Genomic DNA, 144,179 nt, shown 5'->3' on the forward strand with positions numbered 1-144,179 from the left:
ACACAGGAGCAACGCTAATAAATGCTAAGAACTGAATTCATTCCACACCGTTTCCTGAAACATGTAAATCACTTTGAAATGAAGATGAAAATTGTTCAGAAAACTATTAATGGGTATTTTGAGTTCTAGGTTTGAGAAGGTGTCACTGAAGTAATGAAAGAATCTTGTGCAGTTGTTCTTTCTGGTTGTAATACACAGAGAGAAGAAAACCATGAATATAGCAAAGGAGGAAGGAATACTAATTGCAGTTACAGGGAAGAAAATAAAGCAGTGGTATCAGCTAAAACTGTAACTGGCCTGGTGTTCTGGTTTTGGCTGGGATAGAGGTCATTTTCTTCTTAGAAGCTTGTATGGGCTGTGTTTTGGCTTTGTGCTGAAACAGTGATGACAACACAGGGATGTAACTGCTGAGTAGGGCTTACAGAGTCAAGGCCTTTTCTGCCTCTCAAACCACCCCACCAACGAGCAGGCTGAGGATGAACAAGGAGTTAGGAGTGGACAGAGCCAGGACAGCCAACCCCAGCTGACCCAGGGGATATCCCAAACTCTGTGACATCATACATAACAATAAAAGCTGAGGGAAGAAGGCAGGGGGAATGTTGAGAGGGCTCAGGTCATGAAGTTGGATACTGCAGAGTTTAAGAAGTGATGTGGAGGAACATGACTCTAATGCAGGAGCCGAAAGGTCTGATCATTGAGAAAGCGTGCAGATGAAAATGTTTTATTGTACTTCTGGGAAAGGAATGTCTGCAAAGAAATAAAAAGGTAAGGCATGAATGTCTTTGCAGGGTGTGGTGGCAGCAGCATTGTTATTCAGCAGTATAAAGTATATTCTGATGGATTTGGAGGCTGGCAATAACAGAGCTGTAGCCTTGAGAACTCATCTGCTATAAATGCCCAAGGAGAGGAGCTGACTGATTGCAGGATGAGTTTGAACTGCTGGTGAAATGTGTCATACATGTGCTGGTGTGACATATCAAATAGGGTGTTTTAGCAGACACAGGAGAGCTTTATAGCAGCTCTGAGTGAGCACTGGTGGTATGCTGGAACTGGTGCCAGTCCCAAGAAGAGAGCTCGGCTAGGACACTAGAATAAAAGGCTAGTGGGATGAGTTTGGGAATCGGGAGCTTATCAGGCTAGAGGCTGGAAAAGCCTGCTTTGTTTAGCAGTGTAGATGGCTGTTGCTTGTGAATGTATGTACATATTTATACTGGAATAAATACTGGGAAGAAAGGAGACACAATTGAGCAAAAAAGTTATTACAAAGAAAAGCAAGAACAAATCAGTTGCTAATAAATCCAGGCTGAAAAAAAACTATACAGGTGTTGGTGATAGGCCTTTTGTTTCAAGCTCCTGGGTTTGATGATTCATGGCCTGACAGCTTGCAGAGGCTGAAAGGATCACGACAGCTCACCCTAGCTTCACGGGAACTCGGGATGCAGCAGCCAGCTCTGTTCCCAGACTCCCTTTTCTTCTGTATAAGAAATGCATCTCTAAACTAGGATTTTTTTTCCTGCTCGTCTATAAAGCCTGTCTGGGCAGACCAAAATCGCCACCTAGCGAAGACAATCTCTCAGCTCACTCATTTCACACAAGTCTGCTGTAAACACGAGACAATTGTCTCTATGCAATATTTTGCTGCATTTCTTTGAGTGAAAATAGTACATAATACTTTGCAAGAGCAAATCATGCACTGAAGGTAAAAATAATTTGCTGAGGTGACAGGAAAGCAGGCATTTTCCAGAAAATAATTTGTATCCAAGCATAGGGATTCCTACCACTTCTCACTGTAATCATGATGGTGCTTATTTTAATGTCTTTGCAGTGTATTTACAGGGGTACTGAGTAAAGAGCCAGATTTAAAGTCTGTACTGGGTGTCTTATGCCTCCTTCATAAGTAGTGCTTCAAAAGGTCTCAGACTTGGTCCTGGTTTCTCTGAATGGTCAATAGTAAGTAGATTGTATATTGGCTAGAAGCCACAGAAGTGATTTCACTTGTAATATGTCTGTAATGAATTAAAATGAATGCACAACAAATAAAAGATAAACGTACCTGTACCAAGTTTGCAATTTTTGCAAAGGCTTCTAGCTAAATCATTTTGCAGGTTCCTTTGGCTTGACCTGAGTGATTGAACAGGCATCTGTAGTCTGTAAAACTTTCCAAACCTACCAAAACATTCTTGAACTTTACACTTTTCCAGTGTTTCTACCCTGGCACTCTTTGTGGGTTGCTTCCTGTTACAGTCAACTGAACATTAAGCTTTAAAAAAACATATAGCACATGACTGTGAAGATTTTATTAAAAAAATGCTGACATTTAAAACATACTATAACAGTCATGAGTGGCAGGGTGTGTGGGACAGTATGGGCAAGTATCTAGTCCACTGGGCCCCTCCAGTGCTTTGGAAGCATCGGAGATGGAAGGCAGCTGTATGGAGTCCCCAGCAACAAGCTGCAGAAACTGCTTAAGGGGACAGTGAATTATTTTGAGCCTGGTGGGCCCATGGCACTTCAGGCCATCAGAGCAGAAATGCAACATAGAGATGGACTCATGATCGAGGGGTGGACTTAGCAATGGACACTATTGCCCAGGTGTGAACGCTGCACACAGTCTCTCCTGCTCTGGAAGACTGCTACAGGAGATGGAGCCTGACATCATGGACCAGATGGATCCAGCAGCTTTATAGGGACTGGTCCATGCACTAAGATAAGAGTGATGGTATATTGAAAATGTGGGATCTGAGCATGACGTGAATGGTATGGAATAAGGGGTGGATAATGTCCTGGGTTCAGCGGTAGCAGTCATGTTTCTCCTTCTTGGTAGCTGGTGCAGTGCTGTGTTTTGACTTTCAGCTCGGGAACAGAGCTGATAACAATGATGTTTTGGTTTGGCCAAGGACTTTGTGAGCCTCATGCTCTGCCAGGGAGGAGGGGAAGCCGGGAGGAAGCAGAGACAGGACACCTGACCCAAACTGACCAAAGAGGTATTCCATACCACAGCACGTCATGCCCAGGATGTAACTGGGAGTTAGCCGGAAGGGCTGGGAGACTGCAGGGTTGGAGGAGGTATGGGTCAGTGCTTGGTTGGGCTGGGGGGGGTGAGTTATCGGTCAGCTGGTGCTGAGGTGTTGTATTCTCTTCCCTTGTTATTTCCTTTATCATTGTTATTATTGGTGGTAGCAGTAGTGATCTGTGTTATACCTTAGTTACTAAACTGTTCTTATCTCAACCCATGGGAGTTGCATTGTTTTCAATTCTCCTCTCCATCCCTCCGGGACTGGGGGGAGGGAAAGAAGGGGGAGAGTGAGTGAACGAGTTACCTGACTGGGTTTATACCATGACAAAACTGCATTTGCCAGGCTTATCTAAAGTGATGTAACAGGGATCTAAAACCACTCTGTGACTGAATTTTTTCCTTTCCAAAAGGAGTTAATTTTAAACTGCTAAATGCTACTGCCTACCTTTATTTCTTGCTTTCCATAAAGATAAATTACTCTCTAAGTGTGAACACTAGACTTAGTGACGAAATGTGCTGCTCAAACAGAACACGGGGAGTTACAACCGGCTTGAAATTTCAATACGAGGTTAAATGTTGAGTCAGTGGCAATGCCTTCAGAATACTCTGTAGTATCTTACTATTTCTGCTATATTATGAAATTCTATAGTGATATGTAGGCTGGCTTCAAACACTGTGCTGTGCAGCAACAGCCATATGGCTGGGGAAGGAAGGCTGGCACTGGTCATGTCAAAACAGGTGTCCAAAAAATTACACCCTATATTTCACACATTTCTGTCACTAACTGTAACAAATGCAAATGCAATATTGTTTTCCTGTACAACATCTCAGTTCACATGCACTAACTAAGCTGCCAGTGACACGGCTCATTCTCTGCATGCCAAGGGGAGCTCACTTCTGCCTGCATGGGGTTACCATGAATGTATCAGCAGTCACTGATAGTTTGACTTTTTCTGTTGTTTTTTTGAGGGTTTTTTGCTGCACTGTACCATCAGAAGCAGCAGCAAACTTTGCTGAGGATTATTCATTGTGTTGCAGTCCATGAGGATAAGCAAAGATGATGGGTGAAGCCATGTGCTCATTCCCTCATTCTGAGAATCTCAGGAATTGCTTCATTTGGAATAGAGTTTCTCTTGTCCTCTTGCCCTCTAAGAGTCACAGCTTCTTACGTTTTTTCTCACTCAGCAGTCCCTGGATCTCCTAATGTGAAAAGATGATACCTCAGAAGGTGAGTTGCCATAAGCCAGCCCACTTTGTGAGACCCTAGAGGTGTCATGCTTGAGATCTGGTAGCTCAAACTAGGATACTAATAGGAACAATGAGGTGTCAAGGGAAGGGAAAGCAATGGGAAAGAGCTGTGTCCTGAGGCCACTGGCTGCACACTCTCACATCTAGTAATCATCTGTTGTGTGTCTGGATGGACTGTGGAAAGCTGAAATGGAAGAGACTGTAATAGCTGTGGAGCCTGCTGTGACCTGAGGTGGACTGCTTTGTCTCAGTTTTTCATCTGGCATCCAGAAGTAGTCTGTTCAGGGAAACACAAGGGGAGGATGCATTTTCACCGGAGCTGTCTTTTCCAGCCCTACCTTGTGTCCACTGGAATGAAGCTGCTAATTTCTGCAACCCAGAAGAGACAATCTCATCAGTCATGCCTCAGTCTCATCAGTTCATTCCATTTAAGGATGTGAGCCTGAGGGATTCTGCCCATGCTGCATTTACAGGATGAACTAACTGCATTTTCCTTACAGCGTTTCCTCACATGTGTAATTAAGTATGTGAAACAGAAGACAATTTATGAACCTCCCCTTTAACTGTAGCTTTCTGGATTTAGTACTTGCCATAACATCTGCTACAGTACCAGCTATCAGGTGAAGGCAACTGAGGCAACAATTTTTTCCAGTAGCACAGTATAATTCTAAGATAGGGCTGGGATCAAGACACAAAGAAATTTGAAACAAGATTGCTCCTGGGTGTAGTTCTTCATTCGGGGTTGGAAAAGCAGACATTACTTTGCACATCTGATGTTAAAAGGGAAGAAGCATTTAAACAGTGAGAAATGACAAGGTTGAGTTTCCACAAGAAATCAAAATCAAAGCTTCAGCTGGGAAGGAATACAGCACAGATTTGGTGATATTAGGACCAGCTCTTGGGAAAAGCTTGTGAAAGTTATTGTCTATGGTAAATTAACTCCAGTATCTCATCTGAAAAGCAATGTGCCACATAGTCACAAAAATAGTCAAAGTTAATTTTAGAAACAGAACAAAAAAGGAATGGACCTATTTTCCCACCTTTTTTTTTTTTTTTAACAGGTGTTTCACACCTCCACTGTTTTAGCATTCCCATTCCCCATCAGTGATGTGATTAGGATATACATGTACACTCTGATGTTCAGTGAGAGATGCTATGGGACATGCATTCTTGCTCTGCTGTACACAGGCTGGATAGAGACTGTAGATGATATACCCTGCTGTTAGTGCCTTTGTGTTGGCACAGAAGAGGATCTCATGGTGTCTTAGGCAGTGTCTTTGAAATTCACCTGGATCAGGCTTTACATTTCATTTGATACACCCTTTTCTGTTTTCTGTTTGGGTTGTTTTGGTTTTTTTTTGGTTGTTTTTAGTTTGTTTCCTAAGGCCCTAGTCCAGAACAGACTTTATTGCTTTCTAGGATATTACAAGGTTGGTTACTTTAAATTCATTGCTGAGCAGCCAAAAATTCTGTATGCCAGCTTAGGCTTTGCAGTTTATCCGTAACATGGCCATTGTGGTGCAGCAGTAAAAGAAAAACCTTTATGTGATGCACAAGGTGTTTCATTCTCTTTCCCCTTATAAGCACCAGAGCATCACTTCTCAGATGCTGCCTTGGATCAGTGCCGCTGGGGTCCCTGCAGGTGCAGTGGAACAGACAGCTTTAGGTAGGGGCAAGCTGCCATCTTGCTGGGCTCTGGGACCATGAAGAGCTGCTGTCTCATGCCCTGGCAATTGGCAGCACTGGCCTGTAGGTGCAGCAGCTGCCCCTGGCTCCTGCTGAGCTTGGTCTGTTGCAAGCAGATCTTCTGCAATTGTGATCATGCTGGTCCCAAGTACCCTAACCTACCCATGTTCTCACTGTGCTGTGTGGAGGCATGGGAAAAAATGAACAGTTTGTTCCTTTACCACCTTAGAATAGAGATCTAGACTGATGATGACAGTGATGAAACTCTTAAGTAATATGAGTGTCTAAAATATGCCCTTATGCTCCCTTTACTGGTATTAAATTGTCGCTATTATATTGTCACTATACTTACCAGAATAATTTTAGTAGCGTCATTCTCTGTGAATGGAAACAGGAAGTGGAATATAACTCAAATTCACACTTCCCTTCATCTTAGGGGCTCTGAAGTTAGAAGTGTTAGAGACTCAAAAAAAAAAGGAAAAGGGTAGGCAAGAGTCTCTGTCAGCCTACAACCATGTGAGTCATGACCCCAATGACATTAAAAAAGCAAAGCTGATATGTAGCTACATCAGAAAAGAATAATGATATGCATCATGATGGCACTGATGCAGGTTGTGGCTAAGATTCTGGGAAAGACATATTAAATGAAGTCTGAAATTGCACCTGCTAGGTCATCACTGTTCACTGAAAAACTCCCAACTTACAAGCTAAGCTATAGCTCTGCTGCATTTATGGCAGATGGATTCTGCTTTAAGGGAATTATTGACATAAATTAACCTCTCCTTTATTATGCTGACAACAATACAATTTGGCACTGACATTTCATATGCTGTGGATATTAACTAAATCACCATCACAGCCCTTTTAATTATCCATATTCTTATTGTATAGATCAGGAACTGAGATAGGAAATACAGTGACTCACCAAAGGCATACATACATCAATGCTTTTAGGCATTGTCTGTGAGAAAAGTGGAATTTAAATGCATGTATTTCTTCTTGCCAATAAAGAAATATTTGGATTTTATAAACTTGTCTCTGTAAGGAAAGTCCTTGCTTTGGGAAGTGTTCCTGTGGATTTGCACCTGTTTTTTTCCCTGCAGAGCCATCAGGAATTCTAAGTGGAACATTCAAAACCAATAATACACATTGTGGACTGGAGCCTGGATGAAGCCATTTCTGTATAGTGAAAAGTGCCTGTCTGGTAACCTGAAAAGTTAAAAAGAAGACAGATGTTCTTTTTAACATGGCAGGATGTTTGGTCCAGCTGGAACAAACAAATTCAGAGAGGGACTGAAAAAAGTGTACATTATTAGGTATGTAAGAATAACGAGGTAAACACACAAATGATTGAAATATAGGACACTATAGTCTTTACATCTAAGTTTCCTCTTTTCTCCAGAGGACTATGATTTGAACACTTCAGAACATCTCAGAACAATCTAAGCGATTAGGTACCTACATTTTGCTATCATAAAGTGACAGGACCCTGAACTTACCTGAGGTTTTTCAGGAAGCCCAGCCTATAGGCCTTCATTATCATCATCTTCCTTTACCTTGATGTGAATTTTCAGCAATGCAGGGAGGTACTAAAGGAAATAATGCTATGAAAAATATCCACACAGACTGAAGTAAACTGGTCCAAGCTATGGCTTTCACAAGCATTCGTGGAATATTAAAACGTATAAATTTTGTGGAAATTAAGCTCTTTTCACAGGGTGAGGGCCCTATGTTTACCACAGAGTCTGTGGTCTCTTCTGCCTCTTTAGGGTTTAGCTGCCTGTGCAGATATCAGGGCTCACATGGCTCACAGCCAAGACCAGCCTTGTGCTCTGCTGACCCTGACCATGCCTTCCTGACATGTCCTCCCAGATTGACCTCAGACCTGCCTTGTTATTACAGATTTGCCTGGTGATCATAGTGCTGTTGGCCAATGCTGGTTACCATGGATAGATCTGCTCTGTGTGCTGTGTGACTCTGTGGCTTCTCAGGGTGCTGCCCAGCCTGCCTGGCTCCCTGTCCCTTGCAGAGAAGACAAAAATTGGCTCAGTTTTGTTACTTAGTTTTAGTTTGCATTATTCTTTATTCAAAATAAATAAAAAGCCTCAATAGAATTAGCTTTCCAACCTTTTTGGCTTCTGGAAGGTCTAGAAATGAACCACTGAGTTATTTTTTCCATGGAGTTACAGTGAAGCTTGGTTCTGCTTTTTTTTTTTTTTTTATTTTTTTTTTTTTCAAGTGCTGCAGTGAAATTTCATACTGTGTTGCAAAATACATAGATAATAAGCACAGGAAATCTGTGGTGAAGTAACTTGCACTGCTGCTTGCACTTTTTCCTTCATAACATACAAGAAAGTATTACAGGAAAAAAAAACCCTCACATCAAAACAAAATCCAGCAAATGGAAACAAAGAAAAGAAGGGAACATAGTTTTTTAGAGATGCATCAACAGCCAGAATACTGATATACACAGTTCATAGGATCAGATGACAACTCATGTTGGAGGGCACTTCAGGAAGTCTCTAGTCCAACCTTGTGCTCAAAGAAGGTCAGCTATGAGGTCAGACTGTGTTGCTCAGGGCTTTGTTCAGCTCAGTCTAGAAAATCTGTCAGGATGGAGCATGTAGAACATCATGGTGCAACCTGCTCCACTGCTTGTCAGTCACTGTAGTTCAAAAGTTTTTCCTTATATCAACTCTTACCCTTCTTGCCTCAAGTTACGCACATGATTTATCGTCCTCCTGCTATGCACTCTTCTGAAAAGATTGGTTCCTTCTTCTCAATACCCTCCCTGCAGGTATTGCAAGGCTGCCACTAGGTCCACAAAGTCTTCTCCAGGCTGAACAAGCCCAGCCTCCTCAGCCTCTCAAGGTCCCTTTGCAGAATGTGAAATTAATCAAAAGTATAAATAGATACAAACATGAACTCATGAAAACAATGAAAGTGGCTCTTTGTAATAGAGAAATTTATGATTTACACACAGAGGGATCTTCTCATAAGAATTTCCATATTGCTTGTGACCACCTTATGCTTAGCCTCCAAGTATAATGTCAGACCTAGAAGTGTACTGAAAAAAGTGCTTGTCAAAATCCTCACACTCTTTCAGCTACATGGACTTGCTACAGGAGGCCTTTTTTAAGAAAAAAAAATTTCCCTATGAAAATGGGCAACCGCCATAACCAAACATTCTTCCTGGCAGCTGAACAAAAGTGAAAAGGTTGTGAGAAGAGAGAAAGCAGACTTTCCATGGTATTTTAACTCTTTTCAGAGGGTTCAGTGCCTGCTGCTACCAGGGAACCCCACAGCAGTTGCAGGGGCCTGTGCAACTAACAGGCCCCTGAATTGACAGCTGTAATTTTATTTGTTCCAACTTCAAACTTTTAAAAATGTGCGTACTTTAGCCGCACTCTTAATGTTTGTTGGTACATTCATGTGCTTTGCTGGTTTGTCAGTATTGCTTGTTGGTTTGTGTCTGATTTTTCAGAACTGGCAGACTGAAAGCCCAGGATTGTCCAGCCAAGGCTTCCATGTACAGTTATGCAAATGGATATAAACCTTCTTGATCTACTGACTCTATAAACATAATCACACTCTAGATTTCAGTCATAATAAGCAAGGTTAAAGACTGATCCTTTATGTTGTGTAGATGTGAAATTTTTCAGTCTTTCTCTTCAATCTTTTCAATCTTTCTCTTTCCTTCCTGAATATATTGGCAAAAATTTAATCTGAGTTAAAAGACTGGTGTCTAAAATTTGGTTCTATATAGGAACTTGAAGTAATGAATACTCAACTGTCTGAAACTTGGTATTGATATTGTAATGAAACTACATGACATATGGTTATACATTAGAACATATATTTTCCAAAGAAAACAAAAGCTGAAAAGCTTAAGAGCAGGTAACTACCTGTCCGCATGAGGTAAACAATTTTAAGAAATGGCTAATCTCAGGGGTATGCTGAAGGAGAACTCAAGTCATTACTGAAACACAGGAACCACCATAGCAGCATAAATCACAGCATGACATTAGAGAGAACATTTACCATCCTACCTCTGTATGCTCTTTGATCAATCATTAGAATGATTTTCATGTGTGTGTGCTTTATTCACTTCTATCACAGTGCTGATTAAAAAAAATAAATAAATAAAATCCCTTTTGGGACTCCTTCCCAGCTAAGCTTAGATTTCAACTAAAACTTGAAACCAAATTACTAGGTTAAGAGGACTTCAGCTTCCTCCAGCTCAGTATGTGTATGCCCAGCATGTGGGCTAGCTAGCAAGCTGTGACAGGAAGTATTTTTGTGAGAGATCCTCAGTAATTTTATCAGTGTGTCATGGTCATCTTGACTGTGCATTTGTTTGTCAACATGGATTTATGTGCCGGGTCTGATTTAAAGATAAGTGTTGATGCTGCATTTATTTCATTGCCACTATAACAAGTTCTTATCAGCTCCAGCTATTGGTTTCACTTAGATTAGTGTCAGTGATTTTTGGAGTATTTCCTAGGTAGAAACTGGGGGAGAATTTTTCTTTCTTTGCTATTTACATCATGCAAATTTTCTTGTTCAGGAATTTTTGACAGACTCCGTTTCACAGAAAGTTCTGGAGATGATCAGTTCACTGCTCTTTATAGCAGAACTGCACAGGGCATGATCTTTCACTTGCTCTCCCTCACGCTTTTGTAGGCACAAGCAACACCTGAGCAAGTTCAGTATGTCTGTTCGTGCAGTTTCACTCACAAAGCAGTAAAGAATGGGATCAGCAATGCAATTCAAACTTGTTAAGGCCTGTGTGACTCTGTAAACCTTATACATCAACTGCAAAAGCTGTGGGTCACTGGTGTAAGGTTCTTTGATGCTGCGAATAAACAACATAACATGATAAGGAGTAAAGCAAACAACAAAAGTAACTGTGATATTTAGAATAAGTTTCCTTACTTTTTTCTTTTCTTCATCTATTGTGGCTTGATTACACCTTACTACTTGGTAGATTTTATGGTAGCAAAACACAATGACTACCAAAGGGAGCAGGTACCCTGAGCATATCCGGAATAAATTTATCTGTGCCTGCCACCATTCCAGGGGGTATTTGTCATAGCATAATGTATGATTAGTGAAATTGCAAGGGTCATGGAACACTTCTTTGTATACCAATATGACTGAATTGAAGGTGCTTTCCAGAAGCCAAACAATTATGCTGACAATCAATGAAAATCTTCTTGTGCGCAAGTGCTGGAGCTTCAGGGGGTGAACTAATGCCAGATACCTGTCAACAGAGATGCAAGCAAGGAACGCAGTACCAGTGTAGAAATTCATATACATAAGGAAGGCAGAAATCTGACAAAGCAAGGCAGAGAGTCTCCAGTTATCTCCATTCCAGGCATAATCAATCCACATAGGCAGAATTAGAGAGTACAAAAGGTCAGCCACGGATAGGCTGAAGATGTAGACTGCTAACTCATTCTTCTTCCTCACCTGAATGCAAGATGCATAGAGGCTTATGCAGTTGATAGGAATACTGATGATCATCACAACGCTGTACACAAGTGGAAATAAATACTTATCCAGGGTGTGATCATCATGGCACTCAGCAGTGCTGTTCATTGTCCACTCTGAGTAGTATCTTTGGGCTAATTCCAGCCTGGATGCAATAAAAACCCCTCTGTAGTCTGACAGGTGGTCATCTGTTTATTAGTTCTTCAGGATCTGGTTGGTAAGATTCCAGCCTTCTGTTACCAAAAAGGAAAAAGATCAGCTATAACAACAATTTTTTTTTTTTTAATGGGCTTCTTGGAGGGTATCTTTTTTAGAAGAAAGAAACTGTTGTATGAGGTTTTTAAACACTTCTAGTTAGGAGTAAATAGTAAGGGGAACCCAAATATCTAAAGTGATCAAGGTTAGATTCAAGCGTCTATAGCAGAAGCAGAATGAGTAAAGACACTTCCAGAGGGGTAGGGTCCTGCAATTCCAGGTCTCTCCTGCGTGACAGTTGAAAGAGATCAAAAAGTGCACCACAAATAAAATACAATTCTGATGAGCAGAACATGGTTTTGGCCAAACAAATATGGCAGATTTCTTATCCCAACTAACATCACAGTATCACAGTATCACAGTATGCTAGAGATTGGAAGGGACCTTGAAAGATCATCTAGTCCAATCCCCCTGCCGGAGCAGGAACACCTAGATAATGTTACACAGGAATGTGTCCAGGCGGGTTTTGAATGTCTCCAGGGAAGGAGACTCCGCAACCTCCCTGGGCAGCCTGTTCCAGTGTTCCGTCACCCTCACTGAGAAGAAGTTTCTTCTCAAGTTTAAATGGAACCTCTTGTGTTCCAGTTTGTACCCATTACCCCTTGTCCTGTCATTGTTTGCCACTGAGTAGAGCCTGGCTCCATCCTCGTGACACTCCCCCTTTATATATTTATATACACTTATAAGGTCACCCCTCAGTCTCCTCTTCTCCAAACTATAGAGACTCAGCTCCCTCAGTCTTTCCTCATAAGGGAGATGCTCCACTCCCTTAATCATCTTCGTTGCCCTGCGCTGGACTCTCTCCAGCAGGTCCCTGTCCTTCTTGAACTGAGGGGCCCAGAACTGAACACAATATTCCAGATGGGGTCTCACCAGGGCAGAGTAGAGGGGAGGGAGAACCTCTCTTGACCTACTAACCACCCCCCTTCTAATACATCCCAGGATGCCATTGGCCTTCTTAGCCACAAGGGCACAGTGTTGGCTCATGGTCATCCTGTCGTCCACTAGGACCCCCAGGTCCCTCTCCCCAACATCTTCTCCTGTAAGTCAATGCAGAGACAAGGATAGAATGACACAGATTCAGGTACCACTAGATGTTGGGATCTGCTCAGAGGAGAACGTGTGGCTTGTGTGCAAATCCCTCTCTTATCTTGTTGCATCCTCATGCTTCCCTGCTCCCCTCTCCTCCTTTGTATGTGATCCCCCAAGAACTTGCCATCAACTGTGCTATTCTAGCAAAGCTTACTCCATGTTCCAGAAACCCTCAAGTGAAACCTGTCAAGCTACTGGGTTCCTGCATGCAGAGGAGAATCCGTTGGTGTGTCACTCAGGCTCATATGAGGTGGAGACCTTCTGAGTGCAAGTTTTCATTTACACTTCTTTCCTGTAAAAATTGCAGTTGCCATGTATGAGTTTACCAAACCATCAGCAATTAAGGTTATCTGAGCCACTGCCAGGGCTGTGGTGTTGAGAGTTTCAACATGTAAATATCAGTTGAATGGCAGCCCTGACTAAAGCAGTGGGGCTGGAGGAATTGTGTGCATTAGCCTTAGAAGCAGTCAACAAAGCTGACCTTTAAAAAAGAAAGGGTGTACAACTGTCATGGTTTAAACCCAGTCAGGCAACTCGTTCACTCACTTCCCCCCCTTCTTGCCCTCCCCCTGCTCCTGGAGGGACGGAGAGGAGAATCGAAAAGAATGCAACTCCCACGGGTTGAGATAAGAACAGTTTAGTAACTAAGGTATAACACAAATCACTACTGCTACCACCAATAATAATAATGATAAAGGAAATAACAAGGGAAGAGAATACAACACCTCACCACCAGCCAACCGATAACTCACCCCCCAGGCCCAACCAAGCACCGACCCATACCTCCTCCAACCCTGCAGTCTCCCAGCCCTTCCGGCTAACTCCCAGTTACATCCTGGGCATGACGTGCTGTGGTATGGAATACCTCTTTGGTCAGTTTGGGTCAGGTGTCCTGTCTCTGCTTCCTCCCGGCTTCCCCTCCTCCCTGGCAGAGCATGAGGCTCACAAAGTCCTTGGCCAAACCAAAACAATGTTATCAGTTCTGTTCCCAGGCCGAAAGTCAAAACACAGCACTGCACCAGCTACCAAGAAGGAGAAACATGACTGCTACTGCTGAACCCAGGACATTATCCACCCCTTATTCCATACCATTCACGTCATGCTCAGATCCCACATTTTTAATATACCATCACTCTTATCTTAGTGCATGGACCAGTCCCTATAAAGCTGCTGAATCCATCTAGTCCATGATGCCAGGCTCCCTCTCTTGTAACAGTCTTCCAGAGCAGGAGAGACTGTGTGCAGTGTTCACACTTGTGAATAACCTGGGCAATAGTGTCCATTGCTAAGTCCACCCCTCGATCATGAGTCCATCTCTATGTTGCATCTCTACCCTGATCGCCTGAAGTGCCAAGGGCCCACCAGGCTCAAAATAATTCACTGTCCCCTTCAGCAGTTTCTGCAGCTTGTTGCTGGGGACTCCATACAGCTGCCTTCCATCTCCGACGCTTCCAAAGCACTGGAGGGGCCCAGTGGACTAGATACTTGCCCATACTGTCCCACACACCTTGTCACTCATGACTGTCCAGACTTGGAGAAAACCTCTTGGTCCCCCTATATCGTCGTCTAACCCCAGACAAGACCCAAACCTGACTCTGCTTAACTTTTGAGATCAGACAAAATGGTTGTGGGTAGAACACAGTCTGTGTGTGTGCCAACATGCTGATCCCCATCACAATCAGCAGGCAGGTCCCAAGGACACCCAAAGGCCACTCAAAACCTTCAGAACTCTCAGTTGATGCTGCTGTACTTGTCACTGCGGCTGGTGTAGCTGCTGTACTTGTCACTGGGGCTGGTGTAGCTGCTGTGCTTGCCGGCTCTCCCACCGCCAGCTTCTCTTTTCCCGAGTCGAGCTCCTCCCCCTCTGCCTTGCTGGGAAATGCTACGTGGTCTCCTGCATCCTCCGGGGGCTCGGCAGGCGGCTTCCGGGAAATGCTCTCGGCCGTCGCGGGGCTGGGCTCGGCCGCATGGCTCGGCTCTTCCGCGGGGCTCGGCTCCTCCGCCGCCTTCTCCCGCTGCTCTGCAGCCGCCTCCTTCCTCTCCTCGACCGCCCCGACCTCCTCCACCGGCAGCCGTCCCTTCGCGGCCTCCGGCCCCGCTCCCGCCGCCGCTTGCTCCCCGGGGCCGCTCTCCCGGGCCGGTTCGGCTGCCGCCGGCTCCCGGGGCCGCTCCCTCTCGGCTCCCCGCGGCCTCACGAAGATGGAGAGTAGGGTGAGGGCCAGGACGGTGAAGAGCAGCCGGACGGCCAGGTACAAGGCCAGGTACAAGGCCACGTCCGTCCCGCCCTGCTGCTGGAGCCCACCCGTATTACAAGCCATTGCCATAAAGCACAGTGAGACAAGAACCTTAGCCCAGGCCCCACACTTGATAAACACTAACACAGCAAATACCGGCTCTAATGTACTACATTCTGAAGCTGTGAGATCGAGAACAACTCTGAGAGCCAATAAATCAGCATTGTGATGAGTGACCATTAATCTGGCCAGATCTGTCGTTATCTCAACCCTTCGTGCCCCACGTTGGGCGCCAAAACTGTTGTGGTTTAAACCCCGTCAGGTAACTCGTTCACTCACTTCCCCCCCTTCTTGCCCTCCCCCTGCTCCCAGAGGGACAGAGAGGAGAATCGAAAAGAATGCAGCTCCCACAGGTTGAGATAAGAACAGTTTAGTAACTAAGGTATAACACAAATCACTACTGCTACCACCAATAATAACAATGATAAAGGAAATAACAAGGGAAGAGAATACACCACCTCAGCACCAGCCAACCGATAACTCACACCCCCAGTCCGACCAAGCTCTGACCCCTACCTCCTCCAACCCTGCAGTCTCCCAGCCCTTCTGGCTAACTCCCAGTTACATCCTGGGCATGACGTGCTGTGGTATGGAATACCTCTTTGGTCAGTTTGGGTCAGGTGTCCTGTCTCTGCTTCCTCCCGGCTTCCCCTCCTCCCTGGCAGAGCATGAGGCTCACAAAGTCCTTGGCCAAACCAAAACATCATTGTTATCAGCTCTGTTCCCGAGCCGAAAGTCAAAACACTGCACTGCACCAGCTACCAAGAAGGAGAAACATGACTGCTACTGCTGAACCCAGGACAACAACCATAACTATGAGACAGCTGGTACCCACTGATTGTATCACAGCTCTGACGCTCAGTAATTCTGCTCTCCAAAGATCTAACTGTTAAGGGAATTCGAGAATGGGGAACATTTGTTGTAGTTCAGTTCTACTGACAAAAATACTGCTTCAGAGACTGCCTGTGATAACTTACCTGTGGTTTGAACCTAGACTGCCAGCAGAGCAGGTGAAAAAGTGGCAGAACAAGTAGGTTGCAAGACAGCACTACCTACAAGTGTTCCCACATAGGAAACAGCACAGGCTGAAGAAAAATTGGGTGCAGGGATCTTCCCATGTAGCAGGCAAATTAATTCTGCCTATTATTGGTTTGATGCATGTGTGTATGCGTGTGTGTAGGTCTGTGTGTTTATCAGAGAAACCCAAATAGGTTTATTGCCTCTGTTGAAAGATTATTATATGGATCCCTTTTCCAGAAAAAAAAACACTTCAATGTGCATTCAGAAAAAAAGGAGCAATGACAGAACTAGTCAGAAAGCACATATTTAATGTTACCAGCCACTGCTTTATTTGATCAAGTTGGCTAACTTCACAGTTACAGCTAAATACATTCACATGCTTGAAAGACAGGGAAAATTCTTGAGAAGGACTTGCCAATCTGGTCCACTGGCCAGCTTTACTTACATGATAACTAGTTAAAACTCCAGATGTCTGCTTTTCAGTGTGGTTTAGTAAAACCACACAGTAAATAGGGCATTGTAAGCTTACCAGTATAGATAAGTATCATGAATCAAAAATCTAGCTCTACAAATTGGATCCCAGGGTTTTGCTGACCCACTTCTCACCAAAAGCAAAGCAAACATATGCAGACTGACCAGATGAGTAAAAGATAGAATACCTACCTCTTCTTCTAATCACATTTTAGCATCTCTTTTCCTATGACAGGTCTCTTCATGTCTAAGAGGGAAACATGCCTTCAGAAGCATGTGTGTAATGTAGCAAATGTATGAGGCAGTGTCTACTAGTCGTGTGACTGAGAAACTGGAATTCCTTCTCCCTCCCCCACAACCTCTTTCTCCATTGTTAGTCGAGTTGTTACATTACAGACTCATCATCCTTATAAGATCCCAACTTGTCTCCATGTTACTCACAATTGCTTCTCTCACAGTTAGCTTTACCAGCTCTTTCATTTGTACTCACAGCCCAGCATGCCAATTTCTTGATAACACCCACATTTTTCCTTCAGCTTTCTCTTTTTACCTCATTGCTTCTAGAAGTTGTGTCTGTTGATCTTACTGATTGTAAGGTGCAAACTTGTCCTCATATTGGACTTGTCTGAATAAATCCCCTTTTTTTTTGAGACAAGACTTTGCTTTGGTCTGTTGCCATCTGCATTAAGGAACCAGTGTCTTAAGATATAATCAGCTAATGGCAGGCCAGGATGCTGAAGATGGGATTCAGAGTTGGGACCACATGGAATTTGCCACCTCGGCAATTTTTTTCTGTCCATTTTTCACAGGTCACTGTAGCCAGTGGCTTTAATTTTATCTTTAACCAGTATCATCAACAGTGTCTAGGAATGAAGCCCTGGAGGCTGTCTGAAATCCCCCAGGTAATGTCCCAGCGTTGATGACATATGGATGCTACTTATATGACGACATGCTTTCAATGATAATAGTAACAAGAAGTGTGTCATACTGGCACGTATCAGTGACCTATACTGAAGTGTGTTAAAGAACCAGCAAATGAATTATACCACAGAGCATGCAGCAGTTTCTTGCACAGAAATATAAAAGCAGAAAGCACTGTTTTGCCCCAATTACGACACATTTCATTACAGTTACTAGGGGAAAGTGGTCTGTCTCATACCTCTTTGCTTAGGTTTTCTTTTATAATTACAACTGAAATATGATGACTGCAATGCAAAATGATTTGTCTTACCTGAATGCAACATTTGAAGCATTACCAGGTTTTCTCTCAGCTGCTGAGCATACCTGCTGGTTTTGCCCAGGAGGATGTTATTGGCTTACAGCTTTCCTAAAACACAATGTTTGATAATTTTTCCCACTGATTTTTAAATGGATTTATTTTTTATTGATTTATTTTTTAATGGATTTTTTTCTAAAAAAAACTATCGAGGAATTTCTGTTTATTGATATGTAATTTAATGGTTTGACTTTCATGTACCAAACTCACTATGACTAATTCTGTAGACTTGTTACTTATTTTATAGGCTTTAGAATCAGATTTGTTTCACATGAAACAAAACAAAACACCAACAAACCCAACCAAACAACAGTAATATTTTCTTTTAGCCACATTATTCAATGATTATCATTGTCCCTCTCATTTTGCCACAGAACACCTGCTGTACAAGAACTCTGACAAAAGTCAGTCAGACAAAAATTCAGAGAAATGGAGTAGCAAATGCTATGCTTTGAGTAATGTATGCAAACAAGCCTGCAAAGGAACCTTGGGAAAGTTTTTGGAGGCAAGTACTCATTACATATTGTATTTGTATTGATGCATTCTTACAGTATCTTTTTCAGATTCAAAGAGAGCTTCGTGCGGTCTTTGCATTTATGACATTTTGAATGTAACAGTGTAAGTACAAAGTTGTACTTTCATAAACACAAATACAAAATGATATTCTATATTCTTATCTCTAAACAACTTTCTAAGGGAAGAATGGAAGAGTCTTTTTTTTTTTTTTTTCAGATAATTCTGAATACAGAAGTCTACTAAAGCTTGGGGAACTGGGACAGACAGAAGACTGCAACGATTTTGTGTTATTAACAGAAAAGATTAGACACTAAAAAAATAAATAATCTTTTATAAGCTAATAAACACCAGCAATTTTGGAAACATCTGCAACATTTCACCCTTTATTTCAAATTCAAGTTCATCAAAGGGCAAATTGCTGTAAGCAGTACTCATTATAATGTGCTAAGTTTTTGCAGGTACTTTGCTTTTTAGGTAAGCTTCAGGGGAAGAAAAAAATGCTGTGTGAACTAGTGCAGCAGCTGCTGTACTGGTGCTATTGTATATCAGCCATGAGATGGAAGGGCATATGGTTTTCTTAATTTATTTTTTCTCTCAAAGCAATCTCAACAAAGTAGATATTGCTTTGTGCTCTCAAAAAAGTTATAGTGCCAAGCTGATTTCCTCAAGCACAAGGACCTTTCACAGCTGGATCTTTTTTCTTCATGAGCAGATCTCAAAACTCAGTTCTGAAAAGCTTCACAGTTTGGGAGATCTGATACATGCCTTCCTGTAACATGGATGATTTGCTTAAAATGCAATATTAAATGCATTTGCTTTCTCATGCAACACTAAATTTCACTCAAATGTCTCCATAAGATTCTGTAGAGACTTCAACAGGTCTAAAAGAGCTCTCAGTCTTTAGCTTTGAGATAGACTTTATGGACCCCTTTAGATGATCTTAAGGTCCTTTCCAACCCTAACTATGATTCTATGGTTCTATGACTGTTTCATACAGCATAAAAATTCTGTTAAAATGAGCAAATAGAAAAATAAAAGCTATGTTTTGTTAGGATGTAGGCAAGTAATATTTTGCTGTATGCTTATGTGCATCATGTTTTCATATCTGTATACAGAAAGATGCTGTACAAAATATTTTCATGACACTTGGTATTCTAAGAAGCTACTTTTTTAGCATAGCTTATATTTCTGCTAAGTTTTAAGCATTGTGTATATTCATATAAATAGTGCTGAGTATCTTATTAGTGCCATAAAATACGAAAGAACAGTAACAGAAGGGCTACTGGAACCACCTGTGGGGCTTGCGGCATTTTTTTGCAGTGAAGACAGGACAATTCAGAATACTGAAAACTCACTCCCAAATACTGCCTTTCTCCATCCTTTCCCCTCTCCTAAGCAACAAGTATTCTGATCATGGCAATACCATTACAACACTAAATCAAGCTGGCATGTATTTCCTAATTCAGTCGTTTGATGTCATTTGCCATTTGTCTCATGTTTTGCTTGTGCTGGGAGTCAAATACTCCTCCCAAAGCAATCTGTTCAGTCCCTTTTGTGTCCTTTCTTTTTGTTGCAGGATGTCAACATCACACTAACAGAGAGCCAGGCCAAAACCTCTACCAGGAAATAACATCTGTATCTGACTTCTTGGATTTTGAAGACTTACCTAAGCAGACGTTTCACCCATGGAGCAGAATCACTGTGATGCCACCGGTAGTGTAACCCATGTCTGCTTCTGAAAAGAGAACTGCTTCATCAGATAAAGCAACAGGAAGCTGCTCTTGAATACACCAATGAGGCAACAGCTCACATGTCTCTTAATTATTTTTTTCCTCTTTTTTTTTTTTTTCATTTTTAAATATCTTGTTAACTTACCCATGGGAAAAAAAAAGCAACATAGTTGTGCAGAAGTATCCACAAAGGATGTGGCAACCTTGGTAAATCTAGGAATACTTTCAGTAAGTTGATCAAAGTTTTATTGAAAATATTGCCTAATTATGTAAGTGGAGTATATTACAAACCTCTTATAAATGTTCAAAACATAGGGTCTTTTTCTTGACTGAAGGGCTTGTCACTTGCCTTTCCCAACAAATTTATCACAGAAACATCTAAGACTCCACCAAAGAAGAGTCCACAAAAATACCCCACAGTGACTTTAGGAGGTCGTACAAGAAGAATTAATTATTTTCAGAATTTGTATTATTTTTTTTGTTTGTTTGCCTACTGAGGGGAGGAAGTTTGTGAACAGTTCTAGTTAACAAAGATAACAGAATTTATACACTGCAATAAGTTGCATATTCATATATTTTTATATGAACTGAATCTGAGGTTGGATGCGGCTTGCACAGGAGTGATTCTTTTAACAGATAATTTTATTCAGTTAAACAGCTGAAGTTTTTACATAAGCACACTTTCTCTTTTCACTATGTGATAGTAATTTATTGTATGCTCTGATTTGTTGGTTTTTTTTATTTAATTCTGCTTGGAACAATTCAATACAAAAATGGGTACAATTTCACTTTAAAAAGTAAAATTACATCTATGGGGTAATATCAAAACTGGCCTGTTTGATGATTAAGATGCAGAGGAGAAATGAAACAGAGGAGGAAATTTAAAAGCTCTAAAACAGGACATCCTGACATTCTTGAGAACAATACCAGGCAGCTCTATAATATTTACCACTGGATGCAGAGATTTGGTTCCTCTTTTCCAACCAGAGCATGACTTTCTCGTCCAGTTTTTCTACTAATTCGCTTTAATACGAAGCCTGAATTATCAAAACGTTCTATACTTGTGTTCCCTCCTGAACTGATATCATAACCCTCTCCAGTTTGGTAAGAGGGAGACTTCCAAGCCACTTGGTTAGATCAATCTCTAAATTAAATTTTTGTCAAACCTCTATTTTCACTGAAAGAAAGGTCATTGTACAAAGACCTGATTTATCACTTTTCACCAGCCTTTTCGTAACATGGTACCTACTAAGAACAGTGTCCAGCTGAGCTGGTTCTGCTGTTCAGTTGTGGGTTCCTATACTTCACTGAAGAAAAGGCATTTAATTTCTGATGCAAGCAGAAGAGTTTTCCAAGTTTGGTTGTTTTTTTTTTTTTTTTTTTTTTTGAGATCCAGACATGCACAGTATCTCAAATCAGTCATCTTGGAACAAAAGGTGTTCTTCAGGTTGGCTGAGATTAACACACTATCAAGAAGGAACAACTGAAATAGAAAAATATTAACAGTGCAAAATTATTTTATCTACAAAAGAAGCAATGAGTAAGTCCTCAATAATTTTGTTGGCTATACTGGGGCTTACATAGATCATATTATCTTTGGATCACAGACAAAGGTAAAACAGGTAAAAAACAAGGTAACAGTAAGGAAGCCTTCGAAATATTCTCCTCCACCAAGGAATAAATTTATGCATTAAATTTAGATATTATCAAAATTAGCCCATAATTCCTGATGATTTTGTAAACCTTCCAGGTGTGCAGAGCTGTATGGTCTGCTGGAATGAATGTGAATTAGGACCATGAACATAATTCTACCTTTGTCACTGACTCACTGTAGCCTTGAGGAAGTCACTCTGTCCTTGCATGCAACAATGACATCGTATAGCTCATTTGGGTGTGAGCAGATTCATTAGTTTGCTATTGATATGGCTGTAAAGTGCAAAATGCTTTGTGTTTAGAATTGTTATTAAAAATGAAACAAACAGGAAACGTCAGTCAGGTAATGTCATCACTGAGACATTAGATCCCTCAATGACATGGCCAAGAGAGGCAGTGGCTGGAATAACAGCATCCTTGATAGACAGAAATGTGCAAAACCTCGGCTTTTCCATGGCTCTGACACTGCACACAGGATGTCAGCTATTGCATCTCCTCACTCCTCAAGCACACGGAGCATCGCCTCTGTAGAACACTTAAATCAGCAGACAGACACTTCCCCTTTAAAGGGTATTTTTATAGCATAATCAAGCCGATCACCAATCTCCTTTTTACTCTACTCTGAGTCAAATGCTTTGATGAGCTGGAGTCTGAGCGAACACCCTGGTTATTCTCACGGAAGCTTTTAGCATGTGGCACTGCACTATCTCAGCTGGCCGCACTTTCACGTGGCTGCCTTGCCGTGTGCTTCGTGAAGGCTGTAAAACAGAACCCACGCCCAGATCCCTCCCTGAGGCCACAGCTGCTGATCCAACTGAGGTTCCCCGGGAAGCCCACAGGCTGCCAGCACCCCTCTCCCGGGCTGGCCCTCGCCACGCCTGGCCCTGTGTCCCGGGGCCGCTCCCTGCCTGTTCCTGTGCAAGCAGTCAAAGGTCTTCCTCACAACGTGCTGCAGTTTTCTCCTTCAAAGTGACCAGTTTTGCCTACTTTACAAGGGATTTAGTGGCAGCCTGAGAGTGCGGCAAAACCAGTTAACTAGGTGCTGGCGAGGGCTTGGAAATCAGGTTCACTGGGAATCACCGTTCCTCTCCCTGGAAAACTGACATGCCTTGCCAAAGGCCCCCCCAATAAAGTCACTTCGGTGTTACCCTAACATCGCTGCTCAAGCTCCACTAAACCCGAATTCGCTGTGTACCCGCAGAGAAACCCTGCGTAGCCGTGATGCCCACCACCCTCCCCGCCGCATCCAAGATGGCTCCACAATAGCTTCACTCGGCATTCAGTGCCCAATTCCAGCATGGCGGTAAGCTTCCCACTAGCCCGAATTTGCTTGCCCTTTCTCAAAATGGCAGCCGCTAACTTCAACCCCGGCGTTCGTGTGTGTCGTAAGGGCGGACAGCCTTCCCCTCCCTGAGCCTTTCCCTTTACCAAAATGGCGGGGAAGAGCTCTCACGCCCCGCCCCTCAGGTGATTGCCAGGTTGTGCTGTCACGTGACAAGCGGAGTTGGACAGTGGCGAGTTGCTGGAGGGGTGCGGCGGCGCGGAGTGTGTGTGATGGAGCAGTGTGCTCTTCTGTTGTGGAGCTGGCTCCTGCTTGGCTGCAGCTGGGGCCCGGGCCCCCCTGGGGTCGGTGCTGCTGTGCTCTCCACGGCCACCTACGAGCTGGACGATGCCTACGGGCTGGGGAGGCAGTTCGACGGGATCGGCGCTGTCAGCGGCGGCGGGGTGAGCGGCAGCGGCGGGCTGGGCGCGGAGGTCCTGCCTAGCTGCTGCCTGCGGTGCTGCTGTGCCGCTCCTAGAGGCGGCGGTTTTCACGGGCGCTTAGGCGGGGAATTCCGTCAGTGCGAACATTCGGTGGCTTCGGTGCAGCCCCTTGATGTGTCTGTGAGGGAGCCGTGTTGGCTGGTGGGGGGCTCTCAGGGAGCCGTGAGGAAGTGGGGATGTATGAAAGGCAAGGTGGTGGAGATGAGAGGACGTGAGTGGAGCTCTGAAGGGGAGCTCTGCCCGGAAGGTCCCGATGGGAGCCGTGCGGGCAGTGGTAGTGGCAGCGGGGACAGTTGGCTGGAGCCGGGCCCTGCTTTGTGCCTTTCTTGCTGTCAGATGTACAGTGGCTCTTTCTCACCAGGCTGCTTGGGTAGCCGAGGACCAGCCACTTCCTCAGTGCTGTTGGAGGAGAGCTAACAAGGGCAGTTTTTGTCTATAGAGGCTCTTCCTCACTACTTGTCTGTGTGAGCTTTAAAGTGTTGGATGAAAAAATAGCCAGTCGTATGCTTTCCTGTGGTCCAGCAAACAGAGCCGGGAGCTCTTGCAAGTTCTTACCTGTTCTTGGACGTGCTGATTTGCTTCCCTTCACCTCCTGCCTGTGTGCCCAGTGAACTCCCATTGCCTTTGGTATAAAGTGCACCAAAGCAGAGAGATACGAGTAGAAGAGGATAAAAGGTGCTGGGAGGGGACTGCATTTTGCTTGCACCAATTCTGCTCTCTGGATTCTCTTCGCATTAAATTGCAGGTAGCTGAAGTAGAAGGCAACTGTAATCTATGAAACCAGAAATGCACTATTGAAGGATTAAAAAAGACTTCTTGTAGGGATTTAGCTGAGTTCCTGGTGCTAGAATTACTTTTGTTATTTTGTTAGCTATGTGAAAGTCCTCAACTGACAGACTGGAATGTACTTATATGTTTGAAAGTTAAATTTTCATATTTTTGTTTTGTTTCCATTTTAGGCCACATCTAGACTCCTGGTGAACTACCAAGAACCTTATCGCTCCCAGATTTTGGATTATCTGTTCAAGGTAAAGTTGGTTTCACTGATACAATAATGTCTAATTTCATCCAGAATTTCTTATTGCATAACGTTAGACTCCTATAGCATAATGAGTACTACTTGAAATTGGACAAAGTTCCATTTTATAAAGCATCTCCTTTAATATTAGCTTTTGTTTTTGACAACCAGCATATGGTTCAGGAGCCTATTTGTTCTGATTATTATGAAAAGTCCTTTTATGTTTTCACAGTATGTTTTAGAAAACATGTTTTCAAGATATTTTGGTCATTCATTTGTGCTTAACGAGGATGAAATTATTTTTGTGGCTAAAATGAAGGGTTTAGCTGTTCATAGCAATTGCAGGGTGTGCAATCAATGAGACAGTTTTCTTTATTACTTTGGAGTACAGATTCATGTAATGTGAAAACAGCTGTGCGACCTGCAACATTTCAGTACCATATCTATTCCAAACTAGTTTCCAGTATAAGTGCAGTCAGTTACTCTAGAAGGTGTGTGAATGTTACTGGTTTGTAAGAGCTTTAAGTAACCTTTAAGAGCTTTGTAACCTTGGAGTTACCCAACTTATATGGTAAAATTATTGCACTGGACAGTAATAACTTGTTTTGCTTTGGCACTATAAGTTATTCTGCTGGAAGAGGATGCCATGTCACTTTCAAGTAGCGTAATTCAGATGGCTGGAGGGGAATAGTTTACTGTGTAGTTTAAAGAATTGATTTTAAAGGGTAAGGTTAGGCATAATGTGTGACTGGGGGATCAAACCTATGTGTTATAAATACGGGTTTACTGAAGGAATCAGTACATGTGGTAAAATAAAAATCTACCTGAGGTCATGATTTTCAAAGACTTTTTGACATGTTCTTTCACCAAAACTTCTTAAGCTGTCATGAGATACCTGGGAGGGGTATACCTTGCCTTGTTCTCCCTTGTCTTTTAATGTCAGTCAACTTTTGTGATGGGGATAGGAGACCAAATATGTTAGAAGTTTAAAATCAGAAATGTCAGGAAGAGAAATGGTAAATTGGGAGTATTTGCTTCTTATTTACAAACAAATAAAGAAATCCAAAGCTTGTAAGCCAAGCAAAATATTGTCTATGCAGCAAACTTTTTTAATCAAACTGCACTCTGACCTCTTAAAACTTTTTTTTAGGTGCCAAAATTATACTTGGGCAATTCCATTGAGGAGGCCAGTGGTTATTAAAATAATGATTAACTGCAATTCTGGCTTGAGCAACTCTTAAGCCACTAATGGCTGGAAGAACATACTAGGAGTAGGATCACCTGTATGAGCTTGAATTTTGTGTACTGCTCCACTAGTCAGATGCCAGCGAAAGACAGCAGTGGGCTAAGTAGCCATTTGTTTCCCAGTGTGGTGGGTTTTTCTCTCTTGCCTTTCTGCCTGTAGCTAGTAGATATTTTTGACCCATGTGTATGCTGTTTCACATAAGCAACCCTATTCATCAGAGAATTACAGAAATATTAACTTCAATTATTTCTTTTTTTTTTTTTGAGAAAACAAACTTGACCGTAATGACAGTAAAAATACTGTTGTGTTCCTCATACAGCCCTTGTTCTATTTAAAGAGTGCTTCTGTATTTTTCTTGAGCATAATCAACTTAAAATCTGCAGAGTTGGGGAGAAGCCTTGTTAATGATGCATGAGTCAGTGAAACTGACTAAAGATAAGTACTATTTATCTTGCTCAATTTCCTTGTGAAGCAGAATCTTGTATTATCTCTCATTGCATTTATAATGGGTGGGGTTTTTAATAATAAAAAAATTATTGACTTTTTAGCATCCTCAATGTACCGTTATTTATTGCATTTTTCTTATTAACAGTAGGATTCTGTTTGCTTTTCTGTCTCTCTTTTTTAGCCAAATTTTGGTGCTTCTTTACATATCCTCAAAGTAGAGATTGGAGGTGATGGACAATCAACAGGTATGTATTTAGCATGATCAGGGTTTAATTTTTGGTTGCAGTGATGCAGTAACATGTCCTGCATGTGTCACTGCAGCTGAAGCAAGGAGGTGCATTCTGTAGTGGTAGTGAAGATGCAGAAAAGCAATGTTTGCTAACTTGTAGAAGGGAACACTTCTCTCTATCCCATGATTTCAAGGTTGCATTCTAGAGCAAGCAAGTTCCTTTTTTTCCTCCCTAAGATAAGGAAGGTTTAGTAATTTTCTGAATTTCAGGGCATTTCTCAAACGCCAGTTTTGCAATACAGATTGAAACACTTGTGTAGGACTAGGTGGTTTATATCTTAAAAGCATGAAAATGCGAAGACAGTTTGTCAGAAGCAGTTATTTTTCTTTCATTTAATGAGCTGCTACATTTCACTGGAGTTGCATTTTCTGACAATAAAACCACTATTGTTTGGCTGTTTTTTTTTTTGCCTGGCCACAGTTGCAGATGAAAATGTCTTGGTGTAATTTGCCTGGCCTACTACATTTACATATAAGAGAAACTGTTTAGTAACTGCTTGTGATCAGATGCTTGGATGCAGTAACTAGAGTACAGTTCATTTTTTTTTTTTCTCTCCCCCTCCCCTGCCCACCCAAATTAAATCTAGAATTAAAGCAGATTCAGTTAATAAATAGAAGGCATAGCATCTGTCTTTGTAGCGTTTTATTTATATTTTTTTAATGCGTGTGTCATTAGATATTCTTTTTCATTCTTTGGTTTACTTTCCTTAAGAAAAGTTAACATGGAAAAAAGTATTATTGGGTTTAAGATCTCTGTAATTGGACAATAAATTGCTGGTTAGAGGAGGATGGAGTTGTCTTTCTGCATGCACAGACCTTCTCTTCAAATACTTTTGCTGTTGGCTAAGGAGAATGTTACATACTTCTGCGATGACTTTCTAGATTTTAGGAGATCAGCAAGAATCATATGTATTAACGCACTAGACTGCAGCTCTTACTCTGACCTCAGAGGTGTGATCAGGAGTTTAAATTTGGAATCTAATTGCTCTTCTGTGACTCTGACGAATAGGACTTCCAAATAGTCAAGTGTCGAATTAAAAAAAGTCAATCCTCTTTTCTGTAATGAAATGTACTGTTCTAGAGGGAGGGGGAGGAAGTATCATTGGAAGAAATCTGTAACAATTAGGCATATAGTGCATGGCATTGCAACTGTAACTTGTCTAAACAAGTTACCAACTTCTCTGTGTGATGACTGCCCATGCAATGCTGATTTTTTTGCAGCTTTCTAGTTTGCTTCCAGACCTTTTGTCTGAGAGAATTCAGTGCATTCCGCAAGCTTTTCCTGTAGTCACAGAACACCACTGAAATATAAACTAGATCTTTACTATAAATATAGAAAAATCTTTTCCCTGTCACTGAAAAAACTTCACGACAGTTCTTTTCTCTCCCTGGGCTTGCCTTGCACAGAAGCAGCAAGTTACAGCCTTATTTAGTTTGCCTTTTGGTTTAGATACAACCTGCTTCTGCATCTGTTTGTTTTTTTCATTCCTGATCTTAATGCTGTAACTTTCCTACTGGTTGTTGGAACCAAGATAATCATGAATGATTTAGTATTATCATAGCTAGGGATAGAAAATGCCCAATAGTTAATCACATTCTGATGTTGAAAGCAGTCCCTTAAGAATAAAAAAATATTATTTTTTTTTGCTAATTTAATATACTAAGAAGGGTGGCAAGTCTTTTGTGTTCCCTCCCACTATTCCTTTTGCTTTGAAATACATACCAAAGAATATGTGAACCATGTTGGAGATATGTGCTTGCATACCATGGCAGTGAGCAATACAGAAAGCTTTATAATGTGTAACAGCCTATGACACAGAAGATAATTGTGAGCTACCTGTCTCTTTCCTTCCTAGATGGTACTGAACCCTCCCATATGCACTATGAAAATGATGAGAACTACTTCCGGGGCTATGAATGGTGGCTAATGAAAGAAGCTAAAAAGAGGAACCCCAAAATTAAACTTATTGGTAAATTGCTTCAAGTTTCAGCATATTACTGCCTTTTTCCTGCAAAATAAATTACATATCAGACACTTAATTAGGATATTTATTTTAATGGACAGATGTTTTGATGTTGTAGTAGATAAAGTAGAATCTCTGGTGTTTGATAAGCTTGCCTTGATGCTTTGCTTAAACTTACTGTGTTTTACTTTGTTAGAGAGCCACAATGTTCTTATGCTGTGCCACTGTAACAGGTAGCATAGGATAAGAAATGACTTATCATTTGCTTGTATCAAGTAGCGTTAATGCTTAGACTATCACAGGAATGGGTATAAGTGATATATCATGAGAGCTGAATTTCTGAATAATAGAGAAAAAAAAAGGAGGGATAAAATAAACTTACAGGAAGTATCAATCTGTAATTCCTGTACACACTAAATTACATGTTCTCAAAATAAACCCATCACCCCATCCCCACTACAGTGGTTCTTGTCTTCTGATTTGTCTTATGTACATAGTTGAGTTGTAAGAGGACTTTCCTGTCTTCCTGTTTTGATCATGGGTTGTGTATGTGCTGTGGTGCTACAAATGTGAAACCCTAGATTTTAACTGAAAGGCTTTACAAAATGTATTTCAAGTGAAACAAGGTAAGAAATCTATCAATTAAAAAGTATCTAATTCCCTCTGTTTCAGGGATCCAGGATTTGTGAAGTCCTGCATGACTTGGTGTAGGATTTGCTAGTCAGGTTTTGTTAGACAGGTGCTATGACAAGCAGTAAGCTTACCATCTAGGACTAATCTCTATTATTAACCTCTTTTTTTCCCCTCATATCAAGCTCTCATTAAAGAAAGAGAGTTGGCATTTCCATTAGCTTATGGTGTCTTATACGAAGTCAGCTGAAAACTTAGCAGGAGTTGCTTAGCTTAATTTGGTGTTCCTATTTACTACAAGATCTAGTAACATCTGAGACTTGGCAGTGCTTTTTCATGATCCTAATCTTTCTTCCTCTATTATGATCAGATCATCACTTCTTCTGAAATTCAGATTAACAATTTTTGGTGTTCAGTATTGATTCCTTTGTCTATAACTTTGAAATTTTTTTTCCTGAAGTTGGGCTTTTAAGTGTTGTCCTCTAATAATGAAGGTTTTCTAGCTAAAAAAAAAAAAAGGCAGCTATAAATGTTTAATCACAATTTATATTAGAGCATACTCTCGATTTAAGTTATATTTCATTGTCTTCACTGGAGCTATGTGAATTTGAAGTGTGTATCCACTACTTTTTAGGTAGAGCAAATTACAGCTTGCTATTGAAGCATACTGAGTAATGTAGACCAATGACTTATTAATTTGTTTTTTTTCTCTTTCCAGGATTACCTTGGACATTTCCAGCATGGATAGGGAAGGGTGAAAACTGGCCCTATGACTATCCAGATGTCACTGCTTACTATATTGTTTCTTGGATATTAGGAGCTAAACACTACCATGATTTGGACATTGATTATGTTGGGGTTAGTAAAGCAAAATCTCCTGTATGTATCTTCATTCCTAAGATCTTGGTCTTGTCTCTGTTGATTACTGGAGGAGGGAGATGGGGAGAGAAATTGTTTTGTAATTGCAGTTTTGGCTTTTTCTGTTGCAGGGTGGAAGGCAGAAGTTATGTTAGTTTGCAGTCTTTCTGCAGTAATGGCCATTAAAGCAGAACCAGTGTAACATGGCTAGTCACCTGCCTTTCCAATTCTAGAACAGTTATCAGAGAACTTGAGAATTCTGAAATCTGTTTGAGTCTTGGGCTTATATTTTTCTGCCTTGTTTGTTCTGCTTGGGTTTCGGTGGTTACTAGCTAACAAAAATGTTCAGTCAGAGATTGTGATAGTTAACATTGCTTCTTGGCATAAAATATGGTTGCTGTTTTTCCACAGGACAATCCTTTACAACTTCTTCCATTTTTACCTGCATTATTTATAGTAGGTAAAGGTGCATATGTTACAGTACTGTAACTACTGTACTGTGTTATAGTGCAATATATGGAAGTGTATTGCAGTATATATGTGGAATATACGGAAGAATACATGTCTGAGAAAAATCTCATAATTTGGAGATGAGACAGAACCAGACCATGGAGAAACACTTTTCAAGGTCATTATTTGACTGAGATTCAACTTTTTATTTTTTTCTTCTGATTAAGAAAATATGTGCCTAGGATTCTTCTAAAATCAGTCCTATAATTACTGAAACACTATTTTAGACTTCTAAGTGTTTTGATATGAGGCAGTTGTTTAAGTGCAGAAAAGCTGGAAATCATTTCAACAGTCCAGAACAAAGCTTCTGAAACTGTGATTCTCATCGCTCAAAGGAAGTCTGACCTTTCTGCTGTAATGTGGGAAGGTATATCTGATGTGTATCTCCTCTGGAATGCATCTCCCTTGGTGCTGATTCATTTCAGATGAGTCAGTCTTGCACTTTGGCTAACACAGTGGCACTGCAGCAATTCAGCTTGAGGGGGGACAGGGAAAGCAACTGCTGTTGTTTGTTCTCCTTACTGAGCTCTTAGAGTAGATGGGAAGTTCTGTACTTTACGTATTTCAGTAATGTCTGGTTTCTGTGTTGTTACTTCACGGTGGTTGGCCTTCTGAATTCTATACTTCTAAGAAAAGGGAATTTCTGCTTCTACAGGCAATGTGGTGACATTGCATATTGTCTGATTTCTTTGTGGGTATAATCTGAAATGCGGGAAAGCAGTGAGGCCTATGGAAGCTCAGAAACTGTCAACAATTTTAATGCTGTTCTGGTTCTACATTGTTAGTCTTTACTGCTCTTTTGCTTTATAGTATATATTATATCACTATTATTTGCTTTATGATGAAATATGCCTTTCAGTAAGTAACTTTATGATTGGCTCATTTCTGAAGTCGTGTTAGTGCTCATGCATTGAAAAATCTAGAAATACCAAAATCAAATGGACATATGCCATCTGTGAGAAACTGCTTGTACATGATTGGGTAATCTACAACTATGGGGGGGATACTTTCATCTTTACAGGTGAATGTGAGTTGCAGTGTTCATGTTGTGGTTAGAAAAAAGAAAGGTTTCTGATTATGCATTTTATTGCTCAGGATATCTGGTAGAAAGGAAGACCATCATTTCTCCTTTTGAATTTTGAGCTGTGTTTAGCTTAAACACTCTTTCTATAAAAGATGGAAAATCCAGACCAACAGAAATTAGATCATTTTGTGTCTCTTTACTTAAACTATGCTGGATCTGTCTTGTGTTCAAGTATGGGTACAGTCCTATGTAAATTAGAAAGAACTGTGCCATTGAATAACCCCACTGAGGCTGTAGGCAGTTGCTCAATATGTAACTTATTCTAGCTCTGTGAGTGTATGGCAGCAGGGCCCATTCATAGGACCACATTGAATCCACAATGTGTTTTTCAAAGACTTATAAAACTGTAGATGCCTCAGTAAGAAATGTAACTCTGCTGCCACCGTTGAGCTCAAGTAGGTCTGAAGTTCTTTTCAGCAAAAAGGCAACCAGTAGACCTCAGAGACAGATAAATAAGCAGCCATTTTGAGCTTTCATACAAAATTTTCCCCTGAAGAGCTGATAATAAAACCAAGGAGAGTGCTTTCCTGTAGCAAATGGAAACCACAGAGTTCATTAATAGATTGTGTAATCTTATGTGTACATAAATCTTTCATTAATCATGACATATCCTGATTTTTTTCTAAATGACTTTTTACTTTTCCATTTTAGATATGGAACGAAAGGGCATTTAATAGCAAATACATTAAGGTATGTATTTTTTCTTATTTCTCTAAAGTAAAATGTTTGTTATCGTATCCTGGGCTGCATCAAAAGGAGCGTGACCAGCAGGTTGAAGGAGGTGATCCTGCCCCTCTACTCTGCTCTCGTGAGACCTCACCTGGAGTATTGTGTGCAGTTCTGGTGTCCTCAATGTAGAAAGGACATGGAACTGTTGGAACAAGTCCAGAGGAGGGCCACGAGCATGATCAGGGGACTGGAGCACCTCCCGTATGAAGATAGGCTGAGAAGGTTGGGGCTGTTCAGCCTGGAGAAGAGAAGGCTGTGTGGAGACCTCATAGCAGCCTTCCAGTATCTGAAGGGGGCCTATAGGGATGCTGGAGAGGGACTCTTCATTAGGGACTGTAGTGATAGGACAAGGGGTAATGGGTTAAAACTTAAACAGGGGAAGTTTAGATTGGATATAAGAAGGAAATTCTTTCCTGTTAGGGTGGTGAGGCACTGGAATGGGTTGCCGAGGGAAGTTGTGAATGCTCCATCCCTGGCAGTGTTTAAGGCCAGGTTGGACGAGGCCTTGGGTGATATGATTTAGCGTAAGGTGTCCCTGCCCATGTCAGGGGGGTTGGAACTAGATGATCTTAAGGTCCTTTCCAACCCTAACGATTCTATGATTCTATGGTCTACGCTTCTATATGTAAACAAATAGCTTTTCTGTCCTTTTCCCTTTTACTTAGAAAAGGGACCTCAGTGCTACAACTACTTCATTTACTGGACTCTGTTTCTTGTAGTTGCAGGCATGGAATGCTAACAGGATCAGATTTCTAGATTTTATTTTTTGTGTGTGTGTGTCTGAAACTGTTATTTGGGACTTGAAGGGTGTCAATGTATGCTAAATGTTTAGGACCTCCACATTTTGATGAAAGCTGCAGTTGATGCTACTGAAGTCATACAAATTCTTCATCTTTATACTGGCTTGGATATAGTTATAAGTCCAAGATCTAGAATTATTCAAAATTCTGTAGCAAAGTACCAGTCAATATAATGCCCTTAAATTATTGCTACAGAACTCCAGGTTCTTATTTTATGGAAAACATAATAAAGGCTCTGTGTTTTTAGCTGTGCAAAATTAAGTACGTCCTGTTCTTGAAGCATTGGAAGAACATAGTATTTCACTTAAACAACCTTGACATATCTCTTAATGCTGCTTCCTGCTGCCTCCCTGCACTTCTTCAAAAACTCACTTCTGTTTGTTATGTTACATTATGTTGAAGTGGAATCTTAAGTACGAGCTTCTGCTTTTTTCATTTCCTTGTTGCTGCTTTGAGGCTAAGAAGCAATAACTTTACTTCTTAAAATTAAGAGTTAAATTGAATGTGCAGAAAAACTGTTGATTTTCTTTTTTCCAGAATTTGGCAGGGATTGAATCCGATCTACTTAGAATTAGTCAATTAGTGGCTTTTAGAAGAGTTTCACTTCTTATGGTTTGTGTACAGTGGATGAGGTTAGTCACATTTGTCCTGGCAACTTCTGTAGTTATTTTGTTTAAAGATTAGTTTTAGGAGAATGATAGGGAAAATGGTGTGCAACTGTTAAACTTGACATTACAGTAAGAGCAAAAAAAAAAAGTATCTTTAAGTATCTTTTCATGAGGCTGGCATCTGTAAAATTCCACCTACTCTGGAAAACTGCAAATGATCTCCTATAAAACTTTTATTTTTAAAATTATGTTTCATAGAATGCAGATTTAGATGATTATTCTTATAGCTGTTTCCTATTATTTTTGCAGTGCTTTGACTGAAGGAGGGCAGGAAGCACTGGCAGAAAGCTCTGTGTTGGTTGTATACCTTGTGCAAAGAAAGAGGAATACCTTATATCCAGATTTATGGGTTTTTTGTTAACAAATATATTAATCAATATGTTTTTAAAACTGGTTTTCTGGGTCCACTGCCACTACAGTAACTTAGTTTCCAAGTCTTAACCACCTTTTAGATCCCCTCTACTCTGCTCTCATGAAACGTCACTTGGAGTACTGTTTACATTTCTGGTGTCCTCAATGTAAAAAGGACATGGAACTGTTGGAACAAGTGCAAAGGAGGGCCACGAGGATGATCAGGGGCTGGAGCACCTCCCGTATGAAGATAGGCTGAGAAAGTTGGGGTTTGTTCAGCCTGGAGAAGGGAAGGCTGTGTGGAGACCTCATAGCAGCCTTCCAGTATCTGAAGGGGGCCTATAGGGATGCTGGGGAGGGACTCTTCATTAGGGGCTGTAGTGATAGGACAAGGGGTAACGGGTTAAAACTTAAGCAGGGGAAGTTTAGATTGGATATAAGGAAGAAGTTCTTTCCTGTTAGGGTGGTGAGGCACTGGAATGGGTTGCCGAGGGAAGTTGTGAATGCTCCATCCCTGGTGGTGTTCAGGGTCAGGTTGGACAGAGCCTTGGGTGACATGGTTTAGTGTGAGGTGTTCCTGCCCATGTCAGGGGAGTTGGAACTAGATGATCTTAAGGTCCTTTCCAACCCTAACTATTCTATGATTCTATGAAATCCTATTACATATACTTTACTCCACCACTGATTTCATTAAAGGTATATTCTAGGTTCCCGCTTTTGTAGGCTTAGGCAATTAGTTACTTTTAGATAGAAAGGTTTGGCATTAGAGTTTTCTAGTGACTAACAAAATCTGTTTCAGAGATAAGACCAATACACCGAAGTGTGACGCAGCAGGATATCTTGGCCTCTATATCAAGTTGTCTTGTTTCTTTGGGCATGTCAAGTAGCAAAACCTTGATGGTTGTGTAGATGCTTCAGATTTTGCCAGTGAAGGTACCTAAATCCCTGTCTAAACTTGTTCAGTGGGTGTGCTTGGAATCCTCCTGAAGTATACAACCCCAGTGTGTTTTCAGCTCAAACCATAGCCTACCTATTTTTAAAGCTAGGAAATGAGTTCATAGGGTGCTGTCTTTATGACAGAAACCCTTCAGGAAATAGAAGGGTTTTTTTTTGTAATAGATAGCCTCAGAAAATGTGGATTCCAGGCTTTTCTTTTTCAAAAAGAAAAGTGTTTAACTTATCAGGTATAGGCTAGTGGAGGAATCACTAAGGATACCTGTAATCTCCTAAAGGATAATCCTAATCATAGGTAAGTTATGCTAGTAGGGAAGAAGGGGGAAATAGTGTGTGTATACTTCAAGTAGAAATCTCTAGCTCTTCAGTATGTATGTTACAGAAGCAAACACAACAGAAATGAAAATACTTATTTGCAGGCTGGAATAAAACTGCAAGTAAGAGGGGACATAAATAGTGAGATTTTATTTATTTATTTTTTATTTTTTTCACTGACAAGATGTTATATTGCTTGGAATTCCTATGAGACTGATCCCTTTGTAAAAAGAATCATCAGAGAGAGAAGGCAGATTGTATAATTCAAATACTTATTCCACTATATCGCTGATTGGCTCTTTTTTAAAGACTGTTCTTCTGACTTCCTGTATTTCTTGTAAGGAGTAGAAATGTTCTGTGCTACTAAGCCTTGTGTCACCTGAAGGCTTTCACATCTATTTGTCTTGGCTTCCTAATGTGGGGAGAGTGAATGTGGAGAACAAAGTTTCCAGTGTAGGTGTGGCTTTCTACTTGTTAGCTTTTTAAATGCTGTTGAATTGGGGCTAAGCTTTTGGCTTCTAGAGCTCAATATTAAGGTTAAAATTTGATCTTAAAATCACTCAAATATTTGCTGAAAAGTGGTAGCCTTCCTCCCACTGTATGTTAATTGATACAAGGCTTCTTAAGTAGCACCTGTTTTACCATTCATTCTCTTACAGTCTGCAGTGTTGCATGACATCTTTTCTCTAATCAACACAATAGTTCTATTTGCAGTCTGTCATTTTTAAAATGTCTGTTTATTGTAATGTACTGTTACACACCAGGCATTTTCTTTAATGTCTGACAAATACATGACATAGATAAGCACTTGGTTATCTTGCTGAACTTTTACTTGTAAGAAGGTATTTTAGTTACTTCATCCACTAAGACGTTAATTGTGTTTCATATTAAGTAGATATTGCTTATAAATTCTTATCCAAGATCCCATTCTTTCAATTGTATTTTTAAATACTGTTAACTTTAACCTTGAAATTTAAGGAGTATCTGTATATAAACATGAATACAAGGAGTGGGAAAGTGTAGTGGTTTAAACCCAGCCAGACAGCTCGTTCACTCACTCCCCCCCCCTTCTTGCTCTCCCCCTACTCCTGGAGGGACGGAGAGGAGAACCGGAAAGAATGCAACTCCCTTGGGTTGAGATAAGAGCAATTTAGTAACTAAGGTATAACACAAATCACTACTGCTACCACCAATAATAACAATGATAAAGGAAATAATAAGGGAAGAGAATACAACACCTCAGCACCTGCTGACTGATAACTCTCCCCACCCCACCAGACCAAGCACCGACCAATACCTCCTCCAACCCTGCAGACTACCAGCCCTTCTGGGTAACTCTCAGTTACATCCTGGGCATGACGTGCTGTGGTATGGAATACCTCTTTGGTCAGTTTGGGTCAGGTGTCCTATCTCTACTTCCTCCTGGCTTCCCTTCCTCCCTGGCAGAGCATGAGGCTCACAAAGTCTTTGGCCAAACCAAAACATCCTTGTTATCAGCTCTGTTCTCAGGCTGAAAGTCAAAACACAGCACCGCACCAGCTACCAAGGAGGAGAAAAATGACTGCTGCTGCTGAACCCACGACAGAGAGCCATCTGTATATGTTGCTAAGGGGTGCATTTTGAGTGTCTACAGTTCTGTGTCCTTGGTACTTAGCTTTAAACATGGAAGTTCTGCAGCCTTTCTAGTTTTGTTCTTCTGAACTATCTCTATGGTTTGGCAGTTTTTCTGAATGTCTAGCTAGCTAGAAGGCTTTAAATTGCAAGGATCATACTGTAAGTATTCTACCAGGATGAATTTTTCTTCTGGTAAACTTTATACTTCAAAGGCTGAACAAAACTTCATTGCTACTTTTCTTCTTTTTAATAAGTTTATGTCCTTTAGATCTAGGCTTTCATTGTCACCAGTACTTGGACTTTGCTTTGTATTCTTATTTGGTTACATGTCAAAGCAGATATGCTCCCTATTCTCTTTCACATTGCTGGAGGGCTTCAAGGTTTCATGCCTACTGATCTTGAAATGGTTGGGAAAAAGCTTTCTTATAGATACATATAGCATGTAGGACATCATTCCTTTATATCCAAGGTTGAAAAAAAGGGCTTTAGACTGTGGACTAATGCCCCTTTTCAGGTGCAGCTGTATGTGAAAGCTGCTGAACATACTTTTTGAAACTTTATTTTTTATTGAGTGTTCAGATAAAACATCTTTGTATAATACCACCCCTCTGTAAGCCTGGTTCATTCTTAACTGTTAGAGATAAGTGTATTTTCTATGAAGTTCCACAGTCAGATATGAGAGGTTTATCATCTTTGGCAGTAAAATAGTAAGGAGAATCTAGGAATATGGAACAGGAATTCTCTTCTGTTGGCATGTTTGAATTCAAAGTTGACTGCCTTCAGTTTTGTTGTCAATAGGCAATTCCAGTTTTATGCATTGCATTACTGAAAATTAGTGAGACATATGAGAGTCAAATAGTGGCTAAAATTAAATGTCTGACACTTGCGACTTCAGGGATTATTTGTTGTTGTTGTTCAGTAAAATAACCTTTGGAAAAAATGTTTAGGTGCTCTTCCCTTGAAAAGGACGGATGTTTGGCAAGGTTTCTGTTGTAGATAACAGCAGAGTTACAAGGTCTTTTCTATTTGAAAACATCAGTCCCTGTTTTCTCAATATATTATTTTTGGAATCGGCTTAACTTTCACTTCTAATCGTTGTGGAGGTATGTCCATTTCAACATTTCCAGCCAGTCGTTGTTTTTGGATGAACTTGAGGTGACTGACTTTATAATAAATGCATTACATGAATTACATGCAGGCAATGGCCAGAATCAGTATGCTGAGATTGTCCAAGTGGAGTACACATACATATGCATGCCGGGTGTCAAAAGTCATCCAAGTGATAAGCCCGTTTTTGTTTAACAACTATCTGAATGTCATAGATTACCCTTCAGTGTTAAAAATACTTATAATTAACTTTGTCTTAGTTTGTCATTATGGTCCTCCTTTGAGGAGTAAGAGCTATTCTTCCCTGTCTTAGTCTGGAGACAAATGCTTCTACCAACTCCTCCTAGAGTTCTTAAATTGTTTTCAGTCTTAAATTTTCATGTTGCCTGCTTGATGAAGGCTGTACTTTAAGTGGTGTTATCTGTTACTAAGGTACTTCGACAATCTTTGGACAGACTGGGTCTAAGGAGCATTGGCATCATCGCTGCAGATGGAGATTGGAACGTTTCAAAGGAGATGATAGTTGATCCCTATCTTAATGATGCTGTTGAGGTAGTCGGGTAAGTGTGGGAGAAGGGAGGAATCTTAAACATTGCTTATTACTTCAGTAAGTTTTCATCTCCCTTTTGAGAAGTCATATATTCTTATTTCATACTTCCCAGCCGTTCACTACTTGTCACCATCATGTACAGTGGTGACTGATTGCTCTTTCTTGTCCTCATCTCTTCTTTCAGTTTGGTACTTGTGTAGGGTAACCTTACCACTCTTCCATGATCTTTCAAGTGTTCTGTTAGGAGCTGTGTCTTAGTCTTATCTTAGCACTAGCAAATGAGAGGAGATTTCTAGCTCTTCTGTATGTGCATCTTCAAAATCAGAAAACTCTTAGGACTCAACTGTTGGTCTGCAATCAGTTTTAATTTCAGGTGGACTTGAACTTTCACACTGGAACTTGTCACCCTGGGATTTGATGCTTGCACCGTTTCCTGTCACCTCCTAAAGCTAGGAGTTTGTTGCTTATCTGATGGCGTTAAAAGCTCACAGACAGACAGTGAAGTAGAAGTAAAAACAAGCATCCAAAGTTTGTCTTTAAACTAATACAGCCTATCAATTTTAGCAGCCAGGAATGCCCACTATTGCTGTTGTAGCAAATGACAGATTGATTGTTTGCCAGCACTCTGGCTCCATAATGCACTTTCTTACTGTGTTGCTTCTGTCAACTGGTTTGATGCTTATTTTGCTGCTCTTGCTTTTTTGGTAATCTCTGATTTCTCAAAACTGTAAGAAGGCTTTAAAAAATTGTAGCATGTTCACAGTGGAAATTACCTGTACGTGTATAAATTGTTCACTTGTGTTACATTTGTTAACTTGCTTACCTCTGTTACCCTTACTGTGATAAGGACATGGGTGTGGTTACTAGTGTACTCATCTATATGTAAAGGTGTGTGATGTGCTCCTAATTGATTAAACTAATGCATGGTTCAAAGGTTATAGCAAGTCAATTAAGCAGGGATTTTATAACAAAACTGCTTTCATATATGTTGAGCTTGTAAACACTGATCATCTGGAAGTGGCTGCCTGAGAAATACCAATTATAGTGCCAGCATTGAGTAACTCATTTGATTTTAAAACTTAGAACTTTTTCAGCTTAGGCAGGGCTTGCATCTCACCAAGTTATAGGGCATTAAGAAATGTTTTAGTTATGATTTTCATGGCAATGACACGTGCAGAATAAATGCACTGAGTGTATATGGTTCTTAATTCTTTAATGGCTTGACAGAATCAAGTCTAGGAGTGCCTGGTTTTGTTTATAGCCTTTAGGACAGCACATGTTTTAGTTGTTCTTTAAGATGAAAGGTCTTTTTGTCATAGGTTTTTCTTGAATGTCATTTGGATTTTTCCCCAACTGCCCCTACCCTGCTGATTACAAAAAATGAAGAGTTAGGAGAATATTTACTGTGCAATAGTGGTGTTGTCTGTCAAGAAATGGTTAGTTGCAAAATAAGAACATAGTGTTTCTCAGCCAATGTTGACTTTAAGGCACCACCTACCAGACAGACTTCTTGCTGACCTAGAAAAAGATAATAGTATTTAGCTGTCTGTCCTTCAAATGCTGGGGTTCAGAAAGTTGCTTAAAGTATGCAGTATCTGTATGTCTTAGATAACTGCGTGTAGTTGTTTGCAAAATCTGCTAGTCTGTTTTCCTGAAGAGTCTTAAATTATTTTCTCAGAAATCCTGTCCTGTACATTGTTCTGTAATCTCTTTTCAAGTATAACCCTCTCTGTGACTTTTTCTTGGCTTTTCCATTTCAGAATGAAAACCTGGGTTTAAATTTGTATTGTTTTGTTAATGTTGCATGAGTCTTTTCTAATACAACCATCAAATAGCAGAAACAATTGCTGCTGTTTCAATTTGTATTTTTTTTCCTGTCTCCTAGTGACATTAAAAAGAACCCAAACCAAAACAAAACCAGCAAAACCTAAAAGATGTGATAAATTTTAATTGATGTATTTAAAAGCTATTTGTCAATGACTGTGGCTTCTATGTAAAGGATTCTTGTACTGTTGATATTCATAGTTAATACAGTTTCAACTTTAGAGGAATCATTAGTCTTATGATCCAGGAATGCTTTCTCAGTTTAGTACAAAGAACAATCTTGGTTCATTGTTGTTTGTTCTTTCTGGGGTAAAAAATATTTGCTCTAATAAAGCGAGATGAATTGACTTGTCTAGTTATACTAAGCTGGTGGACTAGTTATAGAAAACACTGGCTTCTGGATTTATTTTAGGATTTTGACCATGCTGCTTTTGCCATAATTTTAAAAGGGATTTTTTGTATTACGTAGTTCAAATCACAAGCTAGAAATTTAATTTTGGATTTCTGTAACTGATCTCAAGACAGTATGTTTGTCTCAATTTAAAACAATAGATTTGACTGGTAGAACAGCCTTGTTTGGGTTGGTTGGGGAATTTTTTTTGTCCTTATTTCAGGGGATGTTACCTGTAATTAGGTAGAATTATTGACTAAGTTGGTTCACACGGGACCTCTGGAGGTCATCTGGTTGAACACCTCTTCATCAAGCAGGTACAATTAGATCATAATTGCTGGGTCTTGTTCAACTTTAGTATTGTCATGACCCTTTTAGGCAACTTATTACAAGTGTTTAACCATACTTATGCTCTTTTTTCTTTTTTTTTTTTTTTTTTAAAGTTTTTACTCCTGACTGAATTTTTCATCAGTCCACAGCCTGTACTGTTGCAAAGGATTAGTCTGTCTCAGGTGTAGGACTTTGTGTTTGCATCTGTTGATCTTGACGAGGTTCCTGTCAGCTTTTTTTTTTTTCAGTCTGTTTATTTCCTCTAAATATCAGCCCTCCTTTTCAACATATAAGCAATGTTGTGGGTTAACCCTGGTAGGCAGCTTAGCCACACATAGCCATTTGCTCACTCCTCCCCAGTGGGATGGGGGGACAGAATCAGAAGGGTGGAAGTGAAAAAACTGGTGGTTTGTGAGATAGACACCTTACTAAACAAAGCAAAAGCTGTGTGCAAGCAAAGCAAAATGTGAACTTCCTGAGTTTTATTAAAGACCTCAAACAGCATCATCCCTAATATAAGCTTATGGTGACATCACTAGCCATCTGCACCCTAGTTGGACTTTTCTGTCAACCATCGTGGGAGACTTTGCTAAAGGTCTAGGACATCCACTGATTTTACCTTGCCCTCACAGGTAGTCATCTTGTTGTAGAAAGCAGACCTCTTTGTCAGGCATAATTTTCCCCAGATAAATCCATGTTGACGTTCCCAGTCATCCTTCTGTCATTTTTGTGCTTGGAAGTGGCTTCCAGGAAGACTTGTTCCCTAACCTTCCTGGGGAGTGAGGATAGATTGATGTGCCTGTAGTTTCTTAGATCCTCTTTTTGGAAGACAGGCATTAAAACTCTTTTTCTCTAATCATCAGGAACCTCTCCTAATGTCTGAATACTTTAGCCTTTGTATATATGTTAAGTCTGCAAATCAAATGCTGCGTTATTCTAATGCAAGATGTAACAGTGTCCTGGGTTCAGCAGTAGCAGCCATTTTTCTCCCTCTTAGTAGCTGGTGCAGCACTGTGGTCTTGACTTTCAGCCTTGGAACAGCGCTGATAACACCGATGTTCTTAGCTGTTGCTCAGTAATGTTTACTCTAACCAAGGACTTTCTGAGTCTCATGCTCTGCCAGGGAGGAGGGGAAGCTGGGAGGAAGTGGAGACAGCACACTTGACCCAGACTAGCCTACAAACTGCATATTTTCTATGTAATAAATACAATGCTGTGTTCAGCCAAAGGTAACGCTTTGGGCTGGAAATCTTGCAGTTTCAGGCTACTGTCAGACTGCATATAAGCTAGTTCAGATTCTCATCTGTGGGGAAAAAAAAAATGTGCAGCACTGTTTCCTGCAGGTAGTGTTCCCTGTTAGAGAACATTATGTGTGGTAGAAATCTACAGAATGACTTGGAAGTTGTTAGGTGTTTGATGTTATTTGAGTTTACAAGTACAGCAAGCGCTGTTTAAGGGACCTCTCCACTTTAAGAAACTGCATCCTTAGACTCGATCTTACCTGATGTTTCAGATTTGTTTCATTGATTTTCAAGGCCTTAAAATGTCTCTGGGGAGGTGCAAAGTGGTTGCAATTTGAAAACTTGAAATAAAACACAGTTGAGTAGGAAGGTTTTTATGTGTCTGTTTTTTTTCTCATTGGTATTGTTTAAGAAGAGCTGCTCTTGTTTGTGTTGCTTCACTGTTAAACTGAAATAGTTGATTAGCAGGGAGAATATGGGGAATCAAATCCTTCTCTTAATTAAATGTTTACTGTGCTTTCACAAAGTTTATATCTTATAATTCAGTTGTCCTGTATAATACAGGACCCTGTACTGTAGTCCTTGTAGCCTAATCCTCAGCACTGTAAAATTGAAGTGGTTGATCTGCAAATAGAGTGTCTTGCATGAGATGTGATATGCTTTGTCTAACTTCATCTGCAGTTTTTGTGTGTCAGAAAATGAGTCAAGTGTTTTTAATTTTTCTGTTCATCATGTGCTTTGAGGTTTCGCATAGTAGAGGAAGATGTCCTTTGAAGGCACTTTGTGCTTGACAATCTATTACATTTTGTTTGATGTAGCAGTTGCTGTCCAAGTTGTAAAAATAAGAATCGAAACATTTTTTTTAAAATATGTTCAAGTGGTGCTGAAGAAGATGCTGCCTTTTCCAATAGAAATTTTTGATGATATGAAAAATATTTTTGTCTCTTCTCTATTCTTTGCTCTCTCTCTTTTTTCTTTTTTTTTTCCCCAAGCTCTTGAGATACACATTGGATAAGCATGGTCTGCAGCAGGTGAGGATCATAGCCAGCGATAGACTGTGGGAGCCCATTTCCTTTGTCTTGCTGCTTGACTCTGAGCTCCATGGAGTGGTCGATGCAATTGGGTAGGGGGTTCTCTCTTTTTTTTCTTGGTAGCTTATTCATAGTTTGTCTTCATCGTGCTTATTTATAACTAGCACAGCCAAAGATTTACCTCTCTATACTCTCACCTGCAATGAAAGGATTGATACTATAATCTTTCTTACTAACCCACATCAAAGCACATGGAATGTTGTCCTGGTAACAGCCTTAACCCTTTAACTGCATCATGAGTCTTCTCTTGTGTGGTCTGTGTCACACCTTTGACAGCTTGAAGTTTTTCTGGACAGTCCTGTTTATTCTGAGGGTTGTTTTAGCTCCTTTATTTGGTAAGCAAAAGGTTCTTCAGCTGTACAGCTTTTTAAACAGCTTTGTATTACTGTCTTCCTGGTCTGTCACAGAAATGGGTGTGAGCCAGAAGTGAACTTCTGAATCATTTTTCAGTTACAATAATGTCTTGATTTTTAATTCCCATTTTGCTTGATGGGAAGGTTGTGTTTGGAAAGCATGTAGCCAGCTGACTTGTTTTGCTAGTTCTGGGTTTCACTGTATGATGCTAATATTTTGTGACGAAATTTGAGATTGATTACTGACTTGTCGGCTGAATGGAAACGTGTAAGACCTGCTTATTAACTTTTTATACTAGCTCTAAATTTTAATTATGTTCCTTAAACTCACCTGATCCAATCACATACATCAAATGTGTCTTTTCCTTGCTTCATCTTGAGTCTTTTCCGTTCTTCGTTATATACCTGACCCATAGGAGTTGTAGATATGAGGGCTTTAACTCCAAATACAGATAGGCAGTTAGTGTCCCCTCAAATGAATTCCCCACCCCTACTTTTGAACAACAAAAAGTATCCTGGCAGTATTTTGCCAATGGAGTCTTGGATCATGTGTGGATCAACAAGTAAAAGGAATTGTGAACTCCCTTTAACTGGATACAAATCTGCTGTAATTACTGTGGTCCCAGTGTAGTAGGTATGCTTCTTTTCTGTTTTTTGGCAGCTACAAGTATGCACCCAGAGTCAGTTCCTGAAGCTCAACTATTTTTAATCAGTCTCAGTAAACTGTAGTTGCTTAACTCTTTGGAAGTATTTTACATCCCTACTCTGATTCAGTCTTAGCAGGGAGATTAAATACTATCTTGTGTAGTAGATAATCAGTTGCCTGCTGGACATTTAGTGGTGCACATCATGGTATCTTAAAAAAAACAGAACAGACCCAAACCAAAAAAATCCCAAACAATGAAACAGCCAAAACAAAAAACCAGAAAAAAACTGGTGGTTGGCTTTCTTTTTTTACTTGAAAATATAAAAAGTATTTCAGATAACTGGGATTTTAAATGAATGTACATAAAATCAATTTTGGACTAGCAATGTGATTTGTGATCTGTGAGGTGTCTCAGACAATCTGGATGGGAGATTAATTGTAATTCTCTTCCAGCTACTATTTTCGTTGCCTTTTCTCTGCCAAGATCCAGTCTTTTTCCCTTTTTCATGATATACATCAATTTTTCCTCTCTCTTTTCATGTTTTTCTCTTTTGTGGCTTGAATCTCTGCTCTTTTGAGCAGAGAATCTAAAATCCTGCTGCTTCTGATGAAGCATCATAAGAATGATGCATAAAGTCCCATCTTTTCAGGCATTAAGAAGGGTAGGTGTTTAGGAGTCTGGTTTTTCTGAAACATTAATGTGGATACTCAAGTCTCCAAATGGTAGATGTCCTTGAGTGGACCAATTACTGCCTGAGAGTAATTGGAATATAGTTTCTGTTTTGTAAGAGTTTTCATTTCCAGTGAAGTAAAAAGATTATTTTCGTTACTGAAGGAGCAGAGCATGCTGTTCTGGAAACAGCTACTCTGCTGTCCTTTGCTGTTCAGCTTGTGTTAGTTGTTGAGGCTGTAGAGTGACATAAAATGTCTAAAAGAGGGCTGTAGCATGATCTAGTGTTTTCTTTAAATATAAATCACAAAGTTCAACATAACCAATCTCATTGCAGGTGTTCTTTTTGTGCATTTGAGTGTGTCTTTTTAAAGGATACACTTCCAGTGGTGTTAGAAGTTAAAAATAATAAATTGGTGCACTTATTAAAACAAAAAAAGATTAGTTTTCATACGGTGCAAGTTACACACACCTTAGTCTTGTCCTATACTTTTTAAGGACCAGTTTAGATAGTAATGAAAGAAAAAAAAACACTGCCACCTTTTGGCTTAACATCAGTGTAAGTGAAAAGCAGTACAGTATAAATTTTATTCATTAACAGTAATAGAAATTGCATCTAAGAGCAGAGAAAAATGATTCATTTCTTAACTGGTGATGGAACTGTCTTACCTGATTGTGTATCAGCGATACAAAATAAGAATGTTGTAAGTGTGTGGGTTTTATGTGGAGCAAAGCTGCCAATAAAGATACGCTGAAGGAGTCTGCCTCTAAAACTTCTTTATTCTCCCTGTAACTTTGACACTGCTTACCAGTTTATTTCCATGGCTTTAGTGTGTTTACATTGATTTTTCTTCTCTCTTGTGTTGGTGTTCCTGTGTAATCTTATTTATGTAAAGCACTCTATACCCTGCTTTTGTTTTGTTTTCTTTTTGTAAAGTACAGCTTGTATTCACAGAAATGTTGACTCTTCATATTTAAGAAATAGCTCTTTAAGATATGGAGTGTAGAAAGACAAATTATTCTTTCTTTGCCTTGCCTTTGCAAGCTACATATTTATGCCATTACAAAGAAGTTTGCTTGGTATTTGAGTAATACTTGTGTTTCCATGCCAAAGTGGAAATACAATAATCTGTAAAACAGAGAGGAATGTAGATAAAAATCTCTACTATCTGTTGCCTTATCATCAGTGAAGCTGTGTATGAAGGGCAGTAGGTGAAATTAATGGAAAAAAGCCCCAACAGTCAGTCTAGAAAAAAATGGTGTTTTTCATGTCCCTGTCACAGATGTATTGATTTGTCAAATTTCAGGCTAATAGTAAAGGAAATATTTATCCTTTCCTTCTCAGTGCTGATAGTTTCATTTTAGTGTATGTATGTAATGTGTTCAATGAGTGTGCTAACTGCAGGGAAAATAAGAATCCTGTTTTCTGGCAGCGATTTTAAAGATTTTATTTCAGTCAGACTAATCTGGCACACTGGATCTATGTTGTGATTGAGTTTAACCAGTAGTCTTCATTTGGGAGAAAGCATCTCTCCTCATACTAAGAAGTATTTTGGAAAGAGCATTAGCTTTCATTATATGCTTCAACTATTTTCAGTTTATACCTCTGTAGCTTTCATAGTCTAATGAGCATCCCTTTTTAAGGCTGAGTTTATTAAAAAAGTGTGTAGAACTAGCCAGGTTCATGTTTAGGTCCCTAGACATTCATACACTTAAGTTCTTAGCACTGTATCCTACTGTTGATTTTATAATCATTTATGGGTTTGTTTAAGGTAGTACAAGGTAGCATGTATTTTGTCTATTTAGCACAGAACAGTTATGAAAATCTTCAAGCTCCATTTCAGGATACAGCTTTGCTTTAGCAATTTGCAGAATTTGCATGATGTATTTAAAATGAGGTTTACTTACATGCTGACATATGTCAGAAGAGATAATCATCTACTGATGTAAATACAATAAGCTACTGAATATTACACTTCTCTCTCAATCCATTTCCTTTTATTCCGTTTGTATTATTCCAAAGAAAATTTGTTCTTTCATTTCAGTTTGGAGTAGGTGTAGCATTGCTGCTGAACAAACTTCCAGACTTTCATTTTCTGTTTTTTGCTAAGTGCTTTTTCTTCTTAAAATATTGTGTAGGGCTCACTATCCTGGAACAAAAACAGTGCTGAATGCCTTGTTAACTAAGAAGAAACTGTGGTCTTCAGAAGATTACAGTACTTTCAATGATGAAGTTGGTGCCGGCTGCTGGGCTCGGATCCTGAACCAAAACTATGTGAATGGAAACATGACCTCGTAAGTGTTGTTCACTGTTGCTTGCTTTCTCAACTTCATATGTAAGGATTGTTTAAAGTACTATATAACACATGCATCTGCTATGGTAAGATAGTAGGTAAACTGAAACTCTCCACTCTCGTTCTGAATTTTAATCTAGTAAGGTATGAAGTCTACAGTCCTTACCTCTTTCTGGGGTAGAAGTCACACAAGTTTTAATGTATTCTTAAGTTACTGTTCCACAGTATCCAATAGCGTATGCAGGTGAGTTCAGATGCCTTTGAGACTGATAATATTTGTTTAAAAAGAGAATGTTCTTAAGAAGAGCCAACAACTTAAAAACTTTGGAAGAAAATAGTGCTGAAGCTAATTTATCTGTATTTTTCTGAAGGTCTTTATCAGGTTGTTTTCAGTTAAAAGTAGTAGGTACAGATACAATTATCTAGTTTTTCCACGCAACTTCTTTCTCAGAATTCATTCTAAGACAGGCTGTAGTCTTTTGTTATGTTTACAATTTCCCAGATGTTTTCTTTCCAAACAGAAATCTAGAAGAAAGCTGTTCTATTTAGTAGGAAAATGCATAACTTGAAGTTACAGAAAACATAATTTGATGTTTCCTGTGCAACTGCTACTAATCTAGAAAAAAGAAAAAAAAGGCCAAAAGAAAATGTAGGCATAAAAATCTAAGCAAAATTATTCAAAGCTTTTAATTTTTTTTGTGTAACTTCATTTTGGAACAACAAAGATAAGACTTTCTGTCTGAAATGCTTGAAATAGAGCACAGCAGAAAGCACTAAGGTTGGAAAGGTTGGGTTTTTTCCCCTTAAGCTTCTTTTTGTTGTATGCTGGAGGAGAAAATAAAAGAAGATTAAATTCTTGTATTAAATTCATCTAATATTGTCCATATGAATGGAGCAAACAAACCTGTTTTTCTTCTAGAACCATTGCATGGAATTTGGTGGCTAGCTATTATGAAGAATTGCCCTTTGGTCGATGTGGATTAATGACAGCGCAAGAGCCATGGAGTGGCCACTACAAAGTAGAAGCTCCTATCTGGATTACAGGTAAAAAGTTTGCAGTCAAAAGTTTGCTGTTCTAACACAGGGCATAATGATATTTTCCGAGGCCTTTATTTATTTAGTGCATTTAATTTGGTACAAAAAATTATACTTGTAAAAGTAGATTTGTGGAAAGCCTTGTGAATACTTTAAAAAAGAAGAAGAGAAAATCTCCTTTAATAGACAGCAGAAAGATCTTATAGCAAAGGAAATCTTAATATGTGACCACTAGGTACATAAGAAATTAATACACTACTGCCTTTTATAGCTGTTAAAATATTTTGATCTGAAGTGCCCATAAAGGTAGTGTGCTCTCCTAGTTCCTTTCCTCCTTTTCTTAATCCCTAAGTAGACATTTGATGTCTATCAATTTAGGAAAATAAAAAGAATCTCTGTATTCTTGTCCTGCTGGAGATTCTTGGCTTGTGTAAATTAGCATTTCCTTGTGCTTGGGGAAAGGGGAGTATGTCTGTAGCCACATGGATTCACTGGCTACTTTGTAGTCCTTCTGTAATATCTTAGGGTCTTTGCCACAGTTCAGTAGAGCAAGTAGCATGTGCAATGCCATAAAGGAGAAACAAGGCAAAAGCCTTCATTTTCAGTCTTCAGCTAGTTACCTGCATATGTAAAAGCATTTTAAAATATAAGAGAGATTTGGGAAAATATACAAATTTTGATAAATATTCATATTGCATGTACATGATTGACTTACACAGTGGTGTAGTGTTTTCTTTCTGTCTAAATAATTGGTATAATTTTTACTGTTTTGTCTGCCACAGAGTTTATTTTGTTTTTAATTGTGCTTGAGCGTATATTCATTAATCTTTGTTCTTCTATAGGTAAAAGTTGTTTTGCAACTTCCATTACTTTCTTCCCAAAATCAAGTTTTTGTTCTGTAAGCGTGTATGAGAGAAATTTTAATTCAGATCACAAACGGTATTATTTTTTATTAAGACTTAATTATTTTCTTCTGATTTTTGTTCTGATTTGTCTCAGCACACACAACACAGTTTACTCAGCCAGGCTGGTCGTACTTGCAAGTGGATGGACACTTAGAAGGAGGTGGCAGTTTTGTAGCCCTGACAGATGGCCTAGGAAACCTTACCATCATAATTGAAACTATGGTATGTGTATCAACAATTCTGATAAACTAGAAAAGACAAAGGAAATGTCTTCTTATTAATAACCTGTCCTGATTTATGTAGTTCATTATCTCTGAAATATCTTCTCTAATGCTTGTAGCTTTGTCAGTGAGAACACTAAAGGTCATTTTTTCTATCTAAACTTACATCTAAGCTAGAAAAGCTAGTTGAATCTTCCTGAAGACTGATGTATATATCATCTTTTTAGCAGAAATTAGCTTTAATTTCATGACATGCCCTGGGAGGAAATTAAATCATGCTTTTTTTTTAAAGCAGTACTCAATATTACACTGGTATAGTTGTAGTTATGAAGATAATAATGAAATAAATGGCTGCAAATTGGTCCTACGTTGCTGTCTTAATTTCAGTTTATGCCATATGTTTTTCATGAACATTGCCAGGTGATGCATTCCGCTAATGTATGTTACTCTGTTGCCTTATTTTTTGTTCAGACTTACAATCACTCACAATGTATCAGGCCTCCACTGCCTCATTTCGCTGTGAAGCCTCAGAGAGCAACTTTCTACCTCAAAGGGTCATTTGTAAGTATATCTTGAATACGTTTGGTCAGTCTTGTAGAATGAATTACTATCCATAATCAAATAAATGCAAAACAATATTTCAGGTTAGCAAGGAACTGGAGTTCTTTACCTCCAGTACCAGAAGCTATTGCAAACCTGGAAAAGTGTTAAGTATTCTGGTTCTGCTTTTTACCCTGAGATGTAACATCATAACTGAATTTGTAGAATTATTGCCTCCCTGCCTAATCATCTATGTATTGAAGAAGAAATTCCCCAGAGCAGAAATGCAATTGGATTTTTCTTTAGGATTTATTCCAAGGGTGCGTGCTCTGTTGTGCTGATTTGCTTGTTTTTTTTTTTATTTATTGTTTTTTTCTTTACTTTTTTAAATATTGTGTTTCATTATAGTACATGGTAAAAACCCTTCAAGTGTGGCATTCTAGACTTGATTTTGAATCTGGAAGCTCTAGTCTTTTCCAGAAACTCCATCCTGTAAAGGTAAGTCTATCAGTTTTAATTACAGTTTCTCTGCAGTTTCAGGTGTTTCTTCCCCCTTTGCTGGAACTCCTTGACTTTCAAGCCTAAACTGCATAATTAGGGCATGTTTTATTAGCTCTTTTGATGACAGTTTTACTAGCTGTATGTAAGCTTACCTGGAGTTAATAAAGAATTTGGGGGAAAAGAGATTTTCAAAATAGCTCAGAGATATTAAATGCTGAGGCAAGAATACAGGATTTTTGCCTTAAATCAGGACTTTAAAAGGTCTCCTTTAATTCAGGAGCTTGGGTATTTTGTTATTTAGTTTGATTTTTTTTTTTTGCAGCTTGAGCTTTCTTTAATTCCAGGTGTGGAAGGGAAGTTTTTCTTTAGATTTAAATGTGGATGAAGTTTATACATTAACCACACTCAAAACTGGGCAGAAATGTGGTTACCCAGAGCCTCCACCACCTCAGCCCTTCCCTTCGAATTACAAAGATGATTTCAATATTCGTAAGTCAGAATTCTCTTATCCAAAAACTTAATTCACACACAGATATGTCTTATGTATAAAGGCAATAATAATTATGTTGAGTCCCCTAATGGAATGGTCTGAATGTCTGTTTTGTTTTTGTTTATACCTGATTCTCTAACGAGCTTACACCTGTATTCTTCACTTGCAATGAGGTGTATTTAATTCTGTGTCTTAACCAGGAGGTCACTAATAGTTTTAAAATTCTTGATGCAAATCATATAGCTCATCACAATAGTGAGCTAGTTTTTGGCAGGAAGATAGAGAACATGATAATTTACTTTGTTCGTGTATTTGAAAAACTGGGGTCTGCTTTAAAACAAAACCAAAACTAAAATCCCCTTCAAACTCCCAAAACGTCAGCTTTGGAGCCTGTGCTTTGATAAAGTCAGTCATAATTCTAGAGAATATTTTCAGAAAACAAGAGTACAGAGAAGAAAAATTATGTTTTGGTGTTAATGTGTGTTTTATTTTCTCAATAGGTAATCCACCTTTCAGTGAAGCCCCAAATTTTGCAGATCAGACAGGTGTATTTGAATACTTCATAAATGCTTCTGACCCAGGAGATCATGTGTTCACGCTCCGCCAGGTGGTGGTCCAACGACCCATCACTTGGGCTTCTGATGCAGATCAGACCATCAGCCTCATAGGAAATTTTAAGTGGTATGTAAATATACTATATTCTTGTGACATCTGGGGAAATGTCCTTCTTACCAATGTGAATTATGATCAGTTAATGTGTCACAAGCCTCATTTCTCTTGGATAGCAGGCTTTTGCATTCAGACTTTCTGTACAATGTAGAAATGATGACTTAAAGGGACTTTAAAAAGTCATTGAGCCCTGATCAGGGCTATTGCTAACTCTAAGAGATCAGCTGAGTCTTTGTCTAAATGATTCTTAAAAATACGCAAAGATGGAGAGTCCACCTTGTCTCATGATAGCTTGGCCCACTGCTGCACTGTCTTGGAATATTTTTAACTAATGTCCTGCTGGGCATATTTCTTCAAGCTGATTTTTCAGAATAATGGGTCTGGGTAGGCAAACTAAAAAGACCAAATCAAAATCCTGATTTGAAGTGTGCAGTGAGTTTCAGTATGTTTTTAAATGGACAAAAATTTAATTCCGTTTAAATTAGTTAATTTTGAGTTTTCTTGCTTGATTGTTCGCAATTTGATCAATCTCATATCAATGAATAGCTTTGGTATTCATTTGGTTACCTGTTGCAGGCTGCCATCTTCTGAGCAGTTCCTAGAATTGTGTGGATTTGATTCAGCTGCTGCTTAAAAGTTTTAGTTGTGGGTAAACATGACTGAGATTTACTGGCTTGATCAGAGTATGATTATGATTGAGGAATCAAGCAGCATATTTTAGCATAATGTTTATTTAAAATTAAAAAGCCTTTGGGAAAGAGCCTGTTAACTAATTGGTTTACTAATACTAAACAGTAATAAACTTTATGCTTAAAACTTTTTCTTCTATTTGGAATTCTTTTCGTATGTTTCTTTAAAAGGCTATTCTGTCTGTTTTTTTTTAATTTCGTTTGATTCAGTCATTGATCCCTCAAATGCCTGAAGTGTCACCTCAGGAAAACCAAATAATCTCAACATATTTGAACATTCTGTTTAAAAACGTTTGTCACAATTAGGATTACTAAATCTTTCCTCGAACAGTTTGCTGTACAATGTAGGGAATGCTCTTCTACTTGCTGCCTACTTTAAAAAAAAATAATCAATTTATTGCTTCTTAAAACACTAACCTTTTCTTCCAGGGTAAATATGACAGTCACTTGTGACATCTACATAGAAAAACAACGTGATGGGGGCGTATTTGTTGCAGGAAGAGTTGATAATGGTGGGATATATGTTCGACGTACCAAAGGAGTTTTCTTCTGGGTTTTTGCAGATGGCACCTACCGAGTCACTGGTGACCTAGGTAAGCAGCTCTTTGCTAAGGTGAATGCTTTTTGTATGGACATGTCATTTTGATAGCCTTGATAAAAATTACTAACATTCAGATTTCATAATTCAGTTGTCATCGCTTAAGAATTTAACCTATTGTGCTCTAATAATGGCCGCAATTTGTATGCGTAGAAAGCATCTATTGGCTGGTCCGCATCTCAGCCTCAGCTTTCTGTTTTTTCAATTTTTTTTTTTCTGCTAGCAAAGCCTATTTTACACTAGCAATTGTAACTTATTTTGCTTATCATGAATAATTTTATAATAAAAATTTGAAAATTTATAAAAAAATTATCATACAAATTTATAATAAAATTATAAATACATATAAAACACAGATAAATAATGATAAAATATTAAATACAGAAAGGTTTGCTCTATATTCTTGTACTACGCCTAAAAAGAAAATCCTGCTTGAAATGCCTGTTTTGTAGACCAGTGCAAGACAATGTGCCTACATCTGGCTTAGGTGATGGTGGGTGCCTTACTGTTTCCACAAATTATACCTTCTACTGTTATTCTAGCTCAGTGTAGTGAGAGCATATTCTACCTGTGTTCATCTGTAGAGCACTTGATGGGCATAGGAAAGAGTGTATGTCATAATACTTCATCAGTAACCAAAAGTTCTTTTTAATTTGCTTTGAAATAGTGGCAGGCTTTGCTGTTTAAATGCATTTCCCATCACTTCATGAGTGTAAATTAAAATTTTCAATAGTTTCTCATAAGTCAACGGGAACTTCTAGATCTGCAGTTTATTTGATATAAAGACAGCCTATAATGACCTGGTACTTGACCTTAAAAGTAGTCTCGTCCTCTATTTGTTAGCTGTGGTTTCTCATTTCGCCTCGTTTTATTATTTTTTTTTTTTTTTTTTTGGTTTTGTATGGGTGGGTTTTTTTTGTTCTCTTTTTTGCCATGGATGGGTAGTGTAAAGAAGGCTTTACATTAGTTTCTTTTAATATACTAGTGCTCCTAGGAAACCTGCAATGTCTAACTCCATAGCAACTTAAGCTTTGGCCGTATGTGAAAAACTACACATGTTTAGAATCGACTCTAGGATTTATTTTTAATAAGACATAACATTACCCAGTTAGGTTCTCTGGCCATCAAAAATCATTTTTCCTAGATGAAATGAGAGGAATTTGATTAGCCATCTCATTATTTCAAACTGAGACACTTGTTACACAATGTGGTAATTTTTTCCTCTATAGCTATTTTCAGTAATCTTTATGTTTCAAGAAAGGAGCCTGGATGTTAAATTGCAGCTGAAACTGTCCAATGAATAATTGAAGATTCTACTTGTAGCACTTAATTTTTTTCAAGTCTTCCCTCAAGGTGTCAGTCACACCTAATGTTTGTTTAGCTTAAATTTTTAGTAGAACTAAATCATATCATGTGGCAATTGAGACCCTTCAAGTTAAAAAAAGTTCCAATACATAAACAAGGAGATCTACAGAACAAGCAAAGCAGTAGCTACTGTTACACTTCATGGACCCATACCCTCAGCAGAGGAAATCCTTGTCTCAGGCTGAATTCCCAAGAACATTGGATATTTCAGTGGAAAAAAGGTCCTGTCAAAACAGGAGAATGCACTGATAATGCAGAATCCACATTTTCATGTAAAACCTTCCATGCTGCAGGTGAAATTGTTAAGATGTCAGCTCTGAATGCTTCTGAAAAATAGGTATTTTGCTTTTGCTAGCTTGTTTTTTGTCAATCTTGGCAAAGGGGTGAAATATCACTTTGCTGACCTTAAGCATGTTTTGCAGCCGGAGAAGAAATATTAATGAAAGGACTTTCTGGTGTCCGGGATAATGCGTGGCATACACTTACTCTCAACATTCAGGTAAGGACAAAGGCAAAAAGCTAGAAAACCAGTTATGAAACTTGCAGTCCTAAATGGTTTAGACATAACTGTGCTATACTGTTGACTGTGTATTAGATGGCCTTTGAAGTTCCCTTCCAACCCAAATTTTTCTATGAATCTGTGATTAGTTTGCCACATCTAAAACACAGTATCTCTGGTATTTTAAGTCAATCAAGTTCTGTTGCCAGTATTTTTAGAGATCTTGAGAAAATGGAGAGGGTATAAAAAATAACTGGAAAGATGAGTTCAAAGCTGGAGATAGCAGTACTAGAGAGACCAATCTTTTGTTTAATGAAAAGATCATGATCTGGCTTTGTTCTGAAGACTCATCATTAAGCTACTAAACTAGTCCGTTTTATGAATCTAGTTTCCGCCAAATCCCTTTGCATGAATTTAAAAACAAAATGATAAGGCCTTGATTGTGGAACTAGTTAACCACTTGCAAACTCAGTTGAGCTGCCATCATTCTTTCCTGTATTGAAAAAGCATGGGCTGTAAAAAAAGGCCACCATTAATGAGAAGCCTGTCCACAGTTTTTCCCTTCCCCTCACTCCACCCCTTTTGGCCATAGTCACTTGGTGAGGAAAGTAGTCCCAGGCTCTCCTTTACATATACCTGTGTGCTTAGCTGGGTGTGGCATTGGTGCAAGAATATAAAAGGCTTTAAGGTCCTTCTGCTGAATGTCTCATTTGCCCAATGTGACCTTTGCAACTGCAGTGTGGCCTGAAACATGGGGAATCTTAAATCCTAGGTGGGGAGATTGTCTACTGAAGCCAACTCTCTTTTAAAATTATGCATTGAGTCTTCCCCTCATCCTAAAAAGTCAGTAAGCACTAGAAGCTGTTTTTCATCTTTTATGCTTTCACACTAGGAGACAGAAACATGGTTGTACTTGAGGCATTTACTGGAATTACTCTAGTTTAGTTTGGGGTTTTGTACACCCACACTTATGACAGCGATTGCTGTCTGTAAAATGGTATTTTTGCTAACGTGAATGGAGGACTGAAGGTGAACATAAATCATTTAAAACACAAAACAGTGATGGTAAATTTAAAATGATGATGCTGCAAATTTCTATCTGTGTATTTTTTGCCAAATAAGTCTTTTGTGTAATGATAGAAGTGTGGGATCCACTTTAAAGAATTGTTATGCTGACTCCTTGAAATGCTTCTTTGCTTTTACCCATGTCTGTAATTGTCTTTTAGGTTAAGAAATACGAGTAAACTGAACTTTTTATTTTTTCCCTAAATACTGTTTAGTGGAACCCTGGCAAGATAAATTGTACCTTTTCCTGAAACTGTTTTCAATTTTAATGGCTCCAAACGACTTGAATAATACCTGAAAGTTCTACTGTCTCTCTTCTTCTCAGCTTAATGACTAAAGTACATGTGTCTTTCCTTTTGACTTTTGTGTAATTCTGCAGAATTGGTGCCAGGTATATCATATCCACTTAAGGCAGTTGGGCTGTCTGGGGGAGCCTGACAAATATGGAAGCGTAAAACCAGTTTACCTTTCAGATTGCACAGTGAGTTTACAAAGTCGAGAGCTAGGGGAAGACGAGCCTTTTATATATTCATTCTAAAGACATTAGATCTGTTTCACAGAGCTGATAGGCACTGGAGGATTCCATGCAATAGTCAGAAGCAACTCTGCATGGAAAATGTGTGAAATGTTGAAAGTTGACATCTTTCTGCCTTGTCTCTTCTCCCATGTGAGTAGGCTCAGTGTCAACACAGTCATTGGATTTTACAAAGCTAACTTTTTTTTTTTTTGACAGGGCACTTCTGCTTCAGGACTGCTAAATGGTTATCCTCTTTGGGAGAATGTCACCATTTCTCAACCAAGTAACGGCTGGGCTGCTATTGGAACTCGCTCCTTTGAGTTTGCACAGTTTGACAACTTTCATGTTGAAGCTAGCTGAAGTGGCTTTTGCATTTAGGGAGCCCAATTCTTGTATTACTTTGGATAAGAGCCAGTTCAAACTTTGAGGACAACTTAATGCTATGCTGAGATTGAACTGTTGGCAAGGAATCTGAATTCTGTCCTTATTATTTGCTAAAGGTTTATTTGAGTAGGTATCAACATGACTGTAACTTTTTCCCCTGGTTGCTGTGGGGGTTTTGCCCTTTGATTTTTTGGGGGTAAATTTTAGTTCATGGTAATGATGAAAACAAAATGATAGATTTAAATCTTTCTCAATAACCACATCGTAACTTCCTAGCTCACTTTTAAGATAACTTTAGAAGTTAATAGAAGAGAACATTTTTAACTTATATGATTGTGTCCATTCCTTTCACTCTGAAAGAAAGTTAAATGCCAGTAAGCCTTATGAGCCAGTCACCCTATACTTTTGTAGGTGTGTCTTTCTCAAATTTGGATGAAGTACCTATTTTTTCTATAGAAAAAAACAAAAAGATGTTTTGCCTGGTTTGCTGCTGCTGTCTGAGGCTAGACAGTACAATACTCCAAGTGCATTTGATTAGTTTTTCCTGATTACTTCTTCTAACTTTCATTGCCAGCAATAAAATATATCATATTTTTAGTGGAATAGAAATGTGCCGTATGGCTGATCAGGCAGAGCAGGATGTGCCTTACTTCTAAACTACCTCCTCTTTCCAGTGAAATGGTTGAAATGGATGAAAAGAAATCATAACATGCAGTTTGTTAATGATAGCCTTGTGGGGTTTTTTGCATCGTGCAAAGAATCATAAGTTTGCATCATGGATGCTGGCAAGCAGACTGCTTACTTTCATGTTAGATCATGTGTGGAAAAAGTGGCCTTTTTTTCCTAGTAGTTTGGGCGACCATCTCTCACTTTTGATGCATCTGAATGTTAAAGCAGAAAATAAAGGCATAATAATTTTATTTAGCTTAAGATAAATTACCGTAGCACAGAGAAGATATGGATACTATCACATCCTGGTATAAAAGAAAACTAAAACCCCAGGCTTTGCCTATAAAAGCTTGCAATTTATTAATAAGGTAAGTGACAGCAGGTGGATATATACAGAATTTTTTAGTGTGGCAGGCAGTCAGATCAACACAATAGTGTCTGGTTTTAAACTTCTCCTGGGCATCATGAAGTTCAGAGGAAATTTCAGATCCTTGGGAAATAAGGGATTCTGTTTTGCTGTTGCTTCATTGTTTGTGGGTTTTGGTTTTGGTTTTGGGGGGTTTGTTGTTTGGTTTGTGTGGTGTGTTTTTTTTTTTTTGTTTTGTTTCGGTGGTGGTTGTTTTTGTTTTGTTGTTTGGTGGTTTTTGTGTGTTGTTTTTTTTTGTTTGTTTTTTTTCCCCAAGTTTATGTGCTACAACAGAAGGGAAAAAAAAAAAGGATTGATACTATTGAGAACATAGTGAGGTATTGAATGAGATTTTCATACACACACTTGAAATTCAGTTGGCTTCTGAATTTTTTCTGTTTGCTGTTGGTCAGTTTGTATGAAGGTAATAAATATGCCACCTATGTCCCTCTGCTTTTCAAATTCATATCCTGTGTCATCTACAAGCAAGTAGTTCCACATGCTTGACAGGACGTATGAGGCTGTCCATAGCAGGCAATATCTTGATAAACAGATTTGCAGTATACTTTGATTTATATGGGTTAATATTCTGATCCGCTTTATTTAGAAGGCTGATTCCAGTAAGTGTTAACTTTAGTCTTCAAAGTTGTCATCTAATGCAGAATTAATCATAGTATCAATCATAATCAAAATAGAAATCATTACTGAAAAACTTTTATAGAGATTATTTTCCAAATTAGCCTTTGGAGAAGAGTTCTTAAAATTCCATCTCTAATAAGTAAAAATTTTTTAGCTGTTACACTGCTATTGATTGATTACAAATAATTCATACATGCAACTTTCATACATGCTAGTAACCTTGAAAAATGGTTCAAACCACTAAACTTAAACTCTGTACGTGGCTTCCAAGCATTAAATAACTTAACTGGGTGAAAAATGAAAGCTGTTTTTCCACTTCAGTTTCATTTGATGGTTGAAGTTTGGATGCAAATCTGTTCATTACTTGCTTATTTCAGAAGGGATGTCACTGGTAACTCCAGATGTGAAGGAATTTAATTTTATGTCCTCGTATTCATGTAATATGAGTAGAGGAGAAGTAGTTCTTGTTGAACTTTTTATCTGTGATGGATTTTCCTAGTGGGATACTTCTTGGAGGCTACCTGGTAACTTGTGTGGCTGCCAGGCAGTGTTTGTGTAGGAGAGAGATCAGCAATGATGCGGTTATTCCAGAGCAGCTGTCCTGTTTTTTTTTACCTTTTAATGCACTAGTGTAATAAACTGTACTGTTACATTGTGTACTAAACAGAATGTATTTTATCACTGGAAGTGTTGATTATTTTTTTTTTTTCCCCTAATCTTAATTTATACTGTTTGATGATTAAACTGTTATGAGCAGAGTAAGTAATTTAATGGTGATATAATGTTACTCATCTTTTAATGTCTGTAATTCTTCACCCTTCAGCAGGCTGTAATATGTTTGGCAATAACAAGCTGTCGGGTCTTTCACTGAGGGGTAGATTTATGTTGTTGGTTATAAATACTAATCATTCCAGATGGACAAATAAAACACTTAAAATGCCTTTATTTGTGCAGAATGCTTCTGTAAATGGGTCTTGCTTTTCCCCAGTATGAAAGCTGACAGTTTTTCCATTGTGATTCTTGATAAAGATGCCTGGCATTAACTTAATTGGTTTGGAAGAGTTTTTCTGACACTGAATAGCCAGACAGCGCTCATTAACAAATATCTCAAAATCCATATGCATTAGGGCTTGTGCTGTTGATAAAATGTTATTTTTTAGCGTTCAATATACATTTTACTTCTTTATATTTTTTAATTTAGTTGAGGGAATTAAATTATATTTGAGGGCCAGTCACAGAAAGCTACAGAGTACTACGGTCTTGTGAGATTTAGCTGAAAATCTGTTTCTGTGTATGGAAACAAACAGTGCTGTACAGATGTACTTTTAAAGTTTAAATGAGGCTTCTTTACTTTGAGTATCTTTTTGAATCTATCTTAAAATGTGGTGGTTTTTTTTAATTGCTTTTTTTTTTAAAAAATTATTTATTAATTACCCTAAACTTAAGGTTTAACTTTAAAAGGGGAGGAAGAAATTCCATAGGGCTAGCCATGTTTTCAAGGCTCTCATGGCAGTAGATTTGAATTACCCTGGAAATACTGTCCTCCAGTAGCTGGGTATGTGCTACCACCTATACAAGCACTACATCAAAATCAATTCTGTCCCTTGTCTGCCACTCTGCCTTTGAGGTTGGACATGATGAGCAGTTCTTGGGAATTTCAAATTCCTGCAAAACACCAGGAGTCCTTTGCTTTAAAACTATGGGAGACTCTCTTACTTTAGGCTACTGATGATGGTTCTTTTTGCAGCTGCTTCCTGATTTCACTGTATCAAAAGTAAATTTCTAGTTCAGCACTTGATTAGGAGTGGTATTGGTTTGCTCTTTCCTGATTGAATCAGTTTTATTGGGTGGTAGCAGCACGTTGGTTGTTTTCACTCATTTTTTCATTGGTTTAGCTAAAGTTCCTATCCAGAATCCATTTTTCTGTGTATATATTATGAAAACAGCACCATAATTATTGCTGGTTTTGACTGTTTCAGCAGCATGGCAAAAGAGGGACAGTGCTCAGAGACCTTATCATCCTCATTTTGAGGTTCTGAGGTTTTTTTTGGGTGTTGGATTTTTAAACTGCTTTGTAAGTACATACGAGTCTGGCACATGCTGGGAGTAGGGGTGAGGTTGTCAAAAAAACCAAACCCTAATTTTTAAAGACTTCCTAGGCTTGTAGCAGAATCATCAGGAAGCCTGGAGCGTATTGTGCTTTGATACTTGATGAGAAGAAATATCATGTGCCAACAAAGATATCTTGGATAAAGGTTAAATGCTTTTTGAGTGTGGCTGGAACCGTAGCAATCATCCTGCGCATATTAGTAGTGCATAAAAATTTAGTGTAAGTTCCTTGCCACTAGATATGCTCCTTCCATTTATGCTCAAGTGTCACTGAAACAATAGAGGTGTTGTTTCTACAACTTGTGCTTTAAAAAAAACCCAATTACCTACTAGCAATTGAGCAGAGGAAAATGTGTGTTGCATCTGTGTTGCCAAGCTTTCACTATGTGCCAAGATACTCTGTGTTGTTTTCATAGTGATTTAGACAAACAATTGTGAAACAGTATTTTTACCCTCAAGGAATTATATTTTGATAAGGTTAGAAACAGATACAGAACCCAAACATCAGTTTTGCCAGGGGGCTTGAAGTAGCTTTTCAACTAGTGTGTTAACCCTGTCCTTTACTTTGGTACACCCCAGGCAAGCCTGGACGTATGTCTGGGAAATGAAGCAAAATGCAGAACTGTAGTAGATGATGGCTCAGTGTGGTACTAACTCGAGAGTTTGCAAAAGAAAATGGAACCTGGTGCACTAGGCTACTCTGTGCAGTTATGGTCCGAGAACCCTTGATGGTCTAAGACAGAGAAGGTAACACCAACGTGATTATTCTTTAAAAAAAGAAAGCCAAACCACAAATAACAAAACTCCCAAAACAAGCTCTGTGCACATGTACTCAAAAAATATGGAGAAAGTCAAAGAACACTCCAGGTTTAACTTGAACCATTGTTCAGATTCTGCTGGGAAATGCAGTTGTCTTCCATGCTGTTTTCCATGAACAATAACTTAAGTGCATATAGAGGATACAAGACTTTATTGTTGCTAAAAAGCAAATGTTGCTCAGCTAATTATAGACACTGCCATTTTCCAATGACATTAGGATTAGAAAAGGTTAGAAAACATGTCAACAGGTTATGTGGCTGACAGGCATGCCTGTGATGTGGGACTCAACCCTGTTCCTGGTTGCAGAAGGTTTCTTCTCTAATAGCATAACAGCAGAGCTGTAAGAAAAGGGAAATGTTTCTCTGTTACTGCCACACTCCTTCCAAGATTTTGGGAAGTTCCACTTACATCAGTCAATGTGAGATTTCACAGGAGTAGCTCTGTAACTTCTTAGCTTGATTATAGAGAGTTAACCGAGTGACTTGAAAGAGCATGTGGCATTGATGAACAGCAAATCCTATTAAGGATGTCTGTATTCCCTTCTGATGTGATTGCTCTTGTAGTGAGAGCAATAAATGGTAGTGTTCGCTGGCAAGAGATCAGACAGGTTTTGTGCTGAGCTGAGGTGCATGCAAGTGTCTTGGTGCAGAGATCTGTAAAGCTGCATTGGGATGCAGTGTCTCTGGCATAAGCTGCCTATTTCCTTTCAGTCTATGATTGCTGTTTAATGGTTCAACTTCCCTTTTTTTTTTTTTTCTCCTCACTGCTCATCTGATACTTTATCCTAAAAAAAAATGTTTTGCCAGCATTATAGGAAATGTGCTCAACACAGCAGGGCAATTCTGTCCCAGAAGGAGGAGGGTGAGAATACCCTGTTGATCATTCAGGCCCTCTCTTTGCCAAAACAGGTTTTTTTCATGTTGTGTATTTTTGAGGGCCTGCCTTGCTTGAGTGCTGAGGCAAAAGGGTGGAAGGGCTTCCACTGCTCTTTTGTAGATGGCTATTCTGCTATTGATTTAAAAAAAACAGCATCATTATTTTCATTTATGATTTGTGTAAAGGGGGGAGGGAGATATTTCAGTTTTTCTTCCCTATTCATAATAAAAGCAAGGTTGGTACTGCAGAATGTGTCTATTTATTGAGCTCTACTATTTACTCGTAGGGTGGCTTGAGTTCTTCATTAAACACCTGTGCTTCTACCTTGAGGCTCAAAAGCTTGGATTAGATGAATGCTCTCACATAGATACATTGACTATGAATACCAACTTCCTAAGCCAATAGGAGTTTCTGTTACAGTGTTACTGAACCAATGTGGGAGACTCCTTTCAAATGCCATAATTTGAAAGATGTAAATATTTTTTCTTCATGGTAGTTCTGAATATTGTCCCTTCACTGGATTTCGCCACATTGTCTGTGGTTAATGAAATTGAATACATTTTCACTGGAACCTGATTTTTGTAATAAATAGAATTCATTTGAACCAAGGTCTGCAAGGAGGCATCAGCAGGACCCTGTAGACTACTGAACTTTCTTCTGGCATCCTAGCTGCCAAACCACAGGTCATCTCACCTGTATTTTTTCTTCCCTACCTTTATTGCCCCACATACTCCTCAGTGCCACCCATATGGGATCGCTACCAGCGTAATATCCTCAGTGGTAGCAATAAGGATTGAAGGTAAGTGTTTTACTTGTGTTACAATGGTGAATTAGGAATGATCTACTAATTGGGTAAATGCCAGTATTCTGCACCTTCTTTGTAGAAGTCGATGTCCTGGAACTCAGGTAGGGTTTTGATCACTTTTGTTGTACACTCAAGCATTGGAGTGTCAGGAGTCCATTTATCATTCCTCCTTTTACCACCAAAATGTTCACATTTGACACTTTCTTTTAATTTTTTCCTTCAGAAGCCTGATGCAGAAGGGGTGCTGGCTTGCTTTTGTTACATCAAAACCTGATTACAGTAATTATGTGCTTAACAAGCTCCACGTGTGTATATACTGCATCCTCAGATGCCTTTGAAGTCTTCTGCTGGAGGTAGTTATCCATACCAGGTCATTTAAGAACGCAGTTTCTCTGAAGAAGTTGCTAGCTTCCACTAGAGTAATGTTAAGTGTGGTGATGTGAGGTTTTAGCTGTACATTGTCTAACTGAAATGTAGTTAGCTGAACTGAAATGTAGTTTCTGCCAGTGTTGCTTGTTTCAAAAGATTGTGGACCCCATCCCACATCCTGAATCCTGCAAGCAGCTCAGTACCAATTAAATATTACCTGTGCCCTCTACTGCAGATAAAAGAGAAGAGCATATTGCATGCTCTGTGTTTCTGATGATCTCCAGATTCTCTTAAGTTTATTTCTCTTGCAGACAGTGCTCTGAAAGCAGAATATAATGAACTTACCTGTGAAGTTGTATTGACTTTTCAAAATGTACTGCTCTGTTTTTAGGTGATGATGGAGCACTGTGTGCAGTCCTGGATTTTTTAATAACATTTAAATTCACTACACTTACCAGAGCTTTAAGTGAGTGGTGGATGAAGATTTGGTGTGAACCAAAGGACAGAAAACTGCAACTGTTGTTCAAAGTGCCTATGCAACCCAGAGTGAATACAATCAGTTTAAAGATTCAAACAAGTCTTGGATGTCATAGTATGGTATTTATTCCTAACATGGCATTCTGGGTTCACTCCATGCCTCAGTTTCCTCATTAGGAAGTGGACACAGCACAGGGATATAGTGGCACTGAGCACTCTTGCTTAATAGACGTGAAATGGAGCTGCTGCTTTAACTTCTTTCCTACAATGCTGAAAGTGTTAGCAAGGAAAAGCACTGATTAAAAGCTTGGTGCAGCCTGCTATCAAATGTGTAAGTGGGAAAATGACAGTGCTCTAAGAACAGGCCACTGCGGGCTTCTCTGCTCAGCAGTTGTCAGCTCTGCATTAGTGACGGCGGGGGATTGGGAGTGGTGACTATTTCCTTTTGAATCTGCCACTGAACATGCTGCCTTTTCTATTCTTCATGTCAGCTACAATGCATAGGGTGGTGACGATGCTCTGCCTCTAATGATAGTCACACTATGGCCAAGTCTACTTGTTACATCCGCAGTCACTTTTTCTCAATGTTGTATTCCTGAAGCTAATGAACTCTGCTCATGTTATTGCTTAACCATGGTTTCTTCTTTTCCTCCGGACCCTTAATTCCCTGTGAAAAGTCTCTCATTCCTAACCAAAATCAGATAAACGGCAATGCTGTTGCAGTTCACTGGGCGTGACTGACACGGTATTTGAAACTGCCGCTCAGCCCAGACAGTCAGGGAGGGTAGCTTGTACTTTAGGCTGCAAGAAAACCTGCCTCATTACAGCAAGTCTGAACTCTACTCAGGAAAAAAAATCTGTAGTGGTATCACAAAGATTGGTTTCCCAATGAAAAATTGAGGTTTGACGTGAACCTCAGCACTTTTAATCTTTTATGGCAAGTTCACACAGAAAGAGAACCTTGCAGTCTGTGCTGGAGGCACTAGATGGCAGTGGAAGTACGACTAAGAAAACAGCCATCTTGAGGGGTTTGGGGCCAGCCTCTGAGCCACAAAAAGGAGTGAAGGCAGCTTTACTTGAGAAAAAGATAAGGTTGAGACTACGGATGGCCTTCTGCACACAAAACCCAATGTTTCACTTACAAGGAGTACTAATTTATCTCTAAGTAATTTTGCATCTGCTTTAAGCAGATTAACCTGTAAAAAACACCCTCAGAAACAAAACCCAAAATCCCAAACAACAGATGCTTTGTAAAGCATCTATTACCTCCAGTGGTTTGCCTGGATCAAAGTCATTAGAAGAAGAAAAAGCCCCAAATGTGCAATTGCTGCCAGTGGCATAGTTTTTTTGTTTTCTGTTTTGTCATTTTTTTCTTTTTGAGGGGGGCGTGGGGGGCAGGTGTCTCAGTAATCTTTAACTTGTGTGTTCAAGCTATGAAAGGATCTGCAATGATGATTTCTAGTGAACAATGAGTTTGCTCTTCACTGATAATTGTGCTGTAACAGCCCATGTCCTAAAAGTCTCTCATACATGACAGCCCTAATATTGGAAGGTCTCCCTGCGAGCATGCACATGTGTATTGCTGAATATGCAGCTGTATGTGCTCTGCTGAGACTGTACAGGAGAGCAGCACACATACATGCACAGACATGATCCTGGGGTGAAGCCCCAGCCTAGATGTGTGTCATGGTTTAAGCCCAGCTGTAACTCAGAACCATGCACTCTCACTCCCCCCCTTCATCTCCGTGCTCCCGGAGGGATGGGGAGGAGAATCAAAAGAATGTAACTCCCACAGGTTGAGATAAAAACAGCCCAGTAACTAAGGTATAACACAAATCACTACTGCTGCTACCACCAATAATAATAATGATAAAAGGAAATAACAAGGGAAGAGAATACAACTGCTCACCACTTGCTGACCGATACTCAGCCCGACCCGAGCAGTGATCTCACCCTTCTGGGTAGCTGCCCCCAGTTTATATAGTCATCCAGCTTACCCTTGAACAAGTCAGCTCTTTGCTCAGAGAGGTCTGGAGACAAGGAAAGGCAGCAGCCTTCTAAACACATGTGAAGGGAGGACAGAAAGGGCACATCAGAAACTGGACCTGGATGGCTTTGGGGTGATTAAGCAACTTATAAAAACAAAGGGGTCAACAGTGTGAAGCAGAAAGGGAGGATGGTTTTGGCCATTATCAAGTGTCTCAGAACAGCATAATCAGAAATATGGGAGAGGTAAATGAGCAGTGATTACTGCGAAAGCAATTCACTCTCTCATGCCAGGTTTTCAAAAGCTTTATGTGCCATAGGTTAATAGCCAGCTATTTGCTTTTACTGTGGATTAAGCCCCAGATTTCCTGAGGTGATGTCCTTCCCTGTCCCTCACAGGCCACCAGTGTCAGGCTGCTCAGCACTGGGCATAAGCATGGGCTCTCTCAGAGCAGCCCCTCTGGTAACACCTTGTTTAAGGAAATCCTTAGCTATGGGATCACTAAGTTAGTTTTTTGTGGGTTTGTTTGTTTTGTTTTTTGTTTTTTTCTGTGTCCTTTGCACTGACACAGAAAGGGACTACCCAGATGTGTGTAGGGACTGGGAGACAGAAGGACTTTGTGGAATTTTAAAGGAATATACAAGATCCTGGCATGGATCCAAGGCATTGCTGTGCCTTGCATCCTGGAAAGTAATGTGAGAAATGTTTCTGATTTTGATGGAGATTGTGGCAGTACCCAGAGGTGTGTGAAACTGAAGTGGGAACTGTTCTTTAGTCCTTCTTTAATGTAAGGCATCCATGAGGTTTGCTTCTCTAAAGGGTGGGTGCATCATTTGTGTGGTGGGTAAAAGGCACAAGGCAGGGAACTTGGTGTTCATTTGTCTGAAGTGGTTCTTCCAGCCAGCATTTCATATGAGTTTCTGTGGAGGAGGAAGATAATGGTTTCTGTAGGAGTGTCATTCCCCTCTGTCTATAATGAGAAGAAAAGGTTCTTTTTTTTGAAGAAAATTTGCTTATTGGTTTATAACCTTAATACTGTCTGTGTATTTTTATTTTTTTTTTTGTCCATTTTCTTGATGAAATTCCTCTGAGTGCTGTTTTTTATCCTTACAGGTCCCTTGGTGCCCTGTGCTCTCTGGGTCACAGCTCTTTTTCTTGAAGTTTGCTCTGACAGAACATGATCTTCAGGAACATTGCAGGTTTTCATTTTGCCTTTTCTTGCACCTTTCCATGAAGTGCTGATGGACTGAAATGCAGTCATTAAACCTTGATAGTTTTTCCCTTTCACCCACAGTACTTTGAAAGTAAATTGGTTACTAAAAATGTGCTTGGATAAGTGAAGGATATACAGAAAAGTGGAAGAGAGATCCCAATATATCGTATGGCCTGTAGAGGACAGTGGCTATTTACAAGTGTCTTTGGAGCAGGTGAGATATGGCCCTGTCTCAGCCAGCAAGATAACACCAGGAAGATAACACCAGGAGGACTGTGTTTTGTGTAGTCAGTGCAGGCATGCAGCTTGGCAGCCTGTTAGCAAGGTTTTGAGTAATTTTGAAAAACCTCTTCTGGATTATTTAGTGAGTGAATTTACTGAAGACAGAGCCTTCAGCTCCTGGGAGAGAAGGAAGAGCCCAGAGAAGTTGCTGCTGTAAATCTGTGCTTGCCAGTCACTGGCAAGAGCTGCTGTTTCTGGCTTTCCTGCCCCTGATGACAAACCACCTGTTTAGCCCCAGTGCTGCAGTGCTGGTGGGCGCTTGGGCTGCTTCATGCTGTAATACATAGCACAGAGCAGTAAAGTTAATAAGGAGGAGTTCTAATAACAGCACTGAGCTATAAGCTGATGCCTCAGAGAGCCATATATAACGCTCAGCACAGTACAGTCTTCTGAGAGCCTTAATGTGGGAAATGCCACATCAAACAAAAGGCTCACACTGGGCTCTAGACCAGCAGAGTAAGGTAGGGTATTTGGGAAGAGCTGTCTGAGGAGCAACCCTCTGTTAGTTATGAGATATTTTAAGTGAGGGAATGGACCTAACTCCCAGAGAAAGTGAAGATTAGATCCATGATGTTTTTCGATTAGGCTTCATTTGTTCAGTCTGTCCTTAAAACTCACTGGGTGAAATGACAAGAAAGCTACTCAGATAATTAAGGAAGTTTAGGAGGTATGATTTCACCTTCAGACCAAGTGGAAAGAATGCCATCATCTTAATCTGCTACTGGCTTTTAGTACTGCTGATACTGCTGTAGACCGATAGGCCAGACGTTGACAGCCCATTGGTAGAGTTCTAGGACTGGAGAAAAGAAACCCTTCTGTACCTGAAATTGGGGTGATTGTGAATTATTGAAAAAATACCTAGTCTTGACAGAGTTCTGGAGTCAAGATTTTGTAGTCTTTTGCTACTGATGTGAGTTTCTTGTATCTGAGATTCCCTGTCTGCAAAATGGTGTGCCAGTGAGATTATTCTATTCTTCCACCATTGAAACTTATTCATAAAAATGATATCACAAATCCCAAGAGTATAACTCAGGCAATAAATAAAAGAATTAAATCTTTTCCCTTTTAAAATTTCTTTTCTTATCCTCTGGAAATGATAGCTTCCATTACAGGAAGTCAGCATCATGTAATGGAATTTACTCTGGAGAACTGGAATACTAAAACTTGGACTGTAGTTAGGTGATGGCAACACAACAACTGAGAAATGAAAGATGAGTTGCTACACACACAAAAATGGTTTAAGCTGGGACACTGGGACTTGCTTCAGGCAGGGAATTGTGACCAAGACCTAAGAGGCATTCGTCTGTTGTGTAAAGTATGCCTAAATATTTAACTTCTTTTGGATGAATGAAATGATAAGGCTTTCTTTTCATATTTTATTTATTCATCTTTTTATAACTGTCATGGAAAAATGGAATTTCCATCCTGTGGCAAAAGATGTCTTTGGTATGGGGAAAAAATTAATCTTGGAAAATTCTGGGGGAAAATTCCACTTGGAGAGAACAATGACAATTGTTCAGATTTCTTCCTAGCTTCTATCAAGGAAGCCAGATCTCTGGGAAAATGAGGATGCTGAGGAAACCACAGTCAGCTTCTCATAAATAAATGATGGCATTGAACCAGCACTTTTGAGGTAGCAAAAGGGATGGCAGTATCTTCCTTGTGATGTTTTCAAAATTACGTCTGCAAGAATAGAGAAAGTCCCACCGATGGGCAGCTTTCAAAGCCATCTCATTGTCTTGTGCTCAGTGCGTGAGACAGGGTATCTGTCACCTGTGCCTGTGTTTTCAAGGGGAGGAGAAAAAATATCAAGGCAGTGATGTTCGTAATTACGGTTATAAGGAAAAGAAATGCATTAATTGTTGCTTGAGTGACATCTTTCTCTGAGATTCCATTAATTACATACAAATCAGGATTTTAACTCTAAGGGAATTAAGACTGAGAAGCCACACTAGACCTACTGTTCACAAAAAATATGCAAAAATGGGATAAGAGGTCTAATAACTTTCCTGGAAAAAGAAGAGTCTTTTTCAGTATGTTCCTTTCTTGAATCCACTTGGTGTATCTGGCATGTCTCCTTGTCTTTGATTCAACCAAAAGCATCAAAACAAGTGATTTCAAGCTTGACTTCAGTGCTTCCTGTGCATACGTCATGGCTTACAGTAGATATGGGCAGTCCTTCCTAATGCTGATCTTAAAAGGATATATTACGACCCCAGAGCAAATCAGCATTTTTCAGATAGAGGAAAGAGGAGTTCATACTTCAGAGCAACACGCAGTCTGGCAGCCAGGTTGGTGGGTCTGAATTTGAAATAAAAAGATTCAGACCTTTGTTCTCTCTGATTTAATCCTGGAAATTAAACTGTCATTCTGTTTTTCCCTAATGTGAAGGTTGTTTGCTATTTTGGGGTGGGGGCGTACATGATGGTTCACTCTGGACTCAGCCTCATCTTATAGTGTTTTACAATTGCTGTCAGATGAGTTATGGTATTTGAGGTAAACTGTTGTAAAAACATATGTACGTTCTTAGCTTGCAACAAATTTCAGTAATTTAATGATGCTTAAGACAGCTCCAGCATAGAGAAGACACCCTATTAAAAACAGTAAATCAAGCTCTGCATGCATGATAGCTGAATTGAAGTTTGAGCTACTCCATTGTCTTTATATTCTGCTGCTTTCCTGACATGTACATACACAGGCATATAAAATATTTACATTTATAGTTTTTCAATTCAATGTGTTGCTTAGAGCCACAATACATTTTAAGAAAACAGCACAGATTTTGATATCTTCACAACATTGGGCCAGCCATCACCAATAATGTTAGTTTTGCTTCATCAAATCTTCTTCAATACATTCCTTCTTGTCCAAACTGATTATCTTTATAAACCACATCTTGAAGCATCTTGTAAAAAGACTAAATACCTGAATAATGACAAAATCTGTTTCCAATTCACCACTGTCTGAGGGCACAGGGGTGGAGTAATGTTGGAGTGGAACTCTTTTTCCTGGTTCTGTGTTGAATGCTTCTAGCAGTATCCATATCCCAGCAGAGTGGACAAGGGAGAAATCTCAGCAAAGGCACTGTGACATAAGGCATCTTGAACTGTGCTCAACCTTAAATTCTAATTTCTTTTATGGCGACTGTTAAACACCAATCCCAGTTCACTCTGACAAATAACGTTTAACTGATGGGCTCTCTGAATAGGAGATTGGTACCCATATTATCTCTGGCTTCAGAGCATGGTCAGCTACTTCCTTTTCTCCCACCTTCAGCTTTTTGCATTATCTTTGTATCTTAGACTACGGATACAAAAAGTCCTTCCATCTTTTACCTTTCAACTACACAAGGCAATATTGCTTAAAATTCCTGTCTTTCATATTCCATGTCAAAGAAATGCTGGATTATATATGTATTTATTAGGTCTGTGCTACATTTCTGAGAAGACCTTGTAGCATTTAGTCATCACATCCTTAGAAGACATAACACAGGGTAATACACTGTAAATATATCAAAAGAATTTTGACATTTCCCACAGTACAATAAACCTGCATCATTCTTGAGACATTATTGTGTTGATGAAGAAGGAAGTGCTTTTTCATTTCCTTTGCCAAATGACTTGCTCAGTGCTCTTTTTCTTTGTGTGCTTTTTTTTTTTTTAAGAATCCATAAGCAAATGTTTAGTGCAAAAGGAACCAGGCTGGCCTTAGACTTGGTATATTTTATGCAACAATTTTTTTCTGAATCAGTTCCAAGTTGTGAGTGCTCTCTCATAACATATGCAAAGACAAGAATCTCATCAGGATGATGCTTAAATCTTTCTGTAGGATTCAGGTAAAGATCTAGAGCTGTAGCATTGATGATAGCGTCTTTCTAGATGCACAGTTGGCATTCTGTAATGAGCTGCACTTCCTGCTGATACTGTTTGACCAGAAACACTCTGTCACTAAGCTTTGGCTAGTTATGGGTAGTGTCAGCACCATCTACCCCATTGTGCTTGAATCTTCTGGTGCAGACAGCAGTTTTCTCTTAAATCTGGATGTCCCACCCATCGATGTGATGAGCTGTCTATTGTCATGCCCTGCGGTGATCTTTCTGGAAGTCACACAGCTTCAGCAGCCTTTGGAATAGAAATTAATTGAAGAGACTAGAAAACCTAACCCTGGCATAAGGCAGTCCTAGGGGTTCCCCTCTCCCCTTCCCACTCCTCCATCCCTAAAACTTCCGTGTGCCCCTTGTTTTGACCATGGGTTGTATTTTAGAGTTCAGATGAACATGCTTATGGGTTGTTTTTCAGTTCATAAGGGAAAGACAAGCTGACACTTTGTTAGTGGTGTTTAGTTATCGTGTAGTCTGGTAAATGAAAGGGAAATGCAGAATCTGTAACTTTCATGGTTCTGCACTAAGATTTCAGATCAGCATGAAAAGACAAGCGACTGCACAGAAACAGAAATATGTGGTAAGCATAAAATAAATGTCACCAACCACAGCTTTGCAACAAACAGAAAGGTGAGTCATGCATAGCATGCAGGACTTGAGAAGATTGACCAAGGACACTGTTGACAAATTCTTTTCCTTTAATGAAAAGCTAATATGTGATTGCTATCACCCTGTCAGGGAAGACTGCTTTCTAAATCTTATCATCTGCGTTCAGTAAACATCCCGATATGTGGCCTATCATCCATAAAGGGACAAAAGGTTGTGTGGGTGCCTGGATTCAAATCGGTAGTTCACGGGCATGCAAATAGTTCAAACACACTGTGTTCAGATTACTGAGGCATGTCTTCTGAAATCCAGCATCTGCTGTGCGTGATATTTAAAGCTGGTAAACTGGTAATACTCATTTAATGAATTCTAATTACTTCTTTATATGCCTAATCTGTCAATAGGCCCTGTTTTCTCTATGCATTTGTCCATTGATCTGTTTATGTGAACAGCTTTCACTCTGTTATTTACAAATCATTCTCTGCTGTGTTGTTCTCCTTTTGGAAAGCGCTCACAGCTGAGTGGACAAGATGATGTTTTTGACCAGATAATCGATGACCAGGTCATTTATGCCTAACAAGAAATAAAGGCCTTTCCAAATGGTCCTACGGACATTACTGGCCATTGGCGTTGTGGTGGCATGATTATTTTCCGCAATCACTTGCATGCACAAATGCATCACTCATGGCTACTCGTTAAAGTAATAGGAAAAGCTGACATCATGCTAGAAATGAACAAATATCCACTAATACTTTATTGTTGTTTTGTACTATATTTAAGGCCTCTGGACGAGTGTCGGTTGGCTTGCAAGCCAGACAGGCACATAAGAACAGGTTACCCAGATGATTTTGCTATGAGGCATAGTGTAAGTAACATCTGGGGCAGCAAGGAAGAGAACTGTAAAGGGGAATGAAAGTTACCTCTAAGATATTGTTCAAGTAGGTCCAAAGCTTGATGGCTTACTCGCTTGGATACAAATGCATCCACCTAAGTGTGCATAAAGTCTTATTACTTTTTTAACATGTCAATTAGCAGTAAGCCCAAGAATTCTAAGGTCAATTATTTGTATTTTTCATTACTCTAGGAAATAAATAAAATGTCTGCCAATGTCATTGGGGTACCATTTTATTAACTATAAATGTGGAGTGATATAGGATCTGCAATTGGGTGATAATTTTTGGCAACACGGGCCTGCAGTCACCTGGGAAAGGAGTTTATTACTGACAGAATTTTTATTATGCTGGCTGTAAGTTTATTAAGCACTATACTGAGTAATTTCTGTCAGCATATTGCATCATTTTCTGAACCATATAATAATATTGCTTTGAACTTCTACAGTGCCTTCCATTTCTGTAGCTTCCTAAAAAATTATACCCATGTTAATTGCCATGGCACCTCAGAGAGAAAAAGAAATGTTCTCCTCCTCCTGGGATAATCAGTATTACTTTTAGCACTGAAAGTGAAGGGAAATGAAAGGCTCAACATCAATCTGAAAGTTAGTCAGGGCTGGGCTTACAATGGAAGAACGTGTTGTGTTTTAGCTGTTAGACTGAGGTCTCAAAGCAGCTGGTCTTGGCCAGGCTTCCTGAATGAGAGTTAGTAACCCCCTTTTGCCTCAGTTCTGCAGATGTAGCTGTATTTTCAGCACCTCGTCTTCATCTTTACTTTCCTAGGAACCGGTTCTTTGGGGCAGTATGCTTCCTGGAGTGCACTTTGCTCAGTGCAGGTGGCTGGGCTCTTTGGGCCACTATGCTAATCACAAAAAAACCCAAACCCTCCCAAAATAACAGTGTATATTTAAGAGAGTGTCATTTTTCCCTAGATGGCAATAATACAACTTTCCTTGCATAGTACTACACAAACAGTTCCTCCTGCAATAGCTTATGGACGCAGCTGAGGGTGAAGCCAAGTGTCTTTGATTATCTCAGAGTGTGCCCTGAGCAGCAGCACCCAGGAACCCTGAGCTTGTCAGTCTTCCTAAGTGTCCTGGGTTTAGCAGTAGCAGTCAATTTTTCTCCTTCTTAGTAGCTGGTGCAGTGCTGTGGTTTTGACTTTCAGCCTGGGAACAGTGCTGATAACACCGATGTTTTTAGTTGTTGCTCAGTAATGTTTACTCTGACCAAGGACTTTGTGAGGCTCATGCTCTGCCAGGGAGGAGGGGAAGCCAGGAGGAAGCAGAGACAGGACACCTGACCCAAACTGACCAAAGAGGTATTCCATACCACAGCACGTCATGCCTGGGGAGGTAACTGGGAGTTACCCGGAAGGGCATTGGCTCTCTTCTGGGCCAGGCTCGTTTCAGTGGGTGGTGTTGTATTCTCTTCCTTTGTTATTTCCCTTATCATTATTATTGGTGGTAGCAGTAGTGATTTGTGTTATACCTTAGTTACTGGACTGTTCTTATCTCAACCTGTGGGAGTTACATTCTTTCTATTCTCCTCCCCATCCCTCTGGGAGGGTGGAGGGGGCGGGGGTGGGAAGGAAAGGAAGAGGTGGGGGGTGAAGTAGAAACTGTGTGGCTGACTGGGTTTAAACCACGACAATAAGCAAGCCAGAACTTGGCCAGGAAACCTCTGAGGGAAACCCAGGATGCTGCAGGCCACTCAGGTGGAGATTTTACTCACTGGCCCATGTATCAGCCAAAGGTACACAGTGATGTTAGGATGCATGGTGCTTCCTCAATAACTGCTTTTAGATGTGTTATGAGGTAAGGCCTGATTATTCATAGTACTTAATTAGGCAGTGTCAGGCTTTGCAACACTAAGGCAATCAGCCCTATAACCTGTAATAATGTGCACTGTGCTCTGCCTACATGTACTGGCTTCTGATTACTGATACACAGTCATCGTCTGCATTGCTGTTCCTCTGTGGTGTGACTTTCAGCAGCAGATGTAGTGAAGCAGGAACTATTTCATACGGAGTACTTGGATTACAGGTGTGATATGCAGTAACTGCTTTATGATGTTTTGTTCCAAACTACAGAAACAACCCACCCATTTCAGGATGAAACAATCTCACTTGCTCTCTTCATGGCATTGCAGGTGATGGAACACAGAGGAAAAAAAACGTGTCCACTTCTGCATCCTTCTTATCCTGTTGCCATAGGAGCTGGAGGCAAGGTTTCTGCAGAACAGAACTAGGTCTGTCCAGCCTGGAGCAACAGATCTGTTATTTGCTGCCTTGATTTTCCTGTGTGAATGGCCTGGCTCCCTGCCTGGGATGCACAGATACAGCCGAGGGCTGTCAGCCTCATTGCCTGCCTTTCCCATGTAAGCACTTCTGCTGCCTGCAGAGCCTTCTGCTCCTGCTACAGAGACAAGTGAAAGAGGATTAGAGTTTGACTTCTGTTTACCACAGGAATCTTTAAACCACTGCCCCCCTGTAGACATGAATCCGAGAAAATGTGTTCCTTTCTTCCTTCATCTAAGCCCCTTCAGCCTTTGTAATGGACTTAGAGCTGTAAACACCTCGGTGGGACTAGTTCTGTGCTAGCACAACTTATGCTGAGGTGGTCAGCAGAAAACCATCTTTATAAAATGGTCACTGACACCCTTGTGCCTACTATTTAGTTGGCACTGTAAGGGTGACCTGCAGAATCAGATTTCTCCTCTTTTCCCTATCTTTATTTAAGGGCAGAAACAACTCGGAAGGCTTTTATCAAGAAAAAAATTAATAAATAAAAATTCCCCTACATTTCTTTTCCACCTCTGTCAATGCTGGGAATGTCAAAATTAGGTTTTCTATTTTGATTGGAGATTCCCCTGGAGGATAAGGAAGGGATGAGAGGAGTTCAAACAGTCCTAAGAACAGGCAGAACTGAGGTGGTAAGGTATAGTTCTCTAATGAAGAGTTCCTCATTTTCAGGATTTTGACTTCCAGGACACTTTCTCAAGAGTGTTGTTGAAGCCCCTTTTACATGAACAGAGCAGCCAGCAGCTTCTGTTCTGCCCTGTGATATCAGTAATAGGGAAATCTTGAGTACTTTGGAAAATTAGGTCAGCTTTGATTAATGAGCTATTTGTAGAATTAATCAAAAAGATAGGTCGAGCATCAGCAACTCAAGCAGACTTGAGGAAGAGTTTTGAGATGAACAGCACTTCAGAATGAGATCATATCAAGCTGTAGCAAGTATATTGCATCAGCCTGACTCCTTGTTCTTCTGGCATCTTCTTTAACCTGCCTATTCTACCTTTTTATCTATTTTTATTCTAAAGAGGATTACTGCAAAACTTGCATGAAAATATTTTTTTACTTTTGTTAGATCTTGTAAAAAAAGTGCATGCATTTGACATTGCCACAGAAGAGAGAGGAAAAAGGCAGTGGGACCTGGTGTTTACCCATCGAAACAAAGAACAGAAGCAAATTCGAGAGAGAGCTGTTCCAATTAATAGTCCTGCTTTTTACAGAAGGCAGAATTCACCACGCTAGCAAAGGGGGAAATACTCTTGGCAGATCACTGGTGAAGGAGATTGAACTGAGCCTTGAGGATGAAACACCTACATTGATGAGAAATAAGTTAAGTAATGCTCTGCTTTTCAATTATGTTAGAGCTGTAGGTGCTGAAGCCTGCTCATTAGCTGAGGCTATAAAATGCCATGTTTATTGTATCATTATTCTTTCAAATATTTGCCTCGTGGTCTTGTAAGACATTCAGCTCTTGATGCTTTAAATTCCCAGTGGTTCTACCAAAGGAAGCTTTCTGTCTGGCCCTATACTAAGAAATGTCAACCCCCCAGCTGTTACCTCTCCCTCTGTTAAAGCAGTAATACTAACCTTTCGTTGCCTAGTTCTTATGAAGACAAACCCCATATCCTACTCATCCTCTTGTTGACCACCCAATCTGAGCTGACTCTGAGGGATCATTTCTAGGTAGCCCTCCAGGTTAGTCTGTCCTGGAGTCCTACTCCTCACTGAACGCTCCAGCCACCTGAGGCTATTACCTGAGTCAGTTTTTCTCCACAAAATGAGTGTGTGGCAGCTTGGCTTTATTTCAGGGTCTGAGCTATTGCTTTATTAATCAAACAGTAACTCTATTTGCCTATCGTTAACACTTGTCTAAGTCAACTTCCATTACTCTTCCAGCACTTTTCTTACCCCAAACCATCCTTGAACTATCACATTTTGCTTTGCTAGTCACAGGGCTTGCGATTTAGTATTTTTTTTGTTGTTGCTAGTGCTTGAAATCACTTTCAGTGCTCTTTGCAGAATGTGCTTTGCAGCAATGCAATATAATTTCTGAGTTCATTTTGGAAGTTTGATTTTTGTCTTCCCCTTCAGTTCCGGCATCAGTCAGTCTCAGGCAGCATGAAGGAGTTGGGAGAGTTGGGAAGAAGTGTGCCAGTAGATGATTTGTAACTTAATAAGAATCAAGAATATAGTTCAATTTATAATATAAATGAAAAATTAAATTCTCTGCAGGGATTAACATGCAGAGTTTTTCTAGCCTGTGTGCTTGTACATACTCATAGTGTTATTATTATAAAATCTAGGAGGGAGGGAAACACAGCATTTCCCTTTCTCCTCTGGGTCTCTGCAAATACAAACAAGCTAGTAGGACAGACAGCACATGCTGTGAGAAGTGCCTAGAGGTATCTGTTTTGATAGTTACAGTGCTTGCAGTGTTTTGTCTCAGAAGCAGTGTTAGTATGCAAGGCAAAGCATACAGCAGGTTTCACTCATCTTGCCTCTGAGCCAGTCAGTGCCTTCTGTGGAAATGTTTTGAATAGAGGATGTCGTAACAGCCTTATGCATTGAGGACAGAATTTAAATGTATCTTCAGGGACATCTGTATGCCAGCCTTGTACCACTTCAGATTCAGACAATGGGCTCCTTTATTTCCAGAGTGGTGAGCCCACCCAGCCCAGTGGCTGTACAGACATCCTGTTTTAGGGGGGCATTTCTTGCAGACAGATCTTGTATCATCTGTCTAAACTATGGGTGCCATTGGTCCTGTAATTCAGGTGGTTGATGTCCCAAGCCTGTCAGTGTGTAAGAGGTATTTTGACAGTGTCCTTAATAATTTGCTTTAACTTTTGGTCAGCCCTGAAGTGGGCAGACAGTTGGACTTGATGATTGCTGTATGTCCCTTCCAACTGAAATATTCTGTTCTAATTTGGCTTTGAGTTATATTTCACATTTTTCCTTCTTTTCGGAGTTCTCATGTCTCTCTGCTTCAGATAAATCATTTTATATTATGGCTCTAGAAACAAGTCCAGACAGGTTTGTTACATATTATTATACTTATTGACAGTAGAAGCAATTCCCTCCCTTAAAAGTTGAAGTCTAAGTTACAAATTCAGTCTGTTTTGAGAGCTATACTGTCTTCATTTTGGAGGGTTCAGTCATGCCATATAATGACTATTATTAATGTAAGTTGTATGTTTGCAAAGAAATATGTAGATGTAATTGAAGGGAAGAGCAATGGGAATAATCAACAGCCTAGAGAAACATGGGTTGTGAGGAAAAAAAATGAAAGTGTGCCTGTTTGATCTTTTAATATACATAAAAGATTTCTGCAAAGAGGAAGGCAATAATTCATTTTCCATGCCCAGGGCACAAGCAGTTATGGTTTTAAGCTTCAGTTCTGAGTCTCTCTGAGCATTCTCCATTGCCTTGTATTTCTTTCAAGTGACTGATTAGTCACCTATTTGCTATTCTCATAAACTGTGCTCTAGTCATCGCTGTGCAGTGCGATTGGCATGTGTGAACACTGTGACTCTCCAGACAGTGGTGCTGTGGGGCAGCTCTCTGCTTTAAATGAAGGTGGGGCAAAAATCTGGTGTAGGTTCATCATCGAGCCGGGCAACAGAGCCTGGGAAGAACCTTAGATCTGGGAATCAGGGAAGACACTCACACGGAAGAGGGGCAGATGTGAGCCTGCAAATGAAATCACTGTTCAGGAGTCTCTTACCTCTGAGAGCCTGACTTCAGCATCTTCCCTTTTCCTTCTTCATGACCTCACTGATAACCATCATATGGCCTAACTCACATGACCCAAATCATGATGTGAGTACTCCTATTCCATAGTGTGTAGTGAGTCAGAAAACTGTTAGGCTGTCTGCTCTGATAGTTACACAAATGTTATCTGTGACTGAGGGAAACTTACACGGTTTTTCAATCTGCTGGACATCCTGCTTGGAAGGAGGAGTAATTTTTCAGCTGCAGGAAAACCATGAAAAGAAAATCTTTTGTTGCTGTTTGGCTGATTTTTCACACTGACTAATGGAAACAATCAATGGAAGTTACCAGCCCAGGAAAGTCTATCTTCACTTTTTCCCACGTGAAAAATTCCCCAGCCTAGAATAAGATCAACTCTATCGCGAAGCTGAACTAGAATTTAGATATTAGCATTAAAAAGGTGGTCTTTCTTCTCAGACCTCATCATATTTACAGTGTGGCATGAATGCAGAAGCTGAGTGTTGCTGTCACTAAGGCAGATCTACTTCATACAGATTCCAAGACTTGAAATCAGAGCTGTCTGGATAATGCTGATATCACTTTAAGTCTCTGAGAACCTACTTGGTGTGACAGACTACAGGCTGATTTATGTAGTCATATCTGCCACACCTACAGTCCTGATTTTGAATTTTGTTTTTTTTTTTCTCCATTTAAAAAGGTGGCATTAATGCTGGGTGTATGTTTAATGGTCCTACTTGGGCTTCACATTCATTCAGTAACACACGGCAAAAACCAAAATGTATAAACAAAAGGGAGCTAAAGATGTATGATTGCTTCTCATATAAATGTCATCCTCCAAACCACAGGATCTTCCATAACAATCATTCCATCTGCTGTAGTATAGAAAATACTCTCTTAGGCTGCATTTCCCCCATAATAATGATGCAGGTAGTTTTTCCTTGGCTGAGGCTTCGGCTCCCTTTTCAGTTCCTCTCCATGTCAGTCCCTGGATCTATCCCCACATGGCTTGCAATCCTGCATGTCTGGCACTGGTGTGCATCTGCTGCTCTCTCTTTTCTCAGCCAAAGGGTTGGGGGAAGGGAGGTGTCTGTTTTAAATTATCATTTCTTTTGCTTTATCCTTGTTCTAAAAAGGAGGCTGTATTTGTTCAGATGCCAATGGAAACTGAAGACTCTTCCAGACAGGAAGGAATACCCAAGCAGACTTTATAGCATAAAGAACTAGGCCAGGAGTCTTAGCTTCTTTGTCACGCAGTGGTTACTTGGATTTTTGAATTCACTGCTAGCACTCAGTAACTTCGTTTGATCTTATTATAGTTATGCAGATGATGCATTTCACCAAATTGTGATCCCTGCTGATTTTATCCCAGAATTAACCAAAAGGTTGTTGCAGCCTGATAGCCCATTGGTCTTTAGGCCAACACTTTGTTGCATAATTATAGTTGAGGTAGAAGAGGGTGTAGGTTAAGGGGTCTGAAAAGCAGGCCAGAGGAACCATAGGGCAGTATTGACTACAGGCCTGTGCTCTGCAGCTCATGATTCCGTTGGAGCCTCATGCTGAGAAATCAGGCTCCAGTCTCAGTTGAAATAGATCCAAGTTCTGTATACAGGAACTTGAGAAAGCAAATACACCTTCATCATATCCATATAATCTTAAAACCCCAAGTTTCCAGGTTTTGCACGTGGTTGATGGGGGATTGGAAGCTTAAACCCAGAAGCATCCTGGGGAAAAGAACACCTTAGTTTTACTTAATACCTTTGCAGTCCTATAGCTAAGGCATGTGTGCCTTCCTGCTCTATTCTGCCTCTTTGTTTTAGAGAGAAATGTCTCATTTTCTAGTTCAGTGGTAAACAGAGCTGATGATTGAAGCAGGGATGGTTTTAGCCGGAATAAGTACCCTGTAAAAAGAACAACCCACAAGAATAATTTTGGTTACTGTTGTTCAGATTCCTGTTCAGATTCCTGCAGCACATAAAGTAGTTTGGAACTTCCTTTGCAAACAGATAGACCTGCCACAAATCTAATCCAGAATCTGTGCTGGGTCTGATAACTTATTTCAAGATATACAATAGTTTGGTTATCTTTTTCTGTTTCATCTTTTCCTGTTTTGCATTGGCAATTAGTCTGTGCTGGTGTGGAAAGCACTGACATTTTCATTGCAAGCAGAGGCAGTGAAAGGGAGAAGTCTCATACAAGTCCTCCTCCCTGGAGATCCAGAAACTGGCTCAAAGCCCAGAAGCGGGCGTGAGTACCCATGTATGCTCATACTAGGCACCAGTCTGACACGAAAGCCCTGCAAAGAGTTGCTGTGCTGCTCTTGCTACTGTAAGGAAGGACCAAAGAAGTTTTTATCAGAAGCTAAGTAGTGCTCTTCAGGCACAACTCTAGACACTGAAGAAATGTGTGTGTCTGCTTGTTGGAGGGTTTTAGGAGGTTTTTGGTGAGTTTTAGGAGGTTTTGTGCTTGAGAAGCCACAAGAAACAGCACCTTGACTCTGTATACTGCTATTCACTCTCTGCATGCTCCATTTAAATGGGAAAACAACTGACAATGAAATCTGGTCTTACAAAATATTAACAGTCCCCACATAGGTACTCAAAAAAACAGAACCTCTGCTTTGTAACACTGCCTAAAGTAACCTTAGACGATCACTGTCCATTTTAGTATTTGGCTTACTCCTTTTCTATCAGCAGAATAGTCCTTGACAATTTTCTCTTTGGATACACTGAGTCCAAATGAAAATGTACTCTTCACAATACACATAAGTAATTATATTAACATAAATTTATCTTAAACCAACTTCAACAAAATAAATTTACAAACAAGCCATTCTGACATGGGCATGAGTAAAAAAATACGTTTGTAATCAGAGATCACCTACACACAGAGAGGTGTCACTCCTTTGTAGAATCATAGAATAGTTAGGGTTGGAAAGGACCTTCAGATCATCAAGTTCCAACCCCCCCTGCCGTCAGCAGAGACACCTCACACAAAACCATATCACCCAAGGCCTCATCCAACCTGGTCTTGAACACTGCAAGGGATGGAGCATTCACAACCTCCCTGGGCAACCCATTCCAGTGCCTCACCACCCTAACAGGAAAGAATTTCCTCCTTATATCCAATCTAAACTTCCCCTGTTTAAGTTTGAACCCATTACCCCTTGTCCTATCACTACAGTCTCTAATGAAGAGTCCCTCCCCAGCATCCCTATAGGCCCCCTTCAGATACTGGAAGGCTGCTATGAGTTCTTCCTACAGGAGCTGCTCCAGTCCCCTGATCATCCTCGTGGCCCTCCTCTGGACGTGTTCCAACAGTTCCATGGGTTTTTTTATGCTGAGGACACCAGAACTGCACACAATACTCCAGGTGAGGTCTCAGGAGAGCAGAGTAGAGGGGCAGGATCACCTCCTTCGACCTGCTGGTCACACTCCTTTTGATGCAGCCCCAGGATACGGTTGGCTTTCTGGGCTGCAAGTGCCTCTGGATGGCATTCCTTCCCTCCAGCGTATCAACCGAGCCACACAGCTTGGTGTCATCGGCAAAATTGCTGAGGGCGCACTCAATCCCACTGTCCACGTCACCGACAAAGATGTTGAACAAGACCAGTCCCAACACTGATCCCTGAGGGACGCCACTCATTACTGGTCTCCAGTATATATATATATATATACTTTATACTTACTGAGAGCCATGCATGCTGTACCATAATCATGTAAGATTTCTGGGGGGTTGAAGTAACCTGTTGAACATCACCTTAGCTCCATCTAATTTCCCTGGTCTTCTACAGCCTGTACTATTTTCCTAAGTAATAGGAAACAATTTGCTTGCTAACAATACACTGGTTTAAATAGACCTTCAGGTATAGATTTTCTGTAAACCAAACAACCAGCCCAGCTTATCTGTTGGCTTTTAATTTTGAAATTTATTAGCTCTCCACATACATTGCATATAAAAGCACAGTCTTAATTGCTTCATTTTTATTCTCACAGAAAATGCAGTAAATCTTAATAGTTGTGCTTCAGACATTAAGAGGCGATGTAGTAGCTGTAGGAGAAAATTATTCAAAAGACATTAAATTATTAAGTGCTTAATAAAGTTTTCAAGATGTTCATCAAAATCTATTTTGAGTTTGAAAGAGTAAGAATTCTTAAAGGAGACATGTAATAGGAACAATCTTTTTCCAAAATCCTTGAGCTTTCTGTAAGACATTTTCCCCATTTCTCCTCCCCTTCCGAGATTTTCAGAACTGCAAAACCAATATTTTTATACTTTAATTATAATGCTAGTTGAGAATGTGTTCTGTTATTTTGGCTGCATTACTAGCTCACGCACTGTTTATAGCTCTCTGAAACGCCATTTTAATAAGGTCAGATTTGCAATTTAAATTAACTTTAATATTTCTTGCAAACTCCAGCTCTGTTTGTTTATGCACAGGGTAAACATAGTGGAAATTTATTGTTTTAAGAGTACATTCCTTTGTTTTATTTTCAAATTGGTACATGTCAGGTAATAAACAGTCTTGTCATATATTTTCTTGTGCAAAAAGGAATAAAACATTTCTTCTTTGCAGGGGGAGAAGAAAAGAGCATGGGAGAGTGGGAAAGAATGAAATCAGTTATTCAAAATGGAAATTTCATCTGGAGAAACAGTTCACAATGAACAGTTTATTTTCCAAATTAAGACCCTTTTCCTGTCTCATATATTTTTTATAGGCGACTGCTACTTTAAATGGATTTGACTATTAGGATTTCTTAAATCTTTCATAAAAACAAATATCTACGCATAAATAGCTTGTGACTACTCACTGGGAATTTTTACTCCTAGGCTGGAGCTGAATCTTAAAATCCAAATTGGCTAGTAGGTCATCTACACTATGATACAATCAGGTATGATTTCTTATTTTTTTTTTTAATTAGATAACCTGAACTTTTTCTTCCATCAGAAAAAAATATTTCATCCCTTTCTATATCACCTGTAGATATTTTCAAAATGTGGCATTTTAATAGCTAATGCTATGCTCTTCACAGAAAACACTACTAGGAAGTTTGAACATGAAACAAATTCAGTTTTGCAATCAAATAAATTTTGAAGTTAAGATTTGCTTTTTTTTTTCTCCAGACATTCATGAATATCCTCCACTGTATCACCTATTGTGGCAGACTGCCAAGAGGAATGTGAACATCACCAGAAGAATTTCTGATGAGAAGTTCCTGAAATGGTGTGAAATAGTTGTTTTCATTTTTCACAATGTTGAGCAGTTAATATTTGATATCACCTGGTTTCTATAAAACTTGCATAAATGTCTTGTTGTAGATCATAGGGATGGACTACTAGCTCAAAAGCTAGTGGAGTGACTGCATCCTCTCACTGCAAGTTACTTTATTTTCTGAGTGCTAGCAAAAGACATGAAAGACATTCTTGGCTGGATGTGTAGTTTTCATGCTCAAAGACCTAGATCTCCACTTGCAGTATTTTGATGCCTCTCGCCTGATTTTCACCCACCTGTGAAGGCTCTCTCTAAAGCCAAAAGCCACTGTTGCTAACGAACATTGCTCACAGATATGAAATTGTGGGCAGATTTGAAGTGACAGGGTCTTACTACCTGGATATTGGCAGGCAGGTAGGCGTGACAAATGCACCCATGCTCAGGGGACTCCTGTTGTTCCTGCATTCTGCTGGATCCAGGGTAACCCTGTATCTTTTCCAGCTCTTTCCTTCCTTGCACTGGTAGATAAGGACCTCTCTCCTTTTCTGCTTTCTGCCTAATGGCCCTCCTGGTAGGGGTGCCAGTCAAATCTGCCGGGCTCAGGCACCTCCTGATCTTCTGAGACTTCCAGTGGTGGGGCCATGCAGTGTGTGCAGCTTTTGTGCTTGTGGACATTTGTTTGCTGAGCTTATCCTACACCCTTCTCATAAGGAGGATGTTGCTAGTGAAGCTAGCTATGAAAGGACCTGTGTTGTGCCTGGGTATTTCAGGAATGCTGGCTTTATGGTTGTTTTGTGTTTTGTTTTGTTTTGGTTTGGTTTGGTATTTTTTTTCCCTGTGCCTGCCTGCTTGCCATTTTTAAAACAGAGATAAACACAGACCACCTCTTGTGAGGCTGTCAGTAAGGGTGGGAAAAGTGCAGCACCTTTTCTAGGCAGGAGGAGGGAAGAGAGGACAAAGCTTGAGAAGCTCAAAATAAAATAGGATGCTAACAGCAGTGACACAGAGGTTATGTTCTGCATTTATTTCTCTCAAAGGTTATTCTGTTGTTTTTAAGAAGGGAATTTCAACTTGCTTTAAAGAAACACAGCTCTTGAAATACAATTCTCTCTAGCAGCAGTAGAAAGAAAGGCAGGCAGGCATGGAGCAGGATTTTGAAGGCTGTGATAGCCTTTGCCCTGCTTTGTACTAACTTGTCTGGAAATGGCAGAGGCATGGATGTTAGTGAGGGCAGAGATTATTCTTGCGGCTATTATAAATGAAGATATTTTCAGCCTATGGGAAGACCTGAGCAGAACATTTTCAGCAAAATATCTTTTGTTGGAGAACTCAGTGAAAAATTGAAGTTCTTAATACAAATACATGAACTTTTACTAAATTGTTTTCTCAAGAAAATTTCTGATGTGGAATCTGAGTCAGACCACAGCAGAAGAGTGAACTATCAACCCTTGTCACAGAATCATGGACTCATAGAATGGTTAGGGTTGGAAAGGACCTTAAGATCATCAAGTTCCAACCCCCCTGCCGTCGGCAGACACCTCACACAAAACCATATCACCCAAGGCCTCGTCCAACCTGGTCTTGAACACTGCCAGGGATGGAGCATTCACAACCTCCCTGGGCAACCTATTCCAGTGCCTCACCACCCTAACAGGAAAGAATTTCCTCCTTATATCCAATCTAAACTTCCCCTGCTTAAGCAAGTTTAAACCGATTGCCCCTTGTTCTATTGCTACAGTCCCTGATGAAGAGTTCCTCCCCAGCATCCTTGTTCAGATCCCCTTCAGATACTGGAAGGCTGCTATGAGGTCTCCATGCAGCCTTCTCTTCTCCAGGCTGAACAGACCCCAGCTTTCTCAGCCTATCTTCATACAGGAGGTGCTCCAGTCCCCTGATCATCCTCGTGGCCCTCCTCTGGACGTGTTCCAACAGTTCCATGTCCTTTTTATGTTGAGGACACCAGAACTGCACACAATACTCCAAGTAATGTCTCACGAGAGCAGAGTAGAGGGGCAGGATCACCTCCTTCGACCTGCTGGTCACGCTCCTTTTGATGCAGCCTAGGATACGGTTGGCTTTCTGGGCTGCGAGCGCACACTGAAGCTGGCTCATGTTCATTTTCTCATTGATCAGCACCCCCAAGTCCTTCTCCGCAGGGCTGCTCTGAATCTTTTCTCTGTCCAACCTGTAGCTGTGCCTGGGATTGCTCCAACCCAGGTGGAGGACCTTGCACTCCACATTGTTGAACTTCATGAGGTTGGCATTGGCCCACCTCACAAGTGTGTCAAGGTCCCTCTGGATGGCATTCCTTCCCTCCAGCGTACCAACCAAACCACACAGCTTCGTGTCATCGGCAAACTTGCTGAGGGCGCACTCAATCCCACTGTCCATGTCACCAAGAAAGATGTCAAACAGGGTCAGTCATAACACGAACTCCTGAGGGGCATCCCTTGTTACCCTTGTTACATTTGGACTGTAACATTAACTGTAACTCTCTGCATGCAGCCATCCAGCCAATTCTTTTTGTCACTGTCAGCGTGACCGGTATCTTGTTGCTTACGACATAAACCTAAGTTTGGAAGTTCTCACAAATCCATGCAGCTGAGCTATCCTATAAAAACCTGGATGTTTTGGAGACGTGCACTGTTTTGCATCAAAAAACCATCAACAAGATAATGTAAAATGTAACTTTGATCCATCTAAAATAATTAAATATCCACAGCTTCTCTCTATGTGCAATGAAAACTCTTTGAAACCTTGGCTGTTTGTCAGAGAAGTAGTATTGTTTTCTTATCAATGTTAAATACAAGCTGCCTCCACAGAGTTTCCTTTTGCTGTCACTAGAGAGAAAAATTAGATGAGTAGGAAAGACAAATTTCCCAAAGGACTGTCTGGGAGTTTAACGCAAGCATATGGGAGAAGAAGATGATTTCTTTCCTGGGGGTTCTGCTCTTGAAGAAATACCCCTTTTCTGGTTTTCCCATGCTACACCTGGTGCATCAGAGCTTGCTGCTGTGTGCCTTTGTATCTTCTTAATGGAGCATTAAGTGTTCCTGGCTGAGTCTATCAATATATTTTATAATTATCCATGCCATTTTTCTTCTCTGCTCCATCTAGCTGTGCATTGCTTAAGGCTACGGCACTGAAGCTTTCACCTGGTGGATTCTAACTGTTTGTTGTCAGTATCAGTGTAGGATATATTTAATAATTTGTTCAGACTTTTGAGGTTGAAGAGAGAGGTTAATCCCATTTAAAATGTAACATCTGTCAAAGCATTTAGAATCCAATTTAACAGCTCCATGAGCTGACTCCTTCTGTGTACATAAATAGGAAAAAATAGTTACGTTACACAAGATGTCTTGATGAAACATTACCCACCCTTAATAACTCAGTGGGAAGTGATAGGTTTGGCCCTGGGATGCTGTTATAGTGCAAACATCATTAAGTGGATAAAACTCATTCAAAACTTATTACTGAAACTTTTTGCAATGTGGAGAAATACAAAATGATTGAAATTATTCCTTGGTCAGGTTAGAAATCAAAATGAGCTATGGCCCAAAATTTCAGTCCATGTCCAAATTCTTGAAAAATCTGAGGGTAAATACATCCAGTTGGATCAGCATGTTTCTGGGAATGAGATAACCTTTAGAAAAGAATTCCCACATTCTAGTATATTTTTTTAATCAAAATATTTATTTTTTTTTCCTGGCTTCCATTCCCCACAGCCTGACTGCAAATCTCTCATCTGGGCTGCAAGAGGTAAAACTGAAGCTGACTGGAAAAAATTTTCTTTCAGAGGATCCTCCTAGGAGACTTATGCTGTGCCTATATGGAGATAATAGGTAAAATTCTTCCTTCAGAATTACTGGCTTAGGACCACCTCCTCCAGTGCTTGTTTTCTCTGCATTTGCTCTCCTTAGATTTTGATGCTTTTTTTTCGCAGCAGAGGATCCTGTTTATGTTAGCTTCTGAGCCTGCTGATGACTTTAATCTGAACTGAGCTTAAAATGAGTTTAGTTTGGAAGGTTTTGTTTTCAACCACACTTCTGACAGCAAAGTGCCTATCTTGATCAACCAGTAAAGCCATTCGCCTGGAGAAATGTTGTATTTTAATGAAGATAATAACACATCTGTTCAGTTATCCATTATTGCTTGTTTTTACATTTCACTTCTCACAAAGTGTTGGATGTAAGCTTTTAAATCCATTTGCTAACTGTTCTCTCTTCCCACTGGTACATCACTAGTACTAATTCTTTTTTTTCCGTGATTCTACCTCACCAGACAAGAATGCTTTGCTGTATAACGGTAAAGTTTTGTTCAAGAACTTGCAGAAATCTTATCTTTGTTTTTTGACTGTGCAACGTTCCTTGAGTGGAAAAAAGCCATGAGCTTTCTCCCTTCTGAAATGTATAGTACCACTATACTTAATAATTCCTAAGAAGATAACTATCAAGCTGAAAAATGGACTGAGAGGAAAGGAGTGGTCATGACCTCTGCATTGGCTATGGAGAAGGGGAAGGAACTGATATGAACCAACTCTTGCACCTGAATGCATGTTACAAGCTGCTTCAAACCATGCTTGCGAGCAGAAGGTATGGGAGGTCTTATTTCCTACTAGGTTGGAGCCTTCATAGTGTTTTAGGCCAAGAGCACTTAGCATAGAATGAGGACCCTGGCATTAGCCATTGACTTCCTGCATTACCCTGCTTGAGTTACTTAATCTGTGTTTCTTAAATTGGTTACAAAATTAACATAATTTTACCCACTTTATATAGATATTGAGGTTTATGTCTTTTTTGTGAGTGACAGTATTGTGTGATCTGTAACAACCAGATTGCTTGTCCTTACGCTCTTGGCCTATATTTCATGAGTCTTCAGCGAGAAACACTATTGTAATTAGTCTTAAACTGGATATATCTTGGACTTCCTCTCCCAGAGACACTTCTTCATTCGCTATTCATCCCCTTGTCGTAGCACTGCAGCAGTACACAATGATCAATCACTGGAATGTAATATTGCCAGCTCCTAAAGAAGTTGAGCCAACAGCACTCAGAATAAGTGAGTTTCTTAACATAACACATGGCTGATAAAAAGGGAAAGATAAATGCAGCCCATAATTCCTTCACTTACTGGTAGTGAGTCATATCAAGTTGCTGAGTAGGATTTTGAATGAAACCCCCTTACTATTTGTCATTAAAAAAACCCAAACAAAACAACAGTTATATAAAATAAAGTGAAAACAACCTTTAAAAATGAAGTGTAACCAAGCACTACAGTTAAATCACTTTTCTTTTAGGTTTGTTACTTTTGATCAGACCTCATACAATGAGAATTGAAATGAAATTAAAAAATTCTCTAGTGCATCAGAAAATATAAATGTAAATGCTATTAATGCTCTTTCACTACACAGTGGCTATCATAATGGCTGTCATTCGGTTGTTAGTTGAATTGCTAAAAAGCTGATTAGATTAAGCATTGTTTCCAGAAGGACTATGCACATGTTAATGGATTTTTTGTCCATTCTGTGGTCAGTCAATTTAAAATTCAGTTAAGTACTGAGGGTTTGACAGTCTGATAGAACCCCAGAATTTATTGGCTTCCTGTTTCGACCTGGGTCAGCTATCGTGAGAAAGAGCAGAGGGAAAATCTGAGGGGAAAGCCGAGTTACAGAATGGCATGGAAAACTGATGACAGGGTGGGAAGTGCAAAAAAGTTGAATATGACTGTGGATAGAGAAGGATGGGTGGGAAAAAGGGCAAAATGCTAAGAGATATTTCCATTATACTGTACAAAATGATTGTTCCTGCAATTTCTTTGGCCTTATTATTCTGCTGTGACACGGAATGTAGCCCTTGTGTTAGTTTAAGAAATATGCCTTTGTTTAACTTCACAGATAAGAGATTTTGGGAACCTTGTATTATTTAGCAAATCCACAGACAATCTGAGAGATTTGCTTGGCTTCAGAGTCAAGGAAGTACCCTTTCTCTGCTTATGATATTGACAAGTAGTAGGAAATAATGTACACTGCCAAGTAAACTGGAAACCTCTGGTAGCAACTGGTCTGGGAAATTTCACATAGCAGCTTATTTTTTCTTCGACGCTTTCATGTATATAGTTGCAATATTAGGATTACTGATTTATGAGTATTGAGGCTTAAATCAGGAAAGTTTTTATAAGGTGAATACAATTTAAAAACAAAGGGTGTTTCTAGGCCTGTCCACAGATATCACCCTCTTCAGAAGTTACTCTGTAAGATCTTATTGGAATATTTTACACAACAGATCCTGATAACTCATTTAAAAGCAGCAGCATAAAAGGGACAAGACAGAGTTTGATTTAAATTAATTTTAATTGAAAATTAATAGATTTTTAAGGCCAGAAGGGATCATTATGATAATCTAATCTGACCTGTAGGAGGCCATGAAATTTTAGCCAGTAATTTCTATTTTAACCTGCACTTAAACTACAGCGTGCTTTTTCTTTCCCCTTCCTAGAGGCAATCTTGATTTAAAGCAACCAAGTAATGAAGGTGTTGGTGCATTCTTTGTTAACCTATTTCAGCATCACAGTTGAAGAAGCTCTGTTAACAACAGCATGATTGACATATGACTGACATAGCTAGTGGCACAAGGCTTCTTGGGTTAGCAGTGGTTATCCTCATTGATGCGTGTAATACATTTATACATGTGTGTGGACTCGCTTTGACCACACATTGCTTCCAAGCAAGCCTAGTCTCCTTTTTCTGGATTCCCAGAGCTAAAAGTGACACAAACACTTAGTTGCAGAGCATATGCATGTGCATATACAAATGCACCAAGCATGGTGGGTCAAAAAATGTTGAAAGTCTTACTAAAAGGTAAACCTTCTTTCTAGAAGGTTTCTAGTTTCTATCAGCAATTCAGTGAATTTAGTATGAATTAGATGCTGAAGTTTGTCTGTAGCATTTCTTTTAGGAGTTAATGTTTGTGTCTGTCTGTGGGAATAATAGTTGTGGTAGGACAGTTGACTTTCTATTGACACAGTTCTGAAGGTGTCTGTGTTTATACCATCATGTTATCTGATTCCAATTTAGATGGCTATTATTGGATTGCTTTGGGAAGAGGAATACAAATTGATACAAATTTGGTTTTTCGATTGATACAAAGCCTCACTGGGTAAGAGGCAATTCAAGGTATGATTTTTGTACTCATTTTTGATGACTGACTGCTAGCTTCTGTCTGACATTTAAGATCTTCACATGCCAGCCTCTTCAATCATGATCTGCAGCAGTTCCTGATCTCAGTGAATTGAGCTTCACTCTATTGAACACAGCTGTACGTACAGAACGGCATCAAAACACTACTATATGTGTCGTGTTGGGAAAGAGAAGGAAATATTTCCCCCTGCTTTTTAATTCTGGACTATGATGCATAAACAACTCTCCTACTAATTGTTTTACTTCTTTCTTCTTTATTTGTTGACAGGATAAACTTGGGCTTTGAGGACCAGGCTGACAAATAGATGCAGCAACAAGGAAGCCACCACGGAAGTTCAGTGTTATCTTTATGGGACAGTGAGGATGTTTGGAAGCTCCTGGAGATATTTGGTGTAGAAGTCTCACATTTCAGTTGTAAAAATGAAACAGGTTGCTCAATCTAAAAGACATTGACCACTAGGTATTCAGAGACATTTTTAAATAAGAACTTGCATTTTTTCCCCATTTATTATGGGAAGCATTTGCGCATGTCTTCAAATGCCAGGTATAGAGTTGACGGCTGCACTATACGTATAAGGCCCTGCCATCCCTCTTGCTGCTTTTTCCCCCTGTAAATCCAACTTTTATGGTCATGACAATATGGGTTATAATTCTGAAATATCTATTTGTTGTTTCCTTCTATTCGGGTATTCCTACACAGCCGGTATGTGTAGGAATACAGATTTAGGACTTACAGATTTAGGACCTAATTCTCCAATCAATTGTAAGCCTTAGGGACTGTGTATTTTACATTCATGAAGGTGAGAGGTAGAATTAGTCAGAAATGTTTTATCTTCAGACACTGATGTGGATGCTTTCAGTGAGAGAAACACAAGGAATTAGGATGTTGTAGCTTTGTTATGCAAAGAATCTGTGAGGAAATCTGTGCCTTTCATCATAAAGTGACCTACAATGCAATGACATGGTAATTTAATTTTTTATTTGGCAAGTACAGTCATCTTGCTGTCTCCCACTTTTTGTATTTACATAGTTGTAGGAATTGGATTGTGGAAAGGAAAATGTGCGTTGGGTGATATGATTTAGCGTAAGGTGTCCCTGCCCACGGCATGGGGTTTGGAACTAGATGATCTTAAGGTCCTTTCCAACCCTAACGATTCTATGATTCTATGATTCTATCAGTTCAGTTCCTGAAAAACTTGTCTCCATTTGGAGACAAATTTCCCATGTTCTCTGTAGAGGACATGGACTATACAATGCAAGTGAAAGTGTAAAGCCAGAAGATGCCTTCTCAGGGTTATAGTAGAGCTCATGCTGCTAATAAATGGTGTTAATAAATTCAGTGGTATCCTACCTAACCACAGATTCCCCACTTTACAGACTTTCCAAGCAAGGCATGTCTCCATGGGTAACTGTAGTGATGAAATGACTGGAGGAGAAAAGAATTTTCTCTTTCTTTCTACCTGTCTCTCATAGAAGAGGTAAGTTTCTCTATTACATTACTGAATTTGAAGATAACTGTGCTTGAGAGTTACATGAAAGACTGTCAGAGCAGTTCCACTAATGACAATAGCTATCTAAGGGAATGTTGTAGCCAATGCATCATTTCAATAATGAACTAGTTTAAAGTACATTTGAGTGGTATTTCTGAGGACTCTAGTTGAAAATCAATGTCATATAATAGAGCTGTAAGTTGTATTTTTAAGGTTCTTGTCAACACTGTATTTTGTGGAAGTGAGCAGAAAGCTCATCCTGAAGGGTGCTCTACTAAATGGATTTATGATATATTGCTGTCTCACTGTGTCCATCTTCTGACTAATACAAACTGATCTGACTTGTGCAGATTTTCAATTGTTTTTAAATTATAGAGCAATGATGGTTTTGTGGAACAAGAATTGGGTGACTCGTGCAAGAACCTCAGCAAAGGAGCACTACAATTTTAATCATCTCTATCTTGGTAGATCTCATTGGCAGGAAATTTTCTTCAGCTTTTACTCAGTTTCTGATTATTACTCTACTTTCAGGGCTGGTCTTCTGAAGTCAGTGCAAAGTTTAGTCAGTGCAATGGTTTAGTCTCAGATATGATATATGGACTATCATTACAAGGTTGATTTACTTGTGAAGCTGTTTGTGAGCTTTTCCTTAGGTTCATTGTCTTCACAAAGTCCACGTCCTGCTCTGTTTTGCAGTTCCATGCATGATGTTTTTCTTTCCTCTATGTTTAAACTCTTAATATATTTAAAAGCAGTTCTCCCTCTTTTGCTTTTTAGCAAGCTATAGAGGGTTGCCATATACAAGTACTGATTTAAAATTATGAAGTCAGAAGCAGGGTACTCCAGATGTCACATTTGTGTGTATGAGCAGTACAATATGTTTTTTGAATGTATGGAAGTGTATCTTTTTTCCTGTGGGAACCCTGCCTCATTCAGTCCATGGAGTGATGCTGGGTACTTTTCAGTATTTTACTTCCTTGTTTGTCGTGTAACATTATGTGTCATTTTCTTCATAATCCTGAAACTCATTTACATTCTGCTCTAGTAATGAAAAAACTAATTTTTAATGTTTTTTTAAAGGCAGTTCATCTTTATGTTCACCATACTTTTCATAGATAATCATTAATTTGTTTCTAAGCGATTCTCTAATGTGAAGGTTTATTGTTATCCCCTTTTCACAGATGGAGTGGTTTACAGTGAAGGAGAGGTACAATGAGATTATGATCAAAGAAGTATCTGTGAATATGTGCAGGGGATATGAGAAACTCAAGGCTCCTTTTTTTCAGGGACAGGAGATGAGACTACTGTGAATCACCAGCTGCTGACCAGTGCACCACATCCCCTCTCATAGGGTGGGGTGGAAAATTTGTGGCATGGCAGAGAAGGACTCTGATGGACCAGGCTGGATTTCAACAGCTCTTAGGAAGGACAGCACATACCATCTCTTCCAGCATTCCCTGCCTGACAGCACTTTCAGCTTCTGACGTAAGTTTGGCAAGAGCTCTTCCACCCCTCACCACACAGAGATCTTATTCATGCCTACGATTTATTTTTGAGAAATGAATGGCATAAATACAGTCTCATAAAAAAAAACCAACAAACTAAAAACAAAACAAACAAGCAAAAAAAACCCCACAAAAAAAAAAAAAAAAAAAAAGGAAAGAAAAAAAGAATACAAACCCCCCAAAATAACCCAAACCAAAACCACAACATGAAAGGCAACAGAAACTTTGAATTCAGGTTCAAAAGGTAAAAAAAGCCATGTGTTTGGCATAGGTATAGAAGGTGGGGACCAATAGGTGTGCCACAACACTTTGACCAAGCCTTTCTCAACCTTTCTACTGTGCAAACCCTGCATTTTGGGAAAATGTAGGTTCAGCAGCATTTCCAGTTGGGTGGAGTGGCTTTGAGTAACTTTTTCTTTAATGTTAATTCTGTTTCTTGTGGTGGTTGGGTTAGTTATGTTTAGCCTAGGCTGGGTGAAACAGTGCATGTGATCACTATGTTGTGTGACACACCGGGAATGCAAGAGAGAGTGTATGTTCCCCTGTATGTGTAGGGGTAGTGTGCAGGGGCAACTGCACTGCCAGCTGACCTCCTCACTAAACCTGAATTCAGTGAAAATATGATTGCATTGCTAATGCCACACACTTCCTAAAACTAGAGGCTGTATGTGACTGGCTGCTTGGGAGTGCAGTGTGACCCAAGAGAAGTATTAAGAGGTGGACAGTTTTAATGCTGAAGGAGATTTTTTGACCTATATTTCTAACAGGCAGCTCCAGCCATGGTTTTGTTCCCTTTCATGTTCCTCAGACTGTGGCAGGGGAATATTCTGGTGTCTTAGCCTTTGAAAATACCCTCAAGGAAACCATCAGCTAAGTTTCTATATTTTACCAAAAGCAAATGAATGAAAGTCTGAAAATCATGTACTTCTTAACCCTTTGGAAACAAAACTCTTTTTTTTTTTAATAATTTATTTAAAACACGCCTGTGAATTAAATACAGCAACAGCCCGTAATAAGAAAAGAGAAGCTGTTGTTCAAACTTCCTTGACATAGCGGTTTGTCCCTGAGCCTGACAGGACCTCCTTTAGGACTGAAACTTTGAGGACGAAATGACTGCTGTAACACACAGGAAAAGTGACTTGAATACACCCTGTGCTTATGCAACATGAATAAAATACCTCCCTGCTATGAAAACCTCTCAGTCTAAATAAGGAAAGAGAAATAAATAGGATGATCTCCTTTGATTATCTGCTGTGAACAAAATAACATGCCACCCTCGTGGGGCTTGGCTGCCTTTGTAGATGGGCTCTTGTCTGCCTGTCTCCATGCACATAGACTGAGGCTCCTTGGTCACTTTTAAACCAGTGGAAATTAAGGATTTGATTACAAAAGGGCATGGACGTCCTGGAGGTTGACTGTAATTCTCTTTCTTGCTGTGACATTCAGTGCTGTCAGAGGGGAGTCAGCAGAAGTGAGGCTGCAGTGAAGGGTTTTGCTTGGGTTATCCTTGACCCTGTTTGACCCTCTGAAGCACATAAACCACAACAAGTTCTTACAGGGTCCTGGAGCTTGAGACCCTTTACATATCATAATATGTTTCAGACTCCAATCAGACATACAAAGTGATAATTTATGCCTGCAGAAAAAACTGAAGGATTTGGTTTAATCATAAAACTGGTTAAAAAAATTAACTAGTGAATGTTGTTTTGTTTCACAAAAGATACCTAAGGAAGACAAAGCCATGCTTTGATTTAAAGCCATATGACCATGCTTGTATAGTACACAGTTTGAGCTATCACACCTTGGACATATCAAGGCTTAGTGGCACAGTATTGCTGCTATTTAAATATAATCAAATGGACTGAAGTCCGATTGCAGATTCCTTTCATTCATCCCCAAAACTTCTGTTAAAAAGTGCGGAAGTCTCACCTTAATGAAGGTTTTACTTGGAGCTGCATGTTCAGAGAATGCAGCAGAGTCCCACGGAAATACAATCTGCGCATCTGTAGGTCCTTGGTTTTGTGTGTTTGCCTTCTTGCAATAGTGATGCCTTGAGTTAAGATGCAGATATATATTTCTGGAGTGATATATCCCATGAGTTACCTTGGCCCTTGAGGTCTGCTGAGTGCTGGGCACTCATTCCATTTCCCAGCAAAAATTTTCAATTTTGCAGAAAGTGTTTTCTACTGAAAAATCATTTTGACAGCAGTGTCCCAAAGAGCCTCACCAGTCAGCTTTATGTGAAGGAAAATGAAGTTAATAATAGGGCAAAGCTCAGCTAGAAAACAGGAGAAAGCAGTGTAAGCAGTGTGGCTCAGGACAGACTGCCAAGTATTGATGGTTTGGGATAAGAAACAAATAGTAATAATCTGTTAGCCCCAAGTGGAATATATAGAACGCTCTGTTTCTGTAAGGATGTCTCCTGGAGCTGAGACACAAAACAGAGAAACCTTACAAGTGTCTGTCAAACCAGCTCAACAGAAATAAGATGTATCTCCTGATAGCAGCAGCAGACTGTCAGCTCTGTGACAGGCTCTGAATAAATTCCTATTTTCCAAAGATTTCTTCAAGAACAGAAACATAAAATTGAAAGGGAATACAAACAAAAATCACTACACAGTCTCCTTATCACCTGTGCTTTACTTTTAAACAAGAAAGTCTACTTCTGTATAGATATACTGTGTCTGATGTCTCTTAGAATCTCTGAATTTATCACCGATGTCTTTGCAAAAAAAATCAAGCCCAACAGCAAAGGCTAGACACTGTTCTCCACTCTTGGATAGGTGTAATTTCTTCTGGGTCATCCACAGGATGGGGGAAAAAATAAACTAGTAACAGCCTATGGTCTGGAGGAAGGGCAAAGCTGACCTCATTTATGCAGTTTCCTTTTCACTAGACCTCCAAGGGGGTTAAAAGGATGCATAAATTACAAAGCTGTTGGCTCCCACAAGAAGGAAACCAGGAAGAACAACAATGTGTGTGATCATAATTCACATTCTCCCTGCTCTGTTACTATAACCAGGCTCCTGCTTAGCTGTTCCCTCTTATCTTTTTTCCTAGCTCCTTATCCAGTTGCTATCTCCTCTGGACTGCTGTTGCACCCTTGCCAATGATGTTTCTCAGTCCCAGGCTTCAAACTCCTTGTGCAGTTTCACCCTTTCCAGCAGTCAGGTCTCAAGCGAGGCCAATGCATGTCTGAAACACAGGTCAAACCTCTATTTTCCTCTTCATGCCAACACTCACACTGATCTTACCCAATCTTTTGCAAGCTCTTGTCCTTCATGCACTTTCCAGTCCCAGTTTCCTTGTCCTCTACTCCGCTTACTGCTTTCTGTACTGGGTGCTGAATAATAACACACAAGTATGGGCTTGTAACACTGGTCATAGAGACGCATTTCTAGTGCTGCTGTCACACATGCTGCAAGTTGTAAGTGCTGGGTATGCTGACTTCAAGTTTCCTTATGGCTACATTAATTTTTCTTCTGAATTAGCATAGGATGCAAGCTAAAAGACAGTAATATGTCAATAATAATCTCAAGTGTGTTAAGTTCCCTGCATCATAGGGTTTTAGGGTCAGAAACCATCTATGAATCCAGCTGAATGACAAAAAAAGGAAAGAAAAAAAAAAAGAGGGAACAGGAAATAAAACTGTAGAAATATATTTACTTGACGTCCTCTTAATCATTTATGCGCTACCAAGTGATGGCCTGCACCTATTTTTCAGAAGTTTTAAGCTTAATTACAATAATGAGAGTTATTTTATTTTTCCTTTGTGACTGTGGAATTACAGAGTTGTTTGTTTGACTCTTGGTGCACGTGTGCTGAAAACAAACAAAAACAGTTTGCAAAGACAAAACCCCATCGGTTACTAATGTATTACTGTATTAGCTAATGGTGTATTAAGGTTAAGGGTATCTGATGAACTGTGGAATAAGTCTTTTCACTGATTTCTACTAGGATTTTTACTATCAATCCTCAGCTTCTAAAATGAAATGGTTTCACAACTAGTGTATTTCCTAAGGTTCTGTCCAATTTTGGTTTTCAATGTTTTTTTGGCACTGCTGCTTTATTGCCTGTTTTATTTGGGAAACAATGGCAGGCTGGCCTAAACAGTGATCAGTGGCAAGACTCCTAGTGATTTCAAGTTGCAACAGAATTTAGCTTAATTAATTCAATAACTTTTAGCATGTCTCAGATGTCTACTATTGCTATTATTAATCAGTCTGCTGCCAGCTGCTTGGACAATAGCTCCTTGTTCTTCACAGCCTGTTGCTTAATCAAGAAAGTATTGTTACCCGAGAACTTGGCAAGGACTTTAAGCCAGGTTCAGATTTCATTTATTTCTGTGTGGACTTTGAGGAATGGTGTGGACATTAGTAGTGTTATTCTGGGATTGCCTTTGTATAAATGTGATCAGTATATTGCTCTTTAGTTTTTAGATTTGTCTCAAGAGATTTGTCACATTCACAGGAAGCTTTTACAGCAAGCTCTTTAGCAGTGAAAAAATTCTTTGCTGTGGGTGTGTGCATGTGTGTGGGTGTGCATGTGTTTATGCATGTTGCATAGAGCATTAAATCTTACCCTTTTCATTCTCCTGGTCCCTGCAGGCCAGCACCATACTAATTACCTTGGAGAATGATTGATGTTTGTGTTAAAGCCAATGTGCAGGTGGAATGTGTGTTATAATTTTCCATTCTTTAATTTATCTCCTGTTAACAGCTGATAGCTGCCTTGCACAGGGGACTGTAAAAAGCTTTACCAAAGGAACTATTTGGAGACATACAAATTTAAATCACAATTGCATGATAGAAAGGTCTTTTCTTTTGTTGAGTTTTTTTGTTTTTTTATTTTCCCCCATATGATTTAATTGCATTCATGTTAGCAATCTGAGAAGTACCTTTCACAGAGCTGACAAGTGGATGGGAAAGGGCTATGAAAGTGCAATCAAGTGAAGAGGTAAATTAAGCCTGATCAAACATTTAAACAGACTGTGGTGAAAAAAATAACTTTCCATTTAATCCTTCATGCTAGTGAGCAGACATCGTAGGTCAAATAATATTAAAACCCAAAGTTCATTATACTTACAGGAATATATTATTTCTATCTCTATAACTCTCTGCAAAGTTTTGATTATAAAGCTGGGATTTTGGAAGTGGTCAATGTCATGACCTTTGTCTGTTCCTAATAGAAAGACGAAGATGTTAACAGGACTCTGTCCTTGGACTTCCAAACTTTGCACAGTCCCCTTGCTTCCTAAGCCCACCAGTTACCCGTTTCTTTACTTGTCTAACCACTCTGTTAAGTGTACTTCTGGAGCCTGTAACTTATCACAATATGATCATATTATCACACAGAAACCAAGAGAAAGTGCATAGAAGAATGAGAAATTTTACTTATCAGAAAACTTGGATGCATTCAAATTCATGCCTCTGGGCCTGTCAGAAGATCCTTAACTGCTCAGACTGTATCTGGCAATAGGATTATCTCTAGTTTTACTAAGTAAGAGTGTAGTCAGGCCTGGGTGATAACACAGTATCTTTCTGCTGAAGTAGAGCCTTGAAGCTATCTTGGCCTCTACGCAAAAAGAGATCTGGATCTTTCTGTCTGGTTATCAGTTATGTGTTTTTTTTTTTTGTTTGAAGGCTCAGAAGACAAGGGGAGACAGCTAATATTTTGCTTTTAGTGGTTTGGTGTGTTCCAAAGTACCAAGACAACAATACATTAGTTCTCCAGCCTTCCAATAAACAGCATTGAACCTCTTTTGTCATTCATCTCCCCCAAGCAATTAGTCTAAAATTATGTTGGTTCATAGAAAAGAAGAATTAGAGATTACAAGAAGTATGAATGATGTTGATCCAGTGGTAAAAATTCAAGCATAAGGCTGGAATTATCCCCAGTTCACTCAACTGTAAGTGGACCATTCAGGCGGAGGAATCAGGTGCATATAAAATCCTAGATGCACCCCATCAGCTCCAGTAGCTGATGTGGACAGCCACACCTGCCCACTGGGCCAGCTAAACTTGAACACACTTTGGATAAGGTAGGTAAGTAATCATTTCCACATCAAATGCACCAATAATTACTTTATAGTGCAATAACATTAGAGAACAAATTTAGTATTATTACCAACGGTTGTACTTGCTACACTTTAGTCATTGGACTGAATCCTGTAAACATTCCATATGAGAAAATCATATTAAAATTAATGGACGTCTTTTTAGTAGAAGCATATTTACTACTCTCTTGTGGTTGACATTTTTTAAAGCATTTGCCTAGGTTTCCCCATTCTTAGTTCAGTAGTAAGGATCTTTTTCCAAAACTCTGCATAAAGATGGGGGAGTTACATGAATGTTTTGAATAAATAAGTTTTATACAGCACCAAAATAGTATAGATTAGGGTGCTCTGTGGGTTTAACAGCTAACCTAATTCATGTGCTTGTTCACCAAGCTGGCTTTCACTGTTCCAGTCTTTTGTCTTGTTTTCAGTTGTCATACTGAAAGTGCTTTGTTTGCCCATACTACCTTTGTATGGTTCTTTTGGGGTGCCTGGCAGAGTTTCAGGTTTGGTTTTATGATTTTTATACATCTGGGATATGGCTAAATGAGAATACTTTTTATTTTTTGAAATTGTTAATTAGTTTTACTTAAGCTGCTTTTTAAGAAATGACATTTTCATGAATTAACTGTTCTTGCCCAGAAAAACACAGTTCTGAAATAGCCCCAGCCTCTATGTTCATTGTTTTTTAAAATGAAGAAATCCAAGGTTTTTGGTCAAAATATCATTTCTTTGAAATTTTCAGTTAATGTAAAAAGTAGTAAATCTTAAAAATTCCAAACTGAGCAAAACCTTTAAAATTATTCTTTTTTAAAAAAATTGAGTTGATGCAATTTAAGTTTTACCACATCACCTGATTGCAAAATTTGTGTAGCGTTTCCAATTTTAGAATAATTAAATAGAAAGTATTTTTATTATTATGCATTTTAGAAATACTAAGAACTAAATTCTTCCTAATTACTCACAGGACTATGACTGCACAGAAATGATAAGACAGTTTCTCATTTTTCAGTCTTTGAACTATTTTTGTCTCAGGAATGACATAAGTCACAATTACTTCGCTTGCTTTCTCAGATGCATAATGTTGTACTTTTTCCTACCTGGGTAATTAATAGCCAGAGTACTCCAGTGAATTAGATTACTGGCAATGACTTTGAGGTGAGAGAGTTCATATCTCCTGAAGAACAGATGTTCTCATATCTGAAAACCAAGTGACTTCAAGTGGGTGGGAAACATATTTTCCAATAGATACAAACTCAAATATTTAAGTGGAACATGTACAAGGTCTCCTGAGAGATGCCTATATTATAGCTATAGGAGGAAAAGCAATAAAGGGAGCACTTTAGCGGTGTTGAAACAATCTGTCACAGAACAGACATGAGGATGTTGGCATAGCTGCAGATAATCTGTTTCCTGCATCCACTCATAGAATTCCCAGGATCCTCATCTTCTATGCTATTGATTTCTGTGCTATATCTTTGATAAATATATGCATCTCATGTTACTCTACCATTGCATGTTTATAACCTTGCCATTTCAGCATGGCAGAGAGTTATATTAATGATGAAGGTGAAGGAAAAGGTAAATACTTAATTGTATTGAATGCAGTCCATCTCATGTCTGATAAAATGACGTTTCCTTGATCCATGCCATTTAATCATAGTAGAGAGATATTTACGAACTTTAATTAAGTTGAATTTCTTCAATGTGTTCTTCCACACAGTAGAAAACTGTGGGTTTTAGTCACTGGGTGAGTATCAACATATAATTTAACAATACTGTGCTTATTTCAATCAGCTATTTACCTCTTTCCTTAATCATTCACATCTATGTTTTTCAGCAGCTCATTAGACTAGAAGCAAGAGTGTAAAGCAGTTGTGATAACTTGCATTTCTATTTTGTTAGGATAAAAGGTGAAATAGCTTTTTTTTTTTTTCCCAAGACTATGACTATAAATATGAAAGACTTTTTCAGTCTGTGCTCTGCCAACAGTAGATAGAGAGAAAGTGAGCAAAGACCTACCCCTGTAGAGATTGTGCACTGTTCAGCTTCTGCAGAGCTGATTGTAAGTATGGGATTTTTCTGGGAGATAACAGGGTTGAAAACACATTCCTTTACAGACATCACAGAAAATTTAAAACCTCCTATATGCTGCCAAAAGTGGTTTGTTTGTTTGTTTTTCAGATATCTGATTGTAAATGTAAAAGCATTTGCTACTTTTCACAAGTTCATATGGTATTTTGGTTTTGCTGATAAAGAAAATCAAAGCAAATCAGATCCAAAAAGGTATAAACATCACTATACATGGGATAAGTACTAAACTTCAACAAGAACAATCCAGGTTAGCCATTAGGAAAAAAAAACCCACCAAACAAACCCACAAGCAAACCCATCAAAACAAAACAGTACAGGTAGTGAAGCACTGGAATGGACTGCCTAAAGATAGGGGTCTCACATCACTCGAGGCCTTCATTAGGAAAACAACAGTAATAGTGCAAGCATACATGGCATGATCTGTGGCAAATATTGCTATTACTAACTGTTAGGCACTTCAGAATGCAAACTGCAAAACTCAGTGCAGGGGACACAAAGTAATCTAAACTAGTTGAGAGAGTTCTTTTAAAGTCCAGGTCTAGGTATCTAATGTACTTACTGAATGCAATTTAGGTCTGTAAGACAAAATTATGCATTTTAAATCTCTGCTTCAGCTGCAGCCTAACTTTAGAGTATCTAACTGAAGTTTATGATATTTGTCTGTAGCACATCAGCATTGACAGCTATGCCTGCTCAGATGCTTTTCTGTGTTGGTGAAGTGTGGCAGTATGGTGTCAGCCTGCCCTCAGCACCTGCTGGTGCTCCCTCTTATCATGTATGAGTGGTACTCTCATGCTGCGCTTAGTAGCCCAGGCTCTGCACAAGGTGTGGTGTTACACACTGCTTTTACACAAAGCCTAGCCAGAGACAAAGATATGTTTTTGCTCTATTGAGAAATAAAATATTTACAGCTCCGAATAGCACAACAAAGAGTGAAGGTAAAGCATGAGAGGGTCAGTGCTCTAGATATTCTTGTGAAGGATGATGTGTTTGTGCATCAGAATGATACTAAAGATATGGAACTTACTGGTTCTAAAACTAATGCCACTTTCTCTGGGCAACAGTCTGAAGGATCTGGCTGTACTTGACACTTTCTTACTGCTCCCTGATGAGAGATTCTGAGCAAAGTGGTGGCAAGTGCCAGAGAAGCTGGTGTGAGAGGGCTGATTGCTTGAAGGGAGGAGAGCATGTTATGCACAGCAGGCATGGGGTAGCACAAGGGATTGTCAAGACTGGGGAGATAGAAGTGTAGTCAGGGAGAGTGCCAAGACAGGGGGATGTAATAACAGAGGGAGAAGCTACCATCCCCTGCAACTTTTTCTACTTCAGCCTTTAACATGGGATGTTCCTCTCATACCTCCCTAAATTAGCAGAGTGAAAGCACAGAAGAATTTTATTTATTCTTTTCCCAAAATGAAGTTCTTCACAGAACTAATGCAATTTGTGTACTTCCTAAAAGAACAGAGGGACCTCCTCCTAACAGGACAGGTGTCCAGTAACACTGGTACAGTACAGCTGCAGTGATTAATTTTCAGCTAACTAGCTCCAATACTAAGAGCTGTGACAGCCTGGATCTTACCTGGAAAACATCCCTGCAGGGCAAATGTTTGGGCTGTATGCTAGTGCTGAGCTCCACACTGTTGCTGGCAAGCTGCTTCCAGCTCCTGAACTAATTTATGGGAAGCTTGGCCATACTGCAGTGACTAACATCAAGAAATATACTGCAGGGTACGTTCTCTCACCAAGTGAGAACAGGATCAGTTGACCGCTAGGTGGAAAATGTCAACGACACATTCATTAAATACTTGTATTCCTCTCTAAACATTTAAACTGAAGTTATTAAATTTATTGCAATTAGTAGAGCAAGTTCTGTGTACTTGGACAAGAGAAATAAATAATGTAAAATTTCCCACTCTGTTGAGAAAATCAAGTAATAATTTGAATTTTTCAGATTCTTATGCGTCAAATCTCCTTGACTTGGCAGGAGCTGGGGCAATGATAGATATCAGAAGCTTTATTTCGGGAAAACTGCTCTTAGCTCCTTCCCGGTCCTGCAAAAATGCGCTGTTAGCTCCTAAAAACTTCAAGTGCCGTTATTCAGTTCTTAGTCATATAAGGTTATGCAGTCCATAATATACTTAAGATACCTTATTTTATCTGTCAGATAGTAAATTTCATTTTAAAATTAACACAATGCATTAGCATAAAACTTGACCTTCTGTTTCAAAATGTATAATGTCAAAAATCTGATTGCACTGATATCTTTTAAGAACATTGGCTACTTAAACACCTTTATTACCTTGTCTGTGCATACTTCAAACTAAAGTATTAACACATTACTCATTTTATTTTTTTATTATCTCATTAATAATACTATAAACTCTTTTATATTAAAGTCTTATATTTAATTCTTTTGTATAAACCCACAAAACTCTTAACAAGATAGGCCTTTCAGGAACTAATTGGTCTTTTATTTACAGTGATAAGATTGGGATTCATATGACCAAGATTCATAGCTGGGATTCATCTCCTGTTTTAGACATTTTATGTTGCTTATGCAATCAAGTGCCCATCAGTTATTTGGCATATCTATAACATTTTTTTTATTCTGTATCCATCAAGATTTCAAAAGTCCCTAAAGTCAATGACCTCCTTTCACACAGGTGAAGTTTTTCACACACATCATGCTCACACCTGCATGCCTAAGTATAACCCGTGCCCAGGCCTCGCTTCAAGATGACTCTTATGCCAAATATTTGGCCTTGTCATATACCAGGCTCTTATGTTCAGCTGTGTCTGGACCATGACAAGCTCACACTAGCATAGGCTTCAGCCCTGATAACAAAGTACCAGTCTCAGATGCACAGTTGTCCTTCTGGACTCTAGCCATCAGTATGGGTTATGAGAAATAGATGATGACTTCATGGGGCTTTTACATTACTAGTCATCTCCCTCAGGGCAAGCAATGAAATAAGGTTCACTTGCTGCTGCCAGAACTGGCCTACTGACTAGTCTCAGTGAGTCAATGCCCCCCTGGAATCTCTGTGTGACTTGATGCTTAGAGGATGCTGAGCTCTGGGGATACCTTATTGCAGCCTTTCAATACATTAAGGGGCCGACAAGAAATTTGCAGAGGGATTTCTTACAAGAGCATGTAGGGAAAGGACAAGGGGGAATGATTTCAAGCTAAAAGAAGGTAGATTTGGATTAGATATTAGGGAAAAAAGTCTTCACTGTGAGGGTGGTGAGACAATGCAACAGGTTGCCCAGAGAAGTTGCAGATGGCCCATCACTGGAAGTGTTCAAAGTCAGGTTGGGTGGGGCTTTGAGCAACCTGGTGTAGTGGAGGGTGTCCCTGCCCATAGCAGGGGGGATTGGAACCAGATGACCTTTAAGGTCACTTCCAAGCCAAACCATTCTATGATTCTACGATTAACCTCACCATGGATATCAGAATGTGAATCCAGACCACTGAATGACTGTTATTGTTCAGCTGGTAATCTCAGGTTCAGATTTTCCACAGCAAAGTCAATATCCATCAGTGGGCTGGTGTTGCAAATATGCATCATACATGTCTCTCTTAGGCTGCTCTTGACCTCTCTTTTGACACTGGGATAAGAATATAAATTGCTCTGTCTTTTTATTTGTTTTTTTTTTTTTTTTAAACTGACAATTGGGTCTACTCTCTCAGCCCATGATTATTTCTGTGTCCTCTACAGCCTTCGTGCCTAAAGAGACATCTCTGGAGGGCAATGTGTTTTGTCTGCCTTAGGTAAAAATATAACCTGTACTCACCTTGGGTTCATAGACCATGCTGTTCAGAGACACCAAACATATCTCTTCTGTGTTGATCTGCCTGCAGTACAGGCTGACTTCTGAAAAGTAAACATTTCAAATTGGAATACAGTAACCTAAAAGTTTTCCACCATGTATCCGAAAGCTCTATTTTGGTACTTAAGGATATCTGTAGGAACAACAGCTTTGATCATGTATCTCTGTTCTAAACGTACATACAGGCCTTACACAGGAATTTGCATGAAAGAATAGAATTATCTCAACACAAACTGACACTGAAACAAGGCAGTCCAGGCAAATGGGGAATATTTCAAAATTATAAGCAGTCATATTAAAACAATAATATATGTTAAAATGTTTCTATCTTGTTTATTAAATATTATGCTTTGTATATGCCAAGAATAACAAGTTATCTTGTGTTCAAAATAAATAAAGTAATCCTTTCTAAAGCAGCAACCAAAAAAAATGTAGAGGATTCACTTTTGTGACCTAACTGACTGTGTGGTGCTTTTGTGTAGAATTATAGCAGGGACTGGATTACTTATTTGATGAATAGCTGTGTATACAGTTAGTTTGTAAACCCATCTCTTCATCTTTTGAATAATTACTATGTTTCTAAATAAGTAGTAAGATTTATAAAATATAAATGGGAGGGAAAAGCAGGATACATTACAGAGATAAAAAAAACAAAAAAACATTTGTAGTCCCTTTTATGGAGGATTTTCTGCCTAAAGATTTAATCCTTAATTAAATTTATGCATTTTATTTATAGTTCCTTTTATTATTTTTTTCCAGAACATGCTGACACTGCAGTGGTTTTGCCAACAGAATCTACGGTATTACTATAATAAATATTATGGCAAAACCCCCCTCTGGACTATTTCCCTAAGTGTTAGCATTTTGAGAGTGCATTTGGGTTTGGCCACCTTGAATTCATGCATTGTATATTGATTTTAAAATCGTCATTATTAAAATATATTACCTTAATTGGTCTTAAACTGTCACAGAAAAAAAAAAAAGCAGAACGAACAAACAAGGAAAGAAATATGTGTATTTTGGCACAGAGCAGAGCTGCAGTCAGCAGCTCACCAAAGTTGTGTCATCCAGTGACTGAAATGATGTTTCTTAAGGTTTTGGGTTTGTTTAGTTTGGGTTTAGTTTGGTGGGTTTGTTTTCTGTTTTTTTGGGGGGGGGGGATGTAGGGGGAAGGTTGGTTTGTTCGCTTCATGTCTTTTTGATAATTAACTCCCTTATTTGCTTGCTAGCGCTGTCTCAGATTTGTTTCTGGTAAGTCTGCCATTAGCTTTTTTCCATCATCAGCTACGGAGGTAGTTCAGTGAAGCAAGTTTTGGGGCTGAGGTAGATACAGGAAAAGGGCATGTTAGCAAAAAACCCAATAAAAGTTAACTGAAAAGCCAAGCACTGAGGAATAAATGCTCCCTTGACGGCAGACAATAGACTAGATTCATAAGCAGCTTTATATGCTATGTGACTACCTCATTTAACAAATGCACATAAACAGATAAATTAAGTAACATTTTCAGACTCCATGTAGCTATTTTCTACTCTGCTGGGGAGCTTCACTGTAAGTCCCAGACAACTGGGACTGGGTTTAAGGATGATGAGGGTGCCAGAATGTGATACATTGGTAAGGGTAAGGGCAGATTGATCTTGTATAAAGGTGGGATCCATCCCTCTTTACAGAGCAAACATTTCTAACAAATAAAATACAAGAGATCAAGACAAACTCTAATGATTGAAAACAAAAAAACTAATGTTTTGCAGAGTGATGCTGAGAACAGAAGGGAATTTTGATGAAGATGCAGATTGCTTCATTTTGGGATTTTATCACAGCAGAACAAAGGTAAGAGGCAGTAAGCAGAGTGGTAATTTCTCAGATGGAGAAATTACTTTACTAAAAGTAATTTAAAAAAATAGAAATTACATTACTAAACTTCCCCTCTTTCTTTCCACAACAGTACCATTACCAAAGGACAGTTTTGGAATAGAACCCAAAATTAATTGGGAAACAGTACAGTTGTACAGGGCTACATGTAAATCTTTTGTACAGAGAGAAAGATGAGAGAGAGTCTCATTCTGTCTTGATAGGATGAATAAGCATTGATCAAATGTTGGTAAAGGTTGTGAGATCAAGAGATTTTATGAGTAGGTTTCATATACGGTCAAAATACTGACATACTTCTCAAAGAGCATAGCTTAAATTCAGGCTTCTCTCTTCTAAGTCATAGCAAAAACGAGAATTGCTTTTCATAAGCAAGGTTTTTCAGCCAAGCAGAATGCTTTCCAAGGCATTAACTTTCTTTTGTCTTCAAGAAAGCAGTTTCTTAACTGGCAATTCAACTCTGCTAACCCAGTCATCTAGAGTGTCATAGAAAAATACCTTAATTTACCACAGCTGACTAAGAGTACCTGGTATCATATCCCTGCACTTAGGGCAAACAGCTGTGAATTTACTTTAATAGTAACAAATGATAAAGCGGGTTAGGGGAATAAACCCAGAAAGTGAGCTGGCATTTTTATATCAATGTATGTTTCAGGTGACATGAAATTGGTACAACTGGAATGTAAGGTAGTCAAATAAAAGGTGATGGATGGTTTAGATATAGTTGATACTGATGTAAGAAGAGATTAGATGGTTTCATGTTCTTCCATGTCTATTTTGTGCAATTTTACAAAATTATGGTGAAATATACCTACTCATGTACTTGGAAATCCTGATAAGGTGGCAAGGCAGTTGTTTGGAGGGCTCATTTTTGTTGATTTTATTATCTGCTTGTAATTCTCAATACTAAACATATTAAGTTTTCTATATGAGTTTCAGCAATGTTATATGATACTGTATGACAAGTTTTTAATACCTTTGAAAACACAACAGATAGGGAAGAATACAGTACATTTCTTGAACCTGAAAATATTGGGAAGATGCAAAGAAAGCAGTAGGTGGTCATGCAGTAATTAGAGACAGATCTGTTTAGAAATGTTTTTTCTCCCTCTACTGATTTAATTTCTGAGACAAGACAGTGCAGAACCTGGGCAAATTGCTAAAAAAGATGTCTAAGCACAGTTGTATATTAGGATCAAAGTGACAGATAAACAGACAAAAAAGAGAGACAGAAAGTTGAGAATAAAGGGGTAAGATTTCAGTCTTGCTGCTATTTTCCACAGGGAACACTCTGTGGGATACACCAGGGGTGATCCACATAGAGAGAGAATGACTAAACAGAGCCTGTATTGAAAACCAAATTCATCTCATTCAGATACTTTGAACAAAAAGCCAAGTTCAGAGGTCTAGAGGTAGTTTTTGGGAGCACTAAGACATGAATCTGTGACCCAGCTGTGTACCACCACTGAACTCATCTACTTTTGATGCAATTGCAGTTAACCCCTGTGTCCTTCCAACAAAGCCCCAGAGTCACCTGCTAGGATCTGTAGGAGCCAGAGTCACAAAATCTCTCAAGAACAGACCAGGCCCGCATTGCAAAACATTTGTTAGGCTGAACTGTACAGCTCGGAGAAATGAAACCATGTCTTTCTCTTACCCCTCGCAGGAGGTCTCTGACTGGTCCTGATCATGAAGCAGTCATTCAGGAGTCAGGGGAAGCAAGCTCTTAAGGAGGGTTCTCTGCGACTATGGGGTACCAGAACAATCAGAAAAGAAGAAATTCTAAGAAAAACATTGCTTTGAGAAAAAGAGATGGCATAATAAGTTTCTGCAATGAGAATATGGAGCTATTAGCAGCCTTTGCCTTGCCTTGATTCATTATAATCTTCTATGTGTTTTTGGTCAAAGTTCATGGAAATTGAAATATTTCTGGAATTTTTTGATGGACTGGCATTTTTTGATGGGAAAAACCCAATTAATTTTTTCCAGAATGTGCCATCAACCCTTGTGGGAAATTTTTCTTTTTTTTTGCATGGTAGGGATTTAATGATGTGCTTTATTGCCATTTATTAAAAATAACAAAACTTTAACTGTTTTCAGTTGAGAGCGATGGCCTCCCACACTTTATTTTCAAATCCAAGCTACACAGACATTGTCTGAAACATGGTGTTTGTTCTTTTTTGCCTTTTCTATGTTTAAGAAGCACTTGTCAAGCAGGCAGCTCAACTCTACCTCTTGCTGATGGCAAATATTGTCTGCAGGTTTTGCTTTCCTGCTAACCACAGTGATCATAACTGAGCCTTCACCCAATGGTAACTTGACTGACAGCAGTGGAGAAAAAGATCTATACAACTAAATAAAGTATTTGAAAAGAAATACATCCAAGTTTGGATGCTTGAGAAGGGGAAGAAATAGCAAAACATTCTAGATTTATGAGGGGCCATGAGGGGTACTGTACAGGTTTGCATGAGCAGTTATATAATTTAGTGACTCTCATGTGATATTCTGCATTATATTTACAATAGAGTGAACTGCACCCAACTGTATTAAATAAAACTAATTTTTTACTAAGGGCTGCTGGTGACAGTATTTCTCCAACAGCTTGTTCATGTCATCAGAGCCCAGAGATAAAAAGTGTAGGACTCTTTGGGTATTTTTTATTATTTCACAATGATTGGATAGCATGACACCTAATGAAAATTTACATTAGTCAGATACCTAGTGTAAATTTCACACTTTTTCAGTCTTATAGCCTGTCTTGGCTGGCTCAGTATACCTGTTCTGATGTTTTGGAAAAAACAATTTTTGATGAATTCTTATGAAATTAAAATATCTTGGGCATTTAGAAATATTTTTTCAGCAGGAAAATAATTCATAACCCTAGTGAAGATGAGTTGTTTGCTTTAAAGTCAGCATGAGTTTGTTATCATTAACAGGTTTGGAGCAATGTTTCAGAGAAATGGTAAAAAATGACTTTTTAGACTCTGAATCTAGCAAACAGGGATGTACTTGCTTAAATTTTTATAAGCAGCTAGTCTTGCTAGAAACCCTCCTAAACCTGAGAACACATATAAACATCTGCAGAGGAAGCCCTCAGTCTGGTTACATCTGGCTCATCTGAAATTAATAAAAATATGTTCTTGAACTTTTTCTGAAATTTAAAAGTCTCTGTAGGTACTGAATGAAATTTAAGTTCAGTTCTCACTTTGGCTGAAAATTACTTGGCTTTACTTAATGAGACTAGTATTTTGTTTTCAAAATAATAACTTTAATGGAGAGTGTCTGAGAGTTTTAAATGTGTGTGCTTTCCAATAAACAGCCGTAACACTTTGTGATTTTATAGTGCCTTTCATTTTAGGTTCTGAAAGTGCCTCATGAATGTTTTAGTCTCACATCACCCTAAGTGGAACAGTATTGTTGTGCTTGTTTTGCAGGCAGGATTCTAAAACAGAGAGACTATTTGAGCTATGAAAAAGAAAATACTGAACTCTGCTAATGGCTGTTCACAGACTTATTCTCACACATAAATCTCTCCTCCCATACTTACTAGCCATGTTACTTTGGATATATTTTTAGTATTGACAACTAATACCTATGATGAAGATAACTACATCTTTGATTTGGCAAAGTATTTCCAGTTAGAAAATGCTAGAAAATTTTAAAACATTATAATTTTTTAAACAGGATTTAATAAATATGCTCAAAGCCAACCCTACGCTTATGTGCTTTCTGATTCAGTCTCTATTTGAGTACTGCAGGTGAAATCCAGTAGACAAAAGGATAGGTTTTATTTTCTGAATGGAGACCAGCAAAACCCATGTTCGCCTGGGCACTGGCATTTGCCAGACAGATTAATGCAAATGTATGCAAAATTATTATCTAAGCATCTGTTTTCTTTAACACAGTAATAAAACAAGAATTCAGATGTCCTGTCTTTGTCTGTTTATAGAAGAACCATTACTATTGTCTTAAATTGATGTGGTTTATGCAAAAACGTTGATGAATTCTGTATCTGAACAAATTTTTGTGCCTTTTTTCAAACTCTGAAATTGTTACAAGCCAAAGGCTGGATTGAGAGGAGTTCTGAACAGTGCATAGAATTTTCTGCTTCATACAAATGTTTCGTTATAGTATAAAAGAATTTGTAAAGAAGATTATCTATTTGTATACAAATTTCCTTTTTATTTATAATAAACCTTGTAAGAGACTGACTGAGCTTGAGTATAATATATAATTGCACAGAATAGACATCAGTTTCTTCACAGCATTCCTATTCCAAACTTACAGAGTTATGCTGATAAAAAAAAAGAAAAGCAAACAAAAAACCACATCAAATAATTTGGAAATAATTGTATTCATAAGATGTTTTTGTCTCCAGTGAAGACTTCAATTAAATTAAGACTTACAGTAATTGTCAGTATGCTTGACCAGCTGTTAAAATTAACAAATAGTTATTGTGCCAAAAAAGAGCATTTCAAGCAAATAATTTCACTTAAAATATTAAAAAGCACATTTTTCAGTTTATACTGTTGGAGGTTATGGTGGCATAGTTGATTAATGGGCTGTTTTATTGGTGATGCAAATAATGTGTAATGTCATGTGACCCATATGTGGTAGATTAGGGAGGTATTAAACTTACCTTGGCACAAAGTGAAAAATCTGAAATGTCCCTCTGGTAAAATACATCATTCTAGAGGAGAAAGACATGTTGGCATTGCTTGTATTTATGCTTCTGATAAATTACATTTCGTGTTTACTTAGTTCTAGTATCCAATCAAAATATATTCTTTTTCATACTTTTGCTTCTCTTTGTCTAGTTCCTCCTGCAAGTTGTGTCTACAATGGTCAGCAACTGCATGCGAAACCCAACTTTACATTACCTGCCAGTTATAAACAAAGACTTGGAGAAAGATGAAAGTGTCTAGTTTTTCATAAAATAACCTCATTATTTATTGCCATTCATCTAGAATGGTGCAAGCAGCAACAGAATAAGGAAGGCATGTGCTTGCAATAAACGTTGTGAGGATTCTCAGCAAATCCCCAAGCCATCAAACAAAAATTCACCTGGTTCCATATTGTGTGGGAAACCTGAACCACAGGTCAGGGTCTTTTTAAAGATTCACTGAGATTCTGGTTCTTTTGGGTAAAGTTTATTTGGGAAATGATGACCTGACGTGAATCTGGCTGGAAACTGTATATAAAAATCCCAGCTAAACCCAGAAATGGATGAAATGCATTGGTTTAGGTTGGATTTTACTTTGAAGTTTTAAATTCTGTTGACACTGAATGATAGACTGGGAACCAGAAAGCACACCAGAGCTTTGCATGTACTGCAACTCAATGAAACTGTTAAGTTTCACCTTATTCTCTCCTGACCTGGGCAAAATTTGGCTCTCAGAAATCTTTGTATGTTCTAGGGCCAGAAATGGTTACTTCTTCTGGTGATAAAATTCCAAATGAGACGTAGCCCTCAGAGGAACACTATCTCCTCTTCAGATTGCATGTCTTCCTGCCAGTAAGGTAAGTCTGATTCCTCCTCCTTTTTTTTTTTTTCTCTGATTTTTCGGCTTTGGTAACCTGGGAAACACTTCATTGTTTATCATGACCACCTCAGATAGGATGTCTTCTGCCAGTGCACTGGTACTGTAAACTACACAGGTAAAATACACCAGCACATGTGACTATGTAGCCTATTTCTAGAATTTTTGCTCAGACACATGTGAAAACAGCCAACCACATCTCCTGATTTAGAGAAAAATGTAAACATGAAAAGGTTACTTCTGAAGGAAGAGGAAATAGACTTAAAATCTTTAATGTACATCTAATTTTTTTACATGTATTTTACTCTCAAGTACTATGAGATTGTGAAAAAAGAGCACTTAGAAAAACTGTTTTGATCCAATAACTGCAGTGGTCTTTCTTTGAGGGCAAGTACACTGAAACAAGATTTAGCCTGCAGCTTCAACTAAAAATGAGCCATTTGATAAAGACATAAATTATGTCCACTTTGCCATCTTGGAGCATGATGAGGCATTGGAACAGGTTGCCCAAAGAAGTGGTAAATGCTCCATCCTTGGTGGTGTTCAAGGCCAGGTTGGACAGAGCCTTGGGTGACATGGTTTAGTGGAAAGTGTACCTGCCCATGGCATGGGGGTTGGAACTAGATGATCTTTAAGGTCATTTCCAGCTCTAACCATCCTATGATTCTGTGTGAGACCACTGCTCTTTTTTTCTCTCAGGTTCCTTCTGAGGCTGTGTAGCATTATCTTCTCCTGAGGTACACTGGCAAAAATTGTGCTGTGCAGTAGTTCTTCAGGCAAAGAAATTGTTGGGTGGTACAACCTTGGGCTAAATTTAGTTCCTCGAAATTTCCTTCTCCCAGGAGTTCTTGTTCCACCACTCTCTTTATAGCACACACTCATCTGGAAATGATCATCTGGGCTCTGGTCTTGCAAACACTTATGCATGTGCTGCACTGTTCTATAGTAGATTGCTTCAAGGAAATCAATGGGTGAGTTTGAAAGATGAAGAATATACGGAATATACGTGTCAACAAGATTTGGACCCTAGTCACCACAAAAGGATGTTAAAATACCAAGATGGTGGGTGGGAAAAAATGCAGAGACAAAGGGCTTCCTTAGCCAGAGATCCTATGTTCATGCAAATGTGTTTAAAATAATAAAATTAGAAAAAGAAAAGAAATATACTGAAAATGTATTTTATGGTAAGTAGGCCTTTCTCCCTAGGATGCATCTCATAATTTTCCAGAAGGATCCAGCCATGCATTAATCACAGGATTAGTCTTCTTATCTTGGTAGCATTGTGACACTTTAAAAAAACCTCTCATAACTAATGTAGCCTCCACACATTACAGAATGATTGTGTCCAAAGAATAGACATTGACAGATTTGAAATAATTATGTAAATTTACCTAGAATCCTATTTAAATGCACATTTTTCAGACTTAAAAGAAAGAAAACACCTTCAGCCAACCCCTGGTGATTGCTGAGGAAGCTATACATGCCTACATTAAACCTAGCACAATATGCTATAAAAAACTCATTACACATCCAAGCTGTCTTTGTGTCAGCATTAAATGCACTTCTATACACATTCTGTAAATTACACACTTATAAATTACTCATTTATAATAGCTGCAGGCTGACAGCTACAGTGAAAATTTTACTTTTTTTAACTTTTTTTTTTTTTAATGTGGTTTTTGTTTATCTGAGCACCTGGTGATCCTCAACTCCCTGTTAATGGACAGCAAAACCCAAGAAAGCTATAAAGAAATACTCCTGATACACCTTTTTTTGCTTATTAACTTTACAATAATACAACTAGAAACTGGTACTGGCAGGCGTGGTCATATCTTTCTGCTGGAGTTAGCGTTGAATAGTTATTGATAAGTCAATAACGTAACACTCAAAAACCTGTTACAATAACTCAAAAAGGCAAAAGGTACTGTACTGCTTGCCTTTTCTTCATGAGGAATCATAACATGCACTTAGCTCTTTGGAACTGTTATGATCAAGGTTCCCTGAAAACAGACTAGGTAGGTTAACAGGCATATTAATCTTACCCTTATCTACAAGATACCCTCCTGTATGCTTCAGCATCCTTCAGTCAGATCCTGTGGTCCATTTGTAAAAAAATCCAGCCTTCAAAATGACTCATCTTACAGGCTTTCTTTGTCACAGCAGCGCACTGTTCACTCATATTGAGCTTGCTGTCCACCAGGATGGCCAGATCCCTTCCTGCAGAGCTGGTCCCCAGCCAGGTAAGCCTGTGCTGCACTCTTGGATTATGTTTTCTCAGGTACAAGACCTTACGCTTGTCCTTGACGAACTTCCTAAGGTTCTTGTTAGCCCACTCTTCCATATTTGAACCTTTTGACTTGGAAATTAGCTTTAAAATGAGTATGCATTCACTAAAAAAAATAGAAAGTACAGTGTAACTTATGTCTCTCATCAGAAGTCTTGTGCTGCCATTTCAATAAGTAAATAATTATACAAAGTGTGCAAAGAGCAAAAATGCACCAAACCAACAAAACTCCAAATTAGTAAGGTTGCTTCAAACAGATCAAAATGTAACCTGCAGTTAAAGGTAGAAATTGCTGGAAATAGCAGGTTTTATATTTGACCCTAGTGTCCACTGGTAATGAACTGCAACTTTTGGAAACGCGCCCCAGTACTTATGGGGCTATTTGTATAAAACCTAAGATGATTTATCTAGGGCTATATTTAACAGTGTTATTCCCCATTTGTGGTCATGTATTTTTAAGAAATGTTTTCTGGACTTTATAATTATCTTATAGGCATAAGGTTTTTGAAAAAAGCAGGCTGGTGTTCAGGTCCAGGACTGCCCCAGTCAGACCTTTATGGTTTGATGTTTGCACTGTAAAATCCAGATGCTTTGCTTTGCTTTTATTATACAATTTATATTGGGCATTTGCTGCAGTGGACTTTTACACCCTCCACTCCTACTTTTATGTTCAGATTGAGAATGACTCTATTTTTGCTTTAAATACGTGTTCAGCTACACAGCCTCTAGTTATTCTCTCAGTTCTCTCTTTATTGCTGCACTCAATCATTCTTTCTCACATTCTCTCTTTTGCAATCTAACTTTGAATTACATCTCTTCCCCAGTTGCTGGCACTCATTTTCTAGCACAATATAGTTGATTCTTACTTAGTAAGTATCAGTAACTTAATGTTTAGTATAATTCTTTCCCTCTCTCTGTGCATTTGGTGGTGGGTGGGTGGAAGGGGTAATGTGTTATTTTTTAAGGTGCCTTTTGTAAAAGAAATGGATTTTTGCAGCTCCTCCAATGTGGGTTCTTTGTTTTTCTCAGGTCACTGATGAAAAGACCAGAGAAAACTGATTGAAAAACAAATTCAGAAGCTCTCCACTTCTATAAAAACTGCAGCAGCATTACAGAGAAAATAAGTGATACTCTCTGATGATCAGTTTGATCAGGGTGACAATAATATATTCACACCTTGACTCCTGTTCTATAATTTTATCACACAGGAACATAAGAATATATATTTCTTTGTAAATAATATAAGAGAATTAAAACTATGTATGTTTTTATCCTTTTTTCTATTCAACTAAAAACAAACCACATTTTTGGTCATGCTTTCTTCATGGATCAGTGTTACACAGCCATTTTCTCCTCTGAGTGGGGAAATACCATTGTGACACCACACCCCTTTTGGTCCATATTAACTCTGATTGCTATAGTCTGTGATTAATGAAAAACCTGTAAATTACCCATTTTAGTAATGAAAGCAAGGACTGAAGACATTGGATGACTATTTCACTATTTCAGTGAAGGTGAGAACTAAGAAATTCTTGTTCACAATCTAAGTATTCACAATATTCTTCCCAACACCTGAGAACTTGATTTAGGGGACATTTCTTCCCAAATGATTAATGTGTAACAGAAGAGAATTGCTGAACCTTTATGGTAAGAAATTTAAGATTTTGATTTTTCTTGTGCTATTCTCTTGTTTAGGATTAATATTTAATCTGTTTGACTAATTGTTGTTCTTTATTAGAAGAATGATTTATTTTGAGGTGGATATGTTACTGAGAAAAACTAGAGACTATAATGATGATTTGTTATCATTGCACTAAAAGTATATGTTTTAAATATAACATAATCCTAGGAATTTGACCAAAAGTAGGTGGATTCAAATTTCATTCAGAAGAGATATATTTTTATTAGTAAAGTCCAGGAATGATTAAGTCCTTTAGTTGTTATAAATCAATTTATAATATTCAGTTACAGTGAAGCTTGTGTCTGTTTACACCTGCTAAGGACCTGCCCAGTTAAGTTTACCTGGGTGAGAAAACAATACCTTTAGAAGTTTTAGAATCTGTTTAGAATTTTTATTTGGGAACCAACTGACTTGAAGATTAGGTAGTGGCACAGAGAGGATTTTAATTTCAAGAGGATTTTAAATTCAGACTAGTGGTAGTAAATGGTATCACATCTAGTTGGTGACTGATCACTAGTGGTGTCTATCAGGGCTCAGTATTAGGGCTGATGTTGTTTAATATCTTCATTGATGATCTGGATGAGGGGATCAAGTGCACCCTCACTAAATTTGCAGACAACACCAAGTTGGCTGGGAGGGTTGATCTGCAAGAGGATAGGAAGGTTCTGCAGAGGGATCTGGACAGGCTGGATTGATGGGCTGTGGCCAATAATATAAGGTTCAACAAGGCAAAGTGCCAGGTCCTGCACTTGGGCTGCAACAACCCCATGCAGTGATCCAGGCTTAGGGAAGAATGCCTGGAAAGCTGCTCAGTGGAAAAGGACCTGGGGATTCTGACTGATGGCCAGCTGGACATGAGCCAGTGTGTGCCCAGGAAGCCAAGAATCCCAATGGCATCCTGGCCTGTGTCAGAACTAGTGTGGCCAGCAGGAACAAGGCAGTGATCATCCCCCTATATATGGCACTGGTGAGGCCACACCTTGAATCCTGTGTTCAGTTCTGGGCCCCTCACTGCATAAATGATCCCTCACTGATGCTGGATCAGGTCCAGAAAATAGCAATAAAGCTGGTGAAGGGTCTGGAGCACAAGTCTGATGAGGAATGGCTGAGGGAACTGGGGTTGTTTAGTCTGGAAAATAGAAGGCGTATGGGGGACCTTATTGATTTCTACAAATACCTGAAAGGAGGATGGAGTGAGGTGGGGGTCAGTCTCTTCTCCCAAGTAACAAGTGATAAGACAGGAGATGACTGCCTCAAGCTGCACCCGGGGAGGTTTAGATACATATTAGGAATAATTCTTTCACAGAGAGGGTTATCAGGCATTGGAACAGGCTTCCCAGGGAAGTGGTGGAATCACTGTCCCTGGAAGTGTTCAAAAAACATGTAGATGAGGCCCTTAGTAACATGGTTTGGTGGTGGTCTTGGCAGTCCTGGGATAAAGGTTGAACCTGATAATCTTAAAGGTCTTTTCCAACCTAGTTCATTCTACGATTGCAATCAAATGCAGCCTGTGTTTTTTAAATGTTGAAAGCTATTTGTTGGTGCTTGTTTGATGATCCTGATGTAGTGAACTGGGTGATCATAGGCCAGTTCTTATGAATAAGTATGTATTTCAAACCAGGGACTGCTACTACAGTTTGGTACATAGTCTCCATACACAGCATGTGATTTTTGGTAGAAAGGAGGACAAATTTTGAACTGCATACAGGTTCCCCTCATCTGACTACCCCCAGGGCAAAAGCCTACTCAAAAAATTAAGACCTCACAAGGTTGTCAAGCATCCTGTAAAAATATTCTCGTTTAAACTAAATTGAGTCAGTGCTCTGCCTAAGAGTACCTTTGTTGAATATTGAACTGCGATCAGCTTTCTAGCACTTCACAAGATACTGACAAAATGAGTTAAAGAGGAGAGTGCTGCTGGTGAAAGGAAGGGGCTTGTTACGTAAAAACATAACAACATAGTACATTGTGGTCCTGGGGGCATATATGGAAGTTGGGGGGATTATGACTGCTCACCATTTTGCAATGCACTAGGTGCTCCCTCATCTGTTACCATTCTCTTCTAGTGGTGAGATACAGACTTAAATGAAGTTTTGATCTGGGTGAGTACAGGCACTGTTATGTTCCCAGAATAAACCTGTGTGAATTGTATTTGCTCTGGCAAAGCAAAATACTTCATTAGATTTGCCTCCTAATTCAAGCTCCTTGCTGTGCATTGTGCCTGCAAAGTGCTTGCATTAAAAAGCCTGTGTGTAGTGATTATTCATAGGTGGATTATGGATTTAAAGGAGATGCCCTTTAATGCCTCAAATTAGGCATTAGAGCTTTCTACATTATGAGCTGAATCTTAGATGCATATCCTACTGAAGCATCCCTGATTATCCTAAGGTGCATCCTGTATGAAGGTTAGGTTGCAAATTCAGACATTTAAATTAGATATTGAAAATTCAGCATGTGACTGTCCCGCTAGTAGAGGTGTTTGCTGATGACACAGTTTTAATTGCCTTGACAGCATTGGAGGTACTGCCTTACTTCCTATGAGTAGTCCATGCACATAATGAAATTGAAGCAGGGTAACTAACTTGTTAGGCAGCATAAGATAGCCAGGGCGGAACATGTGAGTTTTACCAGAGCCTGTGCATGACACAGTAATGATGATATCATGCCCCTGCATCAACATCTGATCCATTTGTAGTAGTTCAGAGGTCTGCAAGCAAGGCACAATCCATTCTGCATTTTGGAGTCTTTAATCCATTGCTAAAGTAGCAAGTAGCAGTTCTTAGGCATAATTATTTGGAAATGTAAAATCCTTGCTCATGCCTGACTTAAGCAGAGAGTATTTTCTTAAGGGGATTTAGAATTGGTTTGTACCTTTGACTTCCTTAATCTAATTGCCTGGTAGTACCTGTCTGACTGTGTGAATATTCCAGCTTGCATTAACAAATAAGTTTTTCATCTGGCCTTCATATTTCATGCATATTAGCAATTCATAAACGTTAGGAAATTCTCCAGACTGTTCATTTTCCTGCATACAGACCCATGAAAAATGCTTTCCTGAATAAAATCTTAGTGGCAAAGTAGTTCAGAAAGCACTACCTTGCATTCTGTATGTCTTAGAAATAACTGTTTTCTTCTCCTTTCTTCCTCTGCCCTCTGTGCTGGTTTTGGCTGAGATAATTTTCTTCACTGTAGCTAGTATGGGGCTATGTTTTGGATTTCTGCTGAAAAGAGAGATGATAATACAGGGATGTTCTGTTCCTGCTGAGCAGTGCTGACACAGACTCATGGCCTTTTCTGCCTCTCACACCACCCCACCAGCAAGCAGGCTGTGGGTGCACAAGAAGCTGGAAGGGAACACAGTTGGGACAGGTGACCCCAACTGATCAAAGGGGTATCCCATAACATATGGTATCATGCTCAGCATATAAAGCTGGGAGAAGAGGAAGGAAGGGGGCATGTTTGGAGTGATGGTTTTTTGTCTTCTCAAATAGTAGTTACATGTGATGGAGTCTTGCTTTCCTGGAGATAGCTGAACACCTGTGTGGCAGTGGGAAGTAGTCAATGAATTCCTTGGTTTGCTTTGCTTGTGTGCACAGCTTTCACTTTACCTGTTAAACTGTCTTTATCTCAACCCATAATTCTTCTCACAATTACCTGTATGATTGTCTCCCCATCCCAATGCGGAGGGAGTGAGTCTGGTGCTTAGTTGCCAGGTGGGGCTAAACCTTGACACTTTCCTAGTCCATTTAAAGGCAATGTAACAGCAGCACAAAGGAAACTTTCTCTTTTCTGCACCAGAAAAAAAAAAAAGAAAATTCAGTCTCACCTCCACCTTCCAGTGCTCATGAAACCATGCTTTTGGAGTTATAAGTAGGTTAGGGTTGATAGAAAATCATTGTTTTTAAAAGCTTTACCCCTTTCCCTTTCCAAATCATGGAACCTCTCATATAAGAAGTCAAGCAATTGCCTTGGTTGTGAAAGATACATCTGAAAGTTCCTGTACACAAGAGTGCACCCCATCTTTTCTCCCTTTTGCATTGGTAAGGAACAGTCTTAAAGCAGAAGACAGAAAGTCTGAGGAGCTGGCATTAATAGCAAACTTTTCCCAGTCACTCAATGCGATCAGGTACAAAGCATTAGGTGTCTTTGCACTTATGGTCTGTTTCTGTAAGAAGGAGTTGATAATGCTACCTGGCAGAAGTGGTGTGGGGCTTCAGAAATAAACCAATTGGAACTTTTTTTAGAACTTCAGAAATTAATTTGAAGCCCCATAGTGGAGGCAAGATCCACTGTTGCCTGCTGTGATTTTAGCTCCCCAAATACAGGATAGTATGCAGACCCTTCATTCTGGAGCTATCTAAGCATGCAAATAACTAGAATCATCATACCCCTGAGGAGGAGGGAGTACAACGACTAAGGTCATAATCCTGACTAGACATGAGTCCTGACCCAGATGTAGGACCTTGCTCTTGCCGTGGTTAAACTTCATAAGGTTGTCATCAGCCCACCTCACATGCGTGTCGAGGTCCCTCTGGATGGCATTCCTTCCCTCCAGGGTATCAACCGAACCACACAGCTTGGTGTCATCATCAAACTTGCTGAGGGCACTCTCATTCCCATTGTCCATGTCACTGACACAGATGTCAAACAAGACCGGTCCCAACACCGATCCTTGAGGAACACCACTCGTTACTGGTCTCCAGCTGGACATTGAGCCATTGACCACAACTCTTTGTGTGCGGTCATCCAACCAGTTCTTTATTTCTTTATCCACCAAGTGGTCTGCCTATCAGATTGATGTCTCCAATTTAGGGCAAGGATGTCGTGTGGGACAGTGTCAAACACCTTTGCACAAATCCAGGTAGATGACTTGTGCATCAAATAAAATATTTTTAGTATTATCAGCCTGATTTTCCAATTAATACATTCTTGGGCATTGGGGATACAGGAATATGGCCATCAACATTTCCTTTTCCACATTTCAGGAGTTATGTGTGCATAAAAAAACCATTTATGTGCCAACAGTTACTATTGCCAGGTAACTAAATGTATTATATTCTGGTTTGAAATTCTTCCTTTAATTTTATATCGGCAAATACTGTACAAAAAAAAGAAAAAGAATCCAGCAGAGCTTGAAGCAAGGGAGTACGATTTTTTCAGACAATCATTGGATCATTATTTCTATATGCAAGCTTGTCATCCTCTAACCTATAATGTTAATAAAGCTCCAAAATGCTAGTTGGCACTGATAGACAGGGCAAGGCACTGCATGTTTTATGAACTACGTATGCAGCTCCCTCTGATTGCTGTAGAGACACAAATTCATGCAATTTCCTATCAAGAACCTGCTTCTTAATCATAAGCTAACATCCATTCAAATGAAAGAAGTGTAACTCTTCTCAGAGAAGAGCTTCTACATTTTAGCTTTGTAAATGTACATTTTACATCTTGCATTTCTACAGCTTCTAACATTTTGATTTATTCTAACACGACAATATTGGGAACATTAAATTTTAATATCAGTGTTGTCACTTTAATAATTCTTACACTGAAGAGCTCAGGAATTACTTCATTTTTAAAAGGAAATATATTGCGTTGTATAGGCAGGTGTGTAACTTCTTCCAGAGAACTTGTGGAATATCTGCTTTCAGGAGAGGCTGAGCTTGATGCATGTTTGCTCTGTCACCTTTTTTGCATACATAATCTCTTGTGTATTTCTCCTTTCCCTTTTTAGCAGCAGGGAACTGAATGTATCTTTACTGTCTTGGTATTAATTATTAGAAATAGAAAGCTAATTAATGCAACAACTGTATAAAAAACAGTTAGAAATTCAACCCAGAGTGGTTTTCTCATAAAAATAATCAAAACTATTCCCTCTCTTCTGCTAATGCTCCTGTATTCTATCCATAGTCTTTAAACCCATTGTTAACACTTTAATTTGTAGACAACAGCAATTTCTGGGCTTCAAAAGAGCTCCTGTATTGTCATGCTGCTAGTATGGTAAAAGTGCACTGATCTCTTTCACAAAGATCAAACTATCTCACTAAACAAGATCATCAAAGGCTGATAGGTAGCAATATTATTATTATGTTTCAACAGATGGGGAGCAGACAAATCATTTGAGTAAATTATTCTTCAAGTTCTCTGGAGTCTTTTGTCTACCATACAAGAGGCATTATACTGGAAAAGTAGCTATAAGTCCAAGTAACTCTATTCCACACTGTAGAAGATACTTATGTATGCTACTGATGTTCTATTTTTTTTTAAGATAAAGTATGATTCCATTAGGAAGCAAACTACTTAGAGGTATTAAGCTCCTCTTGCTTTACCTATCACTTCTGGAGAGTATGCTGCAGTCTGGTCCAGGAAAGGTGAAAACTTACTTCTTTGTAATGAGATTAATAGGATATCAATTTCCTAGGTCTGCAGCAGTGGTCATTCTACTGCATTTTCTTAAGAAAAAATCATCAAAACAGGTTAATAAATGACAAAGCTGCAGCTGCCCAGTTAAAATCTGGAAGAAGCAGCTGGGACCTTTGTTATGAAAGAGAACAAGACTCAGAAAGAGACCAACTAAAGGGAAAAATGCCCCAAGGAACAAACATCAGAGAGGTTGCGATGAGAGAAAAATAAGACTGGTTTACAGGTAAAGAAACAATGGGGTTGCCAGAACAAGGGCAGATCTCAGGTTGTCTGGATAACCTGCAGTGATGCAGCAGATCGGTTCCTTCACAGAGAACAAGCTTAAGTAAATCTTTCGCTATTCTTAAATCAGACCCACTGCAAAGATTCACACCTGACATTTAAGCTTGTCTGTTTGAAGTTTCTAATGGTGAAGGCACCAGCTGGATCCAACTCATTCCAGCTAATAGCTGGGACATGGAGTGGCTTGAACCAGATCTCAAAAGCCAGGAAAATAAAAATGGGCTTATATGTGTTGCTTTTATAATGACAACAGAGATCTTTTAATACAAAATAACAAAAGCAATATTTTATCCTGTTTACAAGATGGGAAAGACTGAGAGGGAGTTTATAGCTAGCAGACATGGAGTAGCAATTTTAAAGCTGTAAAAATATTGGAATTCACGTTGCTATTTTCCTGTATTTAAAGGGTCACATGGCCAGAAATTTATAGGAAGAACAAGTCTGTTTTGCAAATATCACTATTGCTCGTGAGCAGAGAAATTGTGTGTTTCTGTACACATATTGTTCAAAATTCACTGCAGGTAAATTTCAAAGTCTTATAAAAGGGCCTGTCTTCCAGAACAAAATTATAAACTTCTTTCTCATCCTCTGCAAGGTGGATAAGATAGGACAAAAGCAGCAAATTCCTTTGGAATCCTCTGGGTTTAGCTATGGTGCAATACGGGACAAAGTTGTTATATATAAGGAATTTTTAGAGCACATCACCTTTTCATTTAAGTAACAAAAATTAAGAAGTAAAGCAGTTATACTTTTCCAGTGATAGAGATTACAATAGACTTTTTTTTTTCTAAATGCCTACTCTCATGAGGAAATGAGCTCACATGCTTACCTTGAGAAACTTGTAAATTCTAGATTATTTTTTATTTATTTTTTTAAAAACACACCAGGATTGTGATAAAAAAGAATTGATACTTAGTATTTGTCTATTTTCTTTCACAGTAATGGACTGAAGTGGGATAGGAAAATATGTTATTTGCATCTGTGTAAATTGAAATAAAGATAGTAATACCTGGATTACATCTAGTGATAATAGTAAACCATGATTCACTTTATAGTTAAGGTATTATTCTCCAGATGTACACAGGACTTGGGTAAAAATCTTAACAGCAATTCAGATCTCTATGTATTGCTGACAACTGCATCACTTCCATGACACAGAGGAGCTTGTTTACAGATGCTCATGCGTAGTTCTACCAGTTAGGTCGAAGTGTTTTCCTAAGGCATTCTTTCTACCTCATTTCCATCCAATTTTATTGTTAAATGAAACCATACAGTTTTGCTTTCACTTAAAGTTCCTATTTTTGTTCAGCTGAGAAATTCTGACAACTTTGTCCTTTGGACCATGCACAGCTGCAGTTGAAGTTGGTGAGAGGTGTGCTGTGCCTTAAAGCTTTGAACTATAGTGTAATTTTTAATAGAAAACAAAATAAGGTGAAATTGCTTCAGTATGAAAAACGCAAATGATTTATTCTGAAAATATCATTTGTCAACAGACACTTGGAGAAAAAAAACAAAACCAAACAAGGAATGTGTGCTGGACAACATAGTGAAAGAAGAATAATTAAGGTGACATGGCTGTCATGGCATAGAGTACATTTAGGATTAACCTTAAATAACATCAAAATTCAAATATACCTTTATCTTAAAAAAAACCTCAAACAAACACAAACATAATCCTGTTTGGTGTATTGCAATAATTTACAGCAGTGTGGTGGGGGTTGGTAACAAGACTATGTGAGCTCTCTTATTATCCACTTATTCTGTTGTAGCTTTTTGTACTAGACATCTGAAAAGAATGCCTTTGTAGCATTGTATTAGAGACAAAACAGGCACACAGCTAAATAAACAGATACTAGGAGAGGAGAAATGGAAATGGTAATATCCAGTGTAAGAGTAGATGAGGTGTGTAGTAACAAGAAGCTGAGACATTTTGATGGTGTCATCTGTGTAACCTTGATTAGCAGCAGCTGGGTTGGTTCACATCCTTGTGTCCAAAGAAGGCAAATAGTCTTCATTTTGAAAGATAACCAAGAACTATTAACATCCACTTACCAAAACTCCCTTGTTCACTCCATAGTTTATTGCTTGTGTAACGCTTTCTGCCAAGTCACTGAAAGATGAGATTCTGGCACGCTTCACTGAAGAGTTAAATGGTGAATAGAAGTAGAAAGGGGAAATTTCATAATATGACCTATATATTCTCCACGCACTATTACATTGCATCCCAAACACAGGACATACGGTATATATCTCTACTATGAGAGGCAGTGCTGATGGCCTCTTATGCCTTTGCTCACTGTGGAGTGAATGTATGCTACCCTAACTGAAGTATTTAGACTAAACCAAACCTTTGCATATCTTTATAGTTATGCCTAGCCAGAAAGAAAGAGCATTTATAAGACTCCTGCATCAGAGTGAACATAAAACCTTTGAGGTCATTACTATGTGTTTTTGGACATGGATAATAATCTTTAAATTCTACCACAACAAATAAAAAGCAGGGGCAGAAGTCTTCACTGGCAAAGTGCTTAAACCCTGACAACCTTATACAAGGTTGGGCAGAGCTAGCTCCTATGGTCTAACAAGGGTTTTCTCAGGATGAGCAATGAGGAAGCCACATTAGATCTTGGTTCTTTCTGTCCAATTCCATGTGTTTCTTCTGGCAACAGATCACCCTTCTCCCAACTTACCATCTTGCAGCTTGTCTGGAAGTTAGATTTGGGCCCTCTGCCAAAGCTGGGCCTTTGGCTTTACTATGTTTTTCAATAGAACTTCTGTTTCACAAAGTAAACTCAGTGTGTAGGATAAAATCATTCTGAAGTTTAGACTCCAGTTTTGCTTTCCCAGGTGTGAAGAAAATTTGATGAGTTAGAAAGCAGCTGAGCTGCCTTCGCATGTGTAGAAAGTTATTACAAAGGCAGGTCACAAATCCTGTTGTTCTTTTTCTCAAACACATAGTAAATGAGTTTCCAAAACTAATGGCGCAATTGTGCAATGGTTGACACATTTCTCGTAGCTCACAAACTAGAAGTCAGCCACCTGACTTTTGAAGCTTTCAAAACCATCCATCTATCATGCTGAGTATTGATCTTTGTGCATTGTAGGGAAGTTTCCAGCATGGTAACATAGCATAAAACATTACTTCAATTATTTGCCCTAAGCTTCACCAACATTTTGCTTTGTTGTTAGATTTCAAGGTTTGATATACTGGTCATTCAATTAAGATGAATTACTAAGCATTTCCCTTTCCAGTTCATTCTGGTTTTACCAGTGTTTGTGGATACAAACCAGAGTGAACACTAATATGATATACTTCTCAGGCCACAAACATGTAACAATATTGCTATCTTCATTCCTCTAGAAAGGAATGGAAACTAAATGCTGTACTACAGTTTTCATGTTTTGTGTTATTTTGCTGGTAGCTGAAGGACCTTTTACATCTTACACTTTTGCACTATTAGCTCTTACTACCTTGAAGTAGTTCTGAGTTGCTCTCGTCATATTGGCAAAAACCAGTGAGTCTTCAATGATGACAAACAATTCATTGCACCACTGCCTGTAAGTTAAGTCTTCAAGAGGATTTGAATGAAAACTAGAACTAAGCCAAAGGGGAGATGTCACAAATTTTTGTGCTAGTAGAAGGACAAGTAGTCACTGCCTCCTTCTGGCCAATCATTCTTGCCCTTGAAATGGCCCACTAGGCTGGTTTGGCAGAAAATCTTGTGTTTAGCTGCTATGTGGTGGGCTGAAATGGGGAAGGAGGAAAGTGTCAAAGGGCCAAAAGAAAAATCGCTGGGAAGCTGGTGGTGTCTGTTACCCAGGTTGTTCATGCAGTTTCACTGTTGGAAGGTTTAGCTACAGTCTCAGAGTTGAGAGTTCAGATTTTTGGCAGATCAGGTTTCAGGTTTTCATCCAAGGCACAATCAGATACATTTGGGACAGAGCCTGGGAACAGTCCCTGTCTGGTTTTGGTTTAACTTGGCTGTAACTAAAGCCACAGGAGCTAGTTCATGAAACCAAAGAACTCGAAAGGAATCAGACTGGTTTTCAAATGCTAGCTTATCTTAAAGTGATGTTACCTTTAGTATGAGCTTAGTTTTTGTGTTGGATTTTGTATGCACCCCACTGCCTACAGGGTTTTACAAAAGGTAGAGTTAAACCAGAAAATGCTCTCCTACTACTTACGGGATGCAAAAACATTTCCAAAACCACATCAGATGAACTTGAAATGCTAGTAGAAAAGCCACTCTGTGCTGTAGTATCCACAAGATAGCTTACTGCCACTCTGTGTAAACTTGGCTATTTACTTACAAGAATGAAATTCAGACTATTCATTTGGCAAATACCACAGATTTCCATTAAATACTGGTGAGTTGATGAGCCTGATTTAGTAGGACATTATAATTAATTGTTCCAAAAATACCTGAGCAAAGGGGTATCATCAAATAATAAATTATCCACTGGCTTTTAATTGAGGTAGTTATATCTGTTTTTTGTTCTCAGCCTTTCAGTTTAGGATCCCGTTTCAATGATCAGAAAATTATATCTGTGTTTATAGAGATATAGATACTTTAAAACTGGAAAAAATCATGGCTGGTTCAAATAAATGTCAAAGACTGGCAGATATAATGAAAATATTACATTTACTCTACTATTAAAAGTTAATGATGTGTGTACATAGTAACTTAAAATCTAATGCTTTCAAGTGCTAGTTGTGGATTTTCCAGAGCAGCTGAATATAACATACATGCTAATTCAGTGAGCAGCTGCATTTTCTTCTGCTGTTGTGAATAGGTGGGGCTTAAATGGAAGGGTGCTACCTAGTGCCAAACATGATTTCCAAGTGGTTATGTTCTCCTAGGATGTTTAGATTGAATTGAGAGATTTCAGCTAGTTCAGTAACCGCAATGCAGTGGTCAGCAAAAGGTCCTGTTCATCAAGCTTTATTGTATGCAAAGTATACATTTCTCTTCATGTCTGCAAGTGAAAATTCCTGAAGTACAATCAGGATTGTCTGAGCTTTTAAAGTCAAATTAGACATTGCAATACATTATAAAGATATCCAAGCACTGGGCTATCCTCATGTATTACATTATGTATTTTACTAATCTAAAACAAGAATGTTTTTTAAAGAAAAACTCTGCTGTATGACAAAAATCAAGAGAAATATATTACTTCTAACAACTGCAACGGGGAGGAAAAGATCCTGTACTTTTAAATTCTTGCATTCTCACCTCCCATCCTTGCAACAGGACTTCTCTGTCTTTATTCTTGTCACATTGGTTTATTTCCAGACCAAATATGACTTTATGATTCCAGTTTTTACAAGTTTGGGTTCCTGTCATTGTTTGGGTTGAAATCTTTACCGTCTCTTCTTCTGTTTTCTCAGTGTGAATATCTGGTACATGCAGTAATTCAGTTTAGCCTTTAGACATGGTCCCATGGTAACAGTGGAGAATATCTTCATTATTGATAATATTACGAGTACAGCAGTCTGCTTATGGAAGTTGTGTCTGCATATCTGTGAAGATTGTCTAGTGTTATCTGTCCTCTGCTAATTAGAATTTAGCTGACAAAGGCATGGAGTGAAAAGGAGGGAGGGCATTTTTGCTTTGACGGCTCATAGTCAGCTCTTGCGTCTATGCTACAGATTGCAGCATGAAGGATATGTACCTAAGTTCAGCTTTAAATTAACCTGTTCAGATAATAAATTTAGCCATTGAAATATGGAACTTTATGTAAGATTCCCAAGGACAATGAACTAGGAATGCTAAGAAAAGTGAAAAATTAATCTTATGAAAATTGGATAGATTCTGTGGGATGTATTGGCTGATTTGCTGTCACACAGTGTTTATTGTTACTCTGCTTCGTGCCATCACAGCCTGGAAGCAAGTAATATGAATGTCATGTAAACCTAACTGCACTGCTTTCCTATGGTATTAATCTAAGAGAAGCTTGGAAGTGGATATAATGCAATGCATTGAAATGTTTATCACCTTCCGCAGAACTCACCAAGAGCACTGACAGCCCAGATTCTCCTGGCCATATATCAAGAAGGAGCTGAAACTTCTAAGACAAAGTTGAATATATGGCAGCAAATATTCAGTGGTGACCTGTAGGTGCTCCTGCCACATGTTTTGCCTGTAACAATGTCTGTGAAGGTGGGAAATTCTTTTGTCAGTCTTGAGTTTTGCAGCTTTTAATTTTTGTGACTCTGTTTTTTACTGTTCTCATGTTACAGGAGAGAAAAATTAGATGTAGCATATCTTCAGCTATGTGTAAAGAACACCTTCATGTCATTGCTGCATGAATACTGCCCACACCAGTCTTTTCTGTCCCATGGTGTGCAACAGGTTTTACTTCCATATAAGAGCTCTGGAACCACATGATAGGAAACTGGCCATGTCAAAGCTGCAGCTGGAGGGAAGCTTTCAAAATGACTTCTCAGAGGATGGACCACCTAGTTGACACTTTTCTTCATACATTACTCACTGAGGAGCTTCAGTGTTGTGCTGGGAACTTTCTCCAGTTCCATAATTCAAGAGAGCCGTGGAGTTGAGAACAGGATGTATGATGCACTCTGACATGTAGGCAGGGTGCTAACAATGATCAAGTGTGAGGTACAAGTCAGCTGTGAGTTTTGCTTCAATGAATGAGACTTCATAAGCCTGAAGTAGAGAACAAAAATAGTTTCTTTCCACCAACAGCTCACTCGGAGATTTTTTTTTAAGATATATATTATTTCAAAAGAAAATTGGAGAAGCCCTGGCTTGATACGAGGTTTTTTTTTCACTGAACAGACAGTCCCAGGTTCTGTTACACATTTATTCCATCAGGGTACTTAATATTCTTCTAGAGGAATTTTCTACATTTGAAGTAAGTAAGAGAAGGTGGGTTTCCACTACTTATTTTTCTCTACTCTGAAGAAACAGCCACAGAGGTGAAACAAGAGATTCACATCTGAAAACTGAAATGAAGTTTGGGAGGTACACCTTAAAGACAAACTCTGAGCCACAAAGGTAAAAAGGTCTATTTCAAGCAATAAACCACTACAGCAAAACAGAAAAGCAGGGTGGAAGAAGACTCAAGAAAAGAAATAGCACTAATTTGTAGAGATGTTCCCACTATCAGGCTCTGAGACTGCATGGTGAAGTTGTTTCTTATTCCATTACCCAGAAGATCTCAACAGGGAATGAGAACAGATGTTTCTCATCTGTTCCTGGTAAAATTTCAGAATGTTTGGGCCCCTTGGTGGGATGATTCCTGGAGTTAATGTTTATAATTTTTCCTGTTTTTTTTTTTTTGAAATAAAATGTTTTCAACATCTCACAGGCTAGAATGGGTTTGTGCTCAGCGTGAATGCTATTCTCTGCCCCTTACATCAATGGGAGCAGGAGCAGAGCTTGTTTTAGAAACAGTGGAAATATTGGCAGGGACTTTGGAATTTGTGCATAGCTTTGAGTCCTACAAGCAAATAATAGCATGCAGCAGAAATAGTTATTGTACTGGATATCTAGTGTTTTCTTTTCTAAAAGGGCAAGCATCACTTACAAAATTAACAGTCAGGATATAGAAACTAAGACAAAGAGCATGCTGACATTTTGACTTTTCTCTGACGCATTTAGCAAGGTTCATTCATTAGGTTAAAATGGGTGTATCCTAAGCAGTCTATTTTGTGCCACTGAAGGAGGTGGGCATTTGGTGAAGTTCATTGTTCCCTACTTTTTACTTCTGTGCTTCAGAGATAATTCATTTGTCTTTTATTGGTTAGAAGAAAAAGCTGAAAACCTTGCAGACCAGCCATAAGGTTTGATAGTTCTTTTACCTGCTGTGCATACGTCCCTTCCAGTAAGGATTTAATAAGCGATTTTACTGTAAAAATCAGGAAAAAAAAAGGGGAAAAGCACCTGTTAGGGTGGTGAGGCACCGGAATGGGTTGCCCAGGGAGGTTGTGAATGCTCCATCCCTGGCAGTGTTCAAGACCAGGTTGGACAAAGCCTTGGGTGATATGGTTTTGTGTGAGGTGTCCCTGCCCATGGCAGGGGGTTGTAACCTGATGATCTCAAGGTCCTTTCCAACCCTAACTATTCTATGATTCTATGATTCTAAAAAGAGCAAAATAAATTACTTCAGCTTCTAGAGTAAAACACTGTTGGTGATTATTTCCTTGTGGTTCAGCTGCAGTCACTGACTGTAACATTACTAGAAACAAGATTGATAGGTTCTGTAAACACTTTTTGGAATTATAAATTATACTACTGATTACCTCATATTAATTACCATTACGTAGTGGTTAATTGTTGTAAAGGGCTTGAGCGATAATGTTAAGACACTTCAAAGGTCTAGAAAACACAGCTTATATAGGTCCTCCTTCCGCAACGATGTTAGCTGACTATGGCTGTCAGCTCCAGGTATGTTGGAAAGGCCCACAAGTGAATACTGATATGGCACTTGTGAGCTTCAGGCCAAGCAACAGCTGCACTTTCAGCAGAGGTCTTTGTTAGCCTACATGGATGTCCAGGCCTTTTTCTGATTCAATACAGGGCATTACTATGCCTCAGATACCTTTTACCTGAATCTTGAGCAAACAAATTTATTATTAGGCAAGGAGGTATCCCACAGAGAGATCCGTGTGCTCTATTGTAAAAATGGTTGCCAAAACCTATGGAAGAAATGTGAAAAGGAACAGCTGATATTTAAAAACTTAATTGCAAATCTTGCAGCCCTGCAAAGTTACAAATATGCAAATCTTATTACACATCTCCAGAGTGACTACATTAAGGTGATTCATGAAGGTACAGAAGATTCTTCTCTGTCAGCTGGGGCTGAGAAGGATAAATTACCTGGGAACAGCTTATTATGCTTGTTCTTAGTACTTTTAAAATTGCAGTTGACATTTATTTCTAAGACATTATAATGTAAAAGGGAAGATAACAGTCTCTGGTACTATAGAGCTGTGAACACCTGCACTCAATAATCGTTTGCATGTCTCTCTCCTCTTTAATCCAAGGATTTAGATTTCCTGTACAAATATTTACCAATTAAGCAGCTCAACAGGCTATGCTGTGGGAACATATAGTTTATATTTTATGGCTGGGCAAAGTAAGAATACAGAGAGGTTAAACTATTTACCAACAGCTGTATCAGAGATCAAAGGAAAGTGAGGAGTCAGGACCCAGGCATCCTGTCCTCTATAGGCTTCAGTCAATTTTTTACGTGTATATTTCTCTTTGAGTGATATACTCATCAAAATATCAAAGTAAATTTTTCTGGTCAAATCTCACATACTTATAGATTTCATAAATGACAATAAAAAAGCAAAACAACACCCTCAAAAAACAATCCAAAAACTATCCTCCTTTGAAGATTCTGTCAATGGAGTACCCACCATATCCTTGACAGAGTTGTGGCAATGTTTAGAACCCTTACTGTTAAAAGTATTTGCCTTATTTCAGTTAACCTCATGTTCTAAACATAAGCTGCTGCTTTAGCAATAATATTTATTTGATGGGATTTAAGTTCCTGGATGTTGCAAAGGACATGGTCATAACTCTCAAAGCCTGAGTGTGTTTAGTTTTTCCAAAAAGTGTTCAGAAGTGTTTATTCTTGTGTCTGTGTATATTTTGATTAACTTTATAGATGTCCAATCTCATTAAATCATATTGAATTCTAACAGCTCTGTTTGTATATAATGCTTAAAATGTCTGCAGTTTAGTTATGCAGGATGGAAGAGAAGATTCCCTTTGAAACTTGCCTATTTAATTGGTTATTTTCTTGTTTGTGCATGTTGAGACAAAGATCACAGAAGGTGTTAATTTCCGTTTTCATAGTTAGTCATTACTTTTTTTTTATTTTGCCACATCCTTTTGAAGTTCTCTCATCTTGGGTAAAGAATCTCAGTCTCAGGATTCAGTGTCTCTTCAGTGAGAACAGCCTACCTGCCTATTCTGATTATTCCTTTTGAAATGTGTTCTTGTTTGTGGCTTGTTACTATTTTTTTTCCATGGGAAGCTTGAGCAGGACTCAGTAAACATCCTGCAATGTTTTGTGTTTCCTTCTGAGAACATTAGAATGCAAATATTTGAGGACTAGAGGTGCTGAGAGGAGTGTTTCAGCAAGATTTCAGTTGTGAGCCTTGGGATTTAGAGTTGGTAAGATAGTAAGCTATGTAAGCAATACAATTTGATTTCTACTTCCTTTACTAGACATTGTATGCAGCTCTTCAGAAATGTGAACTAGAAATAGTATTGGTGAACGAGTTATGGTGTAGTTAAATGTTGGTAATTAGACACATCTGCTGCCTGTGGAAAGTGAACTACATGTTGTAGTGAAACGTGTGTGTTCAGTGGTACTACTTAATCTGATTCAAATGCATGTTTAAAGCCCAGGAGTCCCTTGCTGATACAGTTCTATGTATGAAACGCATTTGCAACACTGATCTGTTTGCTTATGGGTATAAAGTAGCCAAAAGTCATAAAAGAAATACTAAATTACAGCCAATTTTCTGGCTTCTAGTCTATGCCTACTTGCTTCAGTTATGTACTGAGTAATTCCTCTGAGCACGGTAAAATACAGAGAATTCAGAGCACAGATATGGCATGAAGGACTGGCATAGAGTATATGCTCTTAGTAGATCCTCTAATAAGAATCTGTTTCATATTTATTATTATTTTGTATTTTAATAATCATAACCACCTGAGCATCTGTTAGAGAAGACTTCCTATCCTTTTCTGTGCCAGTATTAGGAATGAGGATCAGCACTTAACTCTCCCATTTTAGCATTTCAAAACTACTCAAGGGAATAAATTTGTTTCTACAGCACAGCTGTTTCACAGGACTGGATGATTCTGTGCATTTTTTGAGACAAGAAATCTACTTAGTTAGATAGGAGGCTGTTGACAGAGGCAATGGCACAACACATGTAACCTCTTTCACACATTTCTCTGTCCAGACTCCAAGCTCAAACATTTTCCTTCATGCTTCTTATATAATAAAAAAGCCCAAGACAAATTATTATATTAAGTGTTGGCTTGCTAGATCATAAGATTAATGATCTTAGCAGAATTGTGATCTGAAAATAAATGTGACTTAACAACAGTGACACGGACTGTTGACGTGGAAGATCAATGTGATCAAGTGATTGCCAAATTTATTACAAAGCCTTAACTCCTTATATACTATTTCTTACATGCACTTACAGTGATTTGGCATATTATGATTGGATACATGTCTTGAAGACCCTTAGTGACTAACATATAATTGGTTAAGCACAGGTGTGAGAACTTGACCTCGAAAGCTTGCCAACAGTCCACAGTTCTCATTAACTCAGTGAATTCCAGCTGCTTCTTATCTTGCTTGCTTAAGCTTCTTTGGGCCTCTCATGGCCTTGCTGTATCTTTCAGGATTATTCAGAGTTTATGTACTAATTATGTATTCTCCCGTGAGAACACTGTCTCCACAACGGACACATCTGCCAAGACATTTCTACATGAAACTAATGCTCCTTCTCTGAGTATATGAAATTACATAGAAGTGCACAAAATCTTTTCTCCTTTTAATCTTGACCTGTGACCTTTAATGCATTTTTAATATGCTGTGGTTTCTGTGGCTCTACAGGTGTTTTGCCAAGAAAGTGGTTAAGTTCTATGTGCTTGATTTATGGGTGAGTGCTGAACTACATCTGATTTTGCATTTTTAGTGTCTGAGTTTGAAGTCAGTTTTCCAGCTTGTGGATAGGGAATTAAAAAAATCAAACTTGTCATGCAGAACACTGCAACAGTTAGAAGCTGGGGAACCCCCACGATGCACATTTCACTGTCCTAGCAGTGTCTTGCAATGAAAGCATCCAGTGAAAGAAGCATTAAAGCTCAGAAGGGCATATACCAGAATAATAGTAGAAAAGCCATAGAGTAATTTTTTTTTGAGTGGAGATTTCAGGTCTTTTCTACAATATCTCCCCCAAGAGCCACATTGAATTGCCTGATAAGACTCGTTTAAGGTTTGTAAAGCCATTTAGAGATGGAGAAGAGTTTGTGGAAGCTAACTCTCATGACAGTTATGACTATGTATCACAGGCAGACCACATGAGCATTTGGAAAAGTTGAGAATAAAATTGCAAGGGTGGTAATGACAGCTCTGCATGCACAATGCATTTACTCAGCACACACATACATATCCATTACAGAGTTAGGTCCCCACCTCCTTACCCAATATTTCTAGTGTATTTTCAAAAAATATGTCCAACCAAGACATTCTGGATCCATAGAATTCAATGGAGTTACTCCAAGAATTAGCTGATACAGAATAGGGGAACAAAAAGACTGAAAGGATGGAGAGCATGTAGTAGGAGTGGTAGGCAATCAGTGAGACTAGAAACATCAGAGAATAATAGAAGTTATGGATGAAGCAATGGGATGTAGAAACTGAAATGAGACAAAGTAAAAATAACCTTCCAGGAAATTTTCATCTTCACCATAACACAAGTTTTTTTTTTTTTTCCTGTGGCATTGGACAAATCATCAAGCTTTCACTGTGTCCTCCTCACTGACCAAATGGACAAGAATAAGCAAGAAAATGCCTATAATTTTTACTGTAAGGAAGGGAATTATCTGGGGGAGACACTGTGATTAGGAAGGTATGGGTGGAGGTCACGGGAAACGTCCCCTTGGCAGGCAGCCTCTGTCACTCACCATAGTGTTTACAGTACTAAATGCAGCAGAGGTAAGTGGTGGTGGTGGTCTTTTCAAGGTGCCTCCTAAAGACTTCAGCAGATGTTATGGGTCATGATGGCCTGACACATTTCAAGGCCACTTTCTGCTGATGGAGATTTATTTCAGCTTGTATCTTCTGGTGAAATGCATAGTGCGAAAGGCAACCACACTCTCCTAGGCAGCCCAGTAAGAGCTTTTCTGGTGCTGCATCATTTGGTCCATCATCATGTTTTCCCTGTGAGCCTGCCCCTCCCCAGTGAGGGACTGCCCTCTGTGAACTCTGCTGCAGCTCTAGGCACAGTACGTGACAGAGCCAGCACTGGCAGTGCACATCCAGAGCTTCAGCCGCCCGCAGTGCCTTGCGGCCACCCCTGCTCCCACAGGAGCTGCCTCACAGCAGAGGCTGCCATGCTGAGGCTCCTGCTAGGCCCTGAGCCTGCCCCAGTGGGGTGGGAGCCATGTTGCAAGAGTCACGGGCTTTGCTGGGGCAGCAGCACACGGCCCTGGGCTTGACTCTGCCAGGACCAGACTGAGCCCCACATCTCTCAGCAGAGTGATGCAGGGTGCTCAGGAGTGGCCTCAGCAATGGGCAGGTTGCTGAGCTGGGGGTGCCCCAGCTGCCATCAGGCAGGATGTAGAGGCAGGGGTGCACTGTCTCAGAAAGCAAACTTCCCAGATTGAAGTGAGTTTAATAGCCAGTCTCACACTTTCTCATGATGTCCTGTAGACAGAGTATAGCTTTGGCTTTGGACAATGTGTGTTAGGGTTGCCATGCAGAGAGGGAGAGTCTGAAGGTGCCTAGTCTGTCATGGCTGGAGGCCTTTGATTATGAAGGGCTTTCCAAGATCCTTTTGGCAGTGAAAATGCTGCCTTGATTGCTGGCAGAGTGGTAAGTGTCTGGGGAAATTTTTAAACAGATTAGGTGAGGATTCTGTGGATTATTAGTTTGGATCCAGGCCTCCAGGCTGTACTTGAATAGGACCTGTAGGACTGCATCATTCTGTGCTGTGATCTCTCCTGCTGTTCCTATAAACCCAACACTCTGTGGGGCTTGACCCCAGTGAACAACAAGTCCCCTCAAGGGATGGTTACAATCTCGTTCTGGAAACAAAATGGGTGACTGTATTTTGAAGCAAACTTTTTAAGAGGTGGAAGCTTTTCCACAGCTCAGTAAGCATGCTGAGAGGCTTATTAAAATAGTAACAGCATATTTGTTAATAATTAATCACTGACATTAACAGAGGGACTTTCAGCCAAAGGTGCTGAAGTTCTTTCCAAATTTCACTGACCAAAATTGCAAACAGATAAGGATTGCCTAATCCATCATCACGTGTTGTCACCACTGACAGCTATTTAATTGCTCACAGCAGAACAACTGCTCAGTCGCTATCAGGTTGGTACAGAGAGCAAAGAATATGCTGTATGTCCAAGAAAAAGTGGATAGAAAAGAGTGGGTGAAGAAGTGCAGGTTTCACTCCAAGATGGGCTTGGTCATGCAACAGTATCCCCACTTTTTTAGTGGGATCATTCATGAATTTCAGTTTACAAACTGATTTTGTGGCACTTCAGATAGTCCCCAATAGAACAGTGGTGGAGAAAGTTGTGATGTGTTCAAAACTGTTGTCCTTGTTTCCTGCTGAAGTCTGACATTCAAGCAAATCCTGAGACTCTTGGACTCTTTCTTGTGTTTAAATGCATTCAAAACTGTGATAAGCCTTGCTCCAGACTTCCCAGTAAAGCCTTGACCTATACCAAGTACCTAATTTTAGTCCACCTCTCTCAATTGGCAGAGATTTCATTGTCAATCTCTGGTAGCCTAAATTGGCTTATAGTGATCTCTGTTGAATATGAAAGAGGACCAGATACCTAATTTATGTGCCTCAGTCAAATGCTAAAAGGCCATGGATGTGAATCCAGCCCAAAATGCTTGTGCATTTTTGAATGTATCTGACTGTCTTAGTGATGTTGCACCTGTCTGTATCTGAATATATTTGCCACCTCTCCATATTAAATGAAGGAAATTTATCCTCATTATGAAATCACTCTTGAGAGTCCATTGCTAATGAAGCTGCTTCTTATTTATTTTTGAAGCTGTATATAAACAACTAGCATTATTAGTACAAAATTACCAGAAAGTAATCAGAATTACTGTAAACATAGTCTACAAAACATACTGCAAATTAATGTTCATGCATTCCTATAATCTATCATTTGAAGCAAATACATGTTTCCAATCTAGACTTCATCACAAAAGTGTAATATTGTTGGGGAAAACAGAATGTTTTCTCCTTCAGAGGAATAAAAGGGAAAAATCCTGTGACTATTTTTTGAGTTCTGGGGAAGAGGACTACTGTGGCTGCTGATGCACAACTGTGCATTGTGTTGGTGATAAGAAGGAAAAGAAAATCTACACTTAGACATACCTTCATGCAGACATATTGCGGCTTTCAATCAAATGTATGCACCTGAGTCCAACAATGTTGTTTGACAGCCTGGCACCTGTATTTGCAGGAAGCCTAAGATTAAGGATAGCTAAAGCAATGTGCCTGAATTCTGCTGTTAGTAAACAACCATAGGTGTTTTGTTGCTGAACTAGTAAAACTAGTAGCTTGGAAATTGATGTTCTGTAGCTTATTCATAATAAAAAGCATGTTGTTTGTTCTGCTTAAACTCTGCTTTTATACATTCTTTGCACAACTGGGAATTGGCTGGTAGTCTAAATTAAATGGGAATTCTTACAGACCAGTAATTTATTTCCTATTTTGTTAATATTAATGCTCAATTTTTATGTCTTTGGGAGTGATTTTCATTTACTCATTTTTAGATGGTCAGAAGAATAACTACAGTTAATAGTAGCTGTAAAGGCAGAACTCTTTCAGAACTGAGGAATAGAAAATTGAAAACTTAGAATTCATATTGAGATGGCTCAAACTAGGAGTCAGTTTTGAAAATGTAAGTTATGCATAGTCATATAGAAAGATTGACAAAGCTGATTTTTGTCTCTATTAAAGTTTTTGAGAGTTTAGGAAAAATAAGAGGAGAAAACAGCGGAAAATTATGGTCATTCTTCTGCTTTCTAAAATGACTTTGCTGTAAGTGTCATAATTGTTATGTGCCCATTTCTTCAGATGTCCAAGTAGTTAAGGTCTGTGGAAATGAAGGCCATAGTGAACCACAAATTATTTTTTAGCCTAAATATTTCATGACCAAAAATCTTGTTTCCACAAGACTGCAATGGTAAGTCGGAGCTTGCTAATGAGGACTGAGCACACAGTTATGTGGTGATATGACCATAAGATGTGCTAATGCAAGTGACCTTCAATTTGATTATCTGAGGCACAGAAACCATGATGAACCATGTTCATGAACTTCCTAGTTACTGAAGGTTGCATTGGACACAGAGCTTTCTGTTGTCTTGTGGTCTGGGAATGTATCTGAAAGAATGATAGGTACTAGGTTTTACAGAAATTCCAACAAAATTAAATGGAATCATGCAAAATCTTTCTTCCTGCCTGCAAAAGAAAACATTCTTCCATTTTTGATAATTTGAGCCTGTCCATCAGACTACACCCAACTATTGCTCAACAAATGAGGCAGAGCATTCTTATTGAATAATGTGTCCTTACATAGGCAAGACTTGTAGTTAGAAACGTTATAATACAGTTGAGATTCTAAGAAGAAAATGATAGAGATTAAGAAGTAAAGGCATGTATTTTCCAAAAAATTTAACATTTTAGCTGATAATGCTCCAGTGGAGCAGAATAATGGTGAAAATAGGAGAGTAAGAATCAAAAGGCATTTTCAGGCACCAGGAGTCATAGAAGGGGTATGTTCTTGCTGCATTAATTATGAGGGGACAGGAAGAAAGCTGGTTTGACCTCAAATCTATTTTGATTACCCAGGTCAGAGAAACCATCATGGGCCACATTTCTGAAATGTACAGTGAAAGGATGATTGCATTTAACAGGGAATCTGAGGCATCAAGGAGAAGGAGGGCAGAACACTGGCTCACAACACTTATATAAAGAAGTGATGTGTGACTTCTCATATACTTGTGTTTCTTTATGCACATCCTTTGGGGATACGATATGCTTGATGATTATTACTATAGAATTTTACCCTTTGTATTTCTAAAGGTGTGTCCACAAAGCTTTTATAGTGTATGTGGAAGAGGTGGTTTAAATATGAGTTTTTAGATACAGATTCTGCAGGAAAGCAAAAAAAAAAACCAAATTGATTCAGAGTGATGGAATACAACAGCCAGCTGATAAAGTTTAATGAGAAATTATTCTGCATGAAACACAGCTTGGTAGCAAGAAAGGATACAGAAAAGACAGGGAAAAAATATAACAGGACATTAGTTTTAGAAATTTTGTTGTGGTGAAAAAGTTGAGGAGAGTGGATATCTTTAGAAAGTCCTTAAAATCTGTCATAGAAACTCTGCTCTGCATGTACCAGCAATGAAGGATTTCTAGGACATAGATGACAAATTGTATATTAACTTCTTGCTGGGCTGAGGACTTAATACTTATTTCCTGTCTGCATTTGAAAAAAATAAAACAAAAAAAAAACAAAATGTGATCAATCAGTTTTAAGTATTTGATGAAGGGCAAAAAATGAAAATCGGAAGATTTACTTTTGTATCCCTTATGGGAAGATGATGGTAGTGCTGATGAAAAGCATCTACAGCTATATAGAGAGGAAGATCAAGAGGAGGACTAAAAATTTAGGTGTAGCACTTAGATATATAGGGTAACATTGATCAAAGAAATCAAAGGACAAGGTCTTATTCCTGATTGTCCCTTTATTTTTGCTTCATTTTTGTTCCATGTATCTCTTTCACTAAATAAATAGGGATGGGGACTGGAGCACCTCCTGTATGAAGACAGGCTGAGGAAGTTGGAGCTGTTCAGCCTGGAGAAGAGAAGGCTGTGTGGAGACCTCATAGCAGCCTTCCAGTATCTGAAGGGGGCCTATAGGGATGCTGGAGAGGGACTCTTCATTAGAGACTGTAGTGACAGGACAAGGGGTAATGGGTTAAAACTTAAACAGGACAAGTTTAGGTTGGATATAAGGAGGAAATTCTTTCCTGTTAGGGTGGTGAGGCACTGGAATGGGTTGCCGAGGGAAGTTGTGAATGCTCCATCCCTGGCAGTGTTCAAGGCCAGGTTGGACGAGGCCTTGGGTGATATGATTTAGCGTAAGGTGTCCCTGCCCACGTCAGGGGGGTTGGAACTAGATGATCTTAAGGTCCTTTCCAACCCTAACGATTCTATGATTCTATGTAAAAAATAATAAAATTTTTTTTTTTCAGATTTAAAAAAGCATTGATGGTGTGTCATCTGCATGTAAAAAATTGCAAGAATTTGGAATCCCTAATAAAACTCTTAGGAAGATACAGCTATGTATCTGATAGCTCTGACACTGGATGAAGGCAGGGCACAGGTTTTTTTCTTACTGAGGCTATTAGGGAAGTTGACCAGTTGTTGCAAAAGCATGTTGTATATGCTGATGATTTAAATGCAGAAGATGTAATGCAATAGATGAATGAGATTGGAAGGAAACAGAAAACAAATGGGATTTAATGCAATAAAGAAAAAATTTTCATGGTTATATGCCAGCATAAATATTCTGAGTGAGTATACCCAGCAGTTGATGATCATGAGTATCAGAAGACCACTATTTAGAAAGGAGTGACAATGAGGAAAGGATAAGGATTTGACTATACAGTGCAAATACCTTTAAAGGGCAAAGTGTAAAAGTAGTTTAATTATCCCATATTCAGATGATAGGTTTAGAGGTTAGGAAAGTGGGAGACAAACAAGCTACATCTCTCAGTAAAGACCATTTTGTCTTTGACTTGTCACCAAACATTCAGAAGATGAAGGAATAATAATCATCTGTGAGGAAATTGGGTGGCATGGTTTAGTGTGAGGTGTCCCTGCCCATGGCAGGGGGGTTGGAACTAGATGATCTTAAGGTCCTTTCCAACCCTAACTATTCTATGATTCTATGATCCTATGAAATTATTGATGAAGGGGGAAAATATTCTATGATTAAAATGAGATGCAAGCAAAGTATGATTGTGCCCTAAGATCTATGTGGTTTCAAGAACCTGGATGAAACGAATTAGTGTCCCATTAAAATGAGATCCTTGCACAATGTATCTCTACCCTGTGACAAAGGGCAGCAGCTGCTGGCTCTAAGGGAATAATGGGAGAAAGAAGCTTTTGTGGAGAATATGAAACTTGACATGAGGAATATCAGAGCCTCAATTAGGTGGGAGAATATACTGTAATGGATAGTTCTGTGCTGTGAAGGTGATTGAGTGTGACTCAAAGAGATGTTTTCTTCCCAAATGTCTATGATTGTGTGACAGAGCTTTGATTCTTGATTCATAGTCTCTCATTTGTTACACTCACTTTTAGAAAGGATGGGATTTTAATATTTCTGTCCCTTGTTCACTGGTTGCATGAAAGTAACAGCAGAAGATGGCAGCAGAGATTGCTGATTCCATCTCATTTCTTTGTACGTGCAGCAGAATGCGGATGCTCAGTGAAAGAACACAGGGTGAACTTTCCTTTAAAAACATACTAATTTAGTTCTAGGAAGATAAATCCATTAACTCTACGAACACATTAATCAGTTAATTTTTTTTGGAAATGAAGTGGGAGTTATGAAAAAACCCTACATATTCCTTGTCCCTTCCATATGTCTTAATGGCAGCACTTGAAAGTAGATAAGCTGGTCCTTGCAAAAGATTGTGGACACATACCCTTTGCGTAGCACTTCTGCCTTAGCAATAGGTCATCAGATGCAGGTACCCTACATTCCATATAAAAATAAAATAGATTGAAAATTATGAAGAAGGTTGTTTAAATTTCAACAGGTGGCTCAAAGTACAAATAATAATGTCAAAAAAGTATCTTTGTCAGACTAGTGTTTCCTCTAATAGCAAGCCATTGTAAAGATCTGCCTATAGGTTAACTTGG

At 39.2% G+C, this 144,179-nt stretch overlaps 2 protein-coding genes and 1 long non-coding RNA gene across 5 annotated transcripts; 2 read left to right on the plus strand and 1 right to left on the minus strand.

The window, feature by feature from the left end:
- The first annotated feature begins 604 nt into the window (after positions 1–604).
- Positions 605–20,172, plus strand: LOC134174158 (uncharacterized). The gene is made up of 3 exons (XR_009968528.1): positions 605–765; positions 7,054–7,266; positions 19,944–20,172. It is a non-coding gene; the product is annotated as an uncharacterized LOC134174158 (long non-coding RNA).
- GPR65 (G protein-coupled receptor 65) lies at positions 9,635–17,902 on the minus strand. The gene is made up of 2 exons (XM_062638832.1): positions 17,807–17,902; positions 9,635–11,676 (listed from the first exon to the last, which is right to left on the minus strand). The coding sequence occupies exon 2, from the start codon at positions 11,549–11,551 to the stop codon at positions 10,514–10,516; it is 1,038 nt and encodes a 345-aa protein (XP_062494816.1). The 5' UTR covers positions 11,552–11,676; positions 17,807–17,902; the 3' UTR covers positions 9,635–10,513.
- A 3,092-nt stretch (positions 20,173–23,264) lies between the features above and the next one.
- GALC (galactosylceramidase) lies at positions 23,265–57,886 on the plus strand. Of its 3 annotated transcripts, none has more exons than XM_062638856.1 (17): positions 23,265–23,475; positions 24,474–24,542; positions 26,407–26,470; positions 28,371–28,484; positions 29,827–29,966; positions 32,212–32,250; positions 38,531–38,658; positions 47,334–47,489; positions 48,408–48,532; positions 49,523–49,650; positions 50,121–50,210; positions 50,598–50,687; positions 51,035–51,179; positions 51,681–51,861; positions 52,968–53,131; positions 54,924–55,000; positions 56,799–57,886. In XM_062638856.1, exons 1-17 carry the CDS (start codon positions 23,305–23,307, stop codon positions 56,940–56,942), a joined length of 2,025 nt encoding a protein of 674 aa, XP_062494840.1. In that variant the 5' UTR covers positions 23,265–23,304; the 3' UTR covers positions 56,943–57,886. The 3 variants fall into 3 exon arrangements, with proteins under 3 accessions (XP_062494840.1, XP_062494832.1, XP_062494849.1); XM_062638848.1 differs by lacking the exon at positions 38,531–38,658 and adding an exon at positions 43,427–43,557; XM_062638865.1 differs by lacking the exons at positions 23,265–23,475; positions 26,407–26,470; positions 38,531–38,658 and adding an exon at positions 43,427–43,557.
- The last annotated feature ends 86,293 nt before the right edge of the window (positions 57,887–144,179 follow it).

Source organism: Pezoporus occidentalis, unplaced genomic scaffold (genome assembly GCF_034315485.1).
Source record: "Pezoporus occidentalis ecotype Australia unplaced genomic scaffold, CSIRO_AGI_Poc_V1 ctg115, whole genome shotgun sequence".
Lineage (NCBI taxonomy): Eukaryota > Metazoa > Chordata > Aves > Psittaciformes > Psittacidae > Pezoporus > Pezoporus occidentalis.

What these genes read in the sequence shown, in the direction of transcription:
- GPR65 (XM_062638832.1), bottom strand. Translation starts at nt 11,551, where the DNA reads ATGAACAGCACTGCTGAGTGCCATGATGATCACACCCTGGATAAGTAT.
- GALC (XM_062638848.1), top strand. Translation starts at nt 23,305, where the DNA reads ATGGAGCAGTGTGCTCTTCTGTTGTGGAGCTGGCTCCTGCTTGGCTGC. An exon ending in CCCCAAAATTAAACTTATTG is followed by an intron (nt 28,485 to 29,826) that starts GTAAATTGCTTC and finishes TTCTCTTTCCAG; the next exon opens with GATTACCTTGGACATTTCCA. An exon ending in CCGAGTCACTGGTGACCTAG is followed by an intron (nt 53,132 to 54,923) that starts GTAAGCAGCTCT and finishes CATGTTTTGCAG; the next exon opens with CCGGAGAAGAAATATTAATG.